Below are 144,179 nucleotides of genomic sequence, written 5' to 3' on the forward strand. Positions count from 1 at the left end.
ACCCCAGCAAAACACAAAGCACTTACAGTTAAAACAAGTTACTGTTAAACCAATTGGCCACCCCTAAAAACCTGATACAAAATTACCAAACTGAGAAAGAAAAAAAAGCCAGACACAAGTCTACTTTCTATTATATATGAAACTGAATATCAAAAAGTCCTCAAGTCCTTACCTCAAACAAACACCTCTGCTTCTTTAAACCTCAAACAATACCTGCTCACACACAAAAAACAGCCCAAGAGCTCCTATTAACTGAAAAAACATGAGAGCAGTGATACTAGAGAAGCCCAGGAGCAGAATGAGCTCCCTGAGTCGAGGCTGCAGCTCAAATACCCGAGGCCCCGCCCAGCACCCCGCCCACAATCACCTGGGAGAGGGGAGGGGCAACACACCAGAAGGCATAAAGGCTGTCAGAGGAGCAACAGGGATTTCCTTACCTGCCACGAGATAACAGCGTACGAAGCGCTGAAGAGAGAAAGCAACCCTTACCAGAAATGACAACATCTGCTTTTTTATGACACCTACGGCATTGACAACGTGACCGGGTAGGAAATTAAGCTTCATTTATCTAGAGCATAAATAGAAAAAGATAGATGCTATATTAAGCTATATAGGAAAACAAATTGTTAAATGGAATAATGATGTTGCTATTTAAAATTACATGTGCTTTAGTGTCCCATCAAAAAAAGACCAAAATGCTATAGGGTTAGGCTTCAATTCTAGCAGTACCACAGGCACTACCTAACTTCTGCCAAAACGGTATTCTCAACAGGACCGAATGACAAAGCAGAATTAGATCCTGTAAGAATTCCTTGGCAAAAATGTGTCGGATCGGCAAGTAAATTACTGGCTATGAATTGCCGCCGACGCACAGGCACCCTGACGGTCGCTCTGACTGACTCCCTTAGCGGAAGTAGATGATTTCCAAAAGAGAGAAAACATAAAACTCTTGTGAAAATACAGGAAATATATCAGAAACTATACCAACCAGCCTAATTAACACCTAAGTAACCAGAAGAAAAATAAACTGCAAAACACAACAAAAAAATGTGCTGCGAGATGTGTCAATGAAAACAGATGCGGACTATCTGTTTCCCTGAAAAACTCATGAGGAGATCGGAGCTGATAGATGTTTTTGGGGGACAGGCTGCCAAATAGAAACATACTATAAGACAGAAAAGAAATCACCTGCTGTAGAGCACAAAGATGGCTTTGATAAAAGTTCTGACAGAACGAGAGGCATCATCACAGGGATTAGAGACGTCCCCAGGGGGCCAGTGAGACTAAACAAGTCGCTGGGATGCAATGAGCTCAAAAGGGAATGGAACAAAGTACAGGTGTCCTCAGGGGACCACGGACCGAATGGAGGTGCACTGAACGGGTGAGAGGACAGAAAGACCGACCGGGGTAGCAGATGCGGACTCGGGAAGGGTTCCGAGGGGAAGAGAGGACTGCAAAGTACCCTCCCGAGCTACAAGGGGGCTCTGAGGTGTAGGGCTCAGAGCTCACGAGAGCTCGGCAAATGTGCAGGTGTCATTGGGGGCCGGGGGCTGAATGAAGGCAGCCTAAACAGCAAAGAGTAAGATAAGAGCGCTCTGAAACACACACCCCCCAAAAAAAATTTCAAAAGGGAGCTCAATTACTACAACAGTGCTGTGGACAAGAAAGGACTCAGAAGACATTGTTACGTAGAGGAATTAGGAGCAGACTGGGAAAGACAAGAAGGCTTGGAGACGCAGTGAAGGCCTCACAGTCTCAGAAGGGCTTCGAGGCAAACTACAGATGACCGAGCGAGAGAGGAACCGAATGGAGACACCCTTGATGGCAGAGAGAAAGGTAAAGGAGCGCTGCATAGCAAAGAAAGATGGGATGCTCTGACAGAACAACAAAGATGGAAACAGAGATCAAGTGCCACAGGGTGCTGTGGAGAATGACGAAAGTCTCGGGAAGCATCGTGACTGCCAGGAGAGGGGTGTTGAGGCAGGCTAGTGGACAAAAGAAAGCTTGGGACAGCAAGGAGAAACTCATGTGATCATCTCAGCAGAGTACAGATGGTCTCGGGTAGTCGGGGACTGACCGCAGAAATCCTAGATAGCGTTAGAGGAGCCAAAGAGCACTCTATGGCTCAAAGTGCTACAGGATGGATGCGGAGTGCAAGAAACATCTCGGGAGGCATCGTGACAAGGAGAAAAAACGTACTGAGGGAACCACACGGACAGACAAAGGACTGGACACACAACAGTTAAATTGAGAGGGTATCTGAACTGAGTAAACATTTCATCAAAGAGCCACAGAATGAATAGAGGCACAGCTAGAGGGAAGAGAGGACAGAATGACCGGGCTGGGTCACAGACAGGGACTCAGGAAGTCTTCTGAGGGAATGACAGGGATGCAAAGTCTGCTACAAAGCTAAAAGTGTGCAAAGAGCAACCTGGAAGGCATCGATACGCATCGTGATGCCATTAGAATGGTCCCGAATGGGCCAGAGAGACCAAAGAACGCTCAGGGACGCGAGGAGAAAGTCCACAGGGGATTTGAACAGACTACAGATGTTCTCGGGATGCCAGGGACCAAATGGAGGCACCCTGGATCGCACACAGGATGGTAAGAGCGCTCCGAGGCACAAACAAGCCCGAGGACGGGGTTCAGAGGCAATGAGAGAGGATCAAAATTCACTACGGAGCTAAACCAGGGCTGCGGAACACAAAGAAGGCCTCCGGATGCACGGTGACCGTGAGCAGAGGGGTGGTGAAAGGCTCGGAGAGATAAGAGAGATTGAAAGGAAGATAAAGTGCTACCAAAATGCTGTGGAGCACAATGAAGGTCTCCGGAGGCATCCTAGATGGCATAGATAAGAAAAAGAATGCTGGTTTTTTTGGAACAGAGATCTAGGGACAGGTACGATATTAACAAAACGAGTTCAAAGGGAGCTTATGGATCTAAAAGTGTTCTGCAGGAAACATCTAATGCCTCAGGAGCCATCGTGAGGATAGCAGAGGAGTTCCGAGAGGGACAGACAAAAGAAGGCTCGAGGATGCAATGAAGAAGTCCAGAGGGGATTTGAACAGACTACAGAGGTCCTCAGAGGAGCTGGGGACCAAACAGAGGTATCCTAGCTAGCACAGAGGACGACGTGAGCATTCTGGAGATGAAAGATGGCATCGGGAAAGGTTGTCAGGGAGCGAGAAGGGCACAAAGTGAGCTACAGAGCCAAAAGAGAGCTGCGGGGCGCGAGGATGGCCTCGGGAGGAGGCACGATGGCTGGAGAAAGGTGCTGAGAATGAAAAATAGACCGGAGTAGGTTCTGGGACACAATGCAGAATTCCAGAAGAGGTCCTAAAAATCTACAGATGTCCTCAGGGGATGAACGACTGAACGGAGACATCCTAGATGGCAGTGAATAAGGTAAGACAGCTATGGGGCACCAAGAAAACCAGAGGAAGGGTTCTGTCCGAATGAGATGCATGCGGAGGGCTGCAGAGCTCAAAGGGCGCCGTGGGGCGTGAAGACTGTCTCGGGAGGCGTCACGATGGGAACGAGACTGCTCCGGGGGCGGGCGGAATGTGACATAGAGACAAACAAAGGATTGCTGACAGAAAACGAAATAAAAGTACTCTTAGAAACAGAATTTCACCCCAAAAAGAATTATGAGAGTAAAAATACTGAAAAATAGGGACAGGTAACTAGATGTCATGAAGACAGGTTTGTGAATCCTGCCGATTATGTTAATTTATTGTGAATGAGTAACTTCGCGCAGTTTGATTTAGTAGCAGTTTAGAATTTACTCGTAGCAAAACGCAGGATTTGATGGGAATATTTTAATAGCGCTCAGTCGTCAGTGATTAACAAAGCATTTAGACAAAATTGATCAAAACAGGGACTCAGTTACAGAGTCAAAGACAGCAAGGTTCACTCTATTACTACATGTAAGAAGTGCATAAAAGAAATTAAGTTACATGGAGTTGGCATGATTCACAGAGGGATTATGGGTGCAGGTGATAAGGGGGACCCTCCCGTTGAGTCACGAGGTTTAGAATGGCCCCCCTTGCTTTCTAAACTCCTTTTCAGAGAGGAGTCTAGGTGCAGCTAGGTCCGATCTTAGTCTCAGACTTGGTCAACGGTTTATATGGATAAGGATAATATATATATATGCACATCTAGTACGTGGAAGAAGTGCATACAAGGAAATGAAGTAGCGCTCGAGTGAGAGAGATTGTGGGTACAGGGGATAAAGGAGGACCCTCCCGGTGAGTCACGAGGTTTAGAATGGCCCCCCTTGCTTTCTAAACTCCTCCCCAGAGAGGAGTCTAGGTGCGGCTAGGTCCGATCTTAGTCTCAGACTTGGTCAACGGTTTATATGGATAAGGATAATATATATATATGCACATCTAGTACGTGGAAGAAGTGCATACAAGGAAATGAAGTAGCGCTCAAGTGAGAGAGATTGTGGGTACAGGGGATAAAGGAGGACCCTCCCGGTGAGTCACGAGGTTCAGAATAGACCCCCTTGCTTTCTAAACTCCTCCCCAGAGAAGAGTCTGGGTGTGGCTAGGTCCAATCTTAGTCTCAGACTTGGTCAATGGTTTATAGGAATAAAGATAAGGCAGCAGTATGAGACTTACTTTGAAATTCAATCGTACAGCTACAGACTAGTTAAACTGATTCACACATGCATATGCACAAACATGAATACATGTATATATAAAAAAAATGGTCTACCTTTTAAAAATTTCCCTCGAGTTCAGTGAAATATTCAAGTCGAATGTCTCGGCGTTTCCCAACGGGCGAGGGTTGAGCCTCGAGGAGCGAAGGGTTTCAGCCCAGGCTCCGCTGTCTGTCTTCGGCAATGGACCTTCGATTTTAGCGAACTTCAAGAGTTTGCTAACTCCGAGAGGAGTCCTGCTCAGAGGGAGGTGCCGGCACAGCCTGCCGGAGTCCAGGAGAGCTCAAAGGGACTCGCTCAGGACCGCTGTTTTATAGGATCGTGAGATGATTGGCTTTAGTCATTGTAAATCTCCATCCGAGCCATTATCTGGGTCAGTGATTACTGCTCTGTTTCAAGACTGTCAGGATTAATTTGATTGTTCTCGCTCCCCGCTTCAACCATGTAGGAGTTTCTGATAAGGACGAGGCCGCTCTCCGCTTCTGCCACATAGGAGTTTCTGGTACAATTAAGGGGCACCGTGTCAGGAATCCGCGAGGCTGTAGAGCGGTTGAAGAGAGGAAAAAGGCGGGGGGGATGCACCACCACATTAGATAAAACTAGACATAGAAAATTTTAAAAGCAATATGGTTCGTGACAGACAGGAAAGAATTAAGAAACAGAAACAGGAACTGGATAAAAGTAGATATAGAAAGAACATGTTAATAGCAACATGATTAAGAAAACAAAGGAAAATAGTTTAAAAATAGGGACGGCAAACTGAAACGGAGAGATATAAAGTAAATTTAAAAACCGTCAGGGTACGACAGGTGAGAAAGAATTAAAAAAAGAGGGATGGGAACTCAATAACAGTAGACGTAGAAAGAAAATGTAAAAAGCGACGGCACTAAAGAAAGACAAGAAACAAATAAAAAATAGCGCATGACAGAAAAGTAGACAAAGAGCATCTGAAAAAAGGATTAAGAAAATAAAGGATAAAAACTGAAAAATAAAATAATAAAAGGTAGACATAGAAAGAAAATTTAAAAAGCCAAGGTATAAAGGACATACGAGAAAAAAACTAAAATACAGAGAGTGAACTGGATAAAAGGAGACAGAGAATATTAAAAGCAACAGGGATTAGGGAAATAAAGGAAAAATTTGAAAAGGACGACAGCAAAGTAAGTAAATACAAACATAGAAAAATGTTAAAAGTGATGGGGATTAAGAGAGCAAAAGATTAAGAAATACAGAGAGAAAGCTAAGTAACAGACATAAAAATTTTTAAAGCCATGGGATTAAGAGAGGAAAAAGTTAAAAAAAAGGGACAGTAAACTAAATAAACAGAGACATAGCAAGTACATTGTAAAAACAATGGGGTACATGACAGACAGGAAAGAAATAAAATACAGGGATAGGCAGCTTGATAAATATAGACATAGAAACAAGATTTGAAAATCCGAGGGGTGAAGACAGGAAAAAATTGAAAAATACGGACAGCAAACTAAATACAGACAGACCTAGACAGATAACTTAAAAAGTGAGGGCGCTAAGGAAATGCAAGAAATAATAAAGACAGCGAACTGGATAAAAGCAGACATGTTAAACAACAGGTGGAAAAGAATTAAAAAATAAGGACAGGCCTATTAAAAGTGGTCACGGAAAGAAAATTTTAACAGCAATGAGGTACACGACAGACCAGAGAAAATTGTAAAATAGGGACACCCAAGTAGATAAAAGTAGATGTAGAAACAAAGATTTAAAAGCCAAGGGATTAAGAGGTGAAAAGATTAAAAAAACAGGGACAGCAAACTAGGATGGATATGTAGAAATAAAATTTTTAAAAAGGTGGCACTAAGAAAGGATGAAAACCGAATCACAACTAAATGCATCAAACAGGATAAAAGTAGACATAGAACATTTTATAAACAACAAGGACTAGGACAAGTAAAGAACAGAAATTAAAAAATAGGGACAACAAACTAAATGGAGACATACAAAGTAAATTTTTTAAGGGATGGGGTACAGGACAGGCGGGAATGAAATAAAAAAATAGGGATAGGGAGCTCGGCAAAACTAGGCAGAGAAGGAAAATGTAAAAACGACGAGGTACGGGACAAACGGGAAAAAACTAAAAGTACAGACGGCATACTAGATAAAAGTAGCCATAGAAGCAACGTTTAAAAAAACAAGGGATTAAGAGAGGAAACCCTTAAACAATATTGTTAGCAAATGAAAACGCAGACATAGAAAAAAAAATTTAAAAGTGACAGCACTAAGGAAAGACAAGAAATACTGAAGAAATTACAATGGTGAATGCGATAAAGTTAGAAAGAAAGTTTAACAAAATGAAGAAAATTCTATACGTAGTGACGGCAAACTAAAACTGAGATGTAGAAATAAAATTTAAAAAATGACAGCCCTGAGAAAAGATGAGAAATAATTTAAAAAGCCAACAAAGGGAATAAAATGAGGCACAAAACCAACATTTAAAAAGCCATAGGCATTAGCGAAATAAAGGAAAAAATTATGAAATTGGGACAGCAAACTAAACAAGAAAGGTAGAAAGAAATATCAAAAAGCGACAGCACTAATGAAAGACAAGAAATAATTTAGAAAAACAGTAAAGGGAATAAAAGTAAGCGTGGAAAGAACATTTAAGAAGTGAGGGGGATTATGGAAATAAAGGAAAAAATTAAAAAGTAGGGACAGTGAACTAAAACGGACACATTGAAAGAAAATCTTAAAAGCCATGACACTAAAGTAGGACCAGAAACAATAGATAAAGACAGCAAACAGGATAAAACTAGACAGAAACTTTAAAAAGCAACAGGGGCTAAGGAAATAAGGACAAAATTAAAAATAGCAATGGCAAACTAAAACGGAGATGGACCAAAAAAATGTAAAAACTGACAGCGCTAAGAAAAGACAGAAAATAATTTAAAAAAGACAGCAAAGGCAAAACAAGTAGATGTACAAAGAATATCTAAAAAGCAATAGGCAATACGGAAATTAAGAAAAAATTTAAAAACAGGGACAGTGACCTAAAACAGAGATGTAGAAAGAAAATTTAAACAGCAAAGGCGCTAAAGACAAGAAATAATTAACAAAATGAAGACAGCAAACGGAATAAAAGTAGACAGAAAATTTTAGAAGCAAATAGCATTAAGGAAATAAGAAAAAAATTAATATATAGACACAGTGACCTAAAATGGAGACGTGGAAAGAAATTTTTAAAAGCCATGGCACTAAGGGAAAACTACAGAAAGATAATTAAAAAATGATGATGGGAACAAGATAAGAGTAGAAAATTTTTCAAGGCAAATTATTAAAGGAGGAGAGAACTAAACCATAGCGACAGCATGCTGGAATGCAGAAATAGCTTAGATAACAATTTTAAAAACCGACAGCACTAAGGAAAGGTGAGAAATAATTAAAAAATAAAAGACAGCAAAATAAAGACAGCAAATGGGATAAAAGCAGACAAACTTTTAAAACCAAGGGTGATTAAGGAAACAAGATAAAAATTAAAAAATAGTGACGGCAAACTAAAATGCAGATGTAGAAAGAAAATTTAAAAATCGACAGCACCAATGAAAGAGATGAAAAAATTAAAAAGACAGACATTGAAGGGAAAAAAGAGAGACAGAACATTTTAAAAGCAAGAATGATTAGGGAAATAAAGGGAAAAACTAAAAAATCCAAAACGTGATGGCACAGAAGAAAGAGAAGAAATAGCTAAAAAATAAAGACAGCAAACAGGATAACAGTAGGCATAGAAAGAAAACTGAAAAAGCAATGATCATTAGGGAGCTAAAGGAAAAAAATTCTGAAATAGGGAAAGCAAACTAAACCAGAGAAGCAGAAAGAAAATTTGAAAAGCGACGGCACTAAGGAAAGACAAGAAATAAACTAAAAAATAAAGACAGCGAAAGAAAGACAGCAAGTGGGGGGAAAAGGCAAGAGAAAATTTTAAAAGAAACAGTGATTAAGAAAATAAGGAAAAAAAAAATTAAAAGCATCGGTGACCTAAAACGGAGACGTAGAAAGAAAATTTAAAAAGTGAGGTCACTAAGGAAAGAGAAGAAATAATTAAAAAAATAAAGACAGTAAAATAAACACAGGGAATAGTATAAATGTAGAAAACTTAAATAGTCACGGGGAGTAGGGCAATAAAGAAAAAAATTTAAAAACAGGGACAGCGAACTAAAGCAGAGATGTAGAAAGAAAATTGAAAAAACAAAGGTACTAATGTAGACAAGAAATAACAAAATAAAATCAGGGAATAGAATAAAAGTAAACATAAAATTTTAGGAGCAAATAGGAATAAGGAAATAAGGAAAAAATTAATAAATAGCAATGGCGAACTAAAACAGAGACATAGAAAAAAATTTTAAAAGCGAGGGCACGAAGGAAAGACAAGAAAGGATTAAAAATAAATACATCGAGGGGAAAAAGTAGACATAGAAAGAAAATTTTAAAAGCAATGGGTATTAGGGAAATAAAAGGAAAAATTAAAAAATAGGGACAGCAAACTAAAAGAGATGGAAAAAGAAAATTAGAATTTTTTTTTTAAATTTAAAACACATGGAAATATAAAGTGAACAGGGTACACAACACAGGAATTAAAAAATAAGGATAGGGAGCTTGATAAAAGTAGACACAATGAAAACTGAAAAAGCAACAGGGTTCAGGACAGACAGGAAAAAATTTTACAATAAAGACAGTGAATTGGTTAAAGTAGACAAAAAAATTTAAAAGCAGCTGGGTAAAGGACAAGCAGGAAAAAGATTTTTCAATGAGGGCAGAAAACCGGATAAAAGTTGGCATAGAAAATTTAGAAAGCAAAAGCATTAAAGGAAAGATAAGAAAAATATTTAATAGTAAGGGTAGGGTGATAGAGACATAGGAAGAAAATTATAAAAGCGGAGGCATTAAGGAAAGACAAGAGGAAGTTACAAAATAAGGACAGGGAGAAAAATAGAGACACATAGGAAGAAAATGTTAAAAGCAAGGAGGTACAGGACAGACAAGAAACAAAGACAGACAGTGAACTGGTTAAAGTAGACATGGAAAGAAAATTTCAAAAGCGACAGGCTACAAGAAACACAGGCAAGAATTAAAAAAATCAAAACAGGAATGAGAATAGAAGGAAACATTAGAAGAAAATTTAGAAAGTGTGAGAGAGTATACGGAAGAAAGGGAGGAATTAAAATTTAGGGAAAGGGAGCCAGAGAAAAGGAATTATTGGAAGATAAATTAAACAGCAATGGGGTACAAGAAATATAGGGAAGAATAAAAAAAAAAATCAAGAAAGGGAGCTGGATAGATGGAGACATAGAAGAAATTTTATAAAGCAACTGAGTGCAAGAATCATAGACAAGAATTAAAACATGGGACAGGGAGATGGATAGAGGACAACGCAGACAGAAAATTTAACTGTGATCGGGTACAAGAAACACAGGAATATTAAAAAACCAGGGACAGGGAGATGGATAGAGGGAACCATAGAAAGAGAACATTTAAAGCAATGGGGTACAGGACAGAGGGAGGAAGTAAAAAATAGGGACAGGGCACCAGAGAAAGGGAAACGTAGAAATTCAAATGCAATGGGGTACAGAAAACACAGGAAAGCATTAAAAAACAGGGATTGGGAGTCACAAAGAGGGAAACATAGGAAACAAATGAATAGGTGAAGTGGTACAGGGCAGAGTTGGCAGAAGAGTAACAAGTTTTTTGGGAGCCAGACCAGTAGGTGGGCTGGCAGAGAGGGAGACAGAGGCGGGTACAGGCAGGGAGGCGTGCAGAGATCTGGGGAAGGGGGGCACAGACAGACCGGGACACACACGAGAGAAGACGCGACTCACCGTGGCTCCTGGCACCGGCAGGAGGCTTTCATGGCCCCAAAGCTTTTCTCTCCGCCTCAGGGGCGGATGCTGCCGCCTCCACCACGAGGCTTCCCGGCGGCTCGCACGTGCGGCCGATGGAGGCACCGAGCTCCCGGCACCGCATGCTGGCGGTGCGCTCCAGCGGGGATGGCTCGGAGGGGCCCTTCCTTGCTGCGGGCACTGGCTGTGCCTTGCTGCAGGCACCTAGCCCGCAGGGCCCCCTTGGATTGCCTCCTTGGACAGTTCCCCTTCATCAGCTCCCTCGGGCAGGTGCGCCTGGACAGACCCTTCCCCGGCTAAGGGGAAGCATTACAAAATAGGGACAGTGAGACGGATGGAGGGAGACAGAAAACTTAAAAAGCAACAGGGTACAGGATGGATAGGAAAATACTAAGAAATAATGACAGGAAGATGGATAGGGGGATACATAGAAAGAGAAACTAAAGAAGCACTGGGTTACAGGAAACACAGGAAAGCCTTTTAAAATAGGGACAGGTGGAAGACAGAGGGAGAAATAGAAAATTCAGAAAGTGACAGGATACAACTCACATAGGCAAGAGTTAAAAAATAAGGCCAGGGAGCTAGCGCGAGAGAGAAACATGTATAAAATTTTTAAACCTACAGGCTAAAGGAAAGAGTGAGAAGAAATTAAAAACAGGAAGAGGGACACATAAAAAGAAAGTTTGAAAAGCAATGGGGTACAGAGCAAAGGGAGCTATTAAAGAATAGGCTTATGGAGCTAGATGGTGGAGATATAGAAATCAAATTTTTAAAGTAATGGGGTACAAGGTAGTGCAGAAAAACTAAAAAATAGGGAGAGGGAGCCAGTTAGAGACACACATAGAAAAAAATTAAAAGGCAATGGGGTACTGGGCAGAATAAACAAATTTTGGGGAATGTTGTGGTTTAGCCCCAGACAGCAACCAAGCACCATGCAGCCGCTTGCTCACTCCCCCTACCCTGATGGGATGGGGGAGAGAATCGGAGGAGTAAGAGTGAAAAAACCCACTCCTGGGTTGAGATAAGAACAGTTTAATAATTGAAATATGGTAAAAAATAACAACAACAGTATAATAATAATAACAATATACAAAGCAAGTGATGCACAATGCGATTTATCACCACCTGCCGACCCATACCCAGACAGTTCCCGAGCACTGATCGCTGCTCCCCACCCAACCCCCCCCCCCCCAGTTTCTATACTGAGCATGATGTCATGTGGTATGGAATAGCCCTTTGGCCAGTTTGGATCAACTATTATGGCTGTGCCCCCTCCCAGTTTCTTGTGCACCTGGCAGAGCATGGGAAGCTGAAAAGTCCTTGACTAGCATAACCACTACTTAGCAACAACTAAAAACATCAGTGTATTACCAACATTCTTCTCCTACTAAATCCAAAACACAGCACTATGCCTGCTACTAGGAAGAAAATTAACTCTATCCCAGCCAAAAAGAGGACAGGGAGCCACACAGGCAGGTAGACTGGCAGCAAGGGAGATGGATGAAGGGAGGCAGGCAGACATCAGTCAGGATGCAGAGGAGAGGACGTGTGACTCACCGCAGCTCCTGGTGCCAGCAGGAGACGTTCTTCGGTCTCCGAGACATGGAGAGAAGCCCCAATGCTACTCTCTCTGCCTCTGCCCCTTCCTCCTCTGTGGGGCCGCCTGCCTGACCCTCACCGAATCAGTAGCATGCAGTGAACACATCAATAGGTGGCAGCTTAGATCAACAGAGGCACTGAGCTCCCGCTACAGTGTGCTGGCATCTGCTCTGTCGGGAATGGCTCAGAGGGATCCTTCCTCACTGCAGGGACTGGCTGTTCCTTGCTGGAGGCACCTGCCTGCAGGATGCCCTCCTCAGCCCCTTCCCCTTCATCAGCTTCCTCCAGCAGGTGTGCCCAGGCAGCCCCCTTTATAGCCAGAGCCCCTTCACACAGAGGGGTGGGCCACATCCTCAGCCTCACTGGCTGCACCTGGGACAGCCCCAGGTACGGCCCCACCTGGAGGCCACTGGAAACAGGTGCTGTTGCCAAAGCCTGTGGCACTCCAGCCCCTCCCCTGCACCTGTCCGCAGCTCCGTGCCCAGGGGCTGTACACACATCCGGGGACACAGAGAAGGTAGGAATAGTTTATTTGTTAATGCACATAAGAAATCCCAGCAGGGAGTTGGCTGCGACGCTCGGTGCCCAAACGCAGCAAGAGAGAGGAATGAAGGACAGAGACACATAGAGATGTGGATGCCAGGAATAAGGGGGCAGAGAGGAAGGACGGGACAACCGCATAGCCAAAGGAGACCAGAGAGATTGCATAAAAAAAACAGGGAGAGGGAGAAGGATGTAAGACGGGTGGGGGAGATGAGAGAGGCGGAAGGGACGAGCAGGACAAGAAGACAGACGAGACAAAAGATGTGAAAAAATTTTAATGCGATACGGGAAAAGAAACATAGGCAATAACTACAAAAATGGGAACAGGGAGCCAGATAAAGGTACATGAAAATTACAAAAAGAGACAGGGTATGAGAAACATACGCGACAACTAACAAATCGGGACAAGGACACAGAAACAGGGAGAATTAGAAATAAAGTGTAAAAAGTGACAGGGTAGAGGACAGAGAGGGAAGAAACAAGAAGAGACAGGGAAAGGTACAGACATAGAACAAAAATTTTTCAAAATGACAGGATACAAAAATCATGCACAATAATTAAAAAAGATATGCAGAGCCCCATAGAGCGAGATGTAGGAAGAAAATCTGAAAAGGAACAGGGAGCAACAAACACGGGGAAGAAGTTAAAATTAGGTCAGGGAAACAGAGAGAGGGAAAGGTAGCAAAAAAAGTTTTAAAAAACATCTGGGCTTAACAAATACATGCAAGAACTACGAAATATAGAGACAGAGAGCTAAAATGAAAGTTTCAAAACCCATGGGGTACATGAAACGTAGACAAGACTTAAAAAAATAGGGACAGGGAGCCCGATAAAAAAGCTGCAGTGGGTTGACATCAAACAGCCAACGGATGCCTGCGGAGCTGCTCTATCGCTCCCCCTCCTGGACAAGACTGAGGCAGAAAATAGAACAAAAAAGCTTGTAGGTCAAGATAAGGATAAAGAGATCACTCACAGATTACTATCACAGGCAAAACAAATTTAACTCAGAGATATTAGTTTTATTGTCAATCAAAATCAGACTAGGTTAATAACAAAAAAGAACAAATCTAAATAAATAACTTCCACCCACCCGGCTTTTTTGTCCTCATCTTCACTTGTGACTTCTCCGCATCCTACCCCCGAGTAATGAGGGGGACAAGGAGTGGGGGTTGCGGTCAAATCATCGCATCTTGACTGTGCCGCTCCTTCCTCCTCACCGTTGTCTTCTGCTCCAGAGCGGGATCCCTCCCGTGGGGCCACAGGTCCCACGAGGACCCCGCTCCAGCGTGGGGTCCTCTCCACAGGGCCGCACGTACTGACAAAAGCCTGCTCCAGCGCAATCCCTCAATGGAGTTGTGGCTTTCTTCAGGCACGTTCACCTGCTGGAGCTTAGGGACCTCCACAGGCTGCAGGGGAACAACCTGCATCACCATGATGTTTACCATAGCCTGACCCTCCTTTGCTGACCTCGGTGTCTGCAGGGCTGTTTCACACATTTTCTCTGTCACAGCTTCTGTGCAGCACTTTTTACCCCTTCTTATATATCCATTACAGGGGTGCGAGCAGCATTGCTGAAGAACTCGGCTTAGACCAGCCACAGACCTGTCTTGCAGCTGGAACTGGCTGTGCCTGACATGAGAGCAACTAGCGGCATGTTCTCACACACCAACCCATCTAACAAAACCTTTCCATTAAACCCAGGACAACAGCTATGGGCTACAGGGCAAAGAATGACAATCGAAAAAGAGGGACAGGGAACCACAGAGAGAGGGGTGACAAGTAGCAATGGGCAGAGACATCTCATTTTAAAAAGACAACACTGAGGTGGACAGAGAGAAACTGAAAAATCCCAGAAAACATCAATGAGTTGAAGGGGGCACGGGGTGGGGTGGGGTGGGTAGGAATTAAAAACTCAGCGTGTGTAGCCAAACAGAAAGAGAACAGTAAATGCAAAAATGGGCTAAGGGACACAGAGTGAAGAAATTAAAACATAGAGACAGGGACGTGGAACAAGATAACCTAAGAAAGGAAAACTATATCTAGAACAGATGGCAGAGACAGGAGTTTAAAAATAGGAACACAGAGCCAGACAGAAAGACTGTGGAGGGCGGGTAATTGTAAGAGGCCAAGGGTCAGACAGGGAGTAATTGTAAAAATTGGTAAAGACAGAAAAACACAAAAATAGCCAGAGGCTGCAAGACAGATGATGAAAACAAAGGAAGACAGGGAGCAGGGCAGAATCACACAGAGAAAAAGAAAACAGAACACCAGAGAAACACGTGGACTCGGAGAATAAGGAAAAGGGGGGGGGGGGGGGGAACCCCAAAAAAACCCCACAGCAGCACTGAGAGAAAGACAAGGGGAAGACAGGGAAGGACTGGGATGCAGAACAGGAAAGACACAGCCTCAAGGGTCCAGGACTCACCACAGCTCCCGCTCTCAAAGCCGATCAGAGAATTTGACCGTTCGGACACGTCTATCTGTGTCTCTCTCCATCACCCTCTATCTCCCTCTCCCCGGCCCCATGCAGCTCCTGACACTGAACTATCATCCACTTAAGATAATAGATTGCTGCCTTATAACTCTTACAATATGAGGCTTCCCAAATCCATAGCCTAAGATGCACACTCGCTACAGGGCTGAACTGTGCCTTCTAGTTAGACACACAGACCCTGTAGTGCATACTGGACATCCGATCTGCTAGACGACTGCATGAAGAGGGATACTTCCTCACCCGCAGACACAGGCTCTCTCTTGCCTGCAGTGCGAGGCAGCTGCCGGCTGGATCCTCTTTATTTTATTCTTCAGCTACTTTACCTGTCTCTGGCCGCAGCACCTCCCGTCCACAGCCAGCAAGTGCTCCACCTCGCCCTTTTAGCCCCATGCCACGAGGAGACTATGCCACACTGCACGCACTCGAGAGCGATGCAGCTGCCCTGCAGCAAAGTCTACAACAACTACACCACCCAGCATGCACTGGCAAACGCATCACGGCCGCCCAGCAGCCGACTGCTGGAACACTCCACCTCCCAGCATCCTCTGGGCCCGAGCATAGGGGACCGGAAGCCCCGTGCCACAGGACTACAGCTCCCAGCATGCTCCGGGGAACCAGCATGCACAACCGGAAGCCCCGTGCCACAGGACTACCGCTCCCAACATGCTCCAGGGAACCAAAATGGACGACCCGAAGCCCTGTGCCGCAGGACTACAGCTCCCGGCTTACCACGAGAGGCAGCCTTCCCCATTTTCTCATCTTGCAGGAACAGTTCCCCGCCGCTGCTGACACACACAGAAGCCCTACAGAGACCCCAGCACAGCCCCACGCTCCCCAGGCCCCCCCACCGCCTGGCTCCACCTCCAGTCAGCCCCTGCCGCTGGCTGCAACACGGCACAGCACCCCCCAACCCCCGCCGCTCCGTGCCTCCAACATGCACCCGGCCACCCCCGCTGCAGGCACCACCACCCTCCTCGGGCTTCGCCAGAGACCCACCAGTCGGTCGCCTGGCCCCACTCGCCTTCGCCCTCGGTACACTCCGCTCCTCCCTTGGCTCACACCAGCCCGTCCACGGCCACCCCGGGCAGGGCAGCACCGGCCCCTCCACCTGCAGCCACCCCTTTACACAGAGGGCCCATCGCCATCAGCCTCACTGCCCGCACCTGGGGCTCCTCCAGCCCTGCCCCTCAGCAGGAGCCCAGCAGGAACACAGGGCCATCGCCTGACCCCCCTGCAGCATGTCACCTCCAACCCTGGACCCTGTCACAGCCGTGAGGGCAAATAAGATAGCAAGTGTTTATTCAGTCACGCATGTAAGAAGTCCCGGGAGCGACTCTGCTCTGCGGCTCAGGGCCCCCGATGCTCCCCCTGCCCCGGGACACCTCGGCAGTCGTTCCCAGAGCCACGCTCGCCGGTTTGGCGGGAACGGATGGATGGTCACCTGGCTCCCGCAGCAATGGGCAGCTGGGCAGAGGTGTACACTGACAAAAATGAGGAGCGGGGCACAGTACGCCAAAAGAGAAGAGAAGCAAAAAGCAGCAGCTGGCTGGACAGCACAAGGCAGGGAACGGGACAGTGAGAAAAGGACAGGGACAAGGGAGCCCAACAGAGGTGGAGAAAGAAGCAGCAGGGAGGAAGAGAGGCCGCAGAAAGAGGGAGAGGGAGCAGAACAGAGAGTGACAAAGAAGGAGGGGGAGCAGGATGGTGATGCAGGAAAAACCTGGGATGGGCAGCACGACCGAGAGGGAGGAGAGAAGAATAGGGGCAGGAAGCCAGATGGAGAGAGATGGAGAAAGAAAAAAAAGCAGCAAGAACAGGGCAGAGAGGGAGGAACAAAACAACAGGGACAGGGAGCCAGGACAGCGAACAATGGAGGTAAGGGGCCGGGGGGAGAGCAACACAAAACCCACAGCTACAGGGCAGACAGGGAAGAATTAAGAAATAGGGACAGGGAGCTGGAAAAAAGAGAGCGGGAGACCAAAAAAGGGTAGCAATACGTACAGCAGGAAGAGCGGAGGCAATTCTAAAATAGGGTCATCAGGGAACCAGAGACAGCAAGGTGGACAAAGGACAAAAGCGACACGCTACAGGGTGGAGAGGGAGAAGTCATGAACAGCGGCAGAGAGCTGCCAGACAGAGACAGAGAAAGGCAAAAGATCACACGGGCGACAGGGCAGAGAGGGAGGAATTTGAAAACCAGGGACAGGGAGACAGACAGAGAGGGAAGCAGAAATAAAATGGGGGAAAGCAACAGGCCACAGGGCAGAGAGGGAGGAATCAATACATAGTGGCAGGGAACGAGACAGAACACAATGCAGAATGGAAAAAAATAACAATGGGCTACACGGAAGAAGGAGGAATTAAATAACAGGGACTGGGAACCAGACATAGACATGAGAAGGCGAGGGGGGTGGGGGTGGGGCAGGGAATAAATAAAACCAGCAATGGGCTACAGGAGGGACTGGAAGGACATAAAAAAAAAAATAGTGAAAGGGAGCCGGACAGAGAGAAATGGAGAAAGACAAATAAATAGCGTGGGGCTACAGGACAGAGAACGTAGAATTAAAACACAGAGAGGGAACCACACAGAAACAGACAGACCGAGCGAAAAAATCCAGGCAGGCTATGGGGGGGAGAGGGAAGAATTAAAAATTGGGGACAGGGACCCAAACAGAGAGATATGGAGATGACAGGGAGTAGCAGTACGTGCAGGAACAAGAGGGAAGAATTAATAAATATGGACAGGAAACTGAGCAGAGGGACAGAGAAAGGCAAAAATAGCGTCGAGGCACAGGGCAGAGGGAAGAATTAAAAAGTGGGGGCACCGAGACAGACAACAGGAAAAAGTGAAGAGCTACATGGCAGAGACTAAGAATTAAAAAACAGGGAGAGGAAGCAAGAAAGAGCAGGATGGAGAAGGGGGCGAGGGGGATTAAAAGCAACGGACCATGAGCTGGGAAAAGACAGGCAGAAAAAGAAAGATCAAGAAAAAACACCCATAACATTCAGTTGCCTCTCTTTTTCAACATTCAGAAAAATACTTAACTGCCTAAATACACCTAATAAATTGTGTGCTACAGCTATTTGTCTGTTACAGTTTAAACAATGCAAATCAGTTTGTAAATTATACCATTTTCACTTTTTTTTTTTTTTTAAGTTTCAGTTCTGATAGAGAAGTCACTGAGACAACAGATCCTCCACATGGTTTTACTCAGGAGGGCGGGCAGAGGAACAGAATTGCCAGTGCTGCAATACATAAGGTTCATAAGGCTAGCAAAAAGGACTGGCAGATTTACTAATGCTTCTGGCAGTACCGAAGCCTGCAGAGCAACATATTTTTCTGGTATCTCAACTGTTACAACTGAGAACCATAATATAGGAAATGCCACCAACTTTTGGAAGACATGCAGCGCTTGGCTCTTTGGAAGGAAAGTGAATTTTTTTTTTTTTTTTTTAAGAGAGTGAATAGTCTCATTGCTGATGACTTCTACTGCAACTACATCATCTCTGAAGATCTGCTCTGATGGGAAGCTCATAAAATGCAACTTCTTTGAAGGAGAAAGATTTCCATTCTGGAAAATCTCTTGCCCACTGAAGTAGGAAATTACACGCTGTAGGTTAAGGAAAAAGGACGTCACTGAAGCAGTAACTCACCGAAAACACACCAGGACTCACCGTTGCTTGGTACGAGGCCACTAACGCTTCTCGGGAAAGCACGGAAAACACACGGAAGCGATGCCGACAGGTCCCGTTTTCTCGACGTCTCTTCCTTGACCTTGACTGCTTGTAGCACAGATGCTGGTATCTGAGTAACATTTTCGAGTACTACTGTAAGATGTTTTTAAAACTTAATTACTGAAAAAGCATAAGGCTTTTATCGTGAAAACAAAGTCTGTTTCTTCTAACCATCTGAACTCTTACGAACCATTTCTTTCCTCTTTTAGTACAAAACTGTTTTCCGTGGTATCATTTAACAAAAAGCACACAGAAACAGGAGATTACACTTTCAGGAAGGGAAAATCAACGGAGCTAAGTAAGCTTTGCATAGGCGCAACATGCTCCAGAACAGACCATACTTTATTTGTAGCATTTGTGTTAAAATATTTCCTTAAAAAAAACACTATAGGAGGAGAGTTGGCACATTCTTAAGTCCTTACCACCAGTACCTCAGGAAAAACGCAGACACATATGGTAGACGCACCTTCTACTTGCAAACCGCTACGGATCCTTTCCATCTCTCTTGTACTATGCTGGCAGAAGAAAGGGCGACCGCGGTGAAACGGCAGCACCTGACCTTCTGCTGAGAGAGGAAAAAGCCCTGTAGCATAAAGCTGGGTAGGACCCTAAAGCTTCTTTTTTCTAGTGAAGATGACAACAGAGTTGACAAAAAAGTATTTTGCATCATCTCGGGTACAGCTGTTGATACGGGCCACTAGAGCTTTTGCATTTTTTAGACAACCGCGCCTTTTTTTGACTCACTGGCAGCTTTAGCTTCACTACAACTCACTTTCCTAGACACGTGCAGATGACAAACAGACATATCTACATACACTGTCTCAAGCCCTAAGCAGAGCCAAGATTTCTTCACACAATACTTGAGCATTTTGTTAAAGAGTACGGCAACACACCCGTCCTCATGGACTGCCTCCTAGCAAAAAAAGAGTGACTTTTTTTCAGGCCATTTCTCCAAACCTGCTTAGGGTCCCTTCCAGCTTTTGACTGTCCTAAGATTTGACAGACACACGCTCTGTTCTTACAATCAGCATTAAGACTAATTGATACGATTTTGAACACATTCTTGGCACGAAAGTAAACACTCTGGCTAGCGTTAGAAAATTTTTTTGTTTCTGCAAGCAGTCAGGATCTTTTAAAATTGCAGTTGCACCATCAAACCTGCTTAGGGTCCCTTCTTCCAGCTTTGGTCTGTCCTTCGATTTGACAGGCACACACTCAAGCGCAAAAATACAAAACGCGCTCAGACCCAGAGCGCAACCCTACAGCTGCCCACACACACCTTGCTCTCTTGACGAGGAGCCACCAAACGTCCCTGCAAGCACAGCTGCGCATGCAACATTCATTTCACCTACGCCGCATGTTCCCGGTTTCAGCGAAGGTAGTTGCTGAAGCTTTAAACTGAAAACTGCATCTTGACACTTCACCACAGTAGAAGTGATCCATAACTAGAACACTAATTTTTGGTAATTTGCTATTTGCTTCTTGTTACTGCTGTTCTTCCTTCAGAAATTCTACTTGTAGCCAAGTGACTCGCTACTTGTTCAAGCATTTACATTACTCGTATTACCACCACATGGACACAGGCAAGTAACTTCACTGCTCTTCTAAAACGATCCAAATTAAAGTTACACCCACAGAAGAGGAGGGAAAGACCAGAAAAAGAGAGGTTAGGTGGCAACAGAGCCCTGCAGGCTGCCACCAGTCAACACTGCACTCTTTTTGAAACAAACCAACCAACCAACAAAAAACCAACACCCCCCCCCCAAACATCAAAACCCAACACACAAAAAACAAGCAACAACAAACCAAAACCATAACGTTGTATCTTTTTCTTTTTTTCAGAGCTCATCCCGTTCTCACCATATTGTCTTGTCTGAGCATGAAGCGCAGGCGATACGTTTCCTGATGACATCCACACGTGACGAATACACGTTCCAAAGTAGTCCAGATCTCTACGACTGCTATCATCCTTGTGGTTTTAATAACCGCAACTCAGTTTTGTTGACCGCCGCATTTGTGAGGACGCTAATTAACTTTGAAACGTAGCCTCTCCTTGGGAGGGGGGAAAAAAAGTGTTAGAGACCAAAAAAAATTAGGATTCAGAGCTCCCAACCACAAGGGAGCAGTGAGGAAATTCATGAAAGTCAAGACAAACAGCAGCAATGTTAAATGATATTTGACTTCAATTCTGATCACGTACTTAAGAGACTCTCCAAGTCTACACCTCAATCCTATGAATGACTAGTCATTTTTTGGAAGGACAAACTTTTTTTACTTAAAAGTCCTCGACTGGAGGTTCCAGGGAACAGAATGCAGACTGAACCACAGCACAACATGCCACCAACACTCTCATGAAAACAAACAAACAAACAAAAAAACTCAAATCAAAATCAAGTTTAAGCATCAGTTTCCATCATGTGGCCTTCATTACGCTTCTACTGGCATCTAGCTGCTCAAAAATTAACTATACCGACACCACATGCTACTAAAAATTTAGTGATGGCTATTTCCTACTTGCCCATAAAACTAGTATGAACAAACAGAAGAGAAACACTTGACCCTAACAAAAGTAACAGGCAGCTCTTAACTTATCCTAGATGAAAGTTTGTTCTTTTACCTGAAAGGAAAACATTCTGTGAGTCCCAAGGGACCGATGCAGGAACGAGGCATGCTCCGGTAACTGCAATTTTTCGTCAGCTTTTCGGCACTGGCAGCGGCTTTGCCTTTTCCCTGGGTTTGATGCGGAGTATCTGTAGCATCCTCGAACTCACAAAGGTTTCTCAGCCCGACTCGCGACGAGAGTGGCAGAGGCTGCCCAGCCCCAGCGAGGAGCAGCCAGGGATGGGATGGGACGGAGCTGCCTCTGCTCACCCCGGCCGGGCAGGGGCTCGGCCCCAAAAGCCCTGAACAACCCTGCTGCAGCATTTGTCCCAGGGCCGCTTCCGCCACCACCGGCCCTGCAGAGAGATGGAGCAAGAAAACATTGGGTCCATGAGCAGGACAGAGGGAGAGAGAGATTGGGGGGGGCGGGGGGTGTGGAAAGGAGAGGAAGAAGAAAGGACGGCCAAACATCACGACAGGGCACAGGACACAGAGACAGGCAGAGAAAAAGGACAGGCAGCAGGACAAAGGGATTGAGAAATAAATTATCAGATCTGCACGAAGAGACCAAGAAGGAAAAATTAAAAAATACCAGCACTGGGCTAGAGAACAGAGATGGAGGAAGAGCAAAAAAGGGCCAGGGAGCAGGACAGAGGAAGAGAGAAAAGGAAAAAATGGGAGAGCTGGCTGCATGGGGAGGTATAGCAAGAAAGGACCGGACAAGCAGCAGGACAGAAAAATGAAGACCGAAAAGATGCAACAGGAAGCAAGACAAAGAGACAGTGAGAGGAAACAAGGGGCAGGGAGCAGAACAGAGGTGGAGAAAGAAGCACTGAGACAGAAGGAGAGACAAAGAAAAGAGACAGACAGGAGGAAGGCTAGGAGATGGAGAAGGTGGGGAAGAAAGCCAAGGAGCAGGACACAGCTTGTCCAAGAAAGACAGGGCACAAGACAAGGTGATCCAGAGAGAGAAAAAAGGGAGAGGAAGGCAGGACAAAGTGAAAGGCAGGCAAAAATTAGAGCCAGGAAGCAGGACAGAGATGGAGGGAAAAAAGGCCTAGGATGGGTAGCAGGAGAGAGAGAGGGAGGGGGAAAACACCAGCACCGGGCTGCAGGACAGAGATGGAAATATTAAAAATAGAGACACAGGGAACACAACAGAATGACAGAGAGAGAAAAAAGGGATGGAGCGCAGGGCAGCGTTGGAGGGAAAAACACAAATGTCATGAGCAGTGGGGCAGAGAGATATGGGGATGCAAAAACTACTGAGGAAGAGAGAAAGGAAAGAAGGAACAGCCAGCTGGACAGGGGGATACAGTTAGAACGAACGGAAGAGGGAACGGGGCAGAGAGACAGACAGAAAAGACAGTGAGAGGAAGCAGGGCAGAGGGACCGCAAAAGGCAAACAAGAAAGGGAAGAGAGCTGGACAGAGATGGAGAAAAAAGCAGCAGGGACGGAGCACAAGAGACAGAAAGAGCGACAGGGAGCAAGACAGAGGAGAAAAAAAAGTCAGGGCAGCAGCAGGATGGAGGAGAAAGAAACCTGGGACAGCCAACAGGACAAAGACGAACGTGAATACGGGCAGGGAGGGGGACAAAGAAATATAGGCAGAAAAGATGGGATAGGAAGCAAGACAGAGCGGCAGACCAGAATAATGACAATGGGGGGGGGGGGGGGGTGGAGAAAGAAAGAGAGGTATTAGGAGCCCTGCAGAGAGACAGAAGACAACAAAAACTAGGGCAGGAAGCAGACGGTGAGCTACAGAATGAAAAAAAGCAGTGACAGCGAGCAAGACAAAGGGGGAGAAAGAGAGAAGAGAAGGAAGGAAGGAGGGAGATAGGAAGGCAGGGACACGGAGCAGCACGTACAGGCGCACAGAGGAAAAGAACACTAGGGAACAGCTCAGAGCAATTGTGGGGAAAAAAAGAAACAGAAGCATATCAGGAGAAAGATAAAAAACACGACGGTGGCAGGACAGAGACAGAGGATGAAAAAAAAAAGAGAGACAGGGAGCAGGAAAGAACAACAGAGAGGTGAGGAGAGGTAAAGGGACCGGGACGCACAAGAGGGGAGACAGGGCCCCAAGGGCCTGGGACTCACCGTAGCTCTCGCTCTCAACGCTGCCAGGAGAATTTGCCAGTTCGGACGCTTCCTTCTCCTTCTCTCCTCCCTTCCTCTTCTGTAGCTCCAGTTGCTCGGCTGTTCTCCACCTAAGAGGATACACAGGTCTCTTACAGCTCTCACGAGACATGGCTGCCCAGACACGTAGCCTCGCTCGCTCGTGCGCTCTGCAACTACAAAGAGGGATCCTTCCTCACCCAGAGAGGCAGGCACTCTCTTGCCCGCAGCGGGAGGCAGCTGCCGGCTACACCCTCTTTAGTTTCTTCTTCAGCTGCTTTACCTTTCTCTGGCCTCGCCAGCTTCAGCCGCGGCAGCTCCCGGCCACAGCCAGCAAGCGCTCCGCCCATCTCCTTTTGCACCCACACCGCTAGGAGTGCAAGGCCAGGCACAGACAACCCACGCCAGCCTGAAGCTGGGGCAGTCAACGGCATCTCCAGGGGAGGAACGGGCAACCGTGTCCTCAGCGCAGCCTCTGGGAGGGGGAAAGAACAACCAGTGGCCATTATTACCAGAGCCTGCCCCCGGCCAGAGCCCCTGCTTATACAGGCGCTTCTGCAGACACCGCTCCTTCCCTGCACTGCTGCTATCGGTACTACATTAAGGGAGAATCCAGCGTGTTCGAGGGCCAGCTTCCAGCCTTCGCGACAGGGCTTAGGGGTGATCTAGGGCTACAGGACAGGCTTCAGGGCAGGTGCTGGAGCTGGGGGCAGCTGCATGGGCTCAGTGGGCCCGGGGTGGGGGGGGGGGAGGCGCTCAGGGGGAGCTCTGGCCAGTTGGGGACGTGCCCGCTGTCCGCGCCAGCGGCATGTCCTCCTCCTTCCCTCCTATCGCCGCTCTCTCTCGGGGAACTCCCTGGGGCTGCCCCGACCCCGCTCGCCCCCAGCTACCCGGCAGCCTGCCGCAGCGGCAGCTTTGAAGCTTCCCCTCCCGCCACCCCCGGGTGCCCGGCGGGCAGCAGACACCCCTGCACCCACCAAAGGGGCTCGCTCACATCACATCACATCACATCGCCACTGCTCCTGGCCCTCACCCGCCACCGGCAATCGCGCCCGCCGTGCCGCCATGTCGCTCCCGCCCACCGCGCATGCGCCGGACACCGACGGCGCGCCGGAGGGACCACACCCGGCGTGCAAACGCTGGGACGCAGCACCGCGCTTCGGCCGCCAGGCTGCCGCGTGACTGGGCCGTGCCGCGAAAACTACAGCTCCCGGCACACTCCGCGCAGGCAACATGGCCGACCGCAAGCTCCGTGCCCAGCACTGCAGCTGCCGGCACGCCGCGAGAGGCAGCCGGCCCCACTTTCTCCCTTGCCGGGACGCCGCCGTTCCCCTCGCCCGCCGGCGCCCCCGGGAGCCCTGCCGAGCCCTCGGCGCAGCCCCGCGCTCCTCAGGCAGCCCCCGCCGCCCGGCTCCGGCACACGGCGCGGCACTTCCACACCCCCGCCGCCCGGCTCCGGCACACGGCGCGGCACCCCCCTGCGCCCGGGCTCCCCTCGCCGCCAGCTGCGACATGACACGACACGACACAGCAGCCCCGTACCCCCCCGTAGACACCGTCACCCTCCCAGTCCATCGCCCGGCCCCTGCTCACCTTCTCCCTCGGTGCAGCCACAGCCCGGCGACTGCTCTGCTCCTCCCTTGCCTCACACCGGCCCCTCCACGGCCCCCCGGGGCAGGGCAGCACCAGCAGCACCAGCCCCTCCACCGGCAGCCACCCCTTTACACAGAGGGGCCCTGGCCATCAGCCTCACTGCCCGCACCTGGGGCTCCTCCAGCCCCGGCCCACAGCTGGAGCCCAGCAGGAACAGGGGGCCATTGCCTGACCCCCACAGTGTGTCACCTCCTACCCTGGGCCCCGTCACAGCCCCTTGCCCGGTGCAAAGGAAGCGCAAAGGCAGCCGGCAAGTGTTTATTCAGTCATGCACATAACAAGTCCCGGGAGCGAGTCTGCTCCGGGGCTCGGGGCCTCCGATGCTCCCCCTGCCCCTGAGACACCCTGGCAGTGGTTCCGGGAGCCACGCTCATCGGTTCAGCAGGGAACGGACAGAGGTGGAGGATGCCAAAAATGAGGAGCGCGGCGCTGGACAGGGGGGTGTAGAGAGAAAGCACGAGGCAGGGAATGGGACAGCGAGAGAAGGACGGGGACAAGGGAGCCCAACAGAGGTGGAGAAAGAAGCAGCAGGGAGGAAGAGAGGCCACAGAAACGGGGAGAGGGAGCTCGACAGACACTAACAAAGAGGGCTGGGGAGCAGGATGGAGATGCGGGAGAAACCCGGGACGGACAGCATGACAGAGAAGGAGGATTGAAGAACAGGGGCAGGAAGCTGGACCGAGAGACATGGGGAAAGACAAAAAAGTGGCAAGAGCAGGGCAAAGAGGGAGGAATGAGACAACAGGGACAGAGAGCCAGGACAGCGAATGACGGAGGGAAGGGGCCGGTAGGGTGCGTGGCATGACAACCAAACCAAACCCCACAGCTACACGCTGCAGGGCGGAGAGGGAAGAATAAAGAAATAGGGACAGGGAGCCGGGAAAAAAGAGAGCAGGAGAGCAAAAAGGGTAGCAATGTGTACAGAAAGAAGAGGCAGAGGGCAATTCTAACATAGGGTCCTCGGGGAGCCAGAGACAGCGAGATGGACAAAGGACAAAAGCAACAGGCGACAGGGCAGAGAACGAGGAATTCACGAACAGGGGCAGAGCGCTGGCCAGAGAGAGACGGAGAAAGGCAAGCAAATAGCATGGAGCTACGGGACAGAAAACGTGGAATGAAAACACAAAGAGAGGGAGCCCGGCAGAGAGAGACCGAGGGGAAAATCCAGACCACAACCCCCATTCCCCAGTCCCCCTGCGCCACTCAGAGGGGAGGAGGTCGAGAAATCAGGAGTGAAGTTGAGCCTGGGAAGAAGGGAGGGGGTGCAGGGAAGGTGTTTTAAGATTTTGTTCTTATTTCTCATTATCCTACCCTGATTTGACTGGTAATCAATTAGACTGGTTTCCCCAAGTCAAGCCTGTGTTTTGCCTGTGACAGTAATTGCTGAGCGATCTCTCCCTGTGCTTATCTCGACCCACAAGCTTTTCATTCTATTTTTCTCTCCGCTGTCCAGCTGAAGAGGGGAGCGACAGAGCACCTTTGGTGGGCACCTGGCATCCAGCCACGGGGGCACCGCGACGGACACAGAGAGATGGAGAAAAGGAAAAAGCGAAGGGCTACGCAGCAGAGAGGAAGGAATTAAAAAACACGGATGGGAAGCAAAAAAGAGCTAGATGGAGAAGGGGGCGGGGGGGAGCCAGAGACGGCAAAAATAATGACGGGCTACAGGACACAGAGGGGAGAATGCAAAAGTAGTGGCCAGGTGCCAGGCAGAGAGAGAGACAGAAGGAAAAAAGAGCCATGGGCTACAGGGCAGAGAGAGGGGGGACCTAAAAGATGGGGACAGGCAGATGCTCAGAGCAAGATGCAGAAAGGAGGCACAGGGGAGAAGGGGGCGGGGGGAAAAAAAACCAAAAAAATTAACACACACAAAAAAAATTGCAGCAGCATGGGAAAGCGAGGGGGCCAGGGGCGGGGCAGGGAGGCAACTGGACGCACGGGAGGGGAGACAGGGCCCCGAGGGCCCGGGACTCACCACAGCTCTCGCTCTCGGGAGAATTTGCCAGCTCGGACGCTTCCTTCTCCTTCTCCCTTCCTCTTCTGTAACTCCGGTCGCTTGGCTGTCCTCCACCTAAGAGGATACGGGGCTGTCTTACAGCTCTCACGAGACAAGGCTTCCTAGACGCAGCCTTGCTTGCTCGGTCGCTCACGCGCTCCGCGACTACAAAGAGGGATCCTTCCTCACCCAGAGAGGCAGGCGCTCTCTTGCCTGCAGCGGGAGGCAGCTGCCAGCTGGATCCTCTTTATTTTATTCTTCAGCTGCTTTACCTGTCTCCGGCCTCCCCAGATTCAGCCGCGCCAGCTCCCGGCCACAGCCAAGAAGCGCTCCACCTGCCCCTTTTCGCCCGTGCCGCCAGGAGAACGGGGCCAAAGGCGAAAACCACGCAAGTCCGAGCCAGGGGCAGTTAACAACGTCCCCAGAGAGGAACCAACAACTGAGTCCTCAGCACTGCCCCTGCGAGACAGAAAGAACAAGCCCCCATTTATCCACAGCGACAACTGACCGACTCTAGCTGCACATGGAGATGCGATGGGGAGCAGAACAGAGGAACGGAAAGAAAAAATAAGACGAGGGAGAAAGACAGAGGGGCAGAGAAAGAAAGGCACAGGGAAAAGGACAGCCAGATGCACGCGTCACTAAAAAAAAGGCACGAGAAGCCCCGCAGGGACATGGCAGAAGAACAAACAGGGTCGGGGAGCAGGCCAGAGGGAAACAAAGTGACGAGTGGGGAGCCCAACAGCCGGATTGAGAGAGAACCTGAACGAGAGGAATAAGGGAGGGAGGAAGAGAAAAAGATAGGAAACGAGCCAGAGGGATTGAGGGGGGAAAGAGAGGCACGGATCAGGACAAAGAGAGGGAGAAAGACAAACTAGCGCTGGGCTGCAGGATGAGAAGAAAGGGAGCGGGACAGAGGGGAATAATGGGACGGCGAGCTGGGCAGGAGGATGTAGAGAGAAACGATGGGACAGGCAGCGGTATGGAGATATACAGGCAAAAAGTTAGGGGGAGGATGGAGGGCAGAGAGAAGAGAAAAGGGACAGCGAGCGGGGCACAGATGGAGAAAGAAACATTAGAGAGAGGAGGAGAGGCACAGGACCAAGGCAGACAGATGGAGAAAGAGAAAAGGAAGGACGGAAGGAAGGACGGAAGGAAGGAAGGAAAAAAACAGTGATGGGCAGTGGGCCAGAGGAACAAGGAAAGACAGGACGAAGGACGGAGCAATACAGAAACCAGGTGAGGGACAGGGAGCCAGGAAGTGGGATACTGCAGAAGAAAGAGGGACAGGGAGCAGGATGCCGAGACAGGGAGCAACCAAGAGAATGACGGAGAGGTGGAGCACGAGGAAAAAACGGGGCACAGAGGCGAAGCCGTAAATAACAGGGACGGGGAGCAGCACAAAGGCTCAGCGAGAGTAAGAGATGAACAGGAAGGGGAACACGGACAGCAAAATACAGAATGAAAAAAACCAGCAACAGCGAGCAAGACAAAGGGATCAAGAGAGAAAGAGAAGGAAGGAGGGAAGGAGGGAAGGAGAGCGATAGGAAGGCAGGGACACAAAGCGGCACGTACAGGCGCAGAGAGGAAGAGAACACCAGGGAACAGGCAAGGGGGGGGGGGGAGGGGGGGTAAAGAGACAGATACAGATCAGGACAAAGAGACGGCAAAGGGAAAAAACAGCGATGGGCTGCAGGACTGAGACAGAGAAGGGGGGGGAGAGGGAGAGGGAGCAGGACAAAAGCGCAAAGAGAAAAAGAAAAGGGAGCGGTAGAACAAGCGAGATGAAAGAAGAGAGGAAGAGGGAGTGGGAGAGAAGAATAGAAAGGAGAAGAGAGGTGCAGGGAAGGGGCGGGGGGGACGGAAATCGCAGCAGCGTGGGAAAGCGAGGGGGCCAAGGGCGGGGCAGGGAGGGACCCGGACGCACGGGAGGGGAGACAGGGCCCCGAAGGCCCGGGACTCACCGCAGCTCTCGCCCTCGGGAGAATTTGCCAGCTCGGCCGCTGCTTTCAGCCTCTCTCCTCCCTTCCTCTGCTGTAACTCCGCTCGCTCGGCCGGCCTCCCCCTGAGAGAGCACACGGGGCTCTCCTGGCTGAGAGCACGGGGCCAGCGGGCAGGCGACACCCCCGCACCCCCAAAGGGGCTCGCTCGCCTCACCGGGGCTCCTGCCCGCCGCCCGCCACCGCTCATCACGCCCAGCACCCTGCCGCGCTGCAGCGGCAGCCAAGGCTGCGGCGGCGCTGCTGCCGACCCGCGCGGTGCCGGCGCTGCGGGAACCGCTCTCGCCCGGGGCCAGCACCGGCGCTGCTGTTCCGCCTCGTGCGCGCCAAGAGCACGCCCGGGGGCGGCAGCGGCGTTTCCTTACCGGCGGGCAGCGCCGAGCACGGCGGCATCGCGTGGTTGGTACCGACGGGCGGCCCCCTGGATCCCGTGGTGGCAGCAATGCGCATGGGCGGCTGCCGGGCTGCAGTACCGGAGTTTGGTCACAGGGCGGCAGCAGCGGGCCCGGGGAAAGCGCCCCACGGCACTTTGCGCGGGGCTGGAGCTGCAGTACCGAATTTTGGTCACACGGTGGCAGCACCGAGCCCGGGAAAGCGAACAACGGAGCGAAGGGATCGGGGCCGGGGCTGGGGCGGGGGAAAACCACGCAAACCAAACCCCACAGGCTACAAGCTGCAGGGCAGAGGGGGAAGATTTAAAAAAATAGGGACAGGGAGCCGGAAAAAAGAGCGCGGGAGGGCACAAAAGGTAGCTATGCGTACAGAAAGAAGGGGGGGGCAATTCTAAAATAGGGTCCTCGGAGAGCTAGAGACAGCGAGATGGACAAAGGCCAAAAGGGACAGGCTACAGGGCGGAGAAGGAGGAATTCACGAACAGGGGCAGAGCGCTGGCCAGAGAGAGACGGAGAAAGGCTGGGGCTGCAGTGCCCATTTTTTTGGTCACGGGGTGGCAGCAGCGAGCGCAGCAAAGCTCGCCCCCGCGCATGAGCGGGGCTGGAGCTGCAGTACCGCACTTTGCTCACCGGGTGGCAGCACTGAGGGCTGGAAAAGGGTCTCACTGCGCGTGCACGGGGCTGGAGCTGCAGTACCGACTTTTGTTCACCAGACGGCAGCACTGAGCGCTGGAAAGCGCGCTACTGCGCACGCGCGGGGCCGAAGCTGCAGTACCACATTTCGGTCAACAGGCGGCAGCACTGAGCGTGGGAGAACAGCCCCACTGCGCATGCGCAGGGCCGCAGCGTCGGCCGCCCGCAGCATCTTCAAAATTCTTTTCCAATTTTTCCGCAGAATGAGAAATGACTCAAAAGGTGGGGGGGGTGCCCCGCTGGGACCCAGGGGAGCCCCCCTGAGGGACCCATGGGTCTGGGTGGACCCCGAGGGCAATTCCCGCCTCCCCTCGGCGATTCCCGCCTCCCTTCGGCACTCCCCGCTGCCCTTCGGCGATTCCCGCCGCCCTTCGGCGATTCCCCGGCACTCTTCGGCACTCCCCGACTCCCTTCGGCGATTCCCGGCACTCTTCGGCGATTCCCGGCGCTCTTCGGCTATTCCCGGCGCTCTTCGGCGATTTCCGGCACTCTTCGGCACTCCCCGACTCCCTTCGGCGATTCCCGGCAATCTTCGGCACTCCCCGCTGCCCTTCGGCATTCCCCGCCTGCCTTCGGCAATTCCCGGCGCTCTTCGGCGATTCCCGCCGCCCTTCGGCGACCGAGAGGGCTGGGGCTGCAGTAACAAATTCTGGTCACCGGGTGGCAGCACCGAGCCCCGGGAAAGAGCCCCACTGCGCATGCGCGGAGCCGGAGCTCCACGTCCGCATTCGCACACCACGTGGCAGCACAGAGCGCGGCAAAGCGCATGCGCGGGGCTGCCGCTGCAGGACCCGCTTTGGAGCGCCGGGCGGCCGCGGCGTCTTCAAAATTCTTTTCCGATTATTCCGCAGAATGAGAAATGACTGCTACCTCAGCCCCGTTTAGACCACCCAAAGGCGGCAGCTACTGACTGCGGGGGGGTCCAAGAGCAGGGCTTGTATTGCTCTGCCCGCTTCCCACTCGCGGCCCACGCGGCACGGCGTGCGCTGCTTCCGTTGCCAGAAGCACCCCAGGGCTCGACTGTGGCAGCCCCGAGCAGCATCCGGCTGCTCCGAAAGCCTGGGCGCTCCTTCTGCCCATGCCCCCTACCCCATTACCTTGGAAGCAGAAGCAGCACAAGGAACCGCTAACGGGTTTTCTTTTTTCCCTTTGCAGTAAGCGCCCAGCATCGCTGTATTGCTCTGCACGTACAAGCCGCGTTGCGAGAGTGGCAGCAGCGAGTCAACAGATGCTGCGGAAAGGTTAAAACAAAACAAAACAAAGCAGCAACACACATGGCATCCTCAAGGCAGGCGAGAAGAGACGAAAGCTGCTTTGTGTCAGAGGGGCAGATACGTTCATTGGGAAACAGCACGCCCAAGCAGACCGGATGCGAATGAGCAACACGCTGGGGAGGCCTGGGCTTCACTGTTCTCTTTGCACCTGTCCTCACCTCTGCGCTGCCGGAACTCTGCTCTCCTCATCCCGCCTACACACAAGGAAGGCTTCCTGTGCAGGGCCTGTCGATTAGCTAAGAACACGACGTCGTGTAGTCCGGAACGGCCCTTTAGTCAGCTGGGGTCAGCTGTCCCGCCCGTGTCCCCTCCCAACCCCTCGTGCCCCCCTAACCCGCTCAGCGGCGGGGCGGTACGAGGAGCCAAAAAAGGCTTAACTCTGTGCAAATGCTGCTTGGCGGTCGCTAAAACACCAGCGTGTCATCAACGCTGTTCCCAGCACAAATCCAAAACAGCAGAGGAGGGAGACGGGGGTGGGAGCGGGGTGCAGGGAAGTGTCTGGGGGGCTGCAAGCAGCGCCCTGAGGGCCCAGAAGCAGAGAGATTATGGGGGGTGGTGCCCAATATGGTGGGGCGGAGGCGGGTGCACGTCCCCGGGGAAAAATAACTCACCTGGGGGAAAAACCTCGTGCAGGGGGACACTTGGGTGGAAAGCATTCGGGAGGGCAGGGAGACACACAGAGGGGGACGGGGAGGAGAAGGAGGACACAGACAGTGGGGCACGTGCGGGTGAAAAGGTGCACGGGGGGACACGTGTGGGGATGACCTACGCCAGGGGGTCCGCCCGGGGTAATCCACAGCAGGTAACTCACCTGGGACAAGCCGCAGCAGGCGATCCGCGCCGCGTAACTGACCCACACCGGATCCACGCTGGATAACGCTCAGCGGTGCTCCTCAAACTGCCAGCGTTTCACCCCACGTTTAGCCCAAATTAGGGGTTTGGGTTTTGTTGTGGTTTTTTCCTTTTTTACTTTTTGGCTTTGCCACAATAGAAAATGCATTTGTTTGCTTTTTCCAAACATATTCAATCCTGGGGTTTTTCAGTGCTTTTCCACAACACAAAAATTGGTGATTCTTGCTTTTGGTTTCGTTCTTGAAAAAGAGGCGTTCTTTTGGGGTTTTGGTGGGGGTTTTGGGTGGGTGTGGTTCCCCCCCCCCCTCTTCCCTTTCTTTCTGGCTGCACAAATCCAGGTGAATTTGGCTTTCCCAAGAGCCCCAAAATCGTTGGGTGTCATCACCCCATCCACCTCACGTCGTTCTTTTTTTCTCCCCATTGCAGATCCAGAATCAGGGGGGTTGGGGTATTTTTGTGCTGTGGCAGCGGCTCCCGCTCTGCGTGTGTGGACCCACAGGGGGTAGTCTCCACTTGGGGGAATTGGCCCCAAATTGGGATGGATAAAGGAGAACATGGAGAAGGGGACAGGGCAGCTTTAAAAGTGCTTTTCTATCTTCAATAGAGATTGTGGGGGGTCAAGTTTTTAAATCCTTTCTATAAATAGGGTTTCTTTGCATTTTAAAAACCTTATATAGCATAGACATTTACACTTATATATATATTTACATATATATTTTCCCTAAATATATATGTTTTTAATATATTACCAATTTACCAATTTGTTGTGGTTTAACCCCAGCCAGCAACTCAGCACCACGCAGCCACTCACTCACTCCCCCTGCCACAGTGGGATGGGGGAGCGATTCAGAAGAGTAAGAGTGAGAAACACTCCTGGGTTGAGGTAAGAACAGTTTAATAATTGAAATAAAGTAAAATAGTAGTAATAATAACAATATAATAATAGTAATAATAATATACAAAGCAAGTGATGCCCAATGCAGTTGCTCACCACCCACCGACCGATACCCAGCCAGTTCCCGAGCAGCGATTGCTCCCCCCGGCCAACCCCCCCAGTTTCTATACTGAGCATGACGCCGTATGGTATGGAATAGCCCTTGGGGCAGTTTGGATCAACTATTATGGCTGTGCCCCCTCCCAGCTTCTTGTGCCCCTGGCAGAGCATGGGAAGCTGAAATGTCCTTGACTGGCATAAGCAGTACTGAGCAACAACTAAAAACATCAGCGTGTTATCAGCATTATTCTCATCCGAAATCCAAAACACAGCACTGTGCCTGCTACTAGGAAGAAAATTAACTCTATCCCAGCTGAAACCAGGACACATATATCTGTCTAGACTTAAGTATTTACACTTCTATATTTATTCAGACTATTTACACTTACATATTAAAACACTTACATATTAGAACACTTATTACATAGAACATTTATTTAGACTAGGTATCTGTTTAGACATATATTATCATACCTTAATATCTTTTTAGACTTCTCTATTTAGACTTAGATATCTACTTACATCTATTTAGACTTAAGTTATCAATTTACACTTATAATCTCTATCTAGATTACATGTAACTGCTTGGATTTACTACATAACACACAGTAAGTGCAGATAGCTCTATCTATTCAGACTTTTTTTTCTATTTTAAATTCCTTCATATAATTTTTTGCATTTTAAATTCCTTTATTTTTAAATTTATATATATATATGAGTTATTTTTGTATTTTAAAACCTACATCTCTATTTAGAGGTTTTTTTATACTTGAAAATCCTTTATATAATAAATACAGTAGATATAGGGTTTTATTTTGAAAACCTTTTAATATATATAAATATTATTTTTCAATATATATAAAAAGGAGAGATTTTTCTCTATTTCAACCCCTCACAACCCATATTTAAATTTTTGAGTATTTTTTATATCATCCCCCCCCAGTCTTCAGGTATTTTTGGGCTGTAACCCCCCCCCCCCCCCCCCCCCCCCCTTTGGGGGGAACCCTCCCCATGACCCCCATCCCCTACTCACCTGCTCCTCTGCTGCAATTATCACCCCCTCAGTGACACTGGGGTGTCCAAAATGATATCATCACCCCCCAGCCCCTCCCCCCCTTTTTATTCACCCCCAAAAACAGGCACAAAACAAGGGAAGTGGCCCCGACTGGCAGCTTGTTACTTTAGTAATGCCATTTACATATGTACATGGACCCCCCACCAAAAGGCGACCTCCGCTAGAAAAAAAACGGGGGGGGGGGGGGGGAGGGGGGGGGGCAAACGTGGTTGCAGCCCCCCCAGCCCCTGGATGGCGGCTGCCCCACGGCATGGGGGGAACGTGCCAGAGGATGGTGCCACGTCTCTCGCTCAGGCTCTGCTCCGCGATGTTCCCGCTCCGTTCCTACGCGGGGACGCGCTTCCCAGGGCAACCAACGTCCTGGTCCCCGCTGGCCCCGGATTCTCCCCGCCAGACACAGCCCTCGCTGCCACACCTGCGGGGTGCCCGCGGGAGACAGAGCCAGGAGCCTCCAGACGCAGGGCTGGCCCCGTGCCGTCAGCGTGCTTGATGGCCAGCTGGCAAACCTGGGCCAGGGGGTATCTCTTGAGCATCATGGGACACTTACAACAAGACATCTGAAAAACAAAAAAATCCCAAATTACATTTCAGCCTATTAAAAAAATAGTATAGAAGAAAGTAGAGGAGTTCAGTCAAACTAGGGGATAGGAGAGTCGTTGAGCTCAAGGAGGATTCTAGGTAAACAGGTCAGCTCAAAATACAACACATCCTTTTAAAGCTAGAGTGATTTGAACACTCAAAATCAACTAATTGACATGATTTTGAACACATTCTTAGCATAAAAGTAAATGCTCTTGCTAATGTTGGAAAACGTCTCATCCCTTCCTTATGGCACTGCTGCAGGGAGATAACCCTATGAGGCTGCCAGGGCAAGGTTGTACCATAATCAGAATCTACGCTTACAGATCCACCACAACAACTGCAGCCCTTGCACTGCTGCTGCGTATCTGGCTTGTTTGGTCAACAAAGCTGGAAGTGAAGTGTAAAACTTTAAATAATAAAATTAAAAATAAAGAACAAATCTTAGTAATTCACTTTATGCTAAAAAGGTCTGCATATGTTTATATACATCCAATTAAAATACTTATGCTATAGAAGTATTTCAGTTTCCTTTTCCATTAATTTAACTTGCACAGCTGTTAATTGATACCAATAAATTATCTCTCTTCAAAATACACAGTTATAATTTGACTAGGGTTTTTGTGTGTGTCATAATTAGGAGGGACATCTGGCCAGCTGCACTGCCCAAGAGAGATGCTACCGGACTGCCAGGGAAACTCGCCACTGAGCGAGAGAGAGAGAGAAATAAAGTATTTCAGAGCACTCTGTCAATATATCAGGGAAAAAAACCTGTAACATTCAGTTGCCTCTCTCTTTCAACATTTAGAACAAATACCTAACTGCTTAAATACACCTAATAAATTGTACGCTGCAGCTATTTGGCAGTTACAGTTTAAATCAAGCAAGTTAGTTTGTAAATTATACAATTGTAACGTTTTGTTTTAAGTGTCATTTATGATATAAAAATCAGTGAGATAAGAGATCCCCCACATGGTTTTACTTTTGGGAGGGGTGGGGGGTGAGCAGTTAGGGTGTCAAATCCCCAGTGCTGCAATACATAAGGCTACCAAAAAGGACTGGCAGATTTGCTAATGCTATTGGCTGTACTGAAGCGTGCAGAGGAACACGTTCTTATGGTATCTCGACTGTTACAACTGAGAACCCAAAGACCAGCAATGCCATCAACTTTTGGAAGACATGCTGTGCTTGGGTCTTTGGGAAGAAATCGATTTTTTAAATTGTTTTTTTTTTAGAGAGTGAATAGTCTCATTGCTGATGACTTTGCTACCAAGTATATCATCTCTGAAGATCTGCTCTGATGGGAAGATCATGAAATGCAACTTCTTTGAATGAGAAAGATTTCCATTCTGGAAATCTCCTTTCAACTGATGTAAGAAATTACACACTGTAGGTTAAGGAAAAAGGACATTGCTGAAGCAATAACTCACCAAAAACACATCAGGACTCACTGGCACTAGTTACAAGGCTGCTAATGCTTCTTGGGAATGCCTGGAAAACACACGGAAGGGATGCTGATTTGTGCTGTTTTGTCCACATCTCTTCTTTGACCTTGACTGCTTTTAGTACAGATGCTAGTATCTCAGTAACATTTTCAAGTACTACTATATTTTAAAAACGTATTTACTGAAAAAGCACAAAGCTTTTATCATAACAACAAAGTCTGTTTCTTCTGAACATCTGAACTTTTACAAACAGTTTCTTTCCTCTTCTATTACAAAATTATTTTCACAGTATCATTTAATAGTAAGTGTACAGAAAGAGAAGATTATGCTTTCAGGAACATAAAATAAAGAGGGAAGTAAGCTTTGCATAAGCGTAACATGCTCTAGAACAGACCTTATTTTATGTTTAGTATTTGTGTTCAAATATTTCATAGCCAAACTGTAGAAGGAGAGATGGCACGTTCTTAATGTTGACTTTGAAGTCCATACCATGAGTACCTTAGGAAAAATGCAGACGCAAATCATAGACGTACCTTGTACTTGCAGACCGCTACGGATCCTTTCCATCCGTCTTGCACTTTCCTGGCAGAAGAAAGGGCAACCACGGTGAAATGGCGGCACCTGACCTTCTGCTGAGAGAGGAAAAAGCCCTTTAGCATAAAGCTGGGTAGGAACCTAAGCTTCCTCTTTTGGTGAAGGTTTGTGAAGACTACAACTGAGTGGAGGAGAAAGTATTTTGCATCATCTCGGGTACAGCTGTTGATAGAGGCCACTAGAGCTTTTGCATTTTTTAGACAACTGCACCTTTTTTTGACTCACTGGCAGCTTTAGCTTCACTACAACTCACTTTCCTAGACGCACGCAGATGACAAACGGAGGTATCTACATACATTTTCTCAAGCCTAAGTATAGCCAAGATTTCCTCACCCAATATGTCCCAAGTTGAGTATTTTGTTAAAGAGTACAGCAACACATCTGTCCTCGTGGACTGCCTCCTTGCAAAAAAGGAATGATTTTTTTTTTTTCCCCAGGCCATTTCTCCAAATGGTCAAGATCTTTTAAAACTGCAGCTGTGCCACGAAACCTGCTTAGGGTCCCTCCCAGCTTTTGACCGTCCTTAGATTTGACAGGCGCACGCTCTATTCCATCTTCCAACTGCAAAAATACAGAACATGCTCAGACCCAGAGCACAACCCTACAGATGTCCAGACACACCTTGCTGTTTTGACAAGGAGCCACTTCAGTGCTATATATATATATATATATATAAAAAAAATAAACATATATATATGTAAATATACACATAAGTGTAAATGTCTAAATCCCTGCGAGCACAGCTGCACATGCAAGATTCATTTCACCTATGCTGTGTGTTACTGATTTCAGCGAAGGTCGTTTCTGGAGCTTTAAACTGAAAACCGTATCTTGACACCTCACCACAGTAGAAGTGATCCACAACTAGAACTCTGTAAAAATGCAGTAACACAAATTGCAAACCCACAGCAGCAACAGCTTCAGAAATATTTAGACCAGGAACAAGGGAGAAAAATAAAACAGCTTCATCTCACGCAACAGGAAAGTAGCTGAAAAAGGGTTGGCATTTAGAGCCTTTACAGAAAACAGGCGTTCTCCTTTCATTCCTAAACCCATCCGTTAGGCTGAAATATTGCAACACTACTATGGCAGTACTGAGAGCAGGGAACAACGGCCCCGCCACTGCACAGGCTATCCTCCGATGTTATTTACATAGCAGGACACATAGACAGAGTGACATGTTTTTCCACACATGACCCTGAATTTACTGAAAATTTATGCTTACTAAGAATAGCTATTTAGAACATATTGCCAAACAACATTTGGCAATAAAACTTCGATGTGTTTGACAGAGGCAAATTTTTGGTGACTTGCTAGTTATTCACTACTGGTTCAAGCATTTACCTTCCTGGTATTACCAGCACATTTACACAGGCAAGTAACTAAATTGCTCTTCTAAAAGTATCTAAATGAAAATTACAGTCGTGAAAGAGAAGAAAAGAAGAGGTCAGGCAGCAAAAGAGCTCTGCAAGCTGCCACCAGTCAACATTGCACTCTCTTAAAAAAACCAACCAAACAAACCCCCCCCCCCACACCCCCCCCCCAAACAAAAAAAACCCAAGCCCAAAAAAACACACACAAAAAACCAAACAACAAAACAAAACCATGACCCTGTATCTCTTTTTTTTCTTTTGGAGCTCATCCCTGTCTCAGCATACTGTCTTGTCAGAGCATGAAGTACAGATGATCTATATCCTGATTACATTTGCATGTGATGAATACATGTTCAGAAACAGTCCAGATCTGTAAGACTGGTGTCATTTTTATGGTTTTAATAATCATAACTCAATTTTATTGACTTACACATTTGTGAAGAAACTAATTAACTTTTAAACATTGCCTCTCCTTGGGGGGGCGGGGGGGGGGAGAAGTGGTTTAGAGGCTGAAAAAAATTGATTCAGAGCTCCCAACCATGAGGGAGTGGTGGAGAAATGAATGAAAGTGAAGACGAACAGCAGCAACATTAAATGAAATTTGGCTTCAATTCTGATCATGTACTTAAGCAACTCTCCAAGCCTACACCTCAATCCTATGAATGACTAGTCCTTTTTTGGAAGGACTAACTTTTTTACTTAGAAGTCCTAGATTGAAGACTCCACTGAACATAATGGGGATTGAGCCACAGAACAACAGGCCATCAACACTCTAATGAAAAAAAAAAAATCAAATAAAAATCAAGTTTAAACATCAGTTTCCATTATGTTTCATTCATTACATTTCTACCAGCATCTAGGTGCTCAAATATTAACTATACTGACACCACATATTACTAAAAATTTAGTTATACATATAAAAATAAAAGGCTATTTCCAACTTGCCCATAAAATTAGTATGAACAAACAGAAGAGAAACGCTTGACCCTAAAGAATCATCGAAGCGTTTAGGTTGGAAAAGACCTTTAAGATCATCCAGTCCAACCATTAACCTAACACTACCAAGTCCACCACTAAACCAGTTAAGGGTAGAGTAATAATTTCGTGTTTCCTGGCTTGGTGGCTGGATTATTTTTTAACGAAAGTAAAACTAGGAATCATTAAGGTTGGAAAGGACCTCTAAGATCATCAGTCAACCATCAACCCAACACCACCATGCCCACTAAACCACATCCCAAAGAGCCATGTCTACCCTTTTTTTGAACACTTCCAGGGATAGTGACTCCACCACCTCTCTGGGCAGCCTGTTCCAGTGCTTGACTACCCTTTCCGTGACAAAATTTTTCCTAATATCCAATCTAAACCTCCCCTGATGCAGCTTGAGGCCATTTCCTCTCATCCTGTTGCTAACTACTTGGGAGAAGAGCCCAGCACTCACCTCACGACAACCTCCTTTCAGCTAGTTGTAGCGAGCGATAAGGTCTCCCCTCGGCCTTCTCTTCTCCAGGCTGAACAATCTCAGTTCCCTCAGCCGCTCCTCATAAAACTTGCTCTCTAGACCCTTCACCAGCTTCATTGCCCTTCTCTGGACACGAAGGTAAGAGGCAGCTCTTAGTTTATCTTAGATGAAAGTTCGTTCTTTTACCTGAAACAAAAACATTCATAACTGCCAAGGGAGCAATTCAGGAACAAGGCATGCTCTGTTAAAGGCAACTTTTCATCAGCTTTTCTGCACTGACAGCAGATTTGCCTTTTCTCTGGGTTTGATGTGGATTATCTGTAGTGTCCTTGAACTCGCAAAGGTTTCTCCCTGCTCCCCCAGCCCCATATGTGCTATTACCTGAGCAGCAAATGGAATCAACCATGCAGGATTTTCTTCATGTGACACAGAAGGTAACACTGGGAAAAGAGGAAGCAAAAAATGAACCTGTTTGTGACACCAAGCCAATGGTGAAAACACAGGGGAGGATTCTGCCAGAGGGGCTGCGTGGGGCCAGGCTGTGCACCCTGGGAGCTCCAACTAGCCAGTTTCTCTCCCCTTTGCAGGTACCAAGGAGATGATGACACCGCACCTGTGCTCCCTCACAGCAGGGCTGGCCCAGGAGAGCCAGGGGACCTCCACCTCACTTCTGCTCTCGAGAACGGGCCCAGCAGAGACCCCCCAGGCAGAGAGGCACATGGCATGGATTTAGTCCCTGAGGGAAGAGGCCAGGCTCCCCGCTGGCAGAAAGACAACTCGCCTCCCTGCTGCTTGGAGACGCTTGCTGGGGACTGCCCTGCCTGCGCTGGGCTGCTCTTCAGCTGTGCCGGGAGTGCAGGTTGGCCGATGGACGCTCCAGCGAGTAGATGCTCCATCTAATTGCAGCTCCTGCTCGTTACAGCTGCAGGTAATTTTACCTCTGGCTAATACACGCTCCAGACAGTGGACACCCCATCTTGTTCCAGCTCTTGCTTCCTACAGTTCCAGCTAATTGAAGCTCCAGCTCTGCACTGAAGCTCCTGCTGATTTCAGCTCCTTCTACTTACAAGCTCCAGCTATTTGCAACAGTCTGAGCTTTTGACAAGGTCATAAATCAGTCGCTGTCATAACTTGAGTATTACTATTAAATGTCATAGCTGTACATTGTAGAAATATTAATTAGTTTCTATGATTTATTACTTAATAACTATTCTAAGCAGCATACAAAGAAGAGCTGGACTCAAAGAGGGCATGTGGGGTCTGAAAAGCACCCTTTGCCCTAGAGACCACCTCAGACATTGAGTTCGGCCTCGTGCATACCGGCCTCCTGAACTCTCGGGTCCGATGTGACCAGACCCCCACGTCTCGGGAGGGTCCACACACCCTGCCCACGCCCTGCTTTCCCCCGCAGCCCCAGTACCCTCCCATGGGCACAAACAGCCAAAATGGCTTCTGCTTTTGGTCCCCAAACCAGCTCACTTAGTGCCCATTTCTGAGCCCCAAAACCCATCTGCTGAGCCTGTTCTCAAGTCCCAAAAATGCAGGACTGGACCTCTGGTTTTGAGCCCAAAGCCACACACCTTGATCTGTATCTCAGCCCCAAAATCAGCCACATGAGCCTGTTTTCAAGCCCCAGGAACAGAAGACCTGGTCTTTGGTTTTGGACCCCAAGCCAGCTCACCCTGACTGCTTTCTGACCCCTCTTGCAGTCCCCATGTGTGATGTGGGGTAGCCATCCCACAGCCCTGCACCCCCAGGGCCCCATGTGCAGTTTTGGGGAGTGCTTGGGAAATGCGGAGGGTCCAGCCCCACGTCTCTATGGGGCAGCACCAGCGTGGGCAGGGCATCATTTTATTACTGCCACTTCAGGCTTTATTTCTCTGGCATCATCGGCACCACACCCTAAACCCCCAGGCCGAAGGACCCCCGCGGGGAGCTGGCCCAGCCACGCCGCCCCCAAGCCAAGCGCAGCCCGGCGTCCCACCAAGAACCCGCGGCAGCAGCAGCCGGGGCCCTTCCCATGCGGGCACCAGGACCCACTTGCTGCCACAGAAGTCCCCCGGGCCACTGCGAGGAGCAGCCGGAGATGGAATGGGGCTCAGTCCCAAACCCCCTCCAATGACCTCGGGGCAGCGTTCATCTCAGGACTGCTTCGGCCCCCACCAGCCCCAGGAGGGCAGAGCCTGGACCCATCCACGGAGACTCCAGCTGGGGATCCCACATCCGTAACCTGCCATGCCCACGGCCCCGTAACGCACCTTACCTGCCCCATAATGCAGCTCCAGCTGCCACACGGCCCGGAGCAGAACAAAACTAAGCAGCCTGACCGGCCGCTGCTGCCGCGTAAGCCCAGCCCCGCCTGTATTTAATACAGTGATGGGGAGCAGGACAGAGAACTAGGAAGAGAAAAAAAGACTAAGGAGCAGAGAGAGAAATAAAGGTCAAAAGAAAAGGTCAGAGAGGTAGAGAAATCCAGAAAAATAGGGGCAAGAAGCCCTACAGAGAGATGGAGCAAGAAAATGTAGGGCTGGTGAGAAGGACAGAGGGATAGAGAGACGGGGGGAAAAGGTGAGGAAGAAGAAAGGAGGGACAAGGATGGTGACAGGGCACAGGACACAGAGACAGGCATAGAAAAAGGACAGGCAGCAGGACAAAGGGATTGAGAAATAAAGAAATGGTCAGATCTGGACAAAGAGACCAAGAAGGAAAAATTTTAAAAAACAGCAATGGGCTAGAGAACAGAGATGGAGGAAGGAAAAAAAGGGCCAGGGAGCAGGACAGAGAAAGAGAGAAAGGGAAAAAGGGAGAGCCAGCTGGACAGGGAGGTATAGCAAGAAACGACCAGACAGGCAGCAGGGACAGAAAAATGAAGACAGAAAAGATGGGACAGGAAGCAAGACAGAGACCGTGAGAGGAAACAAGGGGCAGGGAGCAGGACAGAGGTGGTGAAAGAAGCACTGAGGCAGAAGGATAGAAAGAGAAAAACAAGACAGGAAGAAGGATGGGAGATGGGGGTGTTGGGAAGAAGGACAAGGAGCAGGACACATTGTCAGAGAAAGACAGGAACAGTGAACAAGACAAGGTGATACAGAGAGAGAAAAAAGGGACAAGGAGGCAGGACAAAATGAAAGACAGCCAAAAATAAGAGTCAGGCAGCAGAACAGAGATGGAGGGGAAAAAGCCTAGGATGGGCAGCAGGACAGGTAGATGGAGAGGGAAAAAACAGCACTGGACTGCAGGACAGAGATGGAGTAAGAAAAAACAGTGACATGGAGCAAGACAGTGATAGAAAACAAAAAAAAAAAAAAAAAGAAGAGGGAAAAGGGCAGAGAAATGCGGGGAAAGGCAAGGAGAAGGACAGAGAGGGTGGGGGGGATAGGGAGCAGGACAGAGAGATGAAGCAAGGAAAGAAAAAAGGGTGGGAGGAAGAAAAAAGGGAAAGATACAAGGACAGGGAACAGGACAAAGGGATGGAAGAGGAAAAGTCACTTCACTACAATTAAATGAGTATGCATTACAAATACTATGTTTTGTATTAAGAACAATTTCATTCACAAAATCAATTCTGTCTGTACACTCAAAATACTAACCGTTTCCATAAATTACTGTGAGTAAAAATTCCCTAATTATTTAGGGTCTGATGATGACCACAGTTACACAAGCATAGTGTGACAGTAATAATGTTACTACCAATATTTAATACTAGGATACTCTGAATAGCAATACAGAACAAAACAAGTATGTCTTTAACAATCTGCTATTCAAAGATGACTAATAATAAGCCTGTTACATGCAGCCTGGGATCTACCTGTCATTAGCATACTTTTGGTTAAATTACAGCTCCTAACTGTAAAAACCCTGAGAAATCACAATTTTAATCTATTATTCCCTGGGCTAAAATAATTGTGAGAAAAAACAATGGCATTCACGTTAAAAATTATATTCTTGCATAAATTAACACAGAACTTTGCCAAATACAAAAATGAATCTTGAAACTGTATTTGGTTTGCTTCTATGTATTTTGCGAATCGAGCAAGTTACCACACTGTAGTCTTGGTACAATATAGTTTTCATGCATCCAGTTTCCAGATAATGTATACAGTTTAAGGTTGAATACTTACAAAGGTCAGGTTTCCCTTCTGACTTCTTCCAAATAGTCGTTTCTAGTCAACTACATGTATTTTATTATCCTTCATTTTAAAGAACCGGTGTAAAAGTACATATTTATTTGTATTTGCAGTCGACTTGCTTTGATAAGATACAAAAAACTTTGCTTATAGTTCCTCACAAAAAGAATTTTGTGAAGAACAACTTTATTCCATATGACTGCAATATAGTATGATGTATGTATGGTTCAAGGGATTACCGAAGGATTTGTTTATAATTACAGCAAGCTGCCCAGCCTGAGAATTTCACACACAGGTACGTTTCTTTGGTATGTGTTTTTTCCTTCTCCACAAAACAGTTTGTCGATAGTTTTTAAATGTGTCTGTAATTCAGCACCAAAGAAGCTTACAGGGAACACCGACAAAATTTTCAGTACCGATATTATTACTACAGGACACACATCATTATTTTCAAGATTCATCATTGTAAAACACAAAGCATAAAACTCTTTAAAAAGCAACACACTAAACATTAGTTCATTTCCTCTAAAAATGCAGCACATACAAACTGAGAAGGTCAATGTGACGATTCACACTGCAGGCGCTGTTCACGCTACTTTTTGGTTGGTGTCCGTGACATCAGGAAAATTGCCTGTTACTACAAAAAAAAGGGGACCAAAAGATCGCCTAGGACCGCAGGCACACACACTAAAACGCACGAGGAACGCCACACTTTGACAAGACAGCACAAAACCACGCTTCTGTACCGTGCAGGTAATAAACGCCACACAGCCGCATACGGGCCGCGCCGAAGCACGAGCTCTCCCCCGGGCACGTGCAAACGCGCTGGCGCGCGCGGCGGCCGCAGGCCAAGGCGCCCGCCCGCCGCCAGGGGGCTCCGCCGGCCCCGCGGCCGGCCGACTCGCGCATGCGCAACGCATCCTGAGCGCCCCCCCGCCGCTGCTCACACGCGGCAGCGCCTGCACCGAGGCAGCAGGGGGCAGCAGAGACTGGGCAGGTGCCGTCCCCGCACGTGCTCGGCGCCGGGCAGCGCGCGGGCAGCGGTCCCCGGACCCACGGAGAAGTTGGCCACCGCCACGCACCCCGAGCAGCAACGTGCACGCCGGCACCCGGCTGCTGCACCGCACGCGCCGCAGACTGACGGTGGCCCTGCCGGCCCTGCCGGCAAGACATGCGTGCATCGTACAGGCACGTACGCTACGAGGCGGTCGTCAAGCCATAGCGGCAGAGCGCCGCGGGCCGCTGCGCACGTGCGTGGAACAGCCGGCTGCGGTACTGAAGTGTACCCGCAGAAAGGCACCGGCGAGCACCGCCGCTCGCGTTGCACGTGAAAACCGCACCGCCTAGCTGCAGCGCTGCGTAAAAATCACGCGGTGGAAAGAGTGGGCCAGTCAGATGACATGCCGCCTGCGCGATGCGATGGTCAGCAGCACGAGAGCGCAAACGAGAGAGGGTTACAATGGGCACCTCAATGAAAATATGCATGCGTTATCTGATCGCCTGCAGCACCGACCTCTGATTGCGCGAGGGCACCCGTGAGCATGGTGTGCGGCGCTCTGCGTGCACGACGCCTCAGGCTGCGGCGCCTACCGGACTCCAAGCAAGCGAGAGCAGCCGTGAGCGTGTTCAGGCTGCAGGGCGCAGACCGGAGCTTGCTGGCTGCGGTGCCACCGTACAGTTAGCAAGTGCTCTGAAGAGCTCTATGCACTCACATGCGTAGGAGCACCCTCAGCCGAGTCACAGTGTGCCACCCCTGTGCCTCCTGCTCCAGAGAGCTGACAAACGGGCCTAAGTGCAACAAGACTGCACAGACCACCTTACAGACGCTGGGAAGAGGCAATGGCCAAAGACAGTCCATGCTTCTGGTCCATGAGGACCAAAGGAGGGCAGCAGAGACTATTGGGGCTGCAGTGCACAGGAGTGAGCAGGCATACTTCAGTGCTGGGCTTTTCAAGGGCGACGGCCACGGTGCGCACGGCAGCTGGGCGCGTGGCCACCTGCACGCTGGCCAGGCAAGGGCCTGGGGACAGCAGTGAGTGAGGCCAAGGTCATGCTGCGACATGCGCAATGCAGCCAAGCGTGCCCCATGCCCTGTGCAGGGGGAGCCCTCGCTGTGGCCGCAGGGTGCTCGTATCACAGACTCACAGAGTGGTTGAGGTGGGAAGGGACCTCTGGAGGTCACCTTGTCCAACCCTCTGTTCAAGCAGGTACACTTACAGGCTGCCCAGGACTGCATCCAGATGGTATTTGAGTACCTCCAAGGAGGGAGACTCCACAACCTCCCTGGGTAACTTGTGCCAGTGCTCGGGTGCCCTCACAGTGAACAAGTATTTCCTGAAGTTCAGACAGAGCCTCCTGTATTTCAGTTTGTGCCCACTGCCTCTCGTCCTGCCACTGGGCACCACTGAAAAGAGGCTGGCTGGCTCCTCTTTGCACCTCCACCCACTAATACTTATATACATCAATGAGGTCCCCCTCTGAGCTTTCTCTTCTCTAGGCTAAGCAGTCCCAGTTCTCTCAGCCTCTCCTCACAGGAGAGATGCTCCAGTCCCTTAATCATCCCTGTGGCCCTTTGTTGGACTCCCTCCAGTATTCCCATGTCTCTCTTGCACTGGGGAGCCTAGAACTGGACACAGCACTCCAGGTGTGGCCTCACCAGTGCTGAGCAGAGGGGAAGGATCACCGCCCTTGTCCTGCTGACAATACTTTGCCTAGTGCAGGTCAGGATACCCTCAGCCTTCTTTGCAGCAAGGGCACATTGCTGGCTCATACTGCTTTCCAGCTGGGGGCCATCAACATACACTGGTGCATGGGGTTGTTCCTCCCCAGGTACAGGACTTTGTACTTCCCCTTGTTGAACTTCATGAGGTTCCTGTCAGCCCATTTCTCCAGCCTGTATGCGCAGAACAGGCCCTGGAGCCAGTCCCGCCTATCTGGGCTCGGGCTGCTGGCAGAAGGCCAGCCAGGCAGTCATAAACCGCTCTCCTCCCCTCAGTCCTTGCATTCGCCCTTACGGTGCTGAGTCTAGATGCTGGATGCCTCTCCATTTGAAAGACAGTGAGAGAAGGCAGTGAAACAACAGGAGATAAGGAGGAGCAGAGTCCAGCCTTAACCCTCCTCAGGTCACTGCTACTCTGCTGTGGATGCCAGTTAGGATACGATGAAGGTCTCGCTGACCACCAGCTCTCAAAACCAGGTCATGCTCAAAAGGTTTCCAAATACACCTCTCCTGCTGCATAAGGCAGGGCAAGCCTTGTGCCCTTTGAAACGCTGCTTATGACATTCAGTTTTTCTGTAATTTCTCCACTTTGTTTGCTTCAGTCAGCACTCACAGATTGGCAGTGAAGCTCACTGAGCAGAGCTTTAGCAAAGAGCCCTCCATACTTAACATTTGTTCGCTCAACAAACCCCTGGGAAAGAACTCAGACTCTGAAACAACTCTCCCAAGAGAGACCAGGTCTGGGCATCGCCAACCTGTCCAAAAAACATGGCAAAGACCTCAAGGCACCCCGCCATGGCCCCAGGGAACCACCAAAAGCTTCAGACACCCAAGATGACCCCTACACCAGCCCAAATGTGGCAGTGAAGTGGTAGGAACTGCCCTGCAGACCCCGAAATGAGCTCCCCCACACTGAGAACAGAGCTTAAAGGTGAGTAAAAGGCCCAGAGGCCCCTGCAAGCATCCCAGAGACCCTGACAAAGTCCCAGAGATCATGGTACCCGCAGACCCATAAGTGTCCCCCAACAGGTCCCTGGAACAGTGCAACAGAGGTGACCAGGGCAATTCAGGGATCCCAGGGCCCCTGGAAGCAAAAAGAGCCACAGAGGACCTTGAAAAAACTGCTCTGCAGACCCCAATACACCTCCACAGGCACAAAGAGTTAGGGAAAGAGCCCCCTGTACCATAAAGCATGCAAGCGCATGCACGCACACGCATGCAGACACGTCCTGCACGCCTGGTGTAGCCCCAGTGAGGGAGCAGCTCTGCCTCATGGCCAGTAGTATGTGGGCACGTACACCCACCCACAGACAGTTAACTTCTCCACCTGTCTGACAGACAGATGCCATGCCCAAGGGAAGAGGGACGGGTAGGGTACCGTAGGCATAACAGCCTCCCCCCTCACATGCAGACATTGGTGCATGCACACTCATCCATGAACACTGGTACAGCTGCCAACACAGACACCAGCATGGAAAAAGGCACTGTGCAGATGCTCCCCTCAGCACCACAATGCACCCAACAGCCCAGATGCACACACACAGCATCCCATCTCCTCCACACGCTATCCCCCAGGAACCTCTCGCCACACGCACAAGTAACTGCAAACCTGCACCCAAGACCCCACTACAGACCCAAGCAGCCCAGCCCAGTCTGCATCTCACCCACTGAACAACCTGCTCAGGTAACTCCACTCACCCCTTCCAGCTTCTGCTTGCAGCTTCCATCCTTCCTCACACCCTGTCCGCTCCTTCCATACCCAAAAGCCTGATGGTGCCCCACTAGAGCAGGTGTGATTCATGAAGAGAGCTGACTAGTGAATCCAGAAGCTGCTACTGGTTTCAATGCACATTTTTTTTCTTTCCTTCCCAGGCCAGGGCAAGTGGAAGTGCTGCCAGGAGAGAGACAGCTGACTGACCACAGGCAGCCAGAGTAACATTGCAGGGAGCACACTAGCTTGAGAGAAATCAAGTCTTGCATGGAAGCAAGGGACTGCACTCTGCTCCCCTCTGCCTCTGACAGCCCCACGCTAATCCGACACCACACAGCTGTGCAGCAGTGCTCGGGGACTGCAGACTTGATGCAATCATGTTGCAGGCAGTATGGAGGACCCCAAGACAGTTGGAGCACAGTGGCTAAGTGCATCAGCATCCAGCAGGGCCTGTGCTGGAGTCGAACAGGCTGGGAGCCACATGGCTGAGCCTCACTCTTTGCCCTGATGTAACCTAGCATCGCCATTAACTGACAAAAAAGTGAAGTCAAGGGCTCGCTTGTGCTTGTCTTACTGCAATGGGAAAAGGAAATGCCTGTGAACCCCAGGGAGCAACCCATCCTCTGCTGGGTCTCTGAATGGTCTGTGCCTCAGTCCCAGCCATGTCTGGCCATCCATCCCATTCTCCTGTGGCACGGGAGCAAGGGCGCATAGGACCATGTGGGCACCAAGAGGCCAACTCCAACCAGGGAGGGAGATAGACATCTGGAGTTGTGGGGGTTTGGGGGCAGGATTGTGGGTGGTTTGTGGTTGCTGTGAGTGCTGGAGCATTGTTTGGAGTGGACTTAAGGGGAATGAAGGCAGGATTTGGGATGGGGGGGGTTACATCAGGCTTCAGGGGTGCTGTCAGAGGCATTGGTGGTCTTGGGCAGGCCTTAGGGGGAGTTTTGAGATTGTAAGAGGGGGTTGTTTCAGGTTTGGGGGTGGTTTTGAGGTCCAGGGACTTCAGAGGTTGATGGTGGTCTTGGGGCAGGTTTTAGTGACTAGGGACTATCTACCAGAGGGGTTCTAAGTGCATGTGGGTGACAGTGCCTAGGGTAGTATCTGTGGCTATTGACATTGCAGAAGTAGTCCTGGAGGATCCCAGAAGCAGCACTGTCTTCAAGGACATTGTGGGGGACCCCAGTGGACACATCAAGGACCTTGCTGGAGATGAAAAGCCCACATCCCTTATTCCTTCAGACCCGTCTCCCATTCCCTTCCATGTGCGTTTGTCACAGAGCAGCCCTCACCAAGATCTAGCCCTACTCACCCCTCACTCGCCGAGCACGCAGGGCCCTCCCCACACTGACGTGCCTGGGCTCAGCACAAGGACTCCATGCCAAAAGCCCACTCACAGGCCTGAGGCAGAATCTTGGGTTCAGCCATTGTATTTTTCCATTCCTTGTGCGTTATGCCCTCTCAGAACTTCCTATAAAGAATGCTTAACCAGCATTCCTCCAGCTTTTAATGACTTAAGTACTGATGGCATTTAGTTAGCTTTTCCTCTCTCACACACTCCTTGCTCTTTCCTTTCCTGTTTGCTACTCCTTCTAGGCCCCTTCTACACCTACGTACTTCCTTAGAAAAACGTCGCTGAAATGAACAAATCATGTCACATTGCTTCTCTTCCAAGTTTTTGGTCCTCAGAGGATTACTGTGCAAAAGAAACAAATCTACCCAGCTTGGTCTCACTGTTTCAGAGTTGGTTTGGGAGTGCTGAGGCGGGGTTTGAGGACGCCTTAGGTGTTTTGGGGCAGGATTTGGTTGGTGCTCACCTTAGTCGGTGCCTCCAGTCTGTACAGGGGTGTGGGGGTGGTCCCTGGCTGTCTGTGCCTGGAGGCCTGGAGATTTGAAGGGAGGGGTGGCAGAAAGGGGGAAAGAGGACGAAGAAAGAAAACAGAAAAGAAAGAGGGATGGGAGAGACAAGGGAAGGTGAATTTGCAAGATGGGAAGGGGGGAGAAGGAGAAATGAGGGGCCAGTGTGAGAGGAAAGGAGACAGAGAAGAAAGGATGTCAGGAAAAATTGGGGTGAGACAGGGAAAGGAAACAAGGACCTAAGTAAGAAATGAAGCGGGGAAAGGGTGGGGAGAGGAAGGGAGGAGGGCAAAAATGCAGGTGGGAAGTGAAGAAAAGAGGGAAGAGGAGGAAGGGAGAGCGGGAGGAAATGAGCTACTCAGAGAAGAAACCCCTAGGACCGGGGGCCGGGCCCGGCTGCGCCCCACAACGCCCGGCAGAGCGCGGGGGCAGGGCCGGCGCTGCCCGAACCAGCGGCCCCGCCGGCACCAGCCGGTCCTGCCCGCAACCCCGGGCCCGCAACCCCGGGCCCCACAACCCCGGGCCGCCCGCGCGGAGCGCCGGGAGGGGCTGCCCGTCGCCTGCGGTGCTGTGAGCGGGGCTCGGCCCCCCCCTCGCCTCCCCTTCGCCCAGCTGCTCTCGGCTGCGCGGCGCTCCAAGAGAAGAACGGCTGTTGTGAGAATTTTGCAGACGAGGGGAGGGACTGAGATGGGTTTTAAGCGATTCTAAGGGAAGATTTGTTCAAAGTTTGAAGATGATAGTGTCGTTTGAGACATCAGGATGGGATGCTGTGAGAAAACGCTGGCTGCGTGTCTCGAGACAGCGCTAGATGGCTGTCGGTCTGGAACTTGGTGGGAGATGTTGGGAAGGGTAAGGAAGCAAATAAATAGGGGATTCAAACTCTCCAAAAGCAGCCGCAGAGCTGTGACCGAGGGATGCCAGAGCTTTGAACACAGGAAGGGGCTACGCTTCCAGGCTGGTCTTTGGTGCTTTGGGGTACTAGATGGGTGTCAGGGTGTAGGGTTTTGCCGATCTCCTGCTTGAAAAGTTGTTTATTTTCTGCTTTGCTGCACTGCAGGCTGCAAGCTAGATGCTCATTTCCTAAGCGGTACCCTAAAAACACCAGTGTTGCTGTGACCGTAACTCAATTCTAAAACAGGTGACTCAAATTAGATCTCGGTACTGTTGTCTAACATGGTATTTCCTGTGCAGAGAATTTATTTTCTTTTTTTAATGGATATCAGCACTAACGTTGTGCAGGACAAGTGGTAGCTGGACATCTCTGCTAATTAAACTAAAAGCACAGACTGAAAATACGTACGACAAGTGGAAGCCAAGCATCAAAAGTGACTTCAGCCTTTATCTTGAAGAGACAGTAAGGCAACAGTAAGTTCTAATGTCCTTTTCAGTCTCAGGGGATTCTTGTAGTTACTCATTACAAATCAGCTTGTCATTTTGCAGTCCTGCTGCTGACATGAAGTTTGTGGACGAAGAAATTAAGACCTTAGAAGGTGTGTGTCAAGCTACACTGACTTTTGAGTTGCCCACTCCCACTCTATAAATGCTTGTCACGCTGCCTGTCTGACAGGGTTACTATGACAGGAGTTGTGCCTAGATTTCATGAAAAACTTGTGCAATAAAAAATCTCAAGTTAGTGCAGAGACAAATACATTAAATAATTTCTAAAGTAAGACACAGACTAAACAGAAAAATAGGTTTTTTTAATAGAGGTGAGTGGTCTGGTAGATATGCTAGGGCTTTATCAGACAATGCTGTATGTATTTTGAATTTACTCTCAGTTGTTGATGAGTCTCTGCTTAGAATCTCTTCCTTTGTGTTTGAGGTTGCTGGTTTTTTAGGATGTTGTTTGCTTTGGTGCTTAGGAAATTTACCATAAAAATTTGGTCCTCATGTAATACAATTTTTTTTCTTCTCCTTAAGAAATAATGAGCATAAGGAAATCATCACCAGCGAGTTGGGTTGAATAAGCTCAAAACCACTGCCTCCATACCCTTTCCAAAAAGCTACTCCTGCACAGAAATCCACCTCGTACTGCATTAGACGTTCTTCCTTTCCCCTCCTTCCATGTTTGTCCCTGATCAGACAGCTCTGACCAGTCCACGCCATACTCCAACGCTGCTCACCCTTCAGCTGCCCAGCACACAGGGCTCTCCCCAAAAGCCTGCTTGGGGGCCTAACTGCCTCCTTGCAGCTCCAAGGTGTCTGCGTCTGCAGGACCAAGAGCACGTGCACCGGCCTATATTGGGAAGGAACCTCAGACCAGAAAGGGAGAGGAAAAGCTGGGGAGGATCAAATAGGCCATCCAGGCTAACCCCAGGCTGCCTGCAGCCATTGATGGACGGTGTCATCCTCCCCTTTCCCTGGCACCTTCTGGCAGGGTCATCCTCAATGGGTGGACAAGAGAAATCCTGGTGACAAAGAGGGACGTGCTTGTCGTGGCCCTTATCCACCACAGGCAAGGAAAAACTTGCCCCAGACTCCGGCAAGGTTCAATTTTGAGTGCTTTGTGCTCTCTGGCATAAAGGTGATCAAATAAACTATAGCATGTATTGATGTGAACATGATTACTGAAGGAGGAAGGGGAATCTCAGGAGATATGAGAGTCTCTTCTTGCCTCTCCTTTCTCTCCCCAGGAGCACCTCTTAAAAGAGAAATACCTAGGCTGGTTTTACACAGGGATTTCCCATTGACCCCTTCCCACCCACCCTCACTCCAGTGTCTGATCTATTCTGTGGGCTTCATTAGCTAAATTAAGAGGAGGCCCAGTATCAATTAACACACTGTCCCTGACACAGCAGGAGAAAACACTGTTTAGAGTGGGGGTGTTGATCTGTGCGTTATCTTGATTCCACCCACCCCACTCCCCCCAACCAAAGATACCAAAGGATCCCCAGGAACCTTACAGTAATCCAACAGATCCTGGGAGCACTCCCTCCTACAATCCTTAGTGGCCTCAGAGATACCGCATAACCTTGTCTGCAGGACACCTTGGCCAGGGAAACTTCTGCTGTGTGCAAGCAGCACACAAGGAGCATCTACACAAGTTAAAAGTATAAAGCAGAATCATTATCACATACAAACAAGAACTAGGATTTAGTGGGCTAGCAGGATAAGCGTTAATATACTCACTGCCCATTTTCCCCATGACCACACCAACGAAATGCAAAGAATTGCCATTGCCCAGGCAGCTATTGGTCAGAGAAGGACTGGCTTCTGCTCCTGGTGTTTCTGAGATGCTAGCTGCCAATCCCTCAAGTTTTCCTTCAAAATTATTGAGATTTTTACTAATTCAGTGCTTTCTGTGGGTCCCTGTGGGTGGGTAACCACCATGAACGCTCTTTCTCAAATCCTTGAGGTACTACCTAGCCCATTTCAGGCTCACGTGTCTGTGCTTCCACTGTCTTGCATGGCTATACAGTATATAGTTCCTCACAGCTCTCTCCAAAAGCTTAGCAATTTCCTGAGAAGTTTGAGTGCATGTAATGAAGCTATCAAAACCAGGTCTTGAATCAGACCACAGAGAGATGAACACTGGATAGCGAGGGAAGAAGATTACAAATCTTACTTAAGGGTTAGAGTTCAAGAATTGTGTTTTTCAGGAGTTTATAATTTACTTTAGTAAACCACACAACGCTAAACACAGAGTGTGAATCCTAAATGATAAAGCATGAGGCCTGAGAGTACAGTGATCGATAAACCATAAGCCCTCGATCACAGCAATATCCTGTAAGTCATAAACTCCTGGCAATATATGGCAAACACTGAAGGCTAAACCATCAACCTTAAGCAATAACCGCTAAAGCTGTGTGAAAACCTGGAAATGCTGTTACAGTTTTACAACTTTTTTTGGGGGGTGGTGGGGAGGCAGGGGGAGTGCAGAATAGTAGCTTCTGGCTGCAAAATGGTATTTCTGAGAAGTCTCATACGCTATTAACATGTTTAACCTGTTTACAATTCCAAAGACTTTTTCCTATCCTGAATAAAGGCATTGAAGGGTGCTTCATATGACCAGCCTCAGGAAAAAAGGGGTCCAAACAATGTTGAATTACATGTGAGATAATATGAAATCAAAGGTTACTTTTAGCATTCAGAATGAGAAGACTGATTAGTCAAAGGTAAGACAGTTGACCGACTGATAGCTATTGCTGGTGTAAATGGGTTCCAGGGCAGAACTGGAAGTATATGTTACCACATCTAAAGGAGAAAATACATTACAGAGAACATTCCTAACTACATGTAATTCCTTAGCTATAGCTATTGCAAACAACTATACATGGTATGTAGAGAAAGCTAATGAAAACAACCACAGTGGCTACGCAGAGAAGAACACCAAAGGATACTTATACATACTAGAAAGCAATTCTCTTTAGGGAGAAAAAGCCTATACGACACAACAGCTTTTATGATCTTATGTAAGCTGACACTTTCAACGTGAAGCTGAAAAAGAAAATACCCGTGCCTTTATGTGCGTCTTTGTAATTGGTAATATCCCAAATTCAATCCAATGAAAAAATCAGGTGAGGATTTTTTTTATGGGTAACTAACTGTATGATACTTTGTAGTACAGGCTTAGGGAAGTCTCACAGTACTCCCATATTACCAGAGACACAAAAAAAGGCATTGTGATAAACATAAAAATAAAAGCCAAGTTATGACCGAATAACACATCTGATGAAAGACAAAGAATTCTGATAGACCCAGTAATTTTCTGATGGTTCTTTCCCTCAAAACAATTACTTCATTTTTCACAAAGCAGCATCATCCAGCCTCAACAGCTAAACTCGACAAGCATTTTTGCCTCCTGGGGTTTTCCAGGGGTTATTTTGACTACTGATAAAGCCTGTAGTGTTATGAAATTGTCACATTAAATGAATTGAACAGAGAGCATTAATCTGGGCAAATTACTTCCAACAATTAGAAAACCACGGCTGTAGCAAAGTCAGACAATAGTTTCTGTTAGAGAGCAGAAAAATAATACCATATATAACCTCCTTTCTCTTAGACCCTACAGCTCAAGGAAGGTTTTCGTTCTACTGTGATACAATTTAGAAAACATTTCCTGGATCTCTGGTAGAGTAGATGCCTAGCCTTCCCTATTAAGTTATCCATAAGTGCCTGGGACAACGGGTGAAAACACAACTTTTCTTTTGGAGAACCCTGAATTCCAGCTGAGCGGGAAGGTATGGGAAGAAAAGAGAAACACGTAGCATTCTTTTATTTGTTTTGAACAACTGTCATTGGAAGTTAAACCTAACTGGTTACATTCCTTGTGCATATTTACAAGCTTTTTTTGTGGCAGAGATGGTGCCATCTGCAGTAACATCTGTATAGTGGTAAAGCTCGGAAGAAATTATTCATTCTGCATTTAGGCTAGAGAAAATACATAAAGAGGACAAGTTTCCACAGGTCAAAAGCTCCTGTTCTCCCCTGTCCTCTTTTGAGATGTTTCTCCCGTATTTCAGCCACCTGATCAACTGCACTGAATATGCGCTTCTAGTCAACCACTTCCAAGACTGCCGGAACGCTGACTTTCCACCTATTCCCATGTTCTTATTGTTTACTGTTCCCGACACCTGTTTGCTTTGCTAAAGAGTTATCTACTGCCTCCAGTGTCTTCAGCCACGCCGATTCTCCTCCCTCTTTTGCATGCACATGGAAAATGGATCTCTCTATTCTGCTAAAGAGTTCCCTCCTTTTCTAAAAGATGCATCAGAAAGACATACAACTCCTGCTTCGATAGCCCGTATTTTTTCCTACCGTGACCGTGCTTTAGTTACTTTATAACTGAATTTCAGGCAGTATTACCATTTCGATTATTTACATTCAAAAGGCGCCTTTTTTTTTCCCCCAGACTGAACCCATAGTGCGGCAGAGTTAAAATAAAGCAAGCCTCTCATCATTGTCTGTCTTTATGATCTATGCGGCCCATATTCACAGAAAATTAAACATCTCAGCACATCAGCAGAGACTCTGGGAACAGTCACCCATGTTATTTATCTTATTATTAGAAAATGCTTTTGAGACACATTTACAGAAAGTCCCCATATGATAACTCCCTTGACTAAGTGTGTATTTCTCCGCTGAGTTTCTCTGAATTACCAAGGACAGAGAGTTCAGCAGTTAAATATATTTCCCTATTAGGTCCTCTTGATCTCTGAACGTGTAATCCCAAATTGGATATCAGTGTGACAGATTATAATACCAAGTGTCGCAATGTTAAGCTGGTCCTCCTCCCTTCTCTTTGAACTGTCAGTAAAACACAGCAATACTACTGAGCGCTGCCACTCATGCTTTGCGGCCTTGGACAAGCGTCCCTGTTTGTCCTGTGTGGAGCAAAGAAAAAAGTATGCAATACAACAGACCCAAGCATCCAAAAGAAAAGTGAAAAGTCCTCAAGTCTTACACATAGTATCAGAATAATCCTTCTAAAAGCATTATTGGTGGGACACATGCATCAGGCCCTCTAGAGGAAAAAGCTAGTGGATTTATCCAAATGCCTTCAGTAAATGCTCAGCTCCATCTGCCAGTAAGCAATATTCCTAAACTGGCAGTCTGAGAAGAAAAGTCTCTGTTACGACACCATTTTTCATTCTGATCACCAGAAAGTTTGTGCTGAATGTTGAACACAAAAACAAAGCTTTCATTGAGGCAAATATGGAGAGTGCCTCATTCATGAGAGGAGGAGAAAAGGAATCAGGAAGATAATATGACATTTTGCAGGCATGCAAATCTCACTGAACAGCAGCTCAAGTCCGCTTTTCTGAAATACTATCTGTAGTAAATTGCCTGCACACAGTCTATTCACAGATGTCTGTGCTCTGCCAATCTAAAGTATCTATTCTCTCAGTAGTTTAAGAGTAAATACACACTTGTGACGCATCCAGATATCACTGACTGCATTCAAGTGTCTAAAATACAAAACCACTCTTGAGTTCAGCAAGGCACTCTCAGGCACAGAAATTTTTTAGTTCTTAAAGGTCAGTAATGACAGCTTCATTTCACTGTTCTGCGCTGAGAATTTTTTCCATGCAAAGCTCTAGTGTCGTCTGAAAGAGTGGTACAAAACCAGCTCTCCCAGCTGTAGAAGTAATATTTTTAAGTCAACAACCTCTGTCTGCTCAAAATCAGCTGTGACATGGCCCTCAGATGACAGAACCCACCTCAAAAAATTCAATAGACTATCTGTTCTGTAAGACCAACTCCCTAGACTGTCGCAGCTTTCAATGGAAAATGCAAGCTGTTTATCGATAGGTCACTCTTCCAATTCTGAATAATTTCAGAGTTACACCTAGAAGTAATTACAAAAGGTGGTTCTAGCATGGCAAAACCAAATATACTTCATAAATTCACTTAGGATTCAGTGAGCCTGAGGCAAAGCTATCAGGGTAAGAATGTGTCTTAGGCAGTGTCTTCAGTTCCCCAACCTCCAAGCACAAGGGTATCTGAAAGTCTTTGCTTAAGCTTCTATTTCATTTTTAAGTCTTTAAAGGGCCTGCTGCATTCTGTAGCACTACAGCTAAATTTGAGGTTTCTTGACACATTATTGTCAGGTGCATTGACAAAGATGTTTCTTTGTGTAAAAATGGATGCGTATGTCCTCCTGTGTTGTCCTCAGTGGGACATCTCTTCTACATTAAAGGGCTTGTGTAAGATACAGTTGAGTATCTTTGAATAACTGAAGAAAAATATAAGAAGTAAACTGTGGAAACTTGTGGGTGTTTCATCATCCAGTTTGTATCTAAAATTACTAAATTACATGCATCAGCATGAGGAAGAAATGGACAACTTGAATGACTGGAGAAAAGTGGGCCAACCATCACGTGTCACTAGTATGGCTCACTGTCAGTAGAAAATATGGTTTGGGGCACAGGGAGTGACTGTAGCCAAGTTTCATTTTTAAACATTGGCTCGCTGTATGTGGCCAGTGAATAAAAGTTCACTGGAATTTAAACTTCAATCAATTAATCCCTTCAGGCCAGTTAAATGATTGCAAGTTAGAAACATGAATAAGACCTTGTATTGTGTAGAAAAATCACTACAACATAGCTGCCATAAATTTGAACTACTTACATTCATAGAAATGTAATGAAACCTTACTTGTGTTTGTTCTTAGGATCACAGGAAAATTCAGGCTGGAATGGACTTAAGGAGGTCTCTACGCTCCTGCTTGAAGCAGGGTCAGGATAAGGTCAGACCAAGTTACTCAGAGCTTGTGAAAATGAATTCAAGAAAGCAACCTCTAAATAAAAACCAAGGGGCAAAATATCTTTCCCCCTTGATTCCACCACTGCCACTGCTTAAAAGACTGTAGAGAACTAACCTTAGAAGTACATTTCCAGCAGTCATTTGTCACCTGTATTAATTTATTTCACTCAATTTATATAAAATCCCTTGTAAAGGAAGTTGTATGTATTACTAAGAGAACAGAGTTAACATCTGGGGAAAAAAAATACAGCTTGCTATTATTCATGACATTCATTATTCTAATGTTGACAAATTTGAAAAGTGATCTTTGGTCTCTCAGTGTTTTGATGACAAAGTACTGGTTAATATATTTTTTCATTTACTGAATGCTTTAGAGAGCAGCATGAAAGTACAACAGAAAATTAAAGATTTATATTCGTGACAACTGTTGCTTTAAAGCACAGCCCTTTGAGGAAATAATCTGAATTCTGCTGTTTCAAACTGATCTGCTGTAGTAGCATGTTTTGGAAATGATAAGCATGGTGAGAACCTGCCTACTTTGTACCAGGTCCCTTTTGACAAGCATCCCAAAGACTGCAGTTTCACAGCACGAATGAGAAAGACTGAACCACATAAGGGACATATTCTATTGCCTCCTTTGTATGTGGAAGGAGGGATTTGCCCTTCTCATCTAATTTTTTGCACGCAGCATTGCTGTTCTGATACATATAATCAATACTAAGAGGTTTTGTTTGGAATAAAATCTATTTGTACAGGAGCACAACTGCTTTCTGCTCTGCATAGTTCCCTGTTGGTAGGACTGTTCCTTTCTTGATGCTCTTAATTTGCACAATCAACATAGAATACCACAATGATAATATTAGCACAGCCTCTGGAAAAACTTGTCTCTCATGCACAATAGTGACCTGCTTTGTTAGTTATTTTTGGCAAGTCATATCTAATCTATAGTCTGATGTTAGTAAATTGACTCCTAGCTTGTAACCAAAAAATGGGTTTTCGTTACAGTTCTGCATAAGCATGCTTTCATTTTTAAAGGTTGGCAAAGACTTAGTTAATATCAACATGCTTAACTCAGACACCTGCCAGATTCTTCTAGGATCTATACTTGCGTTACGATAAGGGAAGTTCCCAGATTTTATTTCTAGCCCTCGCACTGAAACTAGCCTGTGGCACAATCTGTCGCAGCACAGAAATCAATATAAACTCATGCTCCTGTTTGTCAATTCCATTTGATGGTCCATGCTGTGCTGCCAGCATGGACCATCAAGGGACAAAGTAATGGAAATGCACTTGAGAGTCTGGAACAAGAGCACCTGCAGGATTGCTGTCAGAGGTGCGCAACTGGTGAGAAACGTACAGAGCCAGAGAAGCAATCTGCCTACACAGTAGATGGTCCAGACAGACCTCATGCACATTGCAGATAACTCCTCTTTCATTAAATAGCCCTCTGGCATGGTTTAACTCCGGCTGGCAACTAAGCACCACACAGCCGCTTGCTCACTTCCCCATGGTGGGATGGGGGAGAGAATCGGAAGGGTAAAAGTGAGAAAATGCGTAGGCTGAGACAAAGACAGTTTAATAGGTAAAGCAAAAGCCATGCATGCAAGCAAAGCAAAACAAGGAATTCATTCACTGCTTCCCACCGGCAGGCAGGTGTTCAGCCATCTCCAGGAAAGCAGGGCTCCATCACACGTAACCGTTACTTGGGAAGACAAACGCCATCACTCCGAACATCCCCCGCTTCCTTCTCCTTCCCCCAGCTTTATATGCCGAGCATGACATCGTATGGTATGGAATACCCCTTGGGTCAGTTGGGGTCAGCTGTCCCAGCTGCGTCCCCTCCCAACTCCTTGTGCCCCCCCAGCCTGCTTGCTGGTGGGGTGGGGTGAGCAGCAGGAAAGGCCTTGAGGCTGTGTGAGCACTGCTCAGCAACAGCAAAAATATCCCTGTGTTATCAACACTGTTTTCAGCACAAATCCAAACCACGGCCCCATAGTAGCTACTATGAAGAAAATTAACTCTATCCCAAACAAAACCAGCACACCCTCTCATTTGACGACAGTGCCTCAAAACCCCGCTCTTGCCATGCTCCTTGTTGCCTAGACTTAGAGCTAGTGCTCAACGAGTCTCTCCGAAGCCCAGAAGTCTTCTTACCCCATCTTTGTCATAATTCACCTGCCACCTCCTCTAAGTATTGACAGAGCCCTTACAGCTGTTTTCTACAATTTAACCTTCTAGACATACACTCCAGCAGGAAGGCCAACCGTCTCCCACAAAGCTAGTTTTCTAGGCCGAAACCAGCATGGCTCTGGGATAATAGCAGCACTATTTTAAGAATGCACTTCAACTAAACACAAGTTCCAGAGTCCTTCCTCTCCAGAGGAGCATGAGATCTACTGGCTGCAGTTTATACCCAAGTATTCTAGTTGTTAGTAAGGTCAAAAATAAAATCCAAGAAGCTTTGATACTAGAAAAGCTTGCCCTTGCCATCAATACCCTTTCAAGGCCCCTACCTGGACCTAATGCCTCTCTGAGGGCTGTCTAGATGCAAATCTGCCACCCACAGCTACCTTCGATCCTGAAAACGCCTTAAATGAGTTTTCCAGCTCCCTTTTCAAGAGCAGAGCCAGTCATGCTCCTTCCAGGTGCAGCCATAAGGAGCAACTAGAGCCATTCAGTACTGACTGGCAAGGCTTTTCAAGCATATGGCTTAAATATTATCTCACTCATATAGGTAGGTTAAGTGAAAATACCAGCATGGTATTCCCCAGCCTTAGGGCCTTCAAAAACCTGCTAGTAGACACAACAGACTTAGAACATACAGACACGGAACTGAAGTGTAAAAATACTCATGAAAGAAGCAGCGATAGGATCACTGCTGAAAGCCCGGTCAGGGAAGCGCAAAGGGAAGGACAGCTACTTCACTGTTTGAAGGGACCTTTTTCTTTAAGTGCTGGTCTACTGCCTAGTTTATGTCAGCATGGTAGAATTCTATGTGCCTTATATGGTTTGTTCTGAAATGGATGGCTCTTTTAATGTCTTCACAGATTTTTTTATCCTATAATCACATAAAAACATTTTCACATAATTGTCTTCATTAACCGAAATCATCAGTGCTGATGAGAAATATCTTTGGCCCAACTTCGCTGTGAAAATCTTCACATGGAATTATTACTTTACATTTTATTTTGATTTCCATTATATGTCCTAATCCGTTTTAGAAGACAGAATGCCATGCATAGCACCTCACATTGTACTGGAATAAAATGGGTTCCAATTATGAGACTGCTGGGTTGATGCTGGTTTTACACCCTTTCTGGAGAAACACAAACGTGGTTAAAACAAGCCTGGTAAGGGAACCAGACCCCGATAGGCTAGAGAATCCTCCACCCCTCCACCCCCTTTTAGAATTCCAAATGGTGAGAAGAAACTCAGAAGGTCTTCCGCTTGTTTGGCAACTAACAGAGAAATACTTCTGTTTGCACTTAGCAACACTCTGAATCAGAATTTTTAGTACAAAATCAGTTTATGGAGCCTATCCTGTTATTTGAAGCTCTCTACAACAGTTTTACTCCAGCTTCTTGCCTTTTAGAAATCTTCAGGGCTGAGAAATTTTTCAGAAGGCTCCACTCAAGGAAAGATCTTCACAGCTTCCCTTCAGGATACTGCTCTTTCAGAGTATCTTGCTTTTTTTTTTAAAAAAAAGATAAATTCAGAGGAAAGACAGATAGCAATAAAAATACCTCCACAATTAGCATGGGAAAATGGAAATACCACGCTTATGTAAAGTGACTGTAGTATGTTGCGGTTTTTTGCTTTATGATAGAAAACAGAGCTGTACTATCTGCACACAAAAATGAGAAAATTATTATTTTCAGTCTCACTATATTATACAGGAAGGATTTTTAAATTATGAGCTTAATTCATACACTTACTCAAAAGCATAAAGTAAATGATTAATGTAGAAATGCGTGAAGTGTAAAGTTTGTGCCTTCTCAGAAGCATGGTTGCCCTCTAAACTGCCCTCTGAATTCACACAGTCTTCCATCTAGTGTGGCTTAGAATTAAAGCAAGAAAGTTAAGATCTGACATTGCTTCAGTTCAATAGAAAAGACATTAACTGTGGATCCTGATCCTGAATATATTCTGTAACTATCTGAAAACTTCTTGCCTTATTAAAAAACAAAGAATGGTAAAAGGAAATAGCTGGTAAAACAGTTTCAAGGCAGCTGCCTAGAATTTTTCACGGTAATTAGCTCAGTTCACAGACTTCAAAAATATAAACACAACTCATTAAATACAGAAGAATGACATTTTCTACATTCATAAAACTATAGATCAGTATTTGTAAGCCCTCATGAAGGCATCTAGCCCTCATCCTAATTAGATATGGTAGTTTAAAACCTATTAAGAGGGGGGGGGGGAGATATCTATTGTTGATATATCAATTATGGCATTTTCTATTAGACTAAAATGATGCATATAGGCTTTGAAATACATAACCCCAATGCCAGTTTCTGTAGTTATGAAAAAAGGGCTGTGCTAACAACAGTCAGTTTCATGTTCTGGTGTTCCACTTGACTGTCTATCCCCTCAGTTTAAGGGATGTAGCCTGAGGCCACAGTCCTGATAGTGAGCTATATATAACATTGGCAGTAAAACAAGTATAGAATGCTCGTAGAAACTGAGAAAAAAAAAAAAATCCCGTATGCATACATGCATTAAATTGGGATGGTAAGTCTACCTCATGAGTCTCATGCTGTACCTTTTGTAAGATCTTTAGCAGATAACTGAAACCTTGAGCAAAAGTTCACATATGGTTTATCAAAACATATATAAAAACAATTGTCTGCTTACCTACAAGAAACATTTCTGATTGTCCTTCAGTCACAAGAATGATCTCTACTGGCCATGTGAATCTCAGGCTGAGTCTTGGCTGATTACAAAAAACTGCACATGTGCATAATGAGACCTGCTGTTAAACGGCAACTTCTTGCTGGAGAACAAAGTGCTGTGCTCACAGACATTTTGTACTTTGGCAAGCTCAGTCATCAGTGAAATGACATTTAATTTCTTTTGTATCTAGAATAGTAATTGGGTGAGCAGGACCCATCAGACTGCATGCTTCCCATCTCCATAAAATGGAACTATACTTAACAGCTATCCTGAGAGAAAACTGGAGATAATTTGGCACTGTGCTGTAGTAGCAGCACATCACTGCTTTGGAATTGCAGAACCGAGTTCAAAGAGACAAACTGCTTTGCCCTACTACTGGAGGGCAGAGAGCACAAACTTAGAAAACAATTATACAGCATTTGTCTTTTAAAAAAAAAAGAATGACTGCAGTGGAAGCACTGAGGGGTCCAACACTGTAAAAAGATTAGAAGCTAAACACATTTTGAGCAAAAATGGTTATGTCTTGACTATGTCATGTAACACACTACTGCAGAAATCTCCACCATAGCACAGAACAGGTGTGTTCATATCAGTGTGGTATTGAGCGGGAGTTCATTACAGCTGAGCTGCTCTTAAATCCTGTGCCCTGATTAAGATATTGTGTGAGCACATCTTGTCACAGGTGTGGACAGCTCAGGCAGCTGTAACTCAAGCCTGCGCTTGTACTGATGACTCTTGTAGTCTGGCTAAACTGCAGCAAAAGGAGTGGAAAGACACAGTAATTGTTTACAAATAAAAATTCATAAAAGGGGAAACTGTAAACAGTTAAACAACTAAAGAGGTATTGAAGAGAAATCAATGAGACAGCTGAACATGGACAAACTTTCAATGGAAGTGATGGAAACAACGTAGTTGACAAAACACTCAACTCCATTACATGGAGATTATTTCAGTATTGGCATTTCATTTGAAAGGATGACCAGACAGGTCTAATTTCTCTCTTTACTCATTTCCATCTAATTTCTATCTCTCCTTTTTTTATGTTGTATTAGGATGACATTTCAAATATTAGTGCTTTGCGTGAATTCCAGAAGCAACTTGTGCCAGTGGGATGGGAGACATGCAGCATCTGAATGAATGCAAGGGGGCTTAATCAAAATTTCAGCCTCGTGTTTTTTTCTGAATGCTTCCTGTTCTCCTTTCAGATCTGGAAAGTTGCAGATTGACGTATCTCTGGATTTTTTATGTTGTGATTCTTTTCTCCTAGGATCTATGCCCTACTGGTTCTGGGAAACTTGTGACCTCCGCATTTTTAATTAGAACTTGTAACTTTTTCCATAGCAACATATTTTGATGTTGCAAATACAGAATCTGTCAAATCAAACAACTTCTGGTCAGATTAAGTCCAAATACATATAAATGCTGAGCAGCAATAGGATGTGTGATATGACACAGTTAAGAAAAAAATGAAAATAGACAGTAAAAGAGGGATGGAAGTCTTGGCTTTGGTTAATTTATAAGTTTGATCTTAGTAATTAATGAATCAATACAAATATAAAAGAATTACATTGCGTGCTGAACTGGTTTAGACGAAGAATTCTTAAAACTAATTTCCTTGCAGTTGAGAAGAGAGAAAATCCAGCTGTCTGATTGGTGTGCCGGTACTCACATGGTACAAAGGAAGTGAATTATTCTCAGGAAATATTCTAGATGTGGAAAAAGCCTTACTGACAAGGATGAACTGTATAAGCTGGCGGTGAAAGAAAAAGCAATCTTCTGCAACAAAACCTGAGCCCAGACACTAACAGACCCAGAAATAATGCAATTCAATATGATGGCTTAAGAAAAATAATTTAGTATAATACTGTAGCTATATATGTATTTTTTCAAAAACATTTATTTATGATACATACCTTGCATGTGCCAAAAAATATTTCCTTCAATAAGAAAAACTAGGAATTTTTGTCATTCAGACACACTATTTATGTGCTACTATAATTCATTCACTGAGTGTTGATTACAGACATTTTTTGGTATTACTGTTCTTGACATAAGCTTTTTTAACATATTTCAGTGTCAGCAGAGACTTGTGCAGAATAGTGCTTCCTGTCACCTTTTCCTTGTAATTACCAAGAAAGGCACTACCAAATTTCCTGTCTAATATGAAGAAGTCTTAGACAAAAATAATATTGTTTTCTGATTAATCAGACTTTTGCTCACTCTTACCATAGTCAGTTACTTCTGTTTCCTTTTCCTGCTTTAAGCTAAGATTTGGCTTCAGACTAAGAAAGCCTCTTTTAGTGCCATTACCGGTACCATGCAAGATAATCACCCTTCTGCAAGGACACCCATGTGTAATTCTTTGTCAGGCCAGCAGCCAAGAGATATGAATGCACTCACTGAGTTTTTTAAAACAAATGTTGAACTGCATGAACATCTTCAAGAAGAAAAGGCAAACACCAATGTGGGAATAGCTGCCCCCCTCCTCCTCTCCCCCCCGGTTAGCGTTAGACATATGATTACTATCCCTTTGTCTATTCCATCTGTTCCCACTTTCCATAAAAAAACCACTGGAATATTAAGTTAAACTTGGTGTGTTTTAACCTTGCATTGCAAATAAGGCCTTCCTGGGGTTCCTGCATCCTCTGCTATCACAGGCACCCTGCCTGAGTGTGTGTCAGGGGAGAGGGGCACAAAAACATAAAAAGATTTCCTAGCAGATATCTTATGTTTCCCCTCATCTGTCTCTGGTATAAAAGAAAACTGACAAAGTTCAACATTCGAGAAAATGTACTTTGGTAGCCTGCAAGACCGACTAAACAGAGTATGAAAATAGATGACATTACCTACACGATTTAGATTTTCTACTTTAAAATGAAATGCTCTATTCATATAAACTCTCCTACAATGGTCAGAAGAGGTAATCTTTCAAATTAAATGCTTCATCCCACTAATTTAAGGAAAAAACCCACTGCTGTGAATGCTTTCATTTCCCAAAACCACAACATTTTGTCATTTATTTAAAAACAAGATGGAAGAATTTAATAAAGCTACTGCTACATATAGCATTCATTTAAGCAGTCTGACAGCTAGTTTGCTGGTATTATGTATGAGATAGAGAAGGAGCATCACTATATTTATGTGTGCCTCAAAAAGGACCATATTATTTTTAAAAATAAAACAGTAAAGCTGGAATGGTTTGGAGTCAGAGAAACAAACTTTCCAGGATTTTGCCTTCTAAGTATAGATTGTTCAAGCTTATGCCTGCAGCAAGCAGGTGTGTCTTCTGCCTAAGCGGCTTGGTGAGAGCAGTTGAAACTGCCATTGCTTTTACAAAACCGGCAGCATTCATTCATTTTCTGCGTTTGCAGTTTTCCCAGCTATTTCCATAGACCCTGGCTGCCTCATGGGTCCTAAGGATGCCATAACCTTAAACAGTCTTATAAATCTAGAGGGGGAAATGATCTGTCTCTCGTCTTAAGCAGAGAGCCTAGGAGAATGTCTATGGGGCTTTACCATCAAAGTTGCTGAAAAGAGAGCCAAGATTTAGGGGTCCTTGACCTTTCCCAGCCCTCCTCCACCAGCATCAGTCTGCAGCCTGCTCTGTAAAAGTTTCTGCTCACCCAGGGAGCAAAATTAGAAATCTTCTCCAGGGACACTCTCTCTTTCTTCCACCAAGCCACTCGTCAGTCCAATGAGGCATGGAAACCAGAAAGAAAAAAGTGAGTTAAAAAAATGTATGTCACTCAATAAGGGTTTCCCACAGCAGCGTGTAAATGCCCAGACATGCAGAGAGAGTCTAACGCTGCCTCGTCAGCAGAGCCCTAGCCTTCACGCTTAGGCATTCGGTGTTCAGAGGGAGCTGTGCTGGTGTCGAACCAGTGCCAATCACTTTCCTGGTGATCCATGCATCTATGAAGCATGTGTGTGTGTAAACAGGTTTAAACTGAGTAACCCCAGCACTTAACAAGTGTTCAGATCCTCTCATCCTTACCGTTCATACAAATGTGCATGGCATTTCATTAATGGTGTCTTTTCTCAAAAAATTTTTTGATTTATGGCTGTTATGTAAAGCTTTTTGAAGGCTAATGATAACCACATCATGTCTTAGAAAAAACTCCTGGTTAGTATAGTCTCATTTTTATCTAAGTCACCACAGTTCAAGGTCAAATTGATACATGTGTAGAATTTTCCAATAAACTAAAAATCAGATATTAAAAATAATCAACTGCAGTACACTTTTTTTTTTTTAAGTTCAATTCACTAGTTGTCGGGTTATGATTAGCCTTTTTAAAGTGAAACCTATGAAACAGTTTGTCTATCCAATTTTTATGACCACTTCTAATTCCTGTCACAGGTTCTGCAGAGGGAGGATGTGAAGTTTAGAGAGATTTTGCACCACCTAGTGAGCCACTGATGCCTGCATCAGCAAGAGGGGAAGCAGCTGCTAGCACAGAGCTCCAGGTGTGTTTTGAATGGGTGAAATGTACTCTCGGCACAAAATTCATGGAAGGTTTGGAAACTGCTGTCCCAGAAACACAGGTATGCTACTGTTCTTTCAGCAGCCCAGCTCCAGCCTCCGCACCGTGAGCATCTCCTCTGTTTCAGAAGTACTTCCTGCTGGTGCTGCTAGACCCACCTGGTGCTTGTATTGGAAGGGGCCTTAACAAGTCACTGTCCCACTGGCTCCTGGGGGAAGCTACATTATGTGCATGGAGGTCTGAAATTATAATAGACTTTACTGCATGAATGTGTGAAGACACACAACGAAAGCCACAGTATGCATGCTCTGCTCAGTGGGCTCTCACCCCAGGAGGGAAAAGCCTGGTCTCAAAAAGATCTGATGAGAGTACAGCGCAAGCCGTTAACATGAGCTTGCTCTGGGCTGGGACTGCATACAAGTCACAATATTTTTCCTTAAATAATCATAGAATACCTCAAATTGGAAGGGATCCATAAGGATCATCGAGTCCAACTCCCTGCTCTGTGCGGGACTACCTAAAACTAAATCATATGACTAACAGCGTCGCCCAAAAGTATGTATAAAATTATATATACTATGTATTGTATTAGGTATAATAGATAATGTAATTACATTATATGTTATATATTACATATATGTAATCACCAGAAATATAACAGTATGTAAAAATTACTCTCTCACTCTTAGAAATCCTTGTACTACAGTAAGTATCCACTGTTTTTCTGTACCCTTTTACTCTTTCTTGTGCTTACACTGACAGTCATAGGTATCTCAGGTAGCCAACTGCTCTCTGCTCACACCTTTAAGTGCCGGTGCACTGTTTGTCCAGAGCTGAATAGTATGAAAGCTGCATGTAAATAAGCAACACAAAAGCAGGGTTTCCCTCCTCCACTCAACCCGCTGTGAAGGCGAAAGGCAAAAAACTTGAATGGAAAGATGTCCACTTTCAACTGTCTTGTTCAATGTGAAAGTGACAAAATTCATAATTGGACTTCCTTTTCAATAAATTCCATACTGCACTGTGGCAAGCAAATGTAACAAATATTTAACTTCCCTCCAACACAAAGTGCCTTCACATAAGTAGTGAATCTGACCAAACATCTGTTTACCTAAATATCTTGCTTCCTACAGTAATGTCTAAAGAACCATGGAAGTGTGCAAGATTAGGACATACATGTATTAAAGGGCTCCAGAATATTCTCTCACCCTCCAGAAACTTGCATTTTAGAGGTTTCCGAAATCAGAAGACAGCATTGGTCCTCCCTGGATTTCCTTTCCAGGAATGTGTTCATTTTCCCTTGAACCCGTACAAATTTCCCATGTTCACAACATTCTACAGCAACGGGAAGAACAGTCATCTTCTCTTTACTCTGAGAGTGGCTTTTGTTGCCCCCTACTTCTCATGTTGTAGAAAGCACACTAGCATTACCTTTGCTATGTCTCTCATGACTTAACAGAATTCGATCAGATCTCTCCCTTTTCCCCCATTATTTTACTCCTTTCTAGACTAAAGTGTTCAATTTATTAGGCTGCTTCTGCATGAAAAATAACTGCATGCTATTCATTGTCCTTCTCACCCTTCTTTCTTTAAACCTTTTCCAGTTCTACTATCTTCCTTCTGAACCAGTGGAATGAGAACTGCACATGTGTGCATGGGGAATTTTTACAGTGACAGAATTTATTCTGCAACTCACCTTGCTTTTTTTCACTGTTACAGACTAATTAAAAGCAAAAACCTCCAATGACTATTACAAGTATTTTTCCTGATTTTTAATAGCTCAGAGCCGATTGCTATAAATGTAAAATCAGGTTTTTGAGGAGTTTTTTTTATCCTGGTCCATCACTTCACATTACCTATATTGACCTTTATCTTTTCATTTGACACATAATGTAACAACATACTCCTGTAATTCCTCAGGGAGACTGAAGACTAGGGCTTATCATGAAAACAGAGTCTTCTTGTTATTTTCCTGTTCCCAATCACTTACGAATGCTGATGAGCCTGGGTTCAAGACCCCTGCAGGACTTCCTGGAAATCGACTGCTTCATCACGTCTTGTTGCCTACCTTCTAAACCATTCATTTCAATGTATAAGGACTCTACTCTCATAGACCATGACAGCCTAGCAGTTTCAGCACTGAAATGTGGTTTCTGAAATATATCACTATGATTTTGATATAATTTCAGACTAGAAGATTTTATAATGTTTTTATTTGATTCCATTTAAGTGCATTTCCTATTACCAGGCTTCAGCATAAACAGGATTTTAGAATCATAGAATCAGAGAATAGTTTAGGTTGGAAAAGACCTTTAAGATCATCCAGTCCAACCACTAACCTAATACTACCAAGTCCACCACTAAACCAATTACGGGTAGAGTAGTAATTTCATGTTTTGCACATCAATTGTTCAGCAATAACTACATGACTTTTACTCCAAACAAGCAAGGTAACAAGGTAGCTTATTCCATCCTCTGCAGCTCCGTCTTCAGTGCTAAAGGCTTCTATGGAAGGATAGCCTCAGCGTACTGCAAACGCAGAATTCAAGTACACCGAAGAGAAGTATAACTAGGGACTGTTCACTCAACCAAAATTTGTTGTAGTTTTAATTTGTAAGTTACATTACTTACAGAACTTATGTAATTAAACACTTTAGCAAGAGAGACATGTATCACTGTATGTAGTTATAGTTCATATAGCAGCATTAAATATTTATAGCTATGCAGTTACAGTTTACCTGTCACCAGAATAAGTTCAGTTCATGGAGACATGACACTAAGGACAACTGAAATTTTGCTTGAAAGTCCCCTAAAAGCAAGAAGAAACAACATGCTTTAGCAGAAGATTGCTTCTGTCACTAGCTAAAACAAACTGTAAATTTCCTGCTTATAGTCAGAGAGACTGAGGAATAATTTTTACTGAAGAGAACTGGTTTTACAGCTGATTCATAAATCTGCAGATTGCACAAAGTCTCTGAATTATGCTTTGTCAGTAAGTGGAAACTAATGGTTTCTCCTCAGAGAAAGACACTTGTATTCCTCCACAGCCTACAGCTGTAGTTCACATACTGTGGCAGAAAGGGGAAGGGCAAGGGGAACAGAGGAGAACAACGGGAAAGGAAAATGAAGAGGAATTGTGGAGCTCCTCCGTTTTCTCTGCTCTTACATTTTGCGAGGAAAACATATTACATAAAGATTATCAACTTTAATTCTGTGTTATAATTTTACATGTATTTTTGTAAGGAAGTTAAATCATTAAACAACTAAATTCACAAAAAATAGTGACACCAAAATTTACCAGTGTTGCCAATAATTTCCAGGGAAGTTCCTCTCTCAGCTGATGTAAATAATCATAGTTGTACTGAATTCTATGTGTCTTCACTTCAACTCTTTCCAGACAATTTTAAATCAATGACTGAAACACCTAAGTTTTGCGTGGTTCATCTCAACTGTGGAATTCAGAACCATTTGCTAAGATTAAATGTACCACAACACGCAGGGAACAAGGCACTCCAGAGCAACCATCGTGCCATGTGGAGGGAAGTTTAACTGGCTCAGTCTGACCAGCAAAGACTACCCAAAAAGTGGCAATGAGGCTAGAGCATATCTGAAATCTTACAGCTCACTGGGAACAACTGGGTATTTTACTCAAGTCAGTAAGGAAACATGTAGGATTCACAGCCTGGAACCACTCTCTCAATAGTAGGCACCTGCAACCTCGTTCTAAAAATTCTCTGTAGCCCCCATTCATTGGAACGGTGGCAGTGAATGCAACTGCTCACACTACAGCGTACTGCACTCAGTTTTTATTGCAGGAAGCAGGAGGCACAAGGTGAATTTCTTCTTCCTGTAAAAAAACTAATAACCCACATCTCTCATCTTCTGAGAGAGTGTTCTAACTGCCAACCTGTTACGTTAGGAGTGGGCACTAGTGCAGAGCAGAGCAAAGCCAAGCCCACCGCATTGTTTCTAAGGACCTCTAACCTGCAGGCCAGCGTTAATTGTATTCTGAGAACACCTGCTGGATGCAATCCTTTTGGGATTGCGAGAGGTGATCGCCACATTTCTAGAATCTGATCCCATTTACCTACTGAGAAGCTCAGGGAAGGCACAGAATTCATAGATTCATAGAATAGAATTCTATAGATTCATAGAATAGAATCATTTAGGTTGGAAAAGACCTTTAAGATCATCCTCATGGCTCTATGTATTAAACAGCCAAGCCTTTCCAAGATTGCTGCGTCTCTAGGGACTTAATTAACTTTAAAATGAAAGATTAAGATGACAGCTGATGGTAGTGCAGTAGATACGCGGAGGGTTTTCCACATCGCTATTTTAAAATTAGGTGACCAAACTTAGCCCTCTGATTTTTCTGAACTTTGAATCTTGCTCTTTATGTAAAGTCTTTTGAATATGAAAGACCACATACAAATGCCACCTGTTATCTGGGCTGGACGGGAGGTGATATTTTTGGCAGCATTAAATTTTTATAGAACTTCCTTATATCCAAGATTCCTTAGTATTTATTTTGTAGTTATGTGTCCATGTCCTCTGGGAGTCTCGGTCTGAGAACTTTCTGCCATGGTTTTGTTTGGTATTTGAATTAACATTCAGTTTCTTTTTTGTGTCATGGAGTCATGCCTCCCCCAAGACAGAAGTTTGGGTTTCTTTACCCCTCTTTGGAGAACTTATTATCTGGCATTAATCCCCTGAGACTACAGGTTAACATCCTGGCATATTTAAAGCCTAAAATTTGAAAACAATCAAGTGAGCAATAAAGGTGAAACATGAAACTATCTGAGAATAAACGTTACATTGCTTGATCAGCTGGCAACGTTTCAGGAACTATATGGAATTTGTTCTCATCTCCTGGTGGCAGTCAGTGATATTTTTTTTTTTTTTCCCCCAAGGGAATGACTATAGGGAATTATTTGCTAATGCTAGATGGCTAAAATATACCAGTCTATCAAAAGTTGAACCTGGTGATCTGCTACACTGCAGTTTCATTTTGTAACAGGAAAGTCAATGTTCCTCAGGATATTAACTCCTCAGAAATGTCACTCCGTAATTTGTTTTTTCTTGCCTGTAAGGACGAGTGCAGACTTTAAACATCCTTTTTTTTTTTCTTCTAAGTGGAAGACACTGCAGAATTTCCTTCATTAAACAGCATATGCAAATAAGAAGCATAACTTCAGAGTATCCAGAAACAGGAATGAAAATCCACAGTTGCTGTGTCTGGAGGGCTGCAGAACCACTTCACCCACAATAAAAAGGTGAAAAAGAAATACACTCCAGCAACCTGTGATACATAACCACATATTTACATTTCAGTCTAATAATTTTTGAAGAGCCACAGGTATACTCTAGACAACAGACTTCTTTACAGGAAACAGCACCCAAAGAAAACCAGAGAATGCTATACATCAGGTTTGCTATCCTTAACTTCCTTAATTGCTCTGACTGCATCTGAAATTACTCCATTACGCTGCTTACTGTTCTCACTTTTAAGAATTTCAAGGGACAGTTGAATACTGTGAAATGTGATTGCAACTGTAATAAAAATAAAAGCAATACCTTCAAAACATTGTCTTAAACGTCTGTGTAACAGATGCTGATGCTTTGCCTTAAGGTTAAAATGGATGCATTCAGCATCTGCTACTGAGTCACCATGACAGAGATTAGAACATTATGTTTGTGTTTAGATTATCTGCTATAAATGCATCTGGGTGACTGTCCTGGGATAAATGTGATGAAATCTGACATTTGTGTCCTATCACCTTATTGTTATCTGGTCCTCACAGGGTTTGCTGGCAATTCCATAACTATCTCCCCCATTCAACTAAACGAAGGGAAGTAAGAAAATGGAAAAGGTCAGACTTCTGAAGTAATCTTCACCATGCGCTTAACATTTACATCATAAAAATTAATGGAATAACTGTAACTGCAGGCACACAAGACAAAGGACAGAAGCTCTTTTTACTTTGTGGTGCAAGCACCTTCTCACACAGAATCTGTCACTGATTCTTTTCCCAACTGCATGAGATTTATTTCCCATTCTCTTTCAAGATGCCAGCAACCCAGCCTCTAGCTAGAGTTTGCCAAGACAACTATTTTTGACTTCTCTGGATGAAACTGTTGCATCACATTCTAAACTCTTGCTCTTTCTACCATGATAAATCATAGAATCATAGAATGGTTTGGGTTGGAAGGGCCCTTAAAGATCTCTCTAGTTCCACCCCCGCTGCCATGGGCAGGGACACCTTCCACTAGACCAGCTCGCTCAAAGCCCCATCCAACCTGGCCTTGAACGCTTCCAGGGATGGGGCATCCACAACTTCTCTGGACAACCTGTTCCAGTGCCTCACCACCCTCACAGTGAAGAATTTCTTCCTTATATCTAATCTAAATCTACCTTCTTTCAGTTTAAAGCCATCACCCCTTGTCCTATCACTACATGCCCTTGTAAAAATCCCCTCTCCAGCTTTCTTGTAGACCCCTTTCAGGTACTGGAAGGCTGCTATAAGGTGTCCCCGGAGCCTTCTCTTGTCCAGGCTGAACAACCCCAACTCTCTCAGCCTGTCTTCATAGGAGAGGTGCTCCAGCCCCCTGATCATCTTCGTGGCCCTCCTCTGCACTTGCTCCAACAGGTCCATGTCCTTCTTACGTTCAGCTCCAGAGCTGAACACAGTACTCCAGGTGGGGTCTCACGAGAGCGGAGTAGAGCCGGAGACTCACCTCCCTCGACCTGCTGGTCACGCTTCTTTTGATGCAGCCCAGCATACTGTTGGCTTTCTGGACTGCAAGCGCACATTGCCAGGTCATGTTGAGCTTCTCATCAGCCAACACTCCCAAGTCTTTCTTCTCAGGGCTGCTCTCAATCAATTCTCCACCCAGCCTGTATTTGCGCTTGGGATTGCCCCGACCTTGCAGGACCTTGCACTTGGCCTTGTTGAACTTTGTGTTCAGAGAAACAGCAGTGTGCTGGACTAGATTTGGAGTGCTGGAGATGCATGCAGGTTTATAGTATCACGTCTGCTAAATCACTAGGAAAAAAAATACTGCCAAATTTTCATCCAGCCTTTACTGGGACACGGTATTAGTCCACACATAAGTAAATGCAAAGCTGTTCTGACTCTGAAGTATTCAGAGAACAAAACCTTCTTAAAACTACTGGGCCCAAACAGATTGACTGTTACTAGCATTTCCTTTCTCGTTATGCCAGTACAAACCACGGTTGTCAGTGGGAGTATGAAACATTTGTTAAGTACAGGTTATTGTATTGTAGTTTAACGGAGTTTGCCTTCTAGTGAACTGGAAGCTCACCTGCCTGCCATGAAGTCCAAAGACAGTCATGCTATCTATTTCACTGAGGTAAAACTGGACCCTGAAGTCTGAAAACTGCAATATTTTGTGTGGTTCTGACTACATACCAAATAGCCTCAGCTTCCAAAATCCACTTTGCAACAGGAGGCCTTTGAACAGGTGCTCAGTTCCGTATGTGTCAACCAATCCGTGCTACATTCAGAGCCTTTTTACCATTGTGTAAGTGTGACATTTGAATGTGAGCAGATAAAACATCTGGATCCTTTTGTTTTGTTACTTGCATCCACAAACCAAAAGCTGCGGCAGAGCATTTTATGCCTTTAACAGAGTGGGGTGGGGATAATTTGTGGCTATTTTAATTATGCCAACTTAATATGGGATTTTTTATATGTATCAACTTATGTCAGCATGTTGCGAAGTAATTCCAAGGGACAGCCTGAAAATGTGGTATGCAATCACTTACATCCAAAAACATGGCCATCTTACTGCATGAAAGGACTGAAAAGAAACGGAAAAAGGCCTGACCTATAAAGGAAGTTGAACTCCAATGAATAAGCAATGCTGCTTCATGGAGATCCTCCAACAAAGTACTGACAAGATCCGGTGCTCTCAACATAGATGATGAAGGCTGACAGACCTCTATGACTTTGACAGAAATTACAAAATAATGGAGAAATCAGTGCAATACCTCTTACATAATGGCCAAAGGTTATCAGTAGTAGCCCAAAAAAAGACATCAAACACATGATAGGGTACCAAATGCAATCTTATTTGTGCAGCATCTTTAAGTCAACACCTACAGTTGTCTAGGACAGGCAAACTCAGACCAAGGCAACAGAAGTTGAGGCTTCTGTCCTAGGGTCAAGATAACATTTAAGCAAGAAGCGACAGCTTGCTTGCTTTTTTGTTAGCTGGGAGCTAATGTGAAGGTACTATTTTAGTTTTCAAACATCCTCGCTGAAATACACTCAATGCTAAATTGAGAAGTGTCCTTGAAAGCCTCGGAAGTGAGGAAATGAGCAGGAGTAAATAGTGCCTCCCTTTTGACATGTAGGCTCATGGAAGCTTTTCTGAAACGATGACAATTAGGTAACAAGATGCAAACACTTACAAGGGGTTACCTGTTGTGAGGGAAAACTACGCAGAACCACATCTCCCTTTAAAAAGCTTCCTATTCTAGTGATTTACTCAGAGATGGCAGCTTGAAAGAATATGGTCTTCTGAAAGTGCCTGCTGTAGAGCACAGCCTGAGAAATACACACAGAGCCCTAATTTCTAATATAAACACATTTTAATCTAAAGCTGTTTGAGAAGTTAGACAAATGCTTCAATTTAGCATGTGTCTATCTCAGTACAAAAGAACTCTAACTGCTAGAAAGCTCTCAGAAGATATTACAGGAGCCGCCTCTTCTCAGAGAAACTGGAGAAGGTCACACCTGAAAACTCTGCCAAAGAAAAGTGTTGGAGACCTTTGCAGCAGGTGAAGGAAAATGATAGTTCAGGTAAGGAATCTGTCACAAATCTGACGCAAGCTCCAGCATGATAAAAGAAGGCATGAGACAATTTGTCTCTGAAAGTGTTTGTAGTGTCAGCCAAATCCATTCTTCACACTGCATGAGCTACAACAGAAATGGGTAAGGTCCAGTTTTGCAAAGTGATGCATTTTGACTGTGATGGTGCCATAGTGAACATTTCACTTTAGTGTCAGCTTTGTAAAACTTAAAATCTGAATTATCTGTCCTTGCAGTTTCTTTCCTACAATAGTTTCCAGTGTGGCCTACTGGCTTTAACAACCAACATAACCTGCCACTTTCTAGGGGCACTAGTTATCACTTCGTTCTTCAGTTTTACAATGCAAAACAAAAATCTGAGAAAAAAAAGTAGCTTATGAAGTCCGCAACAAGAATAAGTTTTAATATAATGCATTAGTTTCTTCTCGTTCAATTCTAGTGAGGACAATATGATTCCAGGAATGTGTTTGGTCCAAAAGTTTCAATGTCACTGAAATCCTAATCTTTAGAAAACACTGGAAGATGAACTTTGACTGTATAGACCTTTAAATAAAAATAGCATTTTTACTAATGTATTCTTCCCAAGTGCCTGCTTCTTCCTCGTATGTTTCCCATCCTAATACTGTATGTTTTTGCAGCTGGCAATTGACACTGCCAATGAGCCTTTATGTTCAATGTTATTTAATATATTCCCATCAGAAAGCTATTTTTACTATTCAATTTCAGTATCTTCTTGAAGTGTCTTGCATATAATGTTCATATTTTAATTTGCATTTTTTCCCATAGGATAAGTAAATAAAGATTCAAACAACAATATTGAAAGAATTTAGGCTTGTTTGCTGAGAGAAAGAATTTTATAGAATGGAAAACTGCTTTGTTTCACTGAAAATAAAGGAAAAAATGCAACTTTATGTTTCAGATGGCTATACGGGAGATAACCGATACAGCACCATCATAATGGGACATTTGCATTTCATTTTATAGGTATGGGAAAATAACATGCTCAGTTATCATTAGAAATGGTAGGATGAAAAGTTCGCAAAATATTGTCCCATTCTATAGAACAATCAAACAGCTACAACTGGCCCTTCAAGAGGCAGTCTGTGTGGATCTGCGCGCATGTGCCATTTTTCCATGAAACTGGCATTTCCTGGCCGAGCACTACGTGCTGTGGCTAGACCTGTGCCACCCAATTTTCCCTTAATGTTTCAGCAGCACGCTTGCAAGGAATCACACATCACATAGTCCTGTGCTCTGCTGTCACAGTCGCAGGGCGATGCGGTGGAAACCTTCAGGCTCGCACCTGGAGGAAACACCAGCCTGTTCTAGGGCTCAGGACCATTCTTTGTGCCAAGGGCGTTTGAGTTCAGTGCTCTCCCAGTCCTTTCTAGATCTTCACACATACAAAACCCAAAACACCTAGCAAGATGGAATCCTTTCCACCTGAGAGTACAGCAGCTGCATAGACTACAAACGATTCTTTCATCTACGCTTCAAATACACTTTGCTCACGAAACTGTAATTGGCATTTTGTCCATATTGCTCAAAAAGCTCACAATAGCATGGGCTGATTTACAGTGTTTTCTAAAGAGCAGGTATCGTTTACATATGTTTGCTCAGGACATACCTACCATTGCTGCATTACAGTAAGATGTAAATTTCCTTTCTGCTATAGTCTACTAAATAAGCATACTCTGTCCCTCCCCCTTGGACTGAGAAAATTTTTATTCACACACAACCAGTATAAAAATACTGTGACCTCTTTAACAATCTTCAAGCCAATACTTTCTGCTGAATTGGAAAAATAATCTTATGTGGCTACAGAAATAATGTTTGTGTTTTATCAGTGTTGTTCCCGCCAAAGGCTGGATTATCTGTTTCACATCCATTTAAACACAGGAAGGTTATAACAGGGCAGACAGCAATCTGGACTTTATTGGCTGGGAAAACTGACCTCATAAATCTGATTTGATACATCTGTCCTTTCGGATGTCTGCATATATGCCCATGTATCCAGTTGGCCATGTGCCTGCTCAGTGGTAGATGAGCTTCTGTGGCTACTGCACAGAGGATTTTCCATCTCCCCCTCTCTGCTACAAAAATAAATATATTGAAAGAAGTGCAGAAAGGAAGACGTGTTTATGGTTGCTTGTAGGTGCTTAAGAGAGACAACATACTGCTATGACGAATGGTCAGGAAGCAATTCAAACTACCTAGAGCAATGTTGATCGTGTCTATCCATCTGTTGCTGGAAGCAGACACCGATATTACTCTCTCTGGCGTACTTTCTGAGTACGCAGGAGAGTGTGAATGGCGTACATCACTACACAGTGTTGCAGGCCATCTCACATCCCAAGTACCTTACAGGAGCAGAACTAGCACTGTATAACTACAAAATAGATATTACGATGTAACAATTATTCCAGGCACATGAATTTGCTGAATTGCATTTCCTGGGTGAAATGTTTCAGTTTGTTTATCACCAAAGACAGGTGAAGTCTGTTGCTCTACAGCACAGTGCAGATACATAACAGCGAGTTTTTTGAAGCGAGTCACCAGCAATCCCTTTTCCCTCCAGTGTTCTGGCCATGCCATTTGTTTTCTATCAGTAAACCAATTTAATATAATTAGTGAATACAACAGAAAGGAAAAAAAAAAAAAATAAAAAAAGCACATTTTGCTCAATGTCTTTTAAAAATGAAGACTGTCAATCTATTTAAATAGAAGTCCCTATACCAATAGGCTGTTTTTAAAACAGCTCATACTAGCTCAGGAATGTGTTTTCTTCTTTCTGTTAACTTCACTGGTCTCTAGGAGCCTTGATGTGAAACTTCAGAAGTGCTGCTGTTATACTCTATCTGGAAAAGTGACACTATGTGATAGAAGTAGGAACAAATTAAAAATTCAATATTGTCATTTTAGAACATTTCCCTCCTGCCTTAGATTTTCTTTTTTGATAGACACATGCATAATTTCATGATTGATAAACATTTCTGTTCCAAATGTCTGACTTAGTTGCTAGATGCATATAATAGCAGTAAAATATATACCTAAGAAGCCTGGCATCTGAACTGATTTATGCTTGTTTCAGGCACTGCTGTTGAACTTCACAGTGGGAGAGTAGAGGATTAAAAAACAGATTAGCCTCCATAATATGGATGGATTTGGCAGTCCAGCTGCTTAGAAGGAAAGCAAAGAAGAATAGGCTCATGCTACTGATCCAATCTTCAGCTATGTGCTGAGAGGACACAGCACTTTGATCTGATTTTACAATGACTCCACTTCCCAACAGCTCTTCTAGTAGTGCAGGATAAGATAAGAAGATCATGGGAACAGCAGCTGATAGCATAATCCACCCATTGATTTCTTCTCCCTGCTTACTCCCTGTGTTTAAATTGAATTTTGTGGTTCAGCATTGGTTTCAGCCTGTGCTTTCCGAGTCAACTAGAGTACAAAGTAAAGCAATGGGAAAAATCAAATTCTTGAATTTTGTCCAAATAGAATTGGACAAAAATAGACTCAAAGATTCTCATTGCAAATTTGACTCTGGAATGAAGGTTGTGTTGGCTTTTTTTGTTCTGGTTTGGGTTTTTCTCCTTTTCACTCCTTGCAATAAGGGCAATGTGAAAAGGAGAATGCTGGGAAAGAGAAATTTTCTTGTTCCCAGCCAGCAGGTTAAAAAATTAAGGGAGCTGGAAGTTTTGAAGAACTCACTTTTGACACACAAGTCACAGAAGAAACTTAGCAGAGTGGGACAAGTTTTTGTCAGTCACCTCTTACATAAATACTTTCTTTGCCAGTTATGCTAGAACTCGGTTTGCAGTCTCTCATCAATGCACTATGTAAATGCTAATAATTTAAATGCTGGACATCTAAAGGCATTACGATGTTAAATATAATTCTAAAAGAAAGGGAGACATTTTAAAAATACAGATGAACAGTTCACTTCCACTCCAGCACTGGGCAGAGTCTTTACATGCCCTGCCTTCCCCATGCTTAAGTAAAGCAATAGTGTTTTCCACCACTTTGAGAACATGGTCCTACATAACTCTTTCTTTCTGCTTTACCTGGAGAATGCCTTTAAGAATCTTGGAGTTAAGATTTACAAACCTGGATGATGATTTGTTTGACTATTTACTAACAATGAAGACTATGGATGATAAGCTCCGATTCAGTATCTCCCTATTCTCTAGCATCCCATGCAAACTGCAGGTAACTAATGCCCTTTCTTCTTCAGCAGAGCTGTCACAAAAGCATGGTTTCATTCCAAAAGGACAGTGTGTGAACAGTGCTGTATACTTTTTCAAAAGTTCAAGTGGCTAAGGAACTGATAGACCATATATAAACAGAAAACACATGATGGAAAAAAAAAAAGGCGCGCACACAACTTTTCACACGGACCAGAAGGCTGTACAATGACTTAGGGCCCACTGAAAAGCTGCACGCATAAAATCAAGATTAGAGCTGAGGAATAAGGGAGGCACTCTTTGAATATCCTGTAAGTTACCCTGGACCTCCAGAACTCCTTAGGAGCTGTTCTTTATAGGAAAACATTAAGCGTATGTATTACATGAGATTTTTAAGTTTGAGTTTTGCTCTTAATATAGTAACACTTATAATTCCTAGGTTAATTTCCAAGCAGAATTACTTCACCCATCTGACAGCTTGCATTTGGAATGATACAAATTTTGGAAAGGCTTATGGAATGACAAATGCAACGTAAAATTGTATTTGCTTGTCCCGAGGAGAATAGTAAGAAGAGGAAAACCCAAAATACCAACTCTCCCTTTTTGCATAATGAAGAATAGTTTTAAGACACAATGCGGTTCAGCGTTTCAAAAGAATCACAGCATAGCAAGGAGAATGGTGCCAAGACACACAGCAGAATGGCGGGAACTCACGCAGTGCCAAGCCTTTAACACTACAGATCGTGGATATTCATGTAGAAGCCAGGCATGATGCTATGCACAAGGCAGCTACACGTCCATGTCTAGTCACCGACTACACTGCGTGGTCTTTCAGATTACAAAAATGAAGACAAAATGAGGCAAGAGCCTTCAGCAATACTGATTACCTGCACATTTTTCTAAACAGCAGTCACAGGATGGACAATCAAAACTCCTTTTTATGGCAATGACTGGTCAAGTCTTATCTTCTTCATGTTTGAAAGAGGATATGACATGTGCATTGCATTAAGGAAAGGAGGAATAAGATCAATATCTAGGTTAGAACCAGTAATTGTCTCTCATTTGGGGATTATCTGGTTTAAGTAGGGTTCTTCCTGCCATCCAAAGAGGGCCCACATGAGTTTCATAACCCGGGCTCAAGATGAGCTAGCCAAAACACGTGCCTTCCACCACTGCTTCCAGAACAATATTCTCATTGAAACACTCTGTACTTCACCAGACCCGAGGCAGTGCTAGCAAGGTAATTAACCCATTCATTCCAGGTATAAATTACTGTGCAAATCTCGTAGTGGTAACATATGCACTTCATCAGTAGTCTCCAATTTCTTCAATAGCACACAGAGTGAGTTTTTGTTTGCTGAGCACTACATGACCACGTTATATAAAGCTGCTGCTAGCAATATCAAAACATATTAAAAGTTTAACTAAGACAATGTGTTTCAGAAGAATTTGCTTTCTTTGGAGCTGGAATGTCCCCATAAAAAGGCATGATCTGTACTAGACTGAGCTGTCCAATGATCTGCAAACACTGCACATTGTGTCCTGGAGTAAACCCTGCTTTCTTCAAACCCAAATTGGTTTGGATTCCTCCTGTGCATGCAGAGAGCATTTTCAACTAATGCTACAGCTGCATGTCTCAAACCTGCATTTTGATTTGTATGGTTGACTTTCACAGATGTACTTTCACTTTATAGTATTGCAAGTCTACTCACAATGCCACAAAGCCTCTTCACAGTACCCCTGGGAGGGGGGTGTGTGTGAAAGTGTCCCTGAAAAGCATAGCTGTTCCACTACCCCGATTTGGCCAAAAAAAAAGGGGGTTCTTCCCCAAGAGTCTCCCTCTTCCTGCTAGCCCTGCTGAAAATACTGTTATTTATGTGGATCCGTGCAGCATACAAAAATGTAATTCAGCACATGCACAGTTTTAATTCCTCCCTGTGCCAACACAGACTCATGGTTACAAGCAGCCTTCAGCTCCTCCTGAGTGCCTCCCTCCCCATCTCACCTGGCTTCTCACCACTACTTCCCCTCATCCTCTGCAGCATCCCACATCTCTAGTACAGCTTACAGCTGTTTCACTGTTTCTCCTTAAAGCTTTATATACCCCAGTCTCCCCCACCTCCCCGTTAATACTTGTGGTCCCACATTAGCACACAAGGCAAGAACGTCCAGGACACATAAAAGTGAGTCAGTTGAGAGCTTCACTCCACTGCTGATAAAAGGTTGACGGATTTTAATTTTGCAAACTCTGAGAAGATTTACCCAGCAATACAGAGGTGAAAATCATGGTGAAGATGAGACAATGTCGGTATTATTGAAAGAAAAACCTGGTGCATGAGTGTTACAGTCCTACCAGGGGTTGACTCCATGCCTAGTTTTCCTCATAGCAAAACTGAAAAGCAGTGCCTTCATTCAGTTTTCAACATAGAATACTTCTCACACAAAGAACTACGCCTTTTGCTGCAGAATAACTTAACATACATAAGCACTCCCACACTGGCTCAGTCCAAAGGTAGTTCTGGCCTGGAGTTCTGTCTCCAACAGTGTCCAGAAGACGTGTAGAAAACAAGTGCAAGAAACAGAGCAAGTGCAGAGCAATTCATTCTTTGATATACCCTCCCAGTTTACTGCCTTTTTTAGTAGTAAAGGCAAGTTGTAACATTGGCAGGGAGTCCCAGCTTTGTACACTTTCACCAGTTCCATTGTTGTTACACAATACAGAGCTCAGGTCCCGGAAGACAAGTATGATATGAAACACTTTTAGAGCATTGCTTTAAATGCAATCATTTGCACTTCTTTTCAGCCTTCCCCCAAAGCCTCTTTAAGATTTATCACTAAAGACAAGAAGATACTGGACACAGAGATGGTGAAGAGCAAGTCCATCCTTTGAGTCTCCTGGTGTCAGGGCAGGACCCCTCCAAGTGAGCACATTCTTTAAGCTATTTTAAAATGTCCCACCCTCAACAGTCAAATGCATCTCACACTGATGTTAAGCCTATGTTCCTAATTTCATAGCAGGACTTCCTACTATATCCTTTGTCCCTCCCCGGGATAGTACTGAAGGGACTACAGCTGAGTACAGAGGCTAGGGTCAATCATAGCTAGACACTGAAATTTTTCCTTTGTGTGTGTACACATACACATAGTGAGAGAATACTTACAAATGCAGGGGATAACCCTCATGCTTTAAGATAGTATACATATTCTGATATCAAGTAAGAGAAAGGCAGTTTAAAAAAATTATTAGTGATGACTGGGCTCCCTCCAAAAGAGACAGAAGTAGCTTCTCTTAGCAAGGTGGAGTGGTGTTCAGCAGGGTGGACTGGTATCCGGTCTGAGACATAATTCACATGCCTGAATGAAAACTGGAGTCAAGGTCTGATCTTACTACTGTGAAAGCAGAAAGGCCTTGTCAGTATCTGCAGAATTTGAACCAAGAGAAAAACTAGGAATCAGCCTGACAAAGTGATAGCACTGCACTCTTCAATGAATAAAAGCCACTGCAGAAAAGAGACATTTTACACTTCATTGTTGTGAATCTGGTTTCTCTCAGGTTTGGATGGTTTCTCTCAATCAGGTTATGAAAGCCTATGCGTCCCCAGAAAGTGGCAGTCTCTTCAAGCACATTTTCCTTTTTAATTAAAATAACATTTGAAAATAAAATTGCTCTGTGACAAGAATGACAGAACAGCAGCTGTAGTGCTGTAAGGAAGCGTAGCTTGTAGCTTGTAAGGACTTGCATAATGCAACACTAACGAACTGAAATATGCTGTTGCAGAATATCAAAATTATTTCTTCACATGGGCAAAGGGGTTCCTTGGTTCTTTTATGAACATTTAGTGCAACAGATGCTACTGTGGACATAGAAATCGTTTTATCAGATGTCACCACTGCTTGCAGATGCCAGACATCTCAGAAAATATGAATGCCTCAGAAATCACCTACACAAACCTTGGGGCACCTCTCTGCAACCACATGCTGAGTCTGTGTGCAGTTCTAGTCTCAGGAAGGGCGTAGTGGAGTTCAAAAAGGTTCACAGAAGGGCATGTAAAGAGATTAAGATGATGAAGTAGCTGCCTTATGAGGAGACTAGAAAGACTGTGGCTCCTTGGATTGCGGAAGAAGAAGGTGGGGCAGGACGTGATGAAGGTTTACAAAATGATGAAGTTGGTGGATAAGGTGAATATGGAACTGATGTTCAAGAAACCTGACATTACTGAAACTTGTGGACATTCATTGAAACTTAGGTGAGATCAGTTCAGAACACGTACAAGAAAGTACTTTAAAGAGAGGGTAAAGAACTTCTGGATACTGTTGCCGCAAAAGGTTGCAGAAGCAAATAGTGCCTGTAGGCTGAAAAAAGAACCAGACAAATTCACAGACAACAGGTTCACCCAGATATAAATGGAATCAGGGTAGGGATGTGCTTTCAACATCCCTACTTCAATAACTGTGAATAAATCTTATCACCTGCTGCCACTTCTGGGGACAAAGTGCATTTTATATTAATCTAATTCTGCTGTAGTCATTAAACACTCTTTTCTGTCCCTAAAGCTTTAATGAAAAAAAGACGAAAACACCAAAACCAGTACTTTTACCACAGAATACAGTCCAACAAAGCTAACACTTTCAGGTGTTGATATATCAAGAGTGGATAACAGTACTGTTTTTAATTACTGCCACGTAACAGTGCTAGGAACAGAGAACCATGTTTTACAGCAACCCCTAAGTGTGCTCCTCCTTAGATGCACAGAGAAGCACTGATCAGAGAGAATCCTGCAGATGGGATTCTTTTTCAAAGACTGAATTCAACTTAAGGAAATTAAATCTTGAATGACTGGGAGGCAATTTGTGGTTCTCCCCAAGGTATGGTCTCTAGCATGGTAATTGATTTATGGTAAAGCACAGGTAGCTTGAAAACTTTCACAGGGCGTGTTTGAGGAAATTTGCTGATATCGTAAAGCCCGTCCTGGTACCAGAGCTTGGACAAATCCTAGATGAACTTTAAAGCAGCCATGTAATACTTGTTATCACAGAGTAATTGCTAACTTTACCAAATTACTTTTTTTACCTCAACTCCATAGCTTGGTGGAATTTTCCTAGTTAGTACTTCACTCTCCTCTGTTGTGGCACAAATATTCTCTTAAAAACTTTCAGCAAAACTGCTGCCCCTGAGAAAGAAGTTTTAGGCAGCATGTTTATAGAAAAAGAGGTGGGCGAAGCAAGCTGGACCTCTTATGACCGTGTTCAGACCAAAGAGCAGGAAAAGATATTTAATGATATTTAATGAAAAGCCTAATTTTACACTTTAAAAAAAATTACATACCAGCAACTTAAATACTTTTTTGTCGTTCCTCCTCCACAAGATTTAAGCAATGGGGCAACCTTCCCTGATAGCACTGAGTTCTCCTCTTGTGGTCTACTTTATGACAGAAGGTCAAGGGACACCCTGAAATGTTTTAGAGCACACTGAAAAAAGTAGATACTTCTGTGGGAGAATCTTAGGCACGGTGCTCATAGTTCCTGTGATTTTCCGAAGCTGCTTGCTGTTCAGGGCCACTGAAGCCTCCCTTAAGAACGAGTACAACATGCTGCCTTGTGGGGATTGCCTGTAGGTCAGACTCTGATACACATCGCATTCAATGCGCCTGTGCCTCTGGTGAGACCTGCTGCTGTATATGAAGATTCAGTACGGCAAGTCTGAAAGAAGGAAAAATTCTGATATGATCATATGTCATTTGCCCACTAACGTGGCAAAAAGGATCAGTTTATAATACTCATCCCCTGCAGATATAAAATCTCTTAAGCAGCTGCCAACTCCCAAAAGTCATGAGCAAAGTATGGCTGTACTGGCAAATTATTCTCATTCCCGCAGCGCACGTTATGCACATGTGATGAAGCCAGACTCTGACAAGGAGACATAGTTTCTACTAGAGCATAGTAGAAGAGTGGTAGAGAGCAAGAAGAGAAAACATGAGGCCAGCTTCACAGATCAGAGCAGAGAGGAGTCATTCCACACCAGAGTCGATACTCCTCTTTGGTCCCAAATCCTTTGCAGCCAGCAGAGGAGCAATGCTGGAAGCCATGGTTTCTCAGGGAATCTGCAAATGATAGCCTCACTATCCAGGTGGCATGTCCAGACCTCCTAAAGAATGGTCTAATTTCATGGTGAGATTGAGTGAGTCTTTAAACAGCTTTGAGCTTCACTGACAGTGCTGATACCCCCAAAAAAGGATACCACTGTCAGACTCTGTGGATCTTAGAAAGATTAATGCTAGCACAGTGTTAGTAGCATATAACCAGTAAAAAAAAAAAAAAAAAAAAACCACCAAAAAAAAAAACAAAACCCAAAAAACAACCAAAATCCAAACCAACCCCAAAACAGGGGAAGCATGCATTTTACTAGCTCTTGAAATGCTCCTGTCACGGAGATGAATATGAAAGGTACACCAGACCACGTGTGCTCCTTACAAAACTGCATCAAAGGAGCTTTTGTCCACAGAGAGAGACCTCATACAGAAGTTCACAACTAGTGAACTCCGACTGACAAACTCTTTATGGTTTCCAAAGAGAATTCAGACTTCAACCCAGCTCTGGTTCAGCCAAGTGCAAAAAGCTAGGTCCTGGGAAAAAACTTTGTAGCTACTAAGTGGAGTATCTTAAACTTTTTATCCTCACACAGAAGAGCATGGAATAAACATCTGAGTGCTGACTTTCAAAATACATAGTTCCTTTAATATTTTAAATAGTATATAAGCTCTCATTTGACCCTCACTGCCAACCAATAGCTGAGCGTTAATGAAAAAGGTGTACCAACAGAAGTGCAGGCCTTGTGTATTCCCGAAATACTTGTAGTTACTACATCTTTCCAAACAACTATCAGGCAAAATCTCTGCTGAGGCTAGAGTAATGCGAAGTTTTCACCATAGCTCTGCTCTGTCTAGATGTCACTGCCATTAGAATTACGTGCTCTGTCTGTAACAGCGCTTGAACAATCAACAGACATTTTGCTTTTAGTAAGCTCAGGCGTTTGAGATGTTTTCATTTATATCTTTCTACTGTGCGCTACATTAACTAACCAAAAGAGAAAGAAAAGATTAGTGCAAATCCCTTTCATAATTCACCATAAATGAATGTCTCTAATCACCGCTTGGTTTGAATTGCAGTGTATTGGAAATGCATCATGTACAGATCAATTTTCCGATGCACCCAAGCTACATTCTGTATGTGTTATTGACTCAACTGTGAAGCCATGTGGCAGAAACAGTTAAGAAAATGTTTACAGGAGGCTGAGTCCTACAGTAAATCAGTAATGAACTTGTTTGTCTGACCTATTTATTCATGACCCATAAGTGAGCTTCTGCTTTTTTCTAGTAACTTCTACCACACACATAATACTATAAAGTAATGCTACACGAACTAACAAAGACAAAATAGACCACTTAATTGCTGTATCAACTTTTTAATTTTTTGTAGCTAGCACAGGAAGAGAATTTGCATTGTGATCATTCCTTCCAACCTCCTGATTAACTTCTGCTTAGCCAAACATGGGTAAGCTTCCTCCAGCTGAGTATTAAGGGAAAAGTTTAATATCTCTTTACACTCAATTTAGCCCTAGGAAGAGAGCTCTCAGACAAGTTTACGCAAGATAACTATGTTTTATTTTCTGGAAATTTTTAGAACTGGAAATTATAAATATTCTTCTAGGTAAAACAGACAGTGTCTTACACTTTGAATGCCTCATTTGAGATGCTCAAAACTTTTCCTGCAGTCATATCAAAGCACTTCCAGGACCGCTAGGGGAAGTGGGTAATTTTTGATACATCTTTTTTTGCATAGAGACTTAGTATTACAAGGAAGTATTGAATGTAACTGTTCATACACACACATGTAAATAAGGGTCTCTGAAGAAAATAAAACTTATTAACCTCATCCCATCGCTCTATACCTTTATGAGATCTCTGAAAACTGTTTGATGATCTGTGGGCCCCTTTCTCAGTGACCCAACACCTCTCAAGTGCCAAGATTTTAGGAACAGCAGCCAAACCCACAAAGATTTCAGAAATAAATGAGGACTTTCATCATTTTGGACAGCTTTTTTCCTCAAAGAGTATTGCTTCTAAACAGAAAAGCCCAGCCACTTCTTCTCAAATGCCCTCCCTGAGACTTTCAGCAGCAAAAAGACACTGACTCCAGGAGGAATCCACCTACAGTCCTCACGCCCTCTTACAACCCTGAACATACCACATAAGCGTAAGGCACCTTTTTCATACACTGTGCCTCCTCCATGCTCCAGCTCTCTTGGGCAGAAGTGCTGATGTGGAAGGAAGAGCCTGTGACAATCCACAGTTGCTGTTGTGGGCCTTAGGGCAGCACCGAGCTCAGGCTGGTGGCCAGCACAGACAGCCCTGCACAGGAGAGCACACAACATGTCACCTGTAGTCACCACTCTCAGCAGGGCTGCTCTTCATTTTGGTCTGAGCACTTTTGTTTTCCTGAAATGAAATGTGTTAGTGCACTACATGGCAGTACTCAGGCACACGCTGGATTGATTTACTCTTAGGAGGAACTGGAGATATTGTTTAAGGAAACTCATACAAGAGACCATGGACTTGAAATTATTGTAGTAGAGGCAGAGAAATAACTGGATGCAAATCTGTAGAGAATCAGGATTCATTAGTTCTGTGCTCACAGAAGTTCTCCTTATGCAGCTGCTTCTCTGATTCCAGAGCACATCTTTTCCTTATTCAGCCTAACATTACCAGTCCCTCACCTTGTATGCAGTGACCTGCCAAAGCAACAAAATCCTCAGTTCACGGAGGATAAATGTTAAGCAACCGTGCACATAGTAAGACTTCTCTCTTTAAATCTGTGGTTCAGACCATGGATAAAAGAGAAAGATACAGGACCTCTGTGCAATGCTTTCAGCCACTCAGCTCAGAGTACAGTAATCCACCTGGGATTAGGCATTCTTCCGTACCTTGCTGGTGTGCCTGTAGGGCCACACCTACTCCAAAAGCTAGAAACAGTGTTTGTTTGGGATACGTGGGAATGTAAGAAAAGAGAACACAAGTTAGTGCTTTTTCCCAAGGATTGTCACAGCTGTCTGGCTTGCTTGCTTATATCAGCCTGCTGGTGTAAACTCAAGAGGTACAAGAACAAGGTACAAGAGGAGGATTTCTTCAAGACAGAAATAAGTGCTCGTGATACAGATTAAGTACAAACACAGTATGTTATTGATTACTATGTCCAAATGACCTTTTGTGACCACAGTTTTAAGAAAAAACAGGCAGCTCTTGCCAAGAAATCAATTGTAGAGATGCTAAACACAAGTGTACATGAACTCCTAAGTAAAGGGGAAAAAAGCATCTTTTTATATCTCTGTTTTGATCCTATTTGCTACAGTCACAATGGGCTATAATGCTCTTTCAAATTTTCCAGCTCAAAGTCCTAATCTGATGATATCCTAATGAAGCGAGACAAATGCTCAACACAAGAATAGCCTTGCATTTCTGCAATGAAATATGAAGCTAAGGCCAAATCCCGAGGTCAAGTTTTACAGGCAAAACCTTCAGAAACTCTGATGGCTGGCTGTGTAAATGAAGACATCACACTTTGCCCTGTGACTGCTATCATGTGTGGAAAGCATTTTTGTTTTAGAAAAACAAAGCAATCTGCATAATCCTGGCAAATTGGGAATGTAATTTTAGCACTTGCATCAAGCATTTGGTGCTGCAATTTCCTTAAGGATATTTCAGGCAATTTTAAATGCGCACCATTTCCAAGAAACTGTCTAGCACTGAAGCCACTGTTATCTTTGGCACTGTGGGAAAGAAATGTAAGGTTTGCCCACTAGTTTTAATAAAATATGAAGATGTGCTTGCTTCATGTTTAGAAAGCAGCATATCCATGTGGCAAATAAGAAACATTATTATCTCGAAGCTACTTTGCCTTCTTGCTCTATGCCTTTACATAGTACCTTCCACACATCTTCTCCCTCCCCAAAGGATTTTAAGGACAAGTCTCTCCAGATGGCTGCCCTCTTCTGGATGGAATTAAAAAATGTTCGATTATTTCCACATAGATGAAATGCAGTGGTCTGCTTTTCAGTGGAGGACGATTTAAATTTCTTCCTAGTGTAACCTCTAAGTAATCACAAAGGTTACACTATCACAGAATAAGAACTATGAAATTCTAAGGGGCTGCTTCATAATTCTCTACTTAGCCAACTTTTTTTAGATTAGAGTTTTTATCCAACTTGCCTTTTTTTTGGTATCTTACAAAATTTTTCACTTTTGCATTTCTTTCCTGTATGTATCAGTGCTTAAAGCACACTGTTGTTTCCTTGTGAAGTACTTAATCCTCTTCCACAAACACAATGGAAAACATTTCCTTATCTCTTTGTTGCTTAAGGTAAGCATGTTAAACACAGAATATTATGGCTGGAAGGGTTCTTATATAATCTTTTCCTCTGCCCCAAGTCAGGGTCAAATATTTCTTTGCTACTCTAGATCACTGTTTGGCTGACCCCTGTTAAAGACAGCTGATAATGGGGACTGCACAATTTTTGCAGGCAACCCAGTCCACTGCTTCACTATTTGACTATTAGCGTTCCTACAGGTTTGTTTATAGACTCACGACATGAGTAAAGGGCTCTAGAGATGATTTTCAAAAGGACCCATTCATCAGGGAGCTCGGAGTTTTTTTCTGTGAGCTCTCATCTTTAAATTGAGTGCAAGGATTAACGTGCAAAGTAGAAAGGCTGAAGACAAAATGTCCCTTAAAGAAGGTTTCAGTTCTTGACAGTGGAACCAGGAAGTTGGAGGTTTTTCTTGGTATTATGTATGCACAGTCGTACAACCAGTGCACGCTTTGAAACTTTCACTGCACATCTGTGCATCACTGCATGGACTAGGCACCAAGCCAAAGGCTGAATTCCTACGAGTCCGTGCAGCTCCCACACGTTTACAGCACTAGGACCCAGAGGGAGCTTAATTTCTGTGAGTCAGTGCAGCTAGCTGAGCCCTGAGAGCAGTGAATGAGGCTGGAAAGGCAGAGGGAATGTGAATGGCTCTTCTGGCTTGGGAAAGTGTCCACGGACTGGGGTGCTACAGACTACAAAACAGCTTGGACAATCCTCCGGATTCCCTGTACCCCCGGCGTCCAGTGATACTGCTCTGAGGTGAGTGACCCCACAACAGTCAGTTTTCACAAAGCAACTAATGCGGCTGTTGCACCAGTTGTGGAAGTTTGGTATCTTCAGAATTAGCCAATGTGTTTTTGCTGTACAGTGATTTTCGCTCTCTTGAGGAGGAACAGATCAGATGTCTTTGAAATACGGAGTGCTCGTTGCTTAAAAATAGCATTTGCAAGAAAAGCGTGATCTTCGTGAAACTGAAAATTGCATCTAATAATGCAGGTTAAACTGCACACACATCTGGAAGGTGTTCATAAAGCATTTGTGTTTAAGCTTAGAGCTTCAAAAACATCTTTCGTAAGAACAGCTTGATCTTAGAGAAACATAAGTATTCTTCTCATTCTTTTTATGCAGGTATATGAGAACTTAGTTTTATTTGCATTGTACAGCAGTTACACCTATATGAAAATTCTTTACTGTCTTTGTTCTGAATATTAAGGCTTACTTAATACTTTCCTTTTTTTTTTTTCTATGATAATTCTACTCTAGATAAGAACTCCCTTCTTTCTTTACTAATATAAATAAATAGGAATTCTGGTAAAACAAAGCATGGCTGGCCCAAGGCAGAAACCTTTTAGCTATAGGCAGAGAAGTAGTTCACTAGAGACCGTGTATCCTCTAGGATGTTCCCTTGGAAAAGCTTACAAACTCCCTGCTGCCTGCCTGTTAGTGACAGGCTGAAACTGACGGTGTTTATTGATTTATACCGGGTGATAACACTGTTTTATCTGATACGCTAGTCAGAGACAAAAATGAGGACCCCAGTCAGGGAGACAGAAGGAATTTGTGTGCTGAGAACAAAAAGTGTTTGTGCTTCAGTTGCTTTCTTCACTTTAAATTCTCCTTATATGCTCAAGAAGTTTTAGAAAAACAGCAAAAGTGAGCATGCTTGTCAGGCTGGTTTTTCCAAGTTGTCACAACTTCAAAGTTGCATTCTAACTGTTAGACAGATAATTTACGGGTGTTTTCATGCATTAGAGTATCACAATAAAGTCTTTTGGGCGCTTTTTTGCTAAGCCAAAATAAAATGTGACAATCATCTGCAAAAAGACAGACAGAAAGCTAACTTGACTGTACGCTCATGCTCTTTGCGCATCTGAGCTGTTTCAGATATTATGGAAAACAAGCTTTTTAAAATAACCCTGACAACTACCATTTCAGACATCTGTCTGAAACTCAGAAGGTTACAATATTTTCTGCACTTTCACAAAGAGGTTACAGTGATGGAATGAAGAACCAAATGAACTGGAGTGTTCACCTGAGTATGATAAGAAAGATTTGGCCTTTAAATATATTAATAATTATATATATGAATCATTTTCTAATAAATCTCAACAAGGTCTGGAGAGGAGCCCTCCTGGCAAATCTGTGTAGTAGAGTAATAGTGATTTCACATCTTGATCAATCCCAGCCACTCACCCTAAAGGGATCTGTCAGACTCACAATAAGGTAGTAAAGAAAGTAAGTGTGGCTTCCTTTTTCCCATCCTCTTAGCTAAGCAGTGTCCATTTTCTCAATCAAAAGCTTAAATTATCTTTTCAGATGTTTTCATTTAGGTTCAGTGGAGAATTACAATGAGCACAAATGATCATTCTAACCCATATGCTAAGTCAACAATTGTTACATAGAATAACTAGGCAGTCTATGTAATCAACATAAGATGTTAATTAAAAAATCAGGTTAGAAAAGTACCTAAAATATGTATTCAGATTATAATTTTCAAGTACACAATGTCTTTCTTTAATGGGAGACCTAGAACAAGGGTCAGACAGAACACATTTAAAAACTAGATTATTTCAATCAATAGGGTAAGTCCCATAAATTCCCCTACTGCTCCATGGCTTTGGCCATATAAAAATATTCCTTTAAATGCAAATTCTATTAATTTGTTTTCTGTTTCTTTACAAAATGCTTTCAGGACTAACGGAATATTGAATACATATTAATTAGCATTAATTGACTTAAGCTAAAGACATGTGGAAAAATATTGGTAATTTTAAGAAGTTAACATAATTCTACCATTTTTTTAGTCTATATTTTAAGAACAAACTCTGCTGATAAAAAATAAAGGGTTAATAATATTAATGCTTTCATTCCAAAATATTCAATATTCTAACACCAAAAGTCAATGCTGGATTGGTGGGTTTAGCTATCCTTCAAGTCTCAGTCCAATAAAAGCTAGTGAAACTCCTTTCCACCCGGCTACAGCAACGGTGACCTCTGCTGGCAATTGCCCTCTCATGAAAAGAAGTTTTAAGGGCTTGCTCAGAAAGTGACCATGAACTAAAACATTTATTAGATCAGCTGATACACTTTGAGAAATGTAAGATAACACCTCTTCCCACGAAACTTGCCTCATGGTAAAGAAAGTGAAAGGCATGTGTAACAATGCTACTACAACTACCTTTCTTTCACAGTAAGAAGGAAATTCTCCCTAGGCTGACTTTGACTTGAGCCCAGTCACAGAGGCCAATGTATTTGAGTATTTCTACGACAGAAGCATCTCCCGTTCAGGGACAGATGTCCTATGGGATGCATGTGGCTTGTTCTCCTGACACAATGCCCTTTGTGCAGCTCTGCTGAACTGATTAAATATTTGCATGTGTGTGTATTTATACCAAAAATTATGTGGCCAAGTAAAGCAAGATCATTTTTGCTGTTGCCAAGATAATGTAGTATCTATTAATGTGAGTTATGTGCACTCTTATCTATCCAGTTCCACTAATACTAAAGCTATGTAGCTTAGTTGGTGGAAAGAAAATCTCAGACCCTCGATATAAACCTATACTGTCCCCACATCCTGAATACTGACTGTAGTTCCGGTCATCTTTTCCCTCTCAGAAAAAGAATGAAGTAAAACAAGAAAAGATGCAGGATGATGAAAAGCCTGGAACATTTTCCATATTTAGAGAAACTACATAGATTTTGATTTCTAAGTCTGGAAAAGAGATGGCTGAGGAGGGCTATAATGAAGATACTTATAGTCATAATCATCCTTGAGATGTTTAAAAGGAAATGGCTGTTTGCTTGTCTCCCAGTTCAAAAATCGAGGAGCGGGAAATAAAACTAGCAGGTGGCAAGTTCAAGGCAAACAAAAGAAGGTGGTTCCTCTCTCCATGCATAACTGAGCTATGGAATTCCTTTCCACGGGATATTGTAGTTCACAGGGGTTCAGAAAGTAATCAGACATACTAAAAGCGAAGACACTACCTGTGGTTCAGGAAATCTGTGATTCATAAATGACTGCTGAGTAGGAGAGTACACCAAGGAGGTGATCACCATATGGTTGCCCTATTTGTATACCACTCCCTAACCATTATTAGCTACTGCGGGAGACAGAATACTGACCTGGATGAACTTCTGTTCTAGTACAGACACCAGACCTTCTCCTCAGTGTTTCAGCCTGTCAAATACTTGACCTATCCTAGCAAAAAGAAAGATTACTATGTAATATTTACTATGGATTGATAGTTCGCTGATGAAAGAATGGTGATTCTGGCAAAACAAAAAGGTAAAGATAGCATTCTTTAGTTTTATTTTTGTTCAAGAATTAGGTGTAGACATGTGTTGTGTTCATGTAAGTTTCCACTACAGAAAGATATTAACGCTGAGACTGCAGGTATTCAGGCAAATCGATGTCTGAACAGATTATGACTGAGATACCGGCGAAAGGCCTATGAAAGCACATAACCGGTTGATCTTCTCAAATTGACTGAAATATACTGTAAATGGGAAAATACAGTTTTATCTCATATTAATGCTGAGACTGCAGGTATTCAGGCAAATCGATGTCTAAACAGATTATGACTGAGATACCGGCGAAAGGCCTATGAAAGTACATAACCGGTTGATCTTCTCAAATTGACTGAAATATGCTGTAAATGGGAAAATACAATTTTATCTCATATCTTTGTGGCCTGTTTATTTGTGGAGCTGACACCTTATTTGAAACTCATTATTCAACTCAAATCTTTTCTACCTGCTTTCACTAAAAATATTACACATACATCTAAGTAAAAAGTAGCATGGAAATATTACCTCATTAATTACACTGACAATACACCTTTCACCGCATCACCCTGCAAAATGCAGCAGTCCAGAGAATGTCAATGCAAACAGTGAAACCTGAATGCCAAGAACTGCCAGCATATTCTGAGGTTCAAAGGAGGAGACGTGAGACGTCAGCCCGACTTTGCTAACCTATCCCCAAGTGTAGCTGACTTGCTGTTAATGCATTAAATGTGTTTTTCAGCCTGTATCATGTATAAAGAAACACCACAATTATACAAACTTCCTGTGCGTAAAAGTGGGATTTTGTGCCCAGAAATTTTGCTTCTCTACGATTATTAAGTACTTACAAATAAGTTATGATGTACTGGAACATTAACGCCTGGCACTTGTAAACAATCATGGGGATACAGGAGAAGGGATGAAATCAAATTTGATGGATACACAAACGAAGCCGTAAGACACTGACTGCATGGGCAGGGAGTTGGGAAGTCACCAAGGATATACAGAGTTGGCTACAGCAATTCACTAGTCGGCACGTCTCTGAATGCATTAGCTCCAAATGAAGCACACCCAAGTACACCACACTGCACAGTTGCTTTCATGTGTTTAGAAGAATGAGACAGAAAGATACAGTACTTGACTACCTTCAGGCATAATGTCTGTGTGACTATATTCATGTGAAAGACATTTAGGTTACACCATTACTGTACAGCAGGAGAAAATATGCAAAGCGCTGCTCAATATTTTGAGCCTGCATACAGCTACTAAGATGAAAATTGCTGCATGCATGTAGAAATCAGGCCCTATATACATATATACATGGACGAGACTTCTCTGGCGTATTATCTAAATCCAAAATTAAAATGACTGCATGAGGTAGTTTGAAATAACATGCTTGATGGCTTTACTGCCAGGCTTCTGTAGCATCATTTGAATTTCCTGTACCACTGTTCAATGAATGAAACACCTTTGACTTTTCCTTATCTTGAAGGCAATGTTTATTCCCCAGTAAAGAGCCTTTCTTCTTTTTTTCCTAGCCTCTTACATTTACAGCAATGCTTTGAGATTTTATGGCACAGTAGTTGACACTATCAGATGACCCAAATCAAGATCTATCAGACTCACATTCTCTGTTGCTGGGATCAGTTTTATCACATGAACGTGGCTTCCACATTTCATAGTAGTATTCCCTGGAAGAAACTATGAGATGCTGACAACACATAGCAAAAATCCTGAGGAACTGCCTGGCCTGGACCTTACAACCCAAACCCTAACACAGTCTCCCCTCAGTCTGACAGACCCTACAAATATTTTCTGAACACAACTCTGATCACTGTCAGAAATCATTCCTGCAGTAACCAGACCACTTGATGTAGTTCAAGACTTCTTTTATTCAGGGATTTTCTAAAACTGAACATTGAACAGAGACCATTAAACCGATTCAAAAAAATCTTTCCCTAATTTATGTTCCTGGCTCCAAAATCAAATTTCCTGCTCCCATAGGGTTCATCACAGTGTGCTAATAAAAGATCAGATTCTGCTTCCATTGACTTGTTATGTATCAAAACTCCCATTGATTTCAGTGGAAAAACATTCAAGCACAAAGACAGAAAAAAATCAAACAGAAGGTAAGACAATGACCTTGACTTTGTTTTGGGCCTTGGTTTACATATTGTTGACAAAACCATAATGACCATTTATGTTACGCAAATATGAAGCTCCTTCCAGGAATAAAATTAATGAAATGAATGAATAATCGAGAAAATTAATCTGCTTCTTACACTGAGGGTCAGTCATTTATTTTGAACTGCCATATTTGTGAGAAATGTTGCTGCATTAAAAAGTGTGCGTCAAAAATTGATTTAGCTCAGTTAGTTGTTAACTGCTCAGAAAGCTAATAAAAGATCAGACCGTTTCTGACAGTTCTGACCTACAATGAGTAAATTAGCCCAGTATAAATACTGCTGGGAAGCAGATTATTTCTTTGGCAACTTTCTATTTGCTAAGTATGGCTTTGCTAGTCTAAAAATTACTATTTTGATTTTTTTCCTATTCTTAATCATTTCATCTTTTTCCCTCTGTATTGTATAGGTATAAAGGTGACACAGATTTTTTTTTTTGTGGTCTGGTTCACTGATTTACTTTGATTGTCTTTATTTTGTTCTTTATACAACCATATGCGATCCAGGCTCTTTAAGAAAAAAGAGTTCTTCAGAAATTTTTGGATGGAAATTTGCTAAGCACTTCATTGCTATACATTACTTTGATTATGATATGTTTAACAGCTCTGGCTCACAGAATATGTGTTTTTCTATTTTGAAACATATCTTTTATTTTTTTTGAAGCCTTTATGTGCTGGATGACTCAGGTAGGAAAAAAGACCTGTGCTTGTTCACAAAGAGATTTGTCCTGCGGTGAATCACAGCCTGCATTTTCCAAAATGCATCATTTCCTGCTGATTATTTCACGATCTTTTTGAGACATTCTATGTAGCAGCCCCAGACCAGCAAGGTGTTTAAGGCACATGCATTACCACAGCCATACAAGTCGCTCATTTGAACTATTCATTGCTTAACGCATTTCAAGAACAACTCATAATTCTGGTGAACATAACTATAAATTCAGCCCTACTTAGGAACTGTATTTTCACTAATCATGAAAATGATTGTACTGTGGCCTTTAGGGAGGGTCAGGAGGGCATGTCAGCTGCGGTGGGTCAGTAGTCAAGAATTGACTGCCAAGCTGTGCAAGCATGGATGTCTTTTGTCACTGCAGCTGTCCGTATCCTTAATTTTCTGGTGCTTTCACATTTCAGACTGAAAATTAACACTTCTACACAGCAGCCTTTCAACAATGGTGTTTTCCCTCATTAATAATGGGCAAGAGGGCATAGAATAGCCATCTCTGAAAATGTACAAATTTTTTATCTTATTTAGACGTATGAAGCAAACTTTCTACCTGCAACTGATGTACTGCTACACTGCACAGTCTGAAAGCAGCTGCTGCTCAGAGATTTGTGACTTCACAGGACAATTTGCTTCAGGGCAGGCCAATCTACAAAAGAAAGGGCAATTTTTTTTTCAAAAGCAACTACTAATTTCCACTTGCACTGCATTTGCGTGTCATATTTAGAACCAACTTAGCAGGTTCTGAGGCATCAGAAAATCAATATGGACTTCGGGAGCGCAACAGCTTTGGAAATTCGATCCCAGGAACTGAAAATTTGGCATTTAAAAACTGAGATACCCACAAATAATGTGTTCTGTAGGGCACTTGCTAAGAGAAATATGCTAACTTACATTGCATTCCATATCAGTTTCTGCCTGCATTTCTGGCAGTCCCTAGGAAACAAACTGTACATGCTACTTTTGTGTTTAAATTTGTGTCCATTTGTTCCTAAGGTTTTAGTAAGTTAGAAACAAACAAAAGAAATGTTTTCTAATAATTCACATTTAGTAGAGTTTCATACTTCATTCAAATTTTACTGCTGTTTATCTCTACAGATCTCAAGGAGTCAAGCACACTATGAGTGTGAAGCGCTCAAAACCTATGAGACAAGTACACATGCATGTAATCTTAGGGGGATTTAAATGTTCTGAATTACATTAAGACATTAGTTCTGTTGAACTAAATATGCATGTGGATATATGGATTGTTGTTTTTACTTTGTATAGCTACATTTCATTAAATTTGAGTGATTTTTTGATTCTCCAGAAAGGCAATGGATTCCCAAGTAACCACTGACTTTATTCTGTTTTGTATTAATGTATCAAGCTTCCATAGGTTTGCTTGGTTATAACTTGACTAACCCGAGTATAGGCTTATTTCACTTCCATTTTCTACCAGACGCCTTGCTGGACAATGATGTTGCACACATGCCCCACAAGAATAAAGGGAGTACGCTCTCTGCTGTCTACCTTGCCCACTGACAGTGGTAACACTTTGAATTGCAAAAGTTACAGCTTTCTGTCTGAATTAGGAAAATCTCTTACGAGTCTTTTGTGGTCAACAGATATATGCTCCTTATATCCAGTAAGAGAACAGGAAATTCTGCATCCAAAATTAATAACGTAGCGGGTATCTTAAGTTTTCCATGGCTTTCTGTCTTTTTTTTGTGTGCTAGCACTTTATGAATGCAAGCAGAATTATGGACACCACCTACAGCATCATGTTTGACAAGTCTGACAAGATTGCTGATCACCAGAAAATGTCACATTTGTATACCTTCCTGTTTGTTTCTGCTCTCCTAAGAATTCTGAAGTAGCAGGAAAAATAAATGCATAGTTATGTCTTTTTTTTTTTTTTTTAATTATTGCTACCATCTTCACGCATCTAGAAAAGGACTAAGCTTCGTGTTGGACTTTCAACATGGAAAATACTTCCAAGTGACAAACATAAATAAATTTTTGTTAAAAAAAAAGTATACAGAACAAATTAAGCAAGTCAATTATAAAGTGTTCCCCAAGAGAAAGATGGCCTTCAAACATTGAGAAGAAGTGTAGAATGAAAGAATAAATCAAATTGGAAGAGACCTCAGGAGGTCATCTGTCCAGCTTCCTCCTCAAAGAAGGATCTATGTACCATTTACTAGAAGACTAGGATTAGGTAGTCAATAACAAGCAGCAAACTTTCTGCAATATTATTTGCTTGGATAGATGTGATCAATGCAGAATTCTGGGGATGAGCAGAGTACAGCCATACAGCAGACCCTTTAAGGAACTCAGAACCAAGGAACAGCATTATGGGTGACATTCAGTCTCCTAGGTAAGACTTGAATTGGCTCCACTGATGAAGGATGATGTCTATGTGATAATGGCCTGTATTTATTACTGTTTCAACACGTACAAGGTTTTCCATATGAGAAGCCACCCATTCTTTCTCTCATTAGTCAGTCTGGGGGCTTTGGGTTTGTTTTGGGGGTTTCTTTTTTGCTTTTCCTTTCCAGCTGGCTGCAGTTCACCATCATCAGCTTTGGTATTTTCTCTTTTTTATCATATATTGCCTTTGACCAAGAGTTCAGGTTAAGTGCTTCCACCGCCTATAAAAAATATATCCTTTCACAGGCTAGATTCTTTCCTCGCTATTTGGCTGCTGTATTGGGGACTAGGCCCAATGCTTCAGCTCCCCCCACTACCATATTTTTGGACTTAAGCAAAACAGTAGAAGTCCAAAGGGACTTAAAATCGTGGGCAGATTCAGAAGGCTCAGATGCTTGGTGCCTCTTCTGCTACAAAAGCTAAATGCATCAAAGGGAACCACCTGATGACAGGTTCAATAACAACAGAAAGCAGTTGTTCACACAACACGTAGTCAAGCTGCAGAACTTCTAGTCACAAGGTATTTTGCTGCTAACAATGTAAATGGATTCAAGGAATAGCTAGACAGGTATGTGGAAGGGAAATATACTGAAGATTTTAAACACACAGGAAACCCCTCGGGCACAGAAAGCTGCTCATCCAAACACTGCAGAAGGACAGGAGACTGGTTGGAGAAGTACCACTATATGTTTATCTTGCTCTTAGACACTTCCTTGAGGATCTTCTATTTGCCTCTGTCAGAGACAGGATCGACAAGATGAGCCTTTCCCCTCGTCCAGCAGAGTCATTCTTATGTACTGATAGTATGTTGAAGGGGTTCTCTTTAATGGGGAACAAGTTGATTATTCTTTCTTCTGATCACGCTGTTAGCAATTTTATTCATTTCCCTCAGCAAAACTGATCATACTAACTGCACTTCTTACCTGGAAGGAAAAAGTACACAAACTGTGTCAAGAGAAATAAGTAAGTACAGAGAGAAAATTACCTCTTTATCCTGTTTTAACTCTTTTTACTGTGGGTACAGCACTGAGCCAGTTATTTTTCCATCAATTATCTAACATTCATTCAATGTTGGTTTATACTCACTTCTTCCCATAATGAAGACTCCAGTCCTGTAAATAAGGCTGGTATTCTTTGTTCATCTACGGATGACATTCCTCTATATTCTTACCACATACTGGCTCTTTCCTAACATGTGTTGTTTGCTTATGCTCAGTTTACCAAGCGATCCATAATGCTCTTTGAAAAGTTTTTTCCTCTTTTGTTTGTCATACTTTTCATATTTACATTAATTGCAATTATTATTTGTTGCTGCAGGTCACAGACACACATGTGAAATAGCTCAGGGTCTACCCTTCTCTGTTATTTTTACTTCAGTCCCTTCACCATACTAAAACAAGCAGTAAAATAAGCAGCAAAAATAATGAAACCTTGTTCTCTGTGGTGGTCAGAGTTTCTGGTGTCTACTAAATTTACAAGCATCTGTGAGGTTTGAATAACTTTTAGGACATACAGGTACACATCTGCCCCAACATAAATTCTCTAATCAAATGGACCTCTAACACTATAGCTTTTATTTTGGTCAGGACCTCTACCTATCCCACATTTTTATCAAACTTGTAGAAACGTATTATCTTTATCTAGAAACCTATTAGCTTTAAAACCTCTAACCTTCTGTCAGATATGATTGACGCTCAACAATTTCAAGGGTCATTGGGTCAAGGGTTCACAAGACAGTGTTATTTCACAAGTGTCATTTCTGTATTAAAACATACTAAAAACAGGTGATGCTCTTTGTTGAACCCAGTTTGAAGTGTACACAGCAACCAAGAGCTGTGTACTCAGTTATGCACTGCACTTGTATAGTAGCTCATGTTTTATTTACAGAAATGTCAAGCCACAGAAACTAGGCAGCTTGTATTTTCCATGTCAAGAATCCTTTCCATTCCTCTCCTTGTTATTGGTGTTTCTTATCAATGCTATAAATATTCAACATCGATGTTTTTGTTCTGCCTTGATCCAAATCCTCCCTGCCCCAGTCATTCTTGCCAAACCTTCCTCTCATCATTTTCTCAGGCACATGCTATAAACAGAAGAGTGCAAAGGTTCACTGCTCAGCCTCACATTCCAGGACACTCTATATACGCCAAAAGTGTGAGTTTCTGGCTTTGCCAAAGCATGCAGAATCACATGCATTAGAGGCACTTTGATCCAGAAGCTCTCCCTAGATGCGCATTCCTGCACTGTAAACTGCCTTTGTGAAACAGATTAGTGTTGTGAAGGACTGTACTGAAGACCACTTTTTTCTCTGTGTGTTTTGAGAGAAAAGCATGTGGCCCTTTCCTTCACGTTTCTCCCACTCCTTCTTTTCTATTTGAAAGCAAAGAATTTAGAAAACTATGTAATGAACTGCCGAATTTCTTACCTTTGTTCAATATTTCAATTTTTTAAAAGAATTCAAAGTCATTTGAATTCAGTCTTCAGCACTTGACCCATGATCTTGCCATCACTTGAAAGGAAATACTTTCTAATAAAATAACACATTTCCAATGCCACAGAAAATCAGATGCAATATTGTTGGCCAGATTTAAAGTTCATCTCTCTGCCTTTGAAAGAAAGCAAATTTGCAAAAGCTTGTTTCCAAGTGACATAAATTTAAACTCTGACATTGTGCACAGAAACTAGGTACACACCTAATCATCAAAACTTCCTTCTGGTTTTCATTTTAAGCAGACAGAAAATGATCTTGTAAGGTGTACAACTTGATTATCTGCTTTGAACCTAGCACTCATCCAAAAAACCCCACAGAAAAGTGGAAATACGCTAAATGCAAACACAATAGGCCTCTTCAAAAAGATTTTTAAGTCAGAAACCTGCTAGGCACATATTATTTAAAAACAACAAAAAAAACCTGGTTTTCCTTCTGTTAGACAGTTTAAAATTGTAATGTATTCATCATCTGGTGAAAATTGTAGCATAAATAGGCAAATACCAAAGAAAAATCTGTTCCTAATGCCATGATTATGACAACAGTCTGTGGAGTCCCACTTTTCAACAGCACTTAGGACTTTCATACTATAGATCACATCTGGCTACAAATGTTATCTTTTGCCTCTTTCCACTATACGCTCATGCATACTACCTTCCTTCCCATTCAGAATAGAATTGCTTTCTTGTAACTATTATGATTGTTCCTGACAACTGATTCAACAGACAAAAGCATTAACCAATACTGTACGGAATATGACAGGGTGCACATTGAATATCCAGGCAAAGGAAGTATGTGGTTACATACAGTGTTAAGTGATATAATGACAGTGAATTTCAAAATATGTCAGGTTATTTGAACTAATTAATATCGGCACACAAAACATAGAATCACAGAATCGTTTAGGTTGGAAAAGACCTTTAAGATCATCCAGTCCAACCATTAACCTGCACTACCAAGTCCACACTAAACCAATCAAGGGTAGACTAGACTAAACCATGTCCCCAAGTGCCACATCTACCCGGTTTTTGAACACATGGAAATACAGATTTGAAATCAGACTTTTCTTAATGCTTTTTGTGGAGCTAGAGAATGCGTAGAGTCCAGACATGATATGCCGTCCTGCCTGCAGAAGCGTGCCAAAGACTTTGTGAATGTGTTCACTTGGCACTTCACCTACTGGGCAAACGCATACAGGTCATAAAGGATGCAACTTCAATTTTTCACTACAGGAAAATATTTTTAGGTATTCTGTTCAGGCAGTTGTTCTCATTCTGTCCTACACACTGCTGAGTGATCTGCACTAAACTGAAATACAAACTAGAGTCATAATTATGTGGGGAAAGGATTGTGCATTTTATTATGCTTCCTCTATTGTGACTAATGACTAGACAACAAAGACCAAAACCATATCAGATAGCTCATGTCTATCCCAGCTGACCACAAGTTGTAGGTGCAGTATATAAGCTTTGGAATAAATGTGCTTAGATTCTTGATGAAATCCAAATACTGTTCATGGCAGGGTTGAGCATAAAGGTAGAAAAAGAAACAAGTTTTAGTTTACATTACCCAGCATAGAAAATCAGAATTGAAAATTAGTATTATGAACTCTGAGTGAGTTAGTAACAAGTTTTACTTGTTAGTAAAAGGCCCAGTATGAACTTGGAATGATTTATATCCCTTTCCTTTATATCCCTTTCCACCTTCCCCACTCATATGGGGGAGCTCCAAATTACCTGTTCTAGAAGAAATGAAGCATGGACTCATGATAAGGCACAAAGCAGAGGAAACAGAACTGAATTCCAAAGAGCAGCTCTGACAAAACCCTTTAACCTCCTTCTCCTATTTCCTTCAGCTTTATTTCACTTCTCTCCCCCAGTAATGCCAACATTCAACAAATCATAAAATAAAAAGGAAAAGGAAGAATCCTGCATTTCCAGCATTTGTGTTGAGTGAAGCCTTATCGGCATGAGATAAAATTATTATCTCAATCCACTGGGGAAAAAAAAAAAAAAAAAAAAAAACCGAGAAAGGAAAGTAATTGCTTACTTTGTAATAATGGATCTCACCTAGGGTTCTACCACCTGCTTTGCACAGTCTGTGCTACATAGGTTAGTACAGCCAGATGAGAAAATGCTTAACCCAAGTGCATGATTTGCAGCCAGATGTCTGTGTTGTAACTTCTATCTTTATATGATTGATAATGAAAAAGACTACTGTGTCATATTGTATGAGGTCACAAAATGATTATGAATACATTAACTGTGACATTCTATTAAGGTGTTAAGTGTGCTTGGAATTTCCGATATTAAAATGTGATGGAATAGCTTCACATGACAAATATAAAATATTCAAAGCAAGCAGTCAGTAAAATTGTGCAACCATGTGGGTGCAGGAAAAAAGATGATTCATTTACAGATGTGTTGATGATAAATTTTTCATCGTTGCACACAACCTGGGGCACATCAGGAGCCAGACAAGTATTTAAACAACCACCATTATTTTCAAGTGGACAAACCCTTGCAAAAAACTTGATATAACCTGTCTTCAGCTCCTATTTGAAACAATTTTTGCTAGATGTAAGAAACAAAACCCATAGAAATATACTTTGGGATTAATTCTCTAAAAATAATAACTGGAAAACCTACTGACTTAACTCTAAAATACCCCATTTCCATTCCAGGTGTGATTTTTGCTGCTAGTAGTAGTATCTGCAAGAGGTTGGGTAGGTTGGTACTATTTCTCTTTCTAAAAGCTTCTGAAAACTTGCTTTAATTTCTAGAGGCTCTGCAAATTATCTGTCCCAGAAACAAGGCAGCATCGCAGCATCGTTCAGAAAGAAGAATGTGAGAGAGGGCAGGTGCCATGTTCCAGTCTGTTAATCTGTACATTACAGTGTAACCTAATATAAACCTATAAAATGGAAATAAAGTTGTTCTACTTGGAGGGAGCCTTAGTGAAACTCTTCAAATTATTGCAAAGAACAGTACAAGTTTTCAGGAACAAGTGCTTGACTGAGAATATCCCTACTTTTTATTTTATCTAAAACTCATGTGTGATATTTTGAAACATTTGATTGAACTCAGTCAGTCAGTCTGATTACGGCTTGGCCTTTCCCAGTGTGTAGATCGATCCATAGGGAATGCCATTCAAACCAACAATGAAGTAGAGCAGGATGACTCAGCTGATTAATGAGCTTTCTTTTTTCTTATTAAGAGGCAAGTATTTGGCTTCCCCAGCTGCTAAAGTGATCATTGTCAAGTTCATGTTATAACTCACATAGTTTTTGGTCACCCATGACTCACATTCTAAGAGAAGGAAAGTAACCTGTAACCTACGATCTGTTACACAGCTATATGACTGATGAATACTGCACGCAGTGTTCTGTTCACCATAAAGTCCTTGTCATTTGGGGGAGAAATGTTTCCATTCCTGTTGCTTTCTGATCAAAATTTGTCCCTAATTTGGAATCAACTATAAACCTAGGGTTTATGGGTTCTGACAGTGGTATCAGTTGCTACCCAGACAAGTAGCTACTGAAACCAGAGCACCTGTATTTTGCTAAATAAATCCAGCCACCTCCTTAGCTAGAACATAGCACAGAATCTGCAGATGAGCCATGTGTCCTGGTTTTGGCTGGGATAGAGTTAATTTTCTTCCTAGTAGCTGGCATAGTGCTGTGTTTTGGATTTAGGATGAGAATAACGCTGATAACACACTGGTGTTTTAGTTGTTGCCGAGTAGTGCTTATGCCAGTCAAGGACTTTTCAGCTTCCCATGCTCTGCCAGGGGCACAAGAAGCTGGGAGGGGGCACAGCCAGAATGACCCAAGGGCTATTCCATACCATATGACATCATGCTCGGTATATAAGCTGTGGGGAGTTGGCTGGGGGGCAGCGATTGCCGCTCAGGAACTGGCTGGGTATCGGTCGGCGGGTGGTGAGAAATTGCATTGCGCATCACTTGCTTTGTATATTATTATTATTATTATTATTATTATTATTATTATTATTATTATTATTATTATTATTATTATTATGTTATTATTACTACTACTACTACTATTTTACTTTATTTTATTTCAATTATTAAACTGTTCTTATCTCAACCCAGGAGTGTTTCTCACTCTTACTCTTCCGATTCCCTCCCCCATCCCACCAGGGCAGGGGGAGGGAGTGAGTGGCTGCATGGTGCTTAGTTGCTGGCTGGGGTTAAACCACGACACCATGTCTCTAATTTCCAATGCAAAAATTTGATGAATTTATTAACCAAGCTAACGGAAGAAAGAAGAAAGGCTACTTGTAAAAATCTTAAGTCAACATGGAGCTTTTTTTTCCTTTCATTAATAGGTAAATTGCAACAGAAATGCAGCCAGTGTGCAAGTGGAGTATGTGATCGCTGTCATGAAATGCCTACAATATAAATGGACTTAATGACAAAGTTAAACAAATCTCAATTAAAGGCACAATGATTCTAGACAGACAAAAACCCATCACTCTCCCAGCTTCCCACTAAGTAGGTCTCCAAGCATGGAAAGGTTGCCAGCTATGGGGAACAGTTTAGAAAGCTAATGACAGTAAAAATGGGATTCACTGGAGACTGTAATCCTAACTCCAGTAAGCATTGCCAGAGGCCTGACATGAAGAAACAAGTACTATTTCAAGCAGACTGCAAAGCCAAGGCAAAGATTAACATCTGTCAGAATCAGCTACAGATTAGATTCTTATTGATACTTGAATGTCACAAGAATTTAGAAGGGCTAAAAGGAAATTTAAAGAAAATAATCAGGTATCTGTGGATTTGGTTTGTAAATTTAAAATACCTCTCCCTACATTTCAGCTATATATTTTCAAATAGCTGTGTGTGATGTGGCTCAATGTTACAAGGCAGAAGAGGTATTTCTTCCAACTTACTCACTTTCAAGCTTAGTCTTATATGAAAAGTAGGGACAGGGAGCATTTTTGTTGCTGCATCTAGCATTGCTGTTACTAGCCTCCAAGCCATTGATTTTCATGTTTAGGCTATGTTGCTGTGGATTTTGTTCCTGCCTTATCCGTGTCTATCCCTATTAATAAGATTAAGACTTTGCTCACATTCTTCTAATTGAAATGCGGTAATTCTGGGAAGAGATTCCAAGTCTTCTTTTAGCAGGGAAATCAGTATATGTCTGAGTTCAAGTTAACCATTTTTTAACATCGAAGTTTGCACAAAGACAGCACTCTTTCATGCAGGCCATAACTCTTTATCCACACTGGTTTGAGTAACACATTCCACTTTGTAGTAGCGGTATCAACAGCATTTGCATACCACAGCTAGCTTCAGCGCTGCCTCAACCTGATGAGTTTACACGTTTTGGAACTGCCATCCTTCTCAGTAGTTTAAGCAACCAAAGGCTCTTCACATCTTGTCATGCTAGAACATATGTGCATTTGTCTGCAACAATCTTCCCTTATTAAACTGGAAGAAGCATGATCTGAACTTCAAGCTGCATTGTACTTACCAGCTGCAGCCTTCAAATATTATTTAGAAGTTATTATTTCTGTAGCTTCTCATTCCTACAGCAAGTTACAATTCCACAACTTTCAGAAGTACCTCCTCCCACTCTTGACTTCTTCCCCCATATCTTCTATAAGGTATGTGGTACAGTAGTACTAAAAGAAGTTCTTGTTTAATCAGCTTCTGCAAGATTGTTTCGATGAACGTAGGGTGAGAAAACTTGTTACAGCAGTTTTAGTCACCCAGTTCCAAGAGTTCACATATTCAATCTATCAATTGTTCTCACTATGGAAATGGAAAAAAGGTTCATACCTAATGTAGGAAAAGACGGCAAGGAAAATAATACACTGGTAAACACAGTAACAGTAATCTTCTAATCCTGGCCTACTTTTATTAGAATTCCCACATTTCAAACTCTGCATACCACAGAAGTCAGTGAACCCCACAGAAAGCTTAAGTGTGAACAGTGTAAAGATGTGCAACAACATCAGTGATTAGCATCGCTTTCCAATTTAGGCATTGAGATTTATTCAGACCTAGAACAAGGCCAAAGAGAGTTCTAGAAAAAGTGGTAGAAACATGCAAGTGCATTAATTAAAAGGAGACACATCTTCCCCATTATACTTTTTGACTGTAGCATAAAATGCATTCAGCACTCAGATGATGTCAGAAAACAGAAAATGAACACGTTAAGAACCCTACAACTGTTCCTAACACAAGTGTGTTGCCAAATGCAGATTTATAAGAATTTTTGAGACTGACGGGTTAGTCCAACTCCCTGTTTCCTGTTCTTAAGCAGAGGTTGCTAAAACCTGAACTTCATTTAAACTTCTTTGCTTAAAGGATTCCATCGGCAAGGGAGTGAACAGTATGAGAAAGGATCAGATCTTTTCTTTACAAACACTTTTCTCTTTAACTGTCCTTCTCCACAGAATAACTGTCCAGGAGAACTGTTCAAAGACACAGGCATTTATTTCAGAGACAGTTGCAGACCCCCAGCAAGGGAGGACATCTTGCACTCTGTATCGTCATTCACTTCTCTGCATATTGCACTGATTGTCATTCAAGCTTTGTGTGAGGTAAGGATGTTGCAGAGTGGTCAGGCTCCACAGGCCGCTGGTTCAAGATCCAAACAAACCCCTTCCCACATTTAAATTTTACCTTAAATTTCATTTCACCTTAAATGTCTGGGTGGGGAGGGAAAACCTCCTATCTTAAAACATTCACAGCAGCTGCCTCCCCTCAAACTCTGACATAATACAAAGACAGAAAACTCCTACTCGCCCACTGCTCACTGGGTCTGCGCCCAGAAGCCCACACCATACAGCTAAAATATGGACCCAGTTCAAACTATCTTTGCTCTCTGGGACCATTAGTCAGATTTTTTGTGCAGCAGCTGCCTGACACACTCAGGATGCTGGGAGCTTCACACAGTGCAGAAGGTTGGACTGTATTTTTCTGGCCTCATAGGTTTAGTGTCAAGGTCTCAACTAAAGCAGAGCTGAGATTCTCAGAGGATAGGAATGAAATAACCTCCTAAATCAAGTCACTGTACTTACTTATTCAGTACAAGGAAATGCAGTTTGAATTAGTTTTTCTGAATGTATATTTTGTTGCTAATGTACAGAATCCACTACATTTCATCACTACCTCTCTTTATGGTTGCCAGCAGTTGTCTAACATCCCAACTGTGCAAGTCACTGTGCAATGGGTTAATACAGTAATGAGTAATTACCTTCCACAGAAGATGAAAGCCAAGATGCTTAAGACGACAAGAGGTCCAATGTGCACTGCAGCGAAGATTGGGTAGGGCAGCAACTCTGAGGCAGCTGGTCTCAATGTGTGAAAGAAGAAGGCAGGGAGACTTGCAAATAAAGGAGAGGACACAGAAAGCACGTGGAGCAGACAGCACTTGGAGCTGGAGAGGACACAAAAAAGAGTATGTCAGGACATAGGCATGACTAGGGGCAGGACTGAGTTCCAGAGAATATGAGATTTTACCAGCAGGAATATATTGCTTGGTCCTTGAGTGTGCTGCCCAGCAAATCATTATCAAATCAGCACAACTGTTGCACAGAACAGCTGTTCTGTTTAGACAGGGAATGCACAGGGCTGACTGGCCCTGATGGAATGACTTAGTGTTTGCTGCTGTACCACGTAGTCATAGTAGCAGTCACAGGCTGGACTTGGGGATGGTAATCCCATTCTCCTACTGCTGTTTAATGCATTCATTCCGTAAAGACAGCCAAAAAAGGATTATGGTAAAGAGAGAAGGAACCGGTACTCATATAGATTACAAACACTGACAAAAACACACTTGTTTTTCTACCACTTGAGGCACGCACACACAACAATACAATGAACAGTAAGGCAAATAAAAGAGCGCGAAGAAATACGATGTTTCCTAAACATCTTGAACGCTTACGCAGATCGGCTTTGCACTGCCTTACTCTGCTGCCGATTAATCAAGACGATCTTCTAGGCTGAAAACAGTTCAGAACAGAAAACATACAGGAGAAAAAATGTAGGTGTGGAGCATTTTGCCTAATGTCAACACATTTACAGAGAAACCATACTTTAATCCTAAGTAAGTACCGAGTACAAACATATGAAGTATGAAAGCACGAGTAGTAATTCCAGCAGCACCACAGTTTACAAAACAGCTCTGTCTCTTCATAGAAAATGATGTAGCATCGTTGCTTTCTGAAGTGCTAGAACTCAAAGATGAAATCCTATTTGCTTGTTTCCTTTTTCTGATCATGTCCAGATGAGCCAAAGTATTAGAACAAATGCCTTAAAGGTCTAAGCAATAGTAAGAACTTTATGTTTTTCTTGGTAAACTACCCTAGATGTCAGGAGACTTACTTCTCCTGTAAGAACTACTTGTGCTTCCGGAGAACATTACAACAGTTACACAGATGATACTGCAATCTGGTAACTCTCTCAGTGTTTTACTTTGTTTTATTTGGCGGTATTTCCAGACTTTTTTGTGGACAGCTCTACTACAGACCCTGTTCTTAGGAGATTTTACCCTCTCATTTCAGAATTGCACCAGATTTAAAAGGGTCTTGCTGTGCAGAGAAAGAAAACCCTTTTTTTCACCTCTTTAGCAACTTTCAATTTTTAAGTGACCAGAAAACTACTAAAAAGCCTTCGAAGTTGAAAGTTTTCCTTGCACCCAGCTAAACGACTTGCTTAGTTTAGATGGCAAAACCCACCGTATTTCACATCTCTGTAGTGGAGCACTTAGGAATTCTAAGGAAATTGTTTTGAATGCAAATTAAATGGGAAAGGCAGGTGGGTACAAGAGTTTGAGCATCACTACATCTTTACAATCTTCAGAACAAGCTCAGGCTTTGCAGTGAGAAGATATACGAATATCTGCCCAAATCTTTGCATGTCACCTCACATGTAGCAGGACACAGCTCACTGCTCTCCATTGCTTGTGTCCAGTAGTCATCTAGAAATTACTTCCTTCTCAAATTTACAGGGTATGTCGAAGAATACAGATGTCAAACCACTAATGAGCAACAGCCCCCCCATTACTTAGTTTTTCACACATTCAATTCAACTTGGGGCATGTTGATTTAAAGAAAAATATTAACATTTTAAGTTAATTAGAAGTATTATTCCCATACCTTATATGGACTTTTAACAAAAGTTAAATGCAGTTACAATAAGGTAGGCACGGAATGAATGTGACTGCCATGGGGTCCATACCTATTTTCAACTGCAACAGAAATAAGGAAGTCAATTTCTAAAGCTCTCATTGGAGTTTTCTTGTCATGATTTCCATATTGTCATGCAAAGTAAATCATCAGAGAGGGAATTCAAACACTAAGAAGGTAATTGAATTCCGTAGGTCTCATGAAGGTAAAATAGATTTAGAAACAGGAAAGAATATCCTAGAAGTTTAAAAAAAAAAAAAAAAAAAAAAAGGTTGCAAGGCAGAAAAGGAAGATAGCTACAGCTTGGCAAGAATCCTATGTTACTCTTCAGGTTCTTCACTTGCTGCAGTAGTAACTTCTACTGATAGACCACAACCTAGTGGCGAGGCCCATTTGATTTAAGTGCTTGTAAAATGACTTGACCTTTTTGGATGGAAAATCCTACACATGCAAAGTGATATTTTGTTTCTGTATTGACTATTTCTCCACTATCTCAGAAATCTCGGAATCAACACAAGAGCATCTCCATTTCATAAGGTGGGGAATTTAATTTTGCAATCCTTTGTCTATATGCTTAAGGTTTTTTTTAATGAAAAAAATCCAACACGTCATTTCAAACTGCTCCAGCTACAAAATTTTTTATCAAGTGCAGCCAGATCCTCAGCTTCAGTAGAATATACATTTTAAAATTCTCTCGACTCTAGCCTTCTTTGCTGCATCCTTCCTGTATTTTGACTTGCCAAGTACAGTCACATTTCAACTTCCCTTTTGTATTTTCAGAATGTCCCATTAAAATATCGTTGAGGCTTTTAAAATAGTTATAAAAGCACTGGAAGATTTGTAGAAGATAAAATTCCTTTTTGATATGAAGAATGAATAGAACAGGAAAGCCTGAAACACACAGGCATCAAGTATTAAAAGTCACGAGAATCCTGGGCATAATTTCTGGATGCTCTTTGTACTTACATAATGTTGTTTTCCAAATTCAAGATCTAGAGAAACATTACAGATGATGGAATCTATCTTTGGGAATCTGATCATGACATACCAGCTCATTTTTACTTTCTACCTCATTTCTGGAGTCACCACATTTTATGCATTACACTACAATACATGTCCAATCGCTAAAAATCTCATTTGTTTCAAATTTCTTTTTACAGTGGTAGAAAAGTGAAAAAGGATAGCAAGAATGAAAATTATGAGCTTGAATAAAAATTAAATGCTAGCATTGCTGTTAGGATTCAGATGGTTCTTATTAATCCGGGTTTGGACAAGAATCAGGATTTATATTCCCTTCTGAATAGCTGGAGTAAGATCACTGGTTGGAAAAGTTTACTGGCCCTTAAAGATATTGTATTTTTCTGCCTTAACTACTTTTGGCTGTAAGATGGGATAGTATCATTGTAGTCTGATTGCCCTCATACTTTCTTTTCCCAGATGAATTCCAGTTTGATTTTGGTAGTTTCATAAAGTCTGAAATTCAAGTTGTTTCAGTTCTGGTCATTTCATATTAGAAAACTCAGGACCAAATATAGCAAGCTAGACACTTGGCAGAACCAGCTCAAGATCCATTTGGGAAAGGTGTAGAGGGAGAGAAGGACAGGCCATGCACCCACCCTCGTGCAGTTCTTTCGGACTCACTGTTTTAAGTGGCAACTAGGGAATGACTCCTTCTCTTGTGTTTGGACAGGAACTGTAGGTGAGCAGCAATCTTTCAGGCTGGCTGGTAGTTGGGTAGGATAGAATCAGAATGCCTTGGGTGTGAAGGGCCCTGTAGAGCCCACCCAGCCCAGCCCCTGCAGTGCCAGGGACAGCTTTAACCAGCCCAGGGTGCTCAGAGCCCCGTCCAGCCTGGCCTGGGATGTTTCCAGGGATGGGGCCTCCACCGCCTCTCTGGGCAACCGATTCCAGTGCTTCACCAACCTCAGCGTAAAAAATTTCTTCCTTACATCCAGTCTAAACCTACCCTCCTTTAGTTTAAAACCATTACTCCTTGTCCTATCACAACAGGCCTTGCTAAAAAAATTGTCCCCATCTTTCCTATCAGCCCCCTGTCAGCACTGCCAGGCCGCACTCAGGCCTCCCCGCAGCCCCCTCCTCTCCAGGCTGAGCACCCCCAGCTCCCCCAGCCTGGCCCCGCAGCAGAGGGGCTCCAGCCCTCAGGGCATTTCTGTGGCCTCCTCTGGACCCGCTCCAGCAGCTCCGTGTCTTTGTGCTGAGTGCTCCAGAGCTGGACGCAGGGCTCCAGGTGAGGTCTCACCAGAGCAGAGCAGAGGGGCAGAGAGATGGAGGCATCTGTTTCCGTAGACCTCAAAGGCATCCAACTTTGTACGGGCAGGATGGATTTATCCCATTTATGCTTGTCCTGATTTCGGCTGGGATAGAGTTAATTTTCTTCCTAGTAGCAGGCACAGTGCTGTGTTTTGGATTTAGTAGGAGAAGAATGCTGATAACACACTGATGTTTTTAGTTGTTGCTCAGTACTGCTTACTCTAGTCAAGGACTTTTCAGCTTCCCATGCTCTGCCAGGGGCACAAGAAGCTGGGAGGGGGCACAGCCAGAATAGTTGATCCAAACTGGCCAAAGGGCTATTCCATACCACATGACGTCATGCTCAGTATAGAAACTGGGGGGATTGGCCGGGGAGCAGCGATCGCTGCTCAGGAACTGCCTGGGCATCGGTCGGCAGGTGGTGACCAATTGCATTGGGCATCACTTGCTTTGTATATTATTATTACTATTATTATTATTATATTGTTGTTGTTATTATTATTTTACTTTATTTTATTTCAATTATTAAACTGTTCTTATCTCAACCCAGGAGTGTTTCTCACTCTTACTCCTCCAATTCTCTCCCCCGTCCCATCAGGGCAGGGGGAGTGAGCGAGCGGCTGCGTGGTGCTTAGTTGCTGGCTGGGGCTAAACCACGACAATGCTGCAGTAGTTTTCCGGTCAGTTAGTGCCTGAGATCTTTAGTCACTCCTTTTGTGCCAATGAATTAGGATTTATGAAACCCTGGAGTCCTTTAAAATATATATACAGTTTGAAGTCTATATTGAAAGTTCCAAAGTAATCATCACATGTCAATCATTAATTTTACAATTTACTTTATAGATGATAATATAGGGATGATATACAACTGTAGTATGCTCAGGTAACTTACTTCGAGCCAGCATTTGTATTTCTAGCTCACTTAATTTTACCAGCTTTATGCCATTGAGGCCATCCGCTTCAGTTGAATCAGATTCACATGCTCCTTCTAAGGCTGTTTTCTGTCATTTATTTTCAGAGAGATTTCTCACTAGTTTTGGTAAATGACCATTAATTCATTTTCTCCTTCACTGTATTTAAAGAGATTTTTATCCTGACAAAGAAAATTTCTGTATCTTTTATTTAACGACTGTCAGTTTGTCTTCTCTTCTGTCAGGGTGGCTCTGTGCATGTTTAACACTGTACTAACAGCCAATCTGTCACAATAAGAACTACATCCCATTGCAAATTTTTACTGGTATGAATGGCCATCATGACCTGAAGATCTTGTACTGTTTTCCAAAGGAAGCCACATTTTAGATGACTGTTGATGACTCTAAATTCCCATGAGCGTATTCTGCGTGTCAGAGTATCATGATGCCAAACATTACATTCTTAGAAACAGAAGTCTCAATCATGTTTCACAACTCAGTAGTTACAAAGTGAGCCTTTTAAAGCTGAGCTCTGTCTGTCCTGTGTCATGAGTCTCCATCACCTACTGCAAGAAACCACCACCTGCTGCTGCAGGCTGGATCGCTCCCATCAGGTAGCTTCACTCAGCACCCTGTGCTCTTAGGGAATGGAGTGTCAATGAAGGTGATGGGCAATAGGCTTGTTTTCCTCTTTTAGGGCTTCTCTGCAGAGGCGCTAGCAATTGAAATATTTATGTACTGGTTCAGGAGGATAGCAGTGATAAAATTAGGCTCTTGCAAATAAGCCATTCCCTTTACTTACGCCCCAATAAGCTTAAAATAAACCCTAAGAAGAAGTGTTTCCCAAGGCCTGATTGGTTTCTGATTTGGTGAATCCCCACCCTGCGGGTCAAGACTCATAGTGCTATTTTCCCTTAAGTACCCAAAATGGACAGACGCATCATGGGCTATCAAGCATTCTTGTTATTACCCTTGCCTAGACTAAATGTGAGTCAGAAATCTAGAGGTAGGTATTTGTTGCGCATTCTGTGATGATGATGATCATGGTGACACGATGCATGCTCACTACTGCAGGGCAGCATTTTTCTCAATCTACTGCTCTCCCTAGAAATACTCAAAGGAACATTTCAATACTGGAGGCATTTGGAACCAAAGGAAGTGTATGAGACACAGGTAGCTTCCAACTGGCTTTTCAGCATACATAAAGCTCTTATTTACAGGATGAGTCACTGTAGATATAACAGAGGAATGAAATCTTGAGTCCATTAGAAATTCCCATTTTCTTGCTCATCAGCTAAGATCAAGGGAAAGCTGAAATGCAGTGCCTCTGACACTGCTCTTAGTCATAGTGGCTTAAGGATTCCCTTCAAGGCCTCTCAGGTCTCAGAATTTTTTTTCCCCTGAATTGCCACTGCTAAATTTTAATTCATATACCTCTTCAAATGTTTCAGTGAGGAAGATGTGCCAGTAGACACCTTCTGTTTAACAGCAACTTCAGCAGCAACTGCCTTCCTCATTCCACTCGTACTATCAGAAGCAGCGAGATAAAACTAATACACTGCTTGTTGCTTATTTTGGTCATCTCCATGATCCCATGTGCTGCATAGACAGCCAAGCATATAATCCATCATTGCAAATAATACCAGAAAACAAGCGGCAGTTTAGTGGTTGCAAACCATCCGCTACCAGTAGCACACCACACATACCCATATTGTGTCATTGGAAAGAACTGCACAAACTTCACTGCTGGGTCAAACCCGATATAGTATGAACAACTTTTGTCATTATTGAATAAAGCAACCACTTCTCATGTCTGAAATGGAGAAGTCTAATCAGATACTCTGGGGACCCTACTGGCTCACTCAATACTCTGAAAACTATTATTTCCTGCTATTATGATGTTGGTTTTCTTCTATTTTCTGTAAAATTAATTATAAAATTGGTAAATCAGATGTGTGTTCCCACAAGCCTAATCCCTTGTTCTTCCATACCTTCTGCATGAACTACATGAGACTTGAGAGTAACTAGGTTATTTGCACTAGGGAGCTCACTTCTGAAATATGCTTCATTTCATAAATTCAAGATATATCAGCATTTCTGTAACCACAAAGATGAAAAGATTCAAATATCCTTTCCACCTATTTTTTGCACATCCCTAAAATACGCCAACAACTTCAAGAATGACAGAAAACAACATTCCAAATTGTATCATGCTTTAGATTACAACATTCTATGTCTGTGTTTATTGCCTATGTTTATTTTTATTCAGAAAATAATTTACTTGCTGTATTTGATTGTGCCAAACTGAGCATTAATTTATCTTTTCTCTTACTAGCGTAGGAGCTACTTTAATGGAATCTGGTGAATGTACAATTAGAAGGCTGCACTGTCTTCTCTATTAAAACAAGGCACTAAAAATAGTCTGTATTACAGACAAACATGCTTCCTTTTTACTAACATTTACAGATAGTAATACCACACTGATAGCCCAATTGAATTCTAGTGCTTCACTTTACCTAGTCACGCGTTACTGGAAGAGGCAGGATACCCAAGAACCTCAAGACCTACAAGACTTATATATTTATATACAAGGTCTTATATATTATCACTGGTTTCTGCGCTCTACCAGCCTAAGCAGTAGTCTGTGTGCAGCAAACAGTCAGTATCTAGGATAAAAACTGAGACATAATTAAAGCTTTACTGGTGCATTATGGACAACAAACAACAAAAAGGCTTGCCAAAGCATTTTGGAAAATTTTGGTCCTTCAATTGAAGCAGCAGCACTCTTCATGCAAGCTGAGGATGCTCCTACCTGTTCAGTACTATGACAGTAATTACATGAGGCGTCAGAGGTGTCCTGGTATGAAATCAAGGCTTGGTCTTAGTTTCCACTTCATGCTGGTAGAACTATAACACAGCAGTATAGCTTTAATTACCGATTGCTCCACCAGGTTTTTATCTATTTTCCGGATCTTCCAAGTCTCACATCACGAAATTTCACAAAGCAATACAATCACCATATTTACAGAACTGTATAATGCTAAGACAAAAACCTCAAAGGGGGAAAAAAAAAAAAAATACAGCACTCTTCAAGGAAAGCAAGAATACATTCCAACCAGACACGATGGAATTACACACTTCTAATACACAGAGTGTATATTAATCTCTAACAAACTAATAATGAGGAACGTTTTCCCGCCCACCCCATCCCCACTCACATTTAGCAAAAGCACGTGGCAATAAACACTCAGATCGTACTGTCAGCAAAAGCTAATTGGAAAATTAATTGGGCTGAAAACCGAAAAGTTTTCGGTGCTGAATGCACATCCTCAGCCCTTAGAGTTCACTGCAGGAAACTATTCTGTGTTTCTGAGTGGAAAGTAAGTCATCATTCTGTAAAAAAACACTTTTTTTTTTAACCTGTAAGGTTTGGTGGCTGGTTCTAAATCACACACAACTTAAAAAAAAAGTAAAAGTTTCACCTGTTTAAGTGAGGTGTGATTGAAGATGACCACTCCCATTTGTCTCAAGAGAATCTGTATTAAATTCTGCCATAGTGCAGTCTGACTATTAATGACTGAATTCCTTTTTTTGACTGAGAGCATTTGGGGGACTTGGTCAATATACCAGCACTAGGAAGGGATAAATCATCTTTGTAGCACTTTAAGGTAGGCATTTGCCCTAAAGGAGAAGACTGTGATTTGATAGTAGGAGTCCTTTGATGTATTAGTGCAATATTTGTAAACTAAACCTTAGAGATTATCACTATTAAAGTACTGGCTGACTGTCAGCTGGCCTAGTAGGGAAGCTTTATATACACTCGTGGCGAAAACTTCTATTCTTCTTGGTTATGACAAAAACATTTTGCTTCACATCACAATGATTGTTCTAGAGATACCACGCTGTATAAGAGAACAGCATTATTGTTGATCCTGCAAAAAAACCTGGATGACCAGCTTCTGAGTACTGTTTCTAGTTGAAACAAGGCAGTACAGCAAGACTACAATTTCTTCTGGAAACTGAATTACTAGAGTTCATGTTCCTCTAAGACTTAAATGTATCTTAACTGCACTACATTGGCAGCAAAGAAGAAAGCAGCTGTTTCTCCTTGTTTGAATGGTATGAGAAAAAAGAAATCTCAAGGATGGTTCTTCTCGGAGTGATCTGAATGCCCCGGGACTGATGCATGGATACTGGGAAATTCTTACAAGCCCTGGAGCAAATTTCCCTACTGGAAAGCTGTCCATTGTTCATGATATCATGATCAAATGTAACCAGAAATAAGAAACATTAGAAGACCATGAACTTTCTGAAATGTAATTATATGTTTTTCAAGTAGCAGGTTTTCATCTGTCTCCCCCAGCCTTTCCTACGGAGTCAATGAAAGAGCAAAATCAATCCACTTTAAACACAAATGTAAAAATACCCCTGAAATGTAGAAATACACACTGTTGATGTTTTGCCAGTTACCATCAAGCATATATAATATTATTCTGTGAAAACAGCTGATTTTAGAACAACACATAACTGGAAGGGAACCTCCTGGGTTGGTTAAGTCCAGTCGCTTCTGTTTAAAATATCCCCCCCCCCGAAAAGCTATTCAAAACATTAGGATTGTGACAGATGTGCAAAAGAAGTATTTCTGATTTGTTCTGACAGAGCTGAATACCTGAGGGAGCAGTTTATGTTGGTTAAACATCACTACTACTGGTCTGCTGGAGTTGTGCTAAATCAAGCTTCCCTCTTCTCTCCTTCGGAAAGTTTAAAATAAACCATTAATATTCTTGAAGGGAGAAGCTGCACTGTTCAGCGTCCTGGGGAGCAAGAGTGGGTAACGGCCTGGAGACCAATCTTCCATGCTGTACTTCCAGTTGTACAAGTGGTAGTCATGAAATGGACCTACTTCCACATAGTATACCATTTTTTCTCCACACTGTAATGATACTTTATCAGTGTTTCCAGGTTTGAAAGAGCTATATTTCTGTATTCTAGCAGAAACGAAGCTGCCAGAATTCAACAGCAGTTTTCACAGAGAAGTGTCAAATCTCTAAGTTGCTCTTGGAATTCCAAAACTCTCACATATATCTTTACATGCTTTATAATCTGGTTGCTAACTGTCCAAGTACTGCAGCATGGATTGAAATTGATCTGCACTGGAATCAAGTTAGAAGTTTGGGGGTTTTACATGGAATAGAGATCTATACAGAGAATTGGCAACAATTTTAAGCACTGCTATTCTTATTGGAAGCAATTAATTTAGTAAATCTACTAAACTTTCAGTTCTAAGTAAGTTTCCAGGCAACATACCCTTTTCATCCATTCTTCCTCAGATTCTGGGGATAACTTTAAAAAAATGGGAATTCACTATACATACTTGTTTTGTTTGGCACTTGTTTCGCTTACAGGTGCTTGCAAGCAAAGAGTTTTTCAAGACACAGAACCATTTGCTTTTTGATGTGATCCATTTCTCCATTATTACATTAAGTCCCTTGTAACATTGCTTTTAGACTGTTCAGGTTTTACTAGTGGTGTCTTTATTGCGTGACTGCCAAATAAGCAAAGAAATAGGGAGACCAATCACCTATATTTCAATTATTACCTTTTTCAGACAGCCCTTAGATCAGTTGGTAAATACTGTATTTGTTTTACTGTAAACCCCTATGAAACATTCATGTGCAAATAGCATTTTATATATTTATAATGTGCTACTACTGCTACTGTATGTGCTGAGACCAAGAAATAAGAATGAAGTGGGGCTTTTTACCTCTCAGGTCTGTAATCCTGAATGCACGTAAATTCTGAAGAAATACTTACTTCAGTCGGATATTTTATTAACCTCTGGGAATGGTAGGTAGAGAGGAACAGTACATAGATGCTGTCTTCAGCATCACTTGAATAACACTGCATCATTTACCGGATTCCACCACAACCGGGAATCCGGGAAGAAGACAGTAAAAGAACTTAAAAAAAAGCCCGTCTGAAAATAAACTCTTTTGTGGTTAAAAGCCAGCCAGTTGGAACTGAAGCAGTGTTTTCTTAGGTGGCAGAACAGTCGGAAAAGTTGTTGGATTATTTCTGGCAATGGCCAGCATATTATAGCTCTATCATTACTGTTACTAAACTGTCAAGACTCCACTGAAAGGGTTATTACTTTACTAGTACATTCTTGCAAAAATATAGCATACTCCGTCTGAAGCATTGGATTTCAGAATTTTGTTTGACCTAACACATTCATATCACTGCAACTAGCTCAACTCCTAAATACTTCAACCAGACAGGTACAGCAGAACATGAGGCATGATCTACAGACAGCAGCAAATCCAAAGAGTGGCCAAATCATTGCAGAACGTGACGCAATGAGCACATAACAGATAGAATCCTGTGCCCCACACTGCTTGAAAACCGGCTTGGAAGATTTCGGTTAGATTTTTAAAAATTAAGTAGCTTGTATCTGGATCTTGGTAAGAGCCAAACGCAGTGGCTACAGTTACTGGCAGGCAGCTCTCCTGTGGACAGAAATTGTGCAGGTGTAAAATTAATCCAGTTCATGCTTTGGTGTTAGCAGCATATTCTCCGTAGCAAATGCACTCGAATCTCTGCACTGAATCCAGCAGGATCTTTTGCAGTACAGGAGTACCTTATACAACCCTCATCTCCCTTATCAAATGGAACAGATAAGGTATCTAAATACCTAAGATTAATAAAATACTAATTCTATAACTTTCAACGGCAGTCATGAATTTACAATCAGAAATGTACTCTGCTGAGAAGGTGTCAGCATGCTGGATTTAATTAGTGAAGAAAATAACGATTTTCCTTTGATTTGGGGTCTATATGACCACTCACAGCGCAGTAATTAAGACTGGAGCTATTTCTGCCTTTGCAGTAGCCAGAGGACAAGCACTTAAGTATGTGCCTTCACGTGTCTGCAAGTTTTCTATCTACAGTTCTTCCCAAATATCAGCCGCAATCAGATAATTCTCTGCCAACAAACGACAATCTATGATTCTCCTTCTGATTACCTACTGAACTGACCAAGAGATTTCCCTGCTGCTGTAGCTGTTGCTTTCAGCCCATTGCTTTCCTCTTCTTCATTAGGCTTCAGTAGCTACCCTTATCTTCTGGCCAATTTCCCCTAAATCTGGGAGCAGGTCTACAGTTTATGTTGCTTCAATGAAAAGAGTATCCCAGCCAAATAGCTCATTTGGTCCCAATTTGAATCACATACCAAAAAACACCCAAAGCTTAAGGCCTTTGTCCTGTGAAAGGCCTTCAGATTCTCTCCTAAGCCAGGAAGACTCAAGTACGTCTCTGGCCCTCACCCGATTCTTGCCTGAATACTAGTGAAAAAAGGAAGCCTGTCTAGAACAGAAAGAGGGTAACTCATCGTCTTTTCACCTCACCAGTGCTAGTTTGCCAACGGTCTTGATTAAGGGATTCCACCAGGTAAGGAAACACTTGGTTCACCCCCTAAAATGATACCCCAAGCTTGTCTCCGAGTTCCATTTTGTACAGCATACTGATCTTCTGGTTTTTCATAAAATTGCAGACATCCAGTGCCGAGGCTGAGCAATTTGCTAGCTTTTAGCACACAGTGTCTTTTTGCTCTGGCAGTATAAGAGCCTTAGAATTCCTCCCCCCCCCCCCCCCCCCCATTTGTGAATGAAAGCTCTCAGGCACCATCGCTTCACTGAAACAGACCCTCAGCAGTCTCTTATGAAATTGCTCAAGTGGAACTGATGTTCCAAACAATCAGCAGAGTCCGGTCACTATCGCTGGACAACCTGTAAGATGTTTCAGCATTCCAGTCTTCTGAGCTGCACACTTTTTTTTTTCCCCTCCACTCACTTTCACTAAATGTGATGCTGCTACAAAACAGCCCAGCCAACTTTGCAACTGCATTTCCTCACACTTGGCTCAAATAGCAATGGGGGGATGGGGGAGGCTAGAACTATCTTGTAGGTAGCTGGTATTTCATGTGAAATATTACAATCACTGACAATGTTGCCATATGTGTTGACAAAAACTCGAAAGAGAAACAAAAGCTACTTTCCACTGGTGGTTCAGAATGCGCGGCAGTGTGCACGTTGGCAACCCTCCTTCAGGGTCTCTAAAGGACTTCCAGCATTTGGGGCATCGTAAGAAAAGAAAGCATGGGGCATGAACTGCGTAACTAAGATGTGTGCATAGTACGCTTGCAGATAGGGCATAGACAGGTTTATGTCCTGCAGGTACTACAAATATCTCTGGCTTTGAGTGTTTGAGTATTTACAATAGGAGTGCACTGTTTTGAAGTAGTGACGGAAAAAGGATATGGGGCTGGTGATAGTGCTGTTTAGACCAATCTGGACAACCAAGCAGAGCAGCTGCTGAGTTTTAAGTCAGCTGCATTTGCTGGCACACAACTTGCTGTGCCTCCACTTGTAACCAGACTTGCTTCCCAGACAAAAATGATGGGGGGTCTGAGCCCTTGTTTGTCTATCGCTACTGTGCAAACGGAGCTCAGACAGTGACATCAGCAGGTATTGCTTCACTGTGCTGCATCACTCCTGTTTTTGATGAGCCTGGAAGATGCCCGAGAGGGATCGGGAGCAGTGGATCATTAACCACGGTCTAGTAAAGGTGCTGAATAAAGGTAGCTCTGTCTTACAAATGTGCTGCTCTTGAAAGTCGAGATGACCTCTACACTGTAACAGTGAAAAAGGCACAGTTCAGAGAGCCAAGCAAGTGGATTTGTCCCTGTACTCCTGCTATCAAGTGGGGAATGGTACTGAAAACACTTATTTGCTGGCTAATTACTGAAACAAATACTTCTGCTTCTAGTGGAAGGCCGAATAAGCAACTGCCAGACTCAGCTACGCAGTCAAACTGGCCTGATGGCGTGCTGCAGCCAACCTCAGTTCAGCATCTGGATGAAATAAAGACCTTGCTGGGGAGCAATTTTTTGTGCAGTATACTCAGAGGTAAGCACAACACACACACTCTTCTCAGAGCAGACCGGAATCGTCTATTAGCAGAACCACACAGTAGCCCAAACAGCTATACCGGAAGAACTATTTAAATGGCACTTGACCAACATGTAAGTGGGGAAGAGAGTTGTCATCTTGAACTTAAAAATATCATTGGTCTGTCTTCTAAAGAATGAAGACGAGGGCAGTTTGCATTTAATTCCCTTATTTTTGGAAAAGCTTAGTTCTTTGACTTGTTAAACAAGCTGCTTCCCTGACACACACTAGCTAGCTATTGTCTGGCTAAAATGGAGTTTCCACTTGTTCTGTCGTCTTTTATTCTGTCTCCAGGTACCATATCTTTTGTGGGGAATGTTTACTTATAATGAGAGATGGTCCACTTAGAAGTCATAGTTCTCATTAAACATCCTCTGCTTTAGTACAGTTTTTGTATTTTTGGCATTGAAATGCCTGTGATAACCTTTGTGGCCAATGTTACAGATGACACCCATGTACTACCAGCACTAGAACTGGCAGCTGTGCATCTCCCTGGAAGTTCAGGCAGCTGCACTTGGCATGCGCTGTGAACACTTCTAGAAAGCACCATGAAAGGGTCTAGTAACTGTGTGACAAAGTTTAGAAATAACTCCCCAAAATAGCCTGTAAAATATCTGTACGTGTCAGCAAAAAAAGTCCACAATCCTCATAGTCTAAGGCATACCTATTCTTTAAATGTTAACTTTTTTTTTTTGCTTGTGTTGTCGTCAGTCTAGTCCACTTCTCTATGTTCTAGTTTCTATTCTCCACTAATTCAATAATTGATTAAAAGATTCGATTTTGAATCTTCAGAAAAATTACCAGGTATCCCAAATACATTTTGTCTGTGTTTGGGCCACACTCCCCACAGAATGCTTTACCACAAGGAGAGGGAATCCAAGGCCAAGTTTAAAAAAAAAAAAAAAAAAGGCAAGCAGGTGAGATCTTTCCAGTTTTGTGTTAATGGCCTTAAAGCAATAATCTTAGCATATGCAACATAAGAAACTCAGAGACGGGAGATAAATGTATCTGCATTTTAGAGCAGTGAATCTTGTATAGCACAAAACCAGAAACAGCTCTTTGGTGCCATTGCAATGTCTCTTTCCTATAGAAGGAAACAATAAAAAAAGGGTTTATGAATAAACACAATAGGTTGAGGCTGCTATTGGCATGTCTAAGTTGTGCCTGGATTTTGTTCTGCAAACCTTTTCCATTAACATTTCTGTCGGGAAAGCTAACTCTTTAGAGATGTAATGAACCATCTGATTTTAATTTGGTTGTAGAACAAGGGGTTACTCTCTGAATCGTGCATAGCCAAGCTATTGAGCTACACCCAGCTCTATTTCCTTATACAGATGATGATGACTGCTAAAGCACGAGCAGCATGTGGGAAAGCAGCAACCCTCAGCCTTGTTTTAAGCAAATTAAAGTAGCTTTGGAACAGTAAGGATTTTCTCTGAGAGAAATTTTACTCTCCCCATCATCATTTTGTCCCCAATTCTTCCAGCCCAACTGTTGCACAGACAACTGCTAATGTGGCTTTTGGCCTTTCTCTTCTTTCCTCCCCTTGATGCAGGGACTGTAGCATCTTCACCCTCTTCAGTCACTACCTTCACTTGGCATCTCCTACTGATTTTTTTAAATGCTTGCCCAGCCCTGCACAAACACTGCTGTTTACTTCATTTCAGCTCTTGTCCAAGACTATCCACACAAGATCCTACGGGACATCCTAGGGTTCAGCATTTTCTACAAGATTGTGCTCTAGCAAAGCTAAAGCCCTGGTTGAGTGCTTTAGTGCTGCTTGAGATTCTAGTCTGAGAAAGCTGAACAGAAAGAGACAGGGGGAACTTCAACAGTAATTGACCAACACCCAGAAAAAACATTAAGACATGCTGGGAAATCACAGTGGAACTGCAGAGCCTGATTCCTCTTTCACAAAACCCTGTTTGTCCAGTCTATGTGCGGCTGCCTGCCTGCTGGCCGGACACAGCGTAATTCAGGGCCAGCTGAGACATGTCAGGCAAAACAAGGCAAAGAGACAGGGGAGGAGCCTCGCTTGGTAATTTTCTTCTGTTTATACCCTGTCTCTGCTTATTAAGTCTTCACAGAGGAAATAGAATGTCTGCCCTTAACTGCAATTTCGTATCATTTTTGAATGTCTCTTATTCCCAGGATGCCTGCTGCTGATTTGTTAACCCAACATGTGGCTGAATTAGTCAACATATGGCAGTTACCTAACAAGGTATTACTGCTGCTGGTCTTCTAGCATGAAATTGTTCTTAGCAAAGTTTTAGACATTTGTCTTACACTTTTCCACACCCAAACCGATGTGCATACTCTCCAGATCGAAGGAAGACTAGCACGGGATCTGCTATGCAGTGACATTTGTGGAGCTTCTTTTTCAGGGCACTCTGAAAATAGGAAGGTGTTTCCCTGTACATAATTCCCAGTACTACGGCCACAATGGTTTTAGCTATGCTGTACCTAAAATGTCAACTCAGAAGTACCCTGTCACCCACGGTGCTCCTATGTAATACCCATATTTGTCCTAATAGGCAGCTTGAACACGGAATAATCCCATCTGCCCTTGTGACATGTGATGCCTGAGCTCTTCTGGGAAGGAGCCCGGGCTTTATCTGCCCAAAATCAGCCATGTGGTGCGTCCCGAAAGGGCAGATGGGATAGATGGAGGCTGCTGGAGGCTGCTGAGCCAGCCAGAGTGGTGGGGCCTGGCCACACGGCAGGTAAGCGTGGCTGTTGAGTGTGTGATAATGGCACGATTCTCTGGGGCTCCCCCCCTTCCACAGGTACCGGCTTGGTGGTCCCCACCCTAGCCCCAAGGACACCTCTGCAGACAAATTAACTGAATGGACAGCTATTTTAGCCAAGGCACTGCTTCTACTCTCGCTACTCTGCAGGGTATTTGCAGCCAAGAGACCAGCCCTGGCCAAAAAGGTTGCTGCAAAAATCACTAGAGATTTTACTCCTGGGAACATGCTGTCGCCATATGTTCTCCACATTAATAACACCAAACAAGTGCTTCATAAACAGTGTTCTAATAACAAATACCAGAGGAATTAATAATAATCTAGCTATTATTTTCTAATGTTCTCACTTTATTAAGAACATTTATGCTGTCTGAATGAGCTCTTCCGGAAGACCAACATCTGGCACCCACATGAATACCTGATGAAATCTGTATGGTCCTGGGTATCTTATAAATTTATTGTCAGCAACGGCATCCATTTGTGCCAGCACGGCTTACAGTAACATTACGTTTTTCTTTTGTTCTAGGTGCATAGCGTAATGTCCATGCTGTACTACACTCTGATTATAGCTTTTTTGATCGGCACACAGGCAGCTCCAAAGTCAGAGGACGATGCTCCACTGGAGTATCCTGCAGAACACTCCCTGCTCAATACCCACCGGAGTGACAGACACCACATTCCCAAGGCAGCTCCACAGACATCCCACGGCCACTCTACTTGGACAATAGGTGGAAGAGAAGCTATAAATATCACCATGGACCCAAAATTTTTTAAGAAGAGGCGCTTCCGGTCTCCTCGGGTGCTGTTCAGCACACAGCCCCCCCCCGTGTCAGGGCAAGGACAGAACATGGGCTTTCTCAGCAGCGCAGGTTCTCTCAACAGGACTGCCAGGACCAAGAGGAGCACGCATCCCGTACTACACCGGGGAGAGTTCTCAGTGTGTGACAGTGTCAGCATGTGGGTTGGGGACAAAACCACAGCCACTGACATTAAAGGCAAAGAGGTGACAGTGTTGGGAGAGGTCAACATCAACAACAACATTTTTAAGCAGTACTTTTTTGAGACCAAGTGCAGGGACCCGAAGCCAGTCTCCAGTGGGTGCCGAGGGATCGATGCAAAACACTGGAACTCTTACTGCACCACAACACACACCTTTGTCAAAGCGCTGACGATGGAGGGCAAGCAAGCAGCCTGGCGATTTATTCGAATTGACACAGCCTGTGTGTGTGTGCTCAGCAGGAAGTCAGGGAGACCCTGAGATGGATCTAAACCCCATGACAACATCCTCCTACCCCCCTACCTCAGTCTGTAAATTATTTTAAGTTATAAAGGACTGCATGGTATATTTATAGTTTATACAGTACAAAAAGAACCTCATTATTTATTAAACTCTTTTGGAAACCTTTTGTGTTTTGCAATTTATTTACTGGCAGAACCCTTCAAAAGATGTTCACCTTAGTCTCATTCAGCCCTACAACTCTGAAATGTTCACAGGGCCATTGGACAATCTTTGCTCGCCATTCTAGAAAAAGAAAACATTTTTCACACAGTTTTCATACACATTCCTCTCTTCCACAACAAAAGAATTTTCCTCACAAAACCTGCCAGTTTACTGTGAAAATCTTGTAGGTTTATTTTAAATTTAAATGTTTTGTCCAACTACCAAGAGACTGAAAAAGACCTTTCAAAACTTGCTTCCAGTTTTACTAATTATCCATAAAGATATTAACCTTATATAGTCATCTTAGTGAACTCCTGGTAAAAATACTAGTTCTCCATGTTGCTAGATAAATTTCTAAGACCTTTAGTGCATTTTTTTAAATTGCCAAATTATTTTCACTGCAAAAATAATAATCCATTCTGAATTATTTTGGAACATTTGCCTGCACAAGAGTAGAATCTAGATGTATGTATTTTTGCATTAAAATGGTATTTTACAGCTCATTACTTACGAGCTATATTAGAGTGATGGGGTTGCAAATATTGATATACATATATAAATCAAAAAAACTTCATGTGGCTCGTAACTAAAATTTGAAAATTCTCTCAAGCAAGTATTTTGGCAATGGGGACAACATAGGAGCAAACCTTTTCATGCATGTTAGAAGAAAATTAAAAAAAAAGAAAACTACTGAGGCTGTGTTTTAGCGAGGAGCCCCAAAATAATCCTGTGCTCATAATTTCTGTGCTTTGGGGAACATTGGTCTCTAGAAGTACATGGTGGAGCCTGAGGCCTGTGATGGGTGTTTCGGTCATTGCACGCTGAATAAAGCTGCAGTTTCTCTCATTGTTTCCTTTGGAAGAGCAGCTGTTATCCATTGCAGAAACTGTTTCAAAACAAATACCGTTAAGGTTTTTCAGCTTGGTTTCTTCCAAATCCTAGAGGGCACACTTTCACCCTTGCCTCCCCTCACGCAGAGTTATTTCTTTAATGAAAAAAGCAGACCTGACATTTGCTTCCTGCACGTAAACAGCAAAGAAGGGCAGCAGATCTCTAGAGAAAATGCTTTGTGGTAAAATAGCGCCAGTGGAAATAACCAAACCCAGGCACGATAAGCTTTCTGGTACGATGATGCCAGTCTGTGTGAAGTGGAAGGCACCGAGACAGAGACTATTTCTGACAATCACTGCTATGCCACTTTTCAGCCCCCTCTAGTAGGTGGTTATGGTGTGGGACAGCAATATTCCAGCGAGAATGTTTTGCTCTCTCCAGAAAAACATAGTTGCAATATTTGCATGAATAGTCAGTTATCTGAAAGGTCAAGGAGAGGGCAGCCTCCTGACTGTCCTGTGTCCTCCAAATAATGACGACTTGTTCTGGAGCAGGGGGAGGCAATGAAGAGTAAGGAATACCTACAGTGCAATCGTGTAGACATCAGATGCTCTGACACAGTAGCAGAACACAACAGCAGCGGCAGCCACCTGCCAGTCATCACAGGAGAGATGGAGGGAGATCAGTGAAACACACAGTATTCCGAAGCAAAGAAAAATGCAGAACTGGAGCAGAGTCCCACCTGTGCTCTTTGGTGGCCTTAAAGCCACGGACAAAAGCAACAAATCTGCTTTAAAAGTGCTCTTTACCATACATGACACAATGCGACTAGGGGAAAATGAAGCTGCTACTCATCTAGGACTTCAAGGTTTACGGAGACTGCCATTATTTACCACTGACATAACAAAACTGCAATTGAAAGTGTCTCATTTGGCAATTCCAAACATGCGTAAGACTTGGCATTTCTTCAAAGAGCCCTGAAACTGATGACTTTCTTCTTAAAGCAATCTTGGGAGCTGACATTCCTTCCACATCCAGCCCACTTAGGAGTTCCTCTGACTACAACTTAAAGCGCATTCTTGCCAAGAACAAAGTACTACTACCTATAACACCCAATCTGAGGGACAAAGACATGTCACTAAAAGCTCTGTGAACTACTGTTATAAATCTGGACCTCAATTAAAATTTCTATTAATAAACATTTAGCTCTTAATTATGGGGGGAGGGTTTATTTAGTCTTGCAGATATTGATGTGATCTATTCCACATTTATCCCTTCGGCAGATTTTTACTTTGTGCTCCCAAGACTAAAACCAGACTACTGGTTCAACCTTCATGACAGTGATCTATTGTGTAACTGACATTTCTTGCCTGTTCATAAAAAAGATCTCAGAAAGGAGGGTGGAAGAATGAAAAGGACAGTTCGATGCATTCGCACTTGATCTTGATCCCACTGTTAATTGCAGGGTCTGGAATTCCAGACTTAGAGCTACAAACCCAAGACTGTAACTTAAACTTTAAGGGTGTACATAATTTCTCTCCCTGCACCTATGTTATTGTTATGCCTGTGTGACACATTGATGTGACCAGTGATCTACTGAGGATTTCAAGAGATTAATTTAATGAGAATGTGGGGGTTTATGATTATAAAATAACAAAAACTTGGAAAAGTGCATTCTTAGAAAGAGAATTATTACCATATTTCAATTTTTGTATTAACTGTGTGCTTAGATGGCAAGATAAGGCTCCATCTCTGACCACAGCTACACAAACCAAATCTGTGAGATTCCCCCTGCAGCACTCAAATGTCATTCCACTCACAGATGTTTGCACCACGTTTAAGTCTAGGATTTAAAACAACAGTAGTCCTAGCCGTTCTTTCAGTAACTGACATCATACTTCCCTGTTACCTCCAGCAACAGAGAAATGTTCTTGCTAAAGCCCAAGCACAATCTAAAGAGGTTAGTATCATACAATAAGGATAACCTGAACAGCCAGAAATGAAGTACAGGACTGACTGCCTGTAGGTACAAGCAATTGTCATCTCTGGACATGCCAGAGAACAGGTGAGACAAATATCTGCCAGAAATGCTTCTGCCTTGAGTGAGATGCAAGGACTACATGACTTGCAGTGACATTTGCCACAATTCGCATGCTTCCAGACAAGAGTTAAATTACAGCTCTTTTTGTTGAAGTCATGCTCACAGTCGTCACCCATCTACAGAAAGGCTGAGAAAGAACTTTTGAACATTTTCAGTTATGTATATGGACCCTGTTAAACACGGCCCCATACTTTTGCAATTTCAATACATGGATGAAGGCATATAAAATTAATGCAATAATTGCTGTGTAGAAACTCACAAATGCTACTGGTCTACAGCACAGCAAGCTGGTTGGTAAAATCAGAAACAGAGAAGCTGGGAGAGCATTTTTGATACCGTTGTTGATACTCTGGAGGCTTAGCCTTCCAAACCATGGTGAAGCCAATGACGAGACATCTTTTGTAAAGACCTTCTGATTACCTCAATAAAAAGTATCTCTTAGCATCCTACATCAGAGACAGGTGAATTGTCATGAAAAATTAGAATCATGGTTTGGGTTGGAAGAGACCTTTAACGGTCATCCAGTCCAACCCCCCTGCAATGAGCAGGGACATCTTCAACCAGATCAGGGTGCTCAGAGCCCCGTCCAACCTGACCTTGAATGTTTCCAGGGGTGGGGCATCTACCACCTCTCTGGGCAACCTGCTCCAGTGTTTCAACACCCTCATTGTAAAACATTTCTTCCTTATATCTAGTCTAAATCTACCCTCTTTAGTTTAAATTCCTCTACACAAACATATTGTGAGAGTATCTTAAAAGCCAATGTTTCCCACATCATACTAGCAACTCGGTCTCAGAATGCAATGCCTCCAGGAGGTAAATCAGTGTGTGCATTTGTCACTGATTATTCTGACTGCTCTCTCCTTCCTTGGGCAACAAGTGGTACCTTAAAAGCAAAGGCCTACATCAAGATTTAATTAGAAAACTCATTGCCAAGCTGTTAATTTCCTCCCACCCCCACCCCTGAGACAAAATGCAGCTAGAGATGCCTGAGATACCATCGCAGTTGCAGTGACTTGATCTTTTACATCATTAGGTTACAGTAGCTTGTTGTACACAATGCTTTCTGGCTAGAGTACAGAAAAGGTAACAAAAACACCTGTCTTCACTTTGCTCTTCGGAAAGTACACCCCAGAGGAATATCAGACCAACATATATCAGTGATAGAACTTTTAGAGATAGATTATGCAGATTAAATACAAACAGCAATGCAAATTTATTTATTCTAACTTTAAATACCTATTTTCAGTGTAAGTAAGCAACTTTCCAAATTGTGAATTGATTCAGTGCTACTCTTTGGGAAGCTGTGACAACAATTATCAACTGTAAGCACAGTTGTTGTGTTAAGTCTGCAGCTTGTAAATATTTTCAGGAACTGTCCTTTATCATTGCTAGTTGCTTTTTTTTTTCTTGCTTTTTTTTTTTTATCCAATCAAGCATGTGGTAGTCCGCCATTTTAATGTCTGCAACTCACATTATGATCAATGTACAGAATCCTGTATTGCTGCAAAGTCAGGTAGAAAGAGGCTTGAGTGCTCTGCTTAAATGCCTTTCTCTTTTTTTTTTTTTTTTTTTTTGATACACATTCCTGTATAATCTCAGCATTATATTTACTGATTGAGAAACTGTGCTTTCAACAGTGCCCTCTCGCAGTGGCTTAGTTACTGATGAGATGGCAGCATGTTACAAACCCATTTGCTGGAGAAATCAGACTGATGGCAATTATGGCAAATCAAACTAAGAGGTTATACGGTAGAGCGAAGGTGGAAATCTGTTTTCTTAACGTGATTTTAAGGAAAGAGGAAAACAATTACAGGATTACTGCTCAGCAGGAACTTCATGGATTCTGAACAAGATCTCACGTGATCAAACCTATACCGCAACTGCAAGAGAAGGTGTGAGGGACTGAAGAGCCAGGTGACATCATAGCTCAACTCACACTGCTGAAACACTGTTAAAGGCACCCAAAACGGCTTATTTTGCTGTTGTTTCCACGGTATCCAAGGAATGACAAGGGCATCCATATTTGGGTAAGTTACTTTCATTTGTGATAGCTGCAGTTTGAACATATATGGTGATTCACCACTGCAGTTCAGCATGGAGAGTTCTGCAATGAAAAGCATTTGATAATCCCGCTCACATATTTGTATAAAGTGACAATAACTGAAAAACCTGCGAGGAAGGATCTCTACAAATCAACTTTATTCAACATAACTGCTAGCTTGCAGCACATTTCATTTCTCAAGAGCGCCTCTGGTACCCACAGCTTCTCCGCTTCTTTTGAAACAAGTGCTACACACTGTTTGCTGGATTCTCTTCCGACTGTTTAAGAAGTCTACCAAGTTTTAATTATTTATATGAGACTGACAGCCAACCACTTCCCTAAAGATGAAGTCCCTTCATTTCTTCTTAGAGCCTTACTTATAATTATAAGGGTTGAAAACAATTACGGCTAAGAAAAAGGAAAGCTACTTCATATATGTCCTGGTTGCAGCTAGAGGGACTGCTATGAAACACATTTATTGGAAGAACTGCATAGTCTCTATTACAAGAATCTGAAATTCACCTCTTTAGATTCTGAGGAAAAAAACCCAAGATCCTTACATTTAAAAAGCAAATCAGACGAGACTTGATTTCACCTTCAGCCAAATGCCACACGCATGACACCAACGATTTCACTGCTGCTCCTTTGGTCTGACTAAGGAGTGCAGGTTAAATTTTGCCTGGAGGAAAACAGATCATTCTCTAGAAAGATGAAGAAGGTGTGGACCACAATCAGTTTCCATCACCTAACATGGGACTCATCCTCTCATCACTGCTGTTATTACAGTTTCAGTTTGGTGGTGGGCTTTTTGGGGGGGGGGGGGGGGGGGGGGGCGGGGAAGGGGGCGCGGGACAAGGACACATGTCTGAAATCCTACTGGTTACGCAATCGTTCCTACTGCTGAGTTGATGCCAAAAGCCTGGAATGCCAGAAAGCCCATTCTAATGCCTAGACCTGCAATCGGGTTATATTTCATTGGGCCTTGCCTTGATTATTTTCCCGTCAACTGCAATGCAGACAGGAAATTTTGACATTGACAGAGAATGAGCCAGATTACGTAACAGTCATGCTTTCTCTATATGTTTCCTTTCATCCCTTAAATGACACTGCTGCTTCATTGTCTAATCCCTTATTTAAACATGTGATTAAAGAGAAATGGTGTAGAAGCCACACCCTTGCCAGCTTTTCTTTAGTAAGCAATATCTTTCATTAGAGCAATTACAACCACTGTCAGGGAACTTACTTGTAGGGCTTGGAATCACTGTGTATTGTATTTTCACCTTTCTCTAGCTGTCTTCTAGAGGAATTCTTTGCTCGAGAAAAGTCCGCTTCTATATGCCTACAAATAAGCTATTCTGATATGGTATCTCTAGCATTATAACAGTAACAGTAATTGCACCTGATATGCAATCTTGAATTCCAGCACTTGGTCTTTATAACCGTTGAAGACTGTACACTGACACTTCAGTAGCACCACTCAACCAAGCTGCTTTATGAAGTCAAAAGAAACTAGCAAAAACAAAGGAACGCTGAATATCACAGCCCAAGGTAGAACAAAATATGGAATAACTACCATACAGCAGTTTAGTATGTAAAGAAAACAATCCAGCAGAACACCTGGGCACAGGGGGCAGGGTTAAAACTAAGAAAAAGACAACAGAATTATCCAAATTCTAATCTGGCCAGGAGACAGTATCCATTGGTTTTATACAGTACAAGGGAATCATGACTGGACCAACATCGCATTAGAAAAATGGACGTTCCTTTGGTTTGGTTGGTGATAGAGAGCAAAAAAGCTCCATAATGGTTTAAAGAAATGGTGACATTAGCTGCACAACTTTAGCGTTAACATTCAGAGATGCATTTTCCTCAGCCCAATCAGTTGACAGCTTTTAGTATTTCCTTGATTCAAATAAGAAAAGGTAAGGTTAACATGCAGCACAGAACAGAAGACAACATCCCAAGCATGACAACAGCAGACAAGAAGGGGCTTTGCAGGTAGGGGGCCTTGCTTGAGAATTCTTAATTTCTCTAGGACAGAGTTCTCCAACCAGAGGATCACCTCTTTCCTACATGCACAATTCTACAGCAGATCCCAGACATTGGCCTCAAATTATCAGATAAAATATTTTGTCCTTATTCTCCCAGTGATAACTGTTCCTGCAATGATTATTTTTACTTAATCAATCTATTAAGCACTTCCTCCAAGCAGCACCAAATACTTCCCGATGCAATCGGAAACTCATAGCTTTTGGATGGTTTCCCTAAACTGTCCAAGAAATTAAAAGGAACGGTGAAGCTACAAAGTATTACTGTGCATCTTTGTTCAGGAAAGGCATCATTTCACTACCTGTTGTCCAAGTGATGGGGGCACTACAGTCTGACTATCATTAAAGTCACTGGGGTGGGGTAGGGGGTTCTTCCATTGTGCTTCTGCCAGACTGTTCTGGAGGACAATTTTTTCTTGCTTTACACCAAAGAAAACAAAAAAACCCTCAAAAATGCCCATGTCTAAATCAATTAAATGGATTACTGCTTTAAATGCATATGGCTTTTTCTTTTGAAGCATTGCTTTTGACACACATGGCTCTTAAGTAGAATATTGCCAGCCAGCATTAAAGCACAAAATCCACCATACTTACTCTGCAAACTGGTGCTTCGCTTAGTACTCAAATTCAGTTACTGTGTGATGGCTCCTTCTGTCTGGAAAAGGCAAGCCTGTACCGAATGCACTGACTCATGGATTGCCTCTTTCATATCACTTCTATTTACATAATCCAGCATACATAGCGGCCCCTCTCCAGGCATTTAGTAAGATCTTGCCCTTAAGTTTGTGATCCAAAGCATAATCAGTTGAGAAATGAATCACACAGTTGTAAAGCTATGCAATAACATTCAACCTAGGTAATACCTTGAGCCTCTGACAAACACAGCGCAGATGCTCTCGGCATCTCTACGAAAAACACATCTGCTGTTGCTACTGATCATATGCATCCTCTGGGGATTTTGTTCTGGTTTCCTTTTTCCTCTTGAATCATTTGATTTGGTTAGAGTCCAATTCTACTGCACAGAATCCAACTCTGAGACAAGTTAAGCTGTGGCAGGAAGGAAGGAACATGCACAATCAAAATTCCCTTGCGAGAGGTCTATTAACCAACAAATAACAAAGACTTTTATTACAGGTTCTAATTAAAACAGAACTTCTCTGATTTAGGAGTTAAACTGTGTACTAATTCCAAAATTCAGGTCGGTATGTTGCAGTAACATTCAAGCTCTACTCATTTTCATTTTGTATTGACTTGATGCACAGTAACAAAAAGGAAGGGAAAAAAGAGTTCATGTCACCAACTGCAAATGATTGCTTTGGTTCTAGGCTCCTCACACAGACTGGAACTCAAATTTCTAAAAACACATGCACTGTGAGTCTTTAAACACCATGGGATGACATTTTAAGTGGGGTGGAATGTGCTGAACATCGGAAAGAGCTGCTGAATAGGTAAATTATGAAAAAGTGTGTATGATTCGCTAGACAGTGTCCACTATGTCAAATCTATAGTTGTAAGATCCAAGTTTTTATTCTGTTTTCCCATGCAAAGTTAAGAATACTTTTCAGAAAGTCATGAAAAACAATTTCCTATTAAGGTAGTAAAAAACTGAGCAGACAGATTGTGTACAAATTTTTCAATAGCTTTTATGTCAACTGACAATGATTATAAGAAATTTTAGCCATAAATACTGTTTAGCAAACAGTAAAACTAGAGGCTTAGGTTAAAAATATTCTGAATCAGAACAGCTGTATGTAAATAGCTAAGATGAAGAACTGAAGGTGACCAGAATGCAAAAAGTCTATGAAAAGTCCCTTGTCCTCCTCCATTAGTTTCCTAAGACTATAAAATCAGAACAGACAAGGAGAGCAAAAAGAAGAATTTAGTATCATAGAAATAAATTTAGGTGATTAGTAACACAGGAAAGGCAGTATCTAATGGGAAAGTGCTGTTCTAAACTGGGACTGTTTACTGACTAGTGATGGAAGTCCAGTTCTCCCATTCTAGGAAGACAAGAGTTCTTGAAGTTCTCTTTCAGAGTGCACTCCCAAAGCAGATCATTGAAGCCAAACACAACAAACTTTGCAAGGGCTATTGTTAGTCTGAAGCAAACAACTTTTCAGATGTCTGACTGAAGCAAGTTATTAGGCAAGCTAAATTCAGAACAGTTAGGCACTAACACCATTCTCAACAGCCATCTAACGTATCTCTTGAAGAGCTATTTGCCAACAGCAGTATTAGAATTACTACATACAACTGTATCACTGACCTGAAAAAAACAGGCAAAAACCAGACAACATGCAGCTACTTTTTGCCTCAAGACTGCTAGCTACTAGCCGATGCAGAAAAGCCATCTATAACAGACAGTATCATCTTCTTGCTTCACTCCTTACCACATAAGTATAGTGACCTATACGTGATGCAGCTTACTACATACTGAAGGTACTGCTGCAATTAATGACTAATTGCTGACATATGAAAGACAAAGAAAAAAAAAATGTTTTGTTTATTTGCACTTGACAACCTTCTGCTGAAGTTTTCATGCTTCCTCCTGGTTGTTGCTGTAAGAGAGTCCCAGGAGAACTGTGGCGATAAAGTTTCTGAAAAAAGTTAAAGACTTTCTGCTGTGTCCTGAGTTGAATCAGTTACTCTGATTACAACTTCCACAGCCAGCACGAGGAGGAGAGTGGCACTATGAAAATTAAGGCCAGACATTCCAGGAGTAGCAGACTTCCGTATAAGCTCAGCACTACTGACAAATGCACCATTTTCCATCCAATTAGGTTACATCAAGAGATTTATCTTTCTGAAATTGCAAGAAGATGGTGTTCCCAGCAACTTCAGTTATAATCAACCTAGAAATTTCCTTCAAATTTGCACCTGAAATACTGAATTGCGCTCTATTTCACCAATGTTTTAAAGACATTATAGGTCCTGATTTTCTGATTTGTTCAAAAATAACCAGACATTTCTTTGGAGAATTTAACATACAGACTGTCTTATCTACAACGGATTTGGGACTAATTGAAACAAATAATACTTATCCCACCTTCCCTAAACTCAAGTCATCTTCAACTTTATCATACTGCTTAGACATTGTCTAATGCAGGTGAACAGATGACTCATTCAGTGATTAATAACTTCCAGTACAGCTGTCATCTGCAGCAAGGCTTTAATACTGACTTCTGAACATCAAAGCTATGCAAGGGCAAATAGGCGTAATCAAATTAATAAATGAGATTCTGCAAACTGGAACTGCTCCTAGCTTCCTCAGCACTAGGCTGAAAAATTATGTTTATTGTAAGAGTTTATTCCTTATGTTCATAACAACTAGTCATTCTTCAGATAAAGTATACGCTTGCAGCAGTCTTGCCATCAATCTTACACTGCAAGACAAGTCAACAAATTCTGGTTTTCTGTTAACTAGTTCTAACAGGGTCTTAGGTTTAAGCATAAAAGATGATTCAACAAGCATTTAATATTGCCACTTTCTCAGCATCACCCTGTATTTACTTACAAACTGCTGCCTTTTTTAATAATGCCAACATATTGAGGAAACGGCTGTACTACTGAGCACCCAGCTGAAGCTAACAACTTAAAATCAAACAGGCTGTCTTGCAGTTTGCATGTTTCCATTTCGTTTCAGAAAATTTTCTGCATACCATTCTTATTTCTCTTTTATTTTCATGCACTAAATTTTTTTGTGCCCAGGATCTAGCTTACTAATATTATTTTTGAAATGTTCCTCAACAGCAGCAGCTCTCATTCTATTTTTGCCTGTTGTTCATAATACTTACCTACTTTGCACCTAATCTCGCGAATCTTCATTTTCTGTTTTGCTGCCCATTTGTTTCTCAAACTGTCACACTGATTAATAAGGCACAGAAGATGCCCTAACTCACTCGCCAGGCAGGTGACCATGTACAGCGGGGCCCAGTCAATCAGTCTGGGCCCTCAAAACAGGCATCATTCCTTACCTAAAGGATCGTCCCTGTCAATACCCTAAATTAAAACGGCAGTTGGAGGCAGGAGCAACCAGGCCAGAGTTGTAGCCGCTTATGATAAAGCAGTAGATGGAGGAATGAACGCAACATTTTACCCTCTCCAAAGCTCATGCAGAACAGGCTGCAACAACGCCGGTGCTCCTGCCAACATGCTTCATTCTTTTCCTGACAGAGCCTCTGTCATCCAAGTACCTTAGATCTTTCCCTCAGATATGTATTAAATGGTGTATTTTGCAACCCGAGCATCAGTTACAGTTGGAGACAAAACCACCACTCTAGCGTGTTCAGAGCAACCCATGAAAATAGCAGACTTTCTCGGTCATGTGCCCTGTTAGTATGAGAGCTCTGTAATTCACTCCACTGGAAAACTGCTAAATATACCTCTTTGCAAGGCTGATCATTTTCAGATACCTTGTAGATGTAAGGAAGTTACTGTATTGGAAATGAACAATGATTTATGCTGATATGAGGCAGGACTGAAAATGAGCAAAAGTGTGTACACTTAGGGCATTTATTTTATGTTTGACAGTTTCCTACTGGCGGTCTTCATGTAGGTACCCCATCTCAAACAATCATTGTGAAACCCTAAAATACTCTTTCAAAGAAAATGTACATTTCTGAAAACAGTAAAATGTTTGGGTTTTTTTCTGTGAGGGTTTTTTGAGGTTTTTTGTTTGTTTGTTTGAACAAACAAAGTGGCTATGAGGATAAAAAAAAAACCGTTTCTGGGCTGATTCCAGTTGCTTTCCTGGCTTTTTTCCAATGATGTTCAAATCGGGGGTTGTTCAAACTAGCAAACAGTAGTTTTGTGGTTTATTCATACAAAAAACTGGGAGCTCTGGTATTTTTTTAGCACATATTACTAACAGGGTTCAAGAGTACCCTCTCCTCTGTCATGTGGTTCTGGCTGTGCATAAACATTGCTTTGACCAATAGGGGCAAATTTAGATACTTCCCAGAATGATTTGTTGCATTCTCACGACAGTTGCGATCCCAGACTGGACTAGATCCAGTGGGAAAATGTTTAGACAAAGTACTGCACCAAACAACACTCCTGAGAGATGTGCCTGTGGTTTGCCTATAACAGAAAGTAAGGTTACAGAAAGACATTAAAAAATGTCATGCTGTAATTGCATGTTTCAGAGTGAATGACCTATTCACAGAGAGTAATACTCCAAAGAGATTTCATACAAAAAAACCTGAGCGTCCAGCAAATGTGCAGTCATGCTCATGATCTCTAACACCAACCATTTGGTTCAGCTCTGTATAACTCAAATATCATGACAGTCCAGAAATGGAAACCAGAAAAAGAAAGGAGGTACATGGGGAGACTAGATAAAGGAATCTATCACTTAACCCTCTCCTCCAAACGCTCTCCCTCCTGACCTGCGAGATTTTAGGTTTCAAGAGTCCTTAGGAAATATTTAGCTAAAAAGACTGTCTGTACTCCTCATTCAGAGATCAAACATGAGAGGTAAGCATGTGGGGACTGGGAGCTGGAAAGCGCACATGCAGCATGAAACTGGAAGCAGGAAAATGGTCTTGGCACCTCTACTACGCTGCACTAGCCAGAGCATAACCAGCAGGTTGAGAGAAGCAACCTATACACAATAGCTGCCACAGCAAACTAAAAAAGATGAGGAGCAAGACCATTGCTATCAAAACCACCACAGGGAAGTACCAAGAGTACACAGTCACTGTAACTAGGTAAAAACAGAACTCATGAGTGCTGGCTTTGGATGCCAGGCATAGCCAGTCTGCCGCTTAAGTAGTTTTGCCTCCTCAAACATTTCTACCTGCACTCACATTTTACTTCCAGATTTTGCAACCTATTTGCTTTGCATTCACTGCAGTTATGCTGGAATAGCTAAAGTCCAACCACAGCTCCTTTTGTGCAGTCAGGGGCGACACAGCATATAATGGTTGGGGGTAGAGAGTTTATGTCCATCACAACTTACAATTCTGTAGTAATACTAATGCCCCCTTTAGTGTCTCAAGTATTTTAGAGACTTCGCTCTGATACCAGCTTAGGCCACAAGTTGTTCCACTGTGAAGAGACAGAAAGCAAAATGATAAAACACTCTACCGAAATATTTCTGGCAACGGGAACCAATGAGACAGCAAATGCAGAAGCTCCACCTCCTTAAATCCAGTTCAGCTTCTTAACAGCCTTTGCCTTCTCAATTCCCAACACCTGAACCCAGCCTATGCCTCTACTCATTTCTTCTCTCCAACTAGTTTGGAACAACATTTCCAAACAGTTGCTTGGAGTTTCTTCCTCCTTCCTATTGGTTTCCCCTTTCTTCTTGTATTAGAGTTGTTTGGACTCATTCTACTTGTGCAGATTCCACTCAACACAATGAAGTTATTTCTATCACATTTTTCACTCAAAACATTTCTACTCTCAAAGGCATCTCTGCCTTTGCCTTCAATTTGCCTGAAGACTACTGTGAAAGCTGCATAGCCTTGCATTTTTAGCCCTTTCAAGTGAGTTTTATCAATTCTCATTCCTCTTACAGCTACAGCAGATTGCTCTGAATAGCAGTTACTATATGCGCACACTCATACAACACAGAATTAATGAATTAGGTCTGTAAGTTTGACACGTGTTGTTAGAAGTTCATTAAAACTACATTCTTACAGTCATCTTGTGATAGTATGCTTATGAATGTATTTTCTGACTCAGGTGACACCATTTTTCAGCTTTTCTTATACTCTTTGTTTGCTGGAATGTAACCTAAAGCTGTTTAGAACCTAGAAGATCCGAGAAATTTATATCATCTGGAGACAGCATCTTGTCTGTCACTGATCACAGGTAACATTACAAAAACTAATTCACTATTGTTGTTAAATTACTGTTAGACGTAGTGCTAGTTACTTTCATTCAAATCTTTGCCCTGAATGCACAAAAGATCCTTTCTAAACCAGAGAACTAATCAACAGCGAAAGATAAACAGCCAGAATAGGTGGGAATGACTTACTAGTTCTTAAACTGTATGTCCTTCATTTTGTTTATTCTCGGTGTTTAAATTCACCTCATTTCTAAGCCAGAGGTCAAAGTGAAATTTCTTGTATTTATTCTCTCAGTGTGATGGAATAAGCAGAATGTCATGGTGTTACTTTATGACAAATCATGTTAACTTACATTACAAACAATGGCTTAGACTTTATCTGAGGTGTATTTTGAAGTAGTAACAGCATAAAGCTGAGACCACTTTTCTCAACCTGGGAAGCTGATAATTGTGGTGCCGTTATGGACAGTCTGGTCCAGGAAGGAGGGGCTGAACTTCAAGGTCCATGGGCAGAATGGTTCCTTTCATCAGGATGGGAAAACAAATTAGAAAAAAACAGACAAGAAATAGAGGACCTCTGAGCCAACAGCAGCGAAACCAAAAACCTTCTTAAGCTTGTCAAAACCAGTTGCTACAGCTTTTAGGACCTAAACAGGATTTTGGTATTACTGTAAAAGTATTAAGCCTCTATTTAGCCTCTTCCTTTTGCATAAATGTAAGACACTGAGGGAGCTGGGAATGAACAAGGAATCAAATAAACATTTCAGCTTCCTGTATTGGGCCACACCATGCAAACTGCCAGTCCTGCAATGAGCTATACACGTGGAAGGCCGGGGAAACCCTTAGCAAACCATGCCAGCTCTGAAAACACAGACAGCATCTCTATGAAGCGGACAATGTTCTTATATGCAAAGACATAGAAGTGAAAGTGAGAGGACTCTTGCAAAGAGATCTTGAGTCTGGTGAGTATGACTCAGCAATATTGCTATGGGCTATTTTTATACCCCTAGATAAAAAGTAACATGTAAAAAGAGTTAAAGCTCAATGGCTACTTAAGAGAATTTAGAGGAGCAGTTGGAGCAGTTCATTCCACTATGGCTCATCCAATGCATCTCATTTCTTCTACATTAGATGAAAGGAACATGAATAGAAGTCTATTTCCAGAGCATCAAAGAATTCTTTTCCTTTTTCAAAAAATGCTATGTTTTAATGTACTCATCACTCTAAAAGGCTGTTTCTTCCACCTTTGGAAACTAACACCTACTCGAGATACTGCCAAGAGTTGATCTTACT

At 43.3% G+C, this 144,179-nt stretch overlaps 1 protein-coding gene and 2 long non-coding RNA genes across 3 annotated transcripts; 1 reads left to right on the forward strand and 2 right to left on the reverse strand.

Annotated features, from left to right (window-relative positions):
• Positions 1-35,005: 35,005 nt before the first annotated feature.
• LOC142595101 (uncharacterized) lies at positions 35,006-37,200 on the reverse strand. The gene is made up of 3 exons (XR_012831712.1): positions 37,108-37,200; positions 36,560-36,620; positions 35,006-35,107 (listed from the first exon to the last, which is right to left on the reverse strand). It is a non-coding gene; the product is annotated as an uncharacterized LOC142595101 (long non-coding RNA).
• A 2,785-nt stretch (positions 37,201-39,985) lies between these two features.
• Positions 39,986-110,927, reverse strand: LOC142595100 (uncharacterized). Its single transcript, XR_012831711.1, has 4 exons — positions 110,762-110,927; positions 70,735-70,805; positions 40,382-40,440; positions 39,986-40,186 (listed from the first exon to the last, which is right to left on the reverse strand). It is a non-coding gene; the product is annotated as an uncharacterized LOC142595100 (long non-coding RNA).
• A 17,239-nt stretch (positions 110,928-128,166) lies between these two features.
• NGF (nerve growth factor) lies at positions 128,167-128,886 on the forward strand. Its single transcript, XM_009492924.2, has one exon. It carries the CDS (start codon positions 128,167-128,169, stop codon positions 128,884-128,886), a length of 720 nt encoding a protein of 239 aa, XP_009491199.2.
• Positions 128,887-144,179: the final 15,293 nt, after the last annotated feature.

This window comes from Pelecanus crispus, chromosome 17 (genome assembly GCF_030463565.1).
Source record: "Pelecanus crispus isolate bPelCri1 chromosome 17, bPelCri1.pri, whole genome shotgun sequence".
NCBI lineage: Eukaryota > Metazoa > Chordata > Aves > Pelecaniformes > Pelecanidae > Pelecanus > Pelecanus crispus.

Excerpts from the sequence above, each read along its gene's own strand:
- NGF (XM_009492924.2), top strand. The coding sequence starts at position 128,167 with ATGTCCATGCTGTACTACACTCTGATTATAGCTTTTTTGATCGGCACA.